This window comes from Eptesicus fuscus, chromosome 9, assembly GCF_027574615.1.
Source record: "Eptesicus fuscus isolate TK198812 chromosome 9, DD_ASM_mEF_20220401, whole genome shotgun sequence".
Taxonomy (NCBI): domain Eukaryota; kingdom Metazoa; phylum Chordata; class Mammalia; order Chiroptera; family Vespertilionidae; genus Eptesicus; species Eptesicus fuscus.
The window spans coordinates 38,244,796-38,388,974 of NC_072481.1; the positions used below are offsets into that span (position 1 = coordinate 38,244,796).

Sequence of the window (144,179 nt, forward strand, 5' to 3'; positions counted from 1 at the left end):
TCTGGATGAAATGGCTCTTGGGAGACTATTTAAAAAGTGGGGCTTTTTTTGTTGTAGCTGTTAATAGTGCTTTCTCCCACCACCTCCCCCTAAAAGCAAGAGATATGCCAGGACATACTAAGTAAAGGTTTGAATTTATTTAAATTTGCTCTCACAGTGCATTTCACAACTGTGGGCTTTGGACCCGGATGGCTGTCATATATCTGAGGACTGGCAGCGACTGTTCTTTGCTGCTCAAAAGGGCATAGATGAACAGTTGGCCACAGGATCAGGCTACACTGTAGCAAAAGGAGGAAGATGTGCTCTTCTCTCAAACTGCTAAGTGCATTTCCACTAAAATGATTTTTCTCTATATATTGACAGAGAGAATTGAATCATCTGTGAACTAGACCGTGAAGGAGAAATGGGTCTCAACTTGAAAGGAATACATCAAGGATCAAATTCATTGACTTCAACCTTGCCACAGACTTTTTATGACCTTCTCCATCCTGTTAACAATGTTCCAATGCACTCTATAGTTTAAATTAATTTTCAGGGACATTCATTGTCTCTTCCTCTACTTACCGCAAGTTCTGAATGAGCCTGGCATATTGGAACCAGCCAGCCAGACTGGGTTCAAATTGCAGCTGCAATACTTTAGAGAGCTGTGACTTTCAACATATGTCCCCATCACTTCATTTTAATTTCTCCATCTGTGAAATAGAAATGATGATATCTAATAGTCCTTGATTAGAGACAATCTGAGAGCAATTAATATGTTGAGTAAAGATGATTTGTAGAATATGTAAAACATAATGTGGTTTTTTATCATCTCTTTAAAATATTCTAAAAATAGGTAACCTTATCATTTTTCTGGATAAAAAAGAAATGTGCAAATTTCACAAATTTTCTCTTACTTTTTTCTCTTAGTCTCAGGTACTAGACAGTCCACAGTTCTCTAAGAAACAGAAGATCATGGTTCCTTAGAGACATCAGACAAGGGAAAGAAAAAAAAATAATTAGGTCTTAGAGGAAAAAAGAAAAACTATCAATTTGAAACTTATATAAGCTAAAAAGAATCTATGTACCAATTATTAGAAATAATAAGATAATTTTAAAATGTGGCTGCTTATAACCTCAATATATAAAAATTAATTTCACTCCTATAAGCCTCAAGAATATATAAAGAACTCCTATAAAACAATAAGGTAAGGCTAAATATTTAGAAATATAATTTAAAGGAAGACTTAAATTAATGAAGTGATATACCATATTCATAAAAAGAGAGACTACTGTAAATATGTTAATTATCTCCAAATTGATTTATAGACATGTTGTAATTACAATTAAAATCCCATTAGGGTGTTCTAAGAAAACTGACTCCCTGATTTTAAAGTATATATGGAAGCACAAAGGCCAGATAATAGCCAATATACTTTGAAAAGAGGATATACTTTATCAAATATTAAGACTTATTACAAAGCTTGTTACTTAAGATAGCATGGTATTAGTGTAGGTACAGACAAATCAACCATAGCACTCAAATAGAAATTCCTGAAATAGACTTTCACATATATGAAAAACTCATCTGCAGAGGATATTGGACTATTTGGAAAAAAAAGAGGATTTATTCATTAAATGATGCTAGGACAATTGGATACCAAAATGGAAAATCCTGTAATGAATGTTGATTTGTTGTTGTTTTAGCCCATATTGAATGTTAGCGTCCGACCACAAGTTCCATATCACCTCCCTGGAGGATGGTTCCAATTTCAGTTCTGTTTTCAAAGACTTGGCTGTGTTTTATTAGGTATGTCCCATGCATTTCAAGGGTGAAATGTGCATTTCAGGGGTGAGTTAGAGACTTGTGTCAGTTTATACACAGACAGGTGATCCCCTTTTCCAGAACTCTCCCCTTGCACTCTGGTGCCCATGGGAACCATAGGACTCCTTTTCTGAGTGGTCTAACTAGAAAATCAGAGTTCCTCTCAGAATTTTATCCCCTGTGCTGTTGATAAATTCCACAGAAATGTACCTATGCTTTGAAAAATCAGAAGAAAAAATACATTTCCCCTGTACCTTTTGGACCAGAGGGGTCCTTTTCCCTGTTGATTTGGCCAGAAAGTCAGGTTATCTCTAGAAGATTTAGATGTCCACACCATGACCACCGCCTCTGCCATGCAGCTTCCTAAGTGAGGCTGGCCTCAGGGAAGGACTGGAGAAACAAAAACAGGGATTTCCCTCTATACTTGCCAGCTCATGAGTATGGGTAGGGTGTGGGGGCTATTCTCATCCTCTGTTTATAAAACAGGGGAATATTTTTCAGAGTTTTCTTATATGTACCCTCTCTGTAGTCTGGGACTCTCTTTACCCTTAGGTCAAAACTGAGAGAAAAAAGAAGTAAACAAACAAACAAACAAAAACACCTGAAACTCACCCCCCATTATTGGCCATTATTCAAGAATGGACTTCCTTCCCAATCTGCCTGCTGTTGTTAACTTTCAGTCTTTAAGTTGTTATTATTATTTTGTTAGAAGTTTTTAGTCATAATCGGTGGGAGAGAGAAGCTAGAGTAATTTATTCCATCTTGGCTGGTGCCAAAGTCCATACATTATTTTTTATGTAACAAATATTATATACTACAATTAAAGAAAACAAAAAGTTCTACCCTCAGGGGATCTCATCGTATAGATGACTCTAAACACATTCTTTTAGGGAATTTGACTCTGACAAGGAGAAAAAAATAAATGAAGTCAGAGGTAGAGGGACAAAGGATAAGATTGAATGAGACTTGGTGGTGGTGTTGTTTTTGTTACTAAGGGTTAGCTAAGTGGGTTCATTGCTTCTCCTACCCAACACTTGAAACATTTTAATTATTTTATACTAGAGGCTCGATGCATGAAATTCATGCAAGAGTAGGCCTCCTTCCCACAGCTGCCAGCACCGGCTTCCCTCTGGTACCCAGGACCCAGGCTTCCCTCCGGCCACAGGCAGGCACCCGGTCCTGGGCTTCCCTTGCAGCCCCGGCTTCATCTGGAAGGATGTCCAGAAGGACTTCTGGTCTAATTAGCATATTACGCTTTTATTATTATAGATTTATTTTCAAAGTACTCCCTGCCCTACTCCTTGGGTAATAAGCCACATGAAACAGGTCTGTGTCTGTGTGGCTCACGTCTGTGCTATCCCGCACAGTAAGTGGTTGTTGATAGATTGCATAGTATTTGGCATTTCGTTTCTAGACCAGGTGCTGTCCAGCTCTGCCCTTACTCTCTTGCCCTTTACTTCAGTGCACACCAACCCGACCCTCAACTGCCAACTCCTGAATTTCTCTACCTGAGGTCTTTCTCAAGCTTCTGAAACCTGTTTTGTCCATCTGCATAGTAGGTAGTTAGTACTAAAAAAATTAGTATCTGCTAGAAGAAGACCTCAACCAATGATTGACAGAGTTGGTTAATAAGTAGCCCAGCTCTGCCCTAGCTGGCTTGGATCAGTGGATAGGGCATCGGTTTGTGGACTGAAGGGTCCCGGGTTTGATTCTGGTCAGGGTACATGTTCTGGTTGTGGGCTTGCTCCCCAGTAGGGAGCATGCAGGAGGCAACTGATCAATTATTCTTTCTCATCATTGATGTTTCTATCTCTCTCTCCCTCTCCCTTCCTCTCTGAAATCAGTAAAAATATATTTTAAAATAATAATAATTAAAAAAATAACCCAGCCCCTTCCCCCTCAGGTGGGTTAACTCTGCCCTCTGTCCTCCTACACTGGCTCTCAGAATTTTCTCAGCTAGGTTTCTCAGCTAGGTTCCAGCTGCCCACAGTGGTAACTAGTTTGATAATAAACAATTTATTGACTACCTTCCCTTCTCTGACTCACTTTACCATCCTCTTTTGGTGTTTCCCTGTCCTCTTAAATAAACTACTTTCACTTAAATCATTGTTTTGCGGTTTGCTACTGGGGCAACCCAAACTAAATAGTTGCACTTTCTACACACACAGGCATGGGGCTTTTGCTCAGAGTTTCCCCCATAGCTTAAGGAGTGGGAAGAGCACTGGGTTTCAACTCAGCAGGTCCTAGTTCATCCACTTACCAGCTAGCTGACCTTGAACAAGTCCCTTGATTACTCCAGACTCAGATTTCCTCATTTGGAATGTGCAGTTAATAAAATCTGCTTCATAATATTCGCGTGGGTATTAAATTAAATAGGTTCTTTTACATATATTATTCTCTCATGGAGACCAGCACCTAGTGAGTACTTAGTGAGTTAATGTGTGCTGGTACAGTGTCAGTACAAAGAATTACTTCTTGTATTGTGAGCCATCATGCCTGCTTTATTTTTCTCCTGATGGAGAGTGGGGGTTGCATTAACATCTCCACTCAACATCAGGAATTGCTAATGATGGGGAAATGTTGGAGAGCATGTACTGTTTCATCTTGAAGAACATGCTTCTAATTAACAAGAGCCTGTTTTATTTCAACATAAATGGGCAATGGCTCAGCAGATGGTCCTGCTATTCCTGAGTCCCAGTGTGCTCCAGAGGAAATGTACAACAAACACTTCAGAGAGAGTGCATTGTCTTTTAATTTATATGGATTTCTCTTTTATATGAGAATTGTTACATGAAATTTTCATGGCTTTGTAGACTTTTAGGTCATAAAGAGAACATAGTGATCAAGAATATTCAGAACCCTTTGTTTTACAGTTGGGGATTCAGAGGCTTCAATAATCTCCCCTCCCTGGTAGTATTTCTGGAACAATAACAACTATCTTGAAATATGTAGAAGATTAATAAGTGAGAGAGCAAAATATCTTATTAAAGTGACCTCAAAAATGAAAAGCTGGTAGGAGCATTTTGAATTCAACTTAACAGGAAAGATTCTATGAATCTTGGTCCAATAACCAAAGAGATGGCGGAAGTAATAAGGTTGTCACCACTGGAAGTATATAAGATGATCCTAAATCTATGTGGGGTTTTCTACAAAAGATTTCTGTTCATAGGAGGGAAACTTAATTGGAATTCAAGTCTTTTCCAATTTTATGATTTGACAGGGGTTTCCTACAGCAAATCCTTTGCACTGGACAGAGCATATAGTATATGCTTAGTAAAAACATGATGATGACTACCAAACTACTCTGGATCCCCTAAGATTGCATTAGAAATATTTAATTCTATCTCACTTCTATGAGTCCCTTCTTTCTTCATATAGACACTCCATTCAGGGGCGATTAGACACCTGTTTCCAAGCAAAGTGAAAGCTCAGGTATTTGAAACAAGTGGGGGATTCAGGAGGCCAGGCCCAGCTATAGAAATGAAGATGGCTATAGCAGTCATGGAAGTGTGTCACTTGGACCTCCCTTCAAGAAACAACCTGCAGGTCAGCTGTGAGGAACTGTGATTTAACAGCCTCCAGCCATTATCACCTTTAGGATCCATCTCAGCCTTTAAGCCAAGGCCCCATAATTTCCAGGGAGTCCTCACTAATGCCTGAGCATGGCAGAAGTTCCACAATGTGCCCATTTTGGCTTAAGTTGGGACCTCTCTTTGCTCTGCAGCTTGCTGTTGGATCAGTGACATTGTCAGACCTGCATGATGATCTGAGGCTATCCTGACCCAGCCTTGCTTCTTCCCTCCTTTTCTTTCCTAGATGTCACATCCTTTTCACAGTCTGAGGCTCTCCCTGACCAGTCCTGCTTCTCTTCCTACTCCTGTCTTAGACACTACCCTCAATAAAGCTCTTATACTCCTAACTCCATCTCAACCTCTGCTTCTAGAAAAGCCAGTTGACTCAATGACTGACCTGAAATTCTGCAGTCCATGGTAAAAGGGAACAAAAGTCCACATCCCAAAGAAGGAGAATCTGAATCATTAACATGGATGATCATCCAAGGAGAGTGAGAAAGCAAGAAAGAGACCTAGAGAGTGCATATAAGCATAACCAATCGATGCAAGATACTGCGGGGTAGGGAAGACTGGGGGAATGTCAATGGGGAAAAAAAGGAGACATATGTACTACTCTTTGTAATACTTTAAGCAATAAAATAAAATTTAAAAAAATAATAATAGGATGAGCAGCAAGGACCAGAGGGCAGCAGCAAGGCTTTGAGAAGCAGAGCCTGGAGAGATCCCTTGAGGAAAGTGTGCGAGGCAGAGAGTGTTTCCATAGGGACTCCCAACCACACTGTCAGTGCTCTTCATACAGAAGCCACCTGATTATATCTTGTCCTTATGGGGTTGGGGAAAGGAAGAAAAGCTGCCCATGCTTGATCCATTGACACTGATTATTCCATAGTGCAATATGGCAACTAGGGCAATGGGCTTTGCATATGTGGAAGTGCCAGCATTTAGGGGGCAGATGGTAAAGACAGCCACTATTTTGTTGCATGTTTATTGTGCATCAGGCACTGTTCATTATTTTAAGGTTATTGATTGCCAAGCATTTTCTGGGGTTCAGGAATCTGGGAACAGCTTGCTAGATTGGTTTGGCTCAGGGTTTTTTATGAGGTTGCAGACAAGCTGAGAGGGTTGCAGGCATTTTAAAACTTATCTGGAGCTGGAGGATCCACATCCAAAATCATTCTTGTGGTTTTGGCAGGCCTCAGTTTCTCACCATGCAGGCCTCCCTATAGGGCTGCTTGGCATAGCAGCTGGCTTTCCCTGAAGTTAGTGATCCAAGACAGAGGGATCACTTAAGGTGAAAGCCATAGTCTTGCATAACCTAACCTCAGAAGTGAAATGTCTTCATTTATGCCATAGCTTATTGTCACACAGAACAACCCTCAAACAGTAAGGAACAGCAGTACACAAGGGATCGCTAGGACCATCTTGAAGGCTGGATACCACAACTTCTAGAAGACAATATGCAGTAGGTATTTTACCAATGAGGAAACTGAGGCACAAAGAAGCTACAGAACAAATGGCAGGGTCAAGATTTGAACTGTGAACCTATGTTCCTAATCATTATACTACACTATCCCTTCAAGTGGAGGAATAGAAGGCAGAGAGAAAATAAGATAGGTGTGTTTAAATGTCATCATTGTGGGTGGTTACGTAAAGAATGACATAGGTGGCGATCATTTGTATAGAACTTAGCAGAGCAACTCCTCTTATCAAGGGTAAACTTTATATCAGATGTATAATTAAAAGATTATTTTCTCATTTTCCAGACAACAAAAGAAAATTTAGAAAGACTACATACTTTGCCCATAGTTGCACAATTAATACACAGAGGAGTTAAACTCAGTTCTTCATTTCTAAGCACAGGGTTTGAGTGTGCACCACAGCTGCTCTTTCCATTACACCAAAGAACAAACTGGTGTTTCCGATTCTCTGGAATAGTAAGTAAGATAAAGACAGTGGGTAAGAGCACAGCCTGTTAACTGGTTACATGCGAAGTAGAGAAGGCCTGCTCTAAAGAAAGAGAGTTGCTGTTTGTCAGTGTTTCTTAAAGTATAATATACACATAGAGAAGTGCACATATTTAAAGGTATAGCTTATTGAATTTTTTAAATGTTTTATTGATTTTATAGAAAGAGGAAGGGAGAGGGAGAGAGAGATATATATAGAAGCATCGATGAGAGAGAGTCATCGAATTAGCTGCCTCCTGCACAGTCCCCACCGAGGATCAAGCCCACAACCCAGGCATGTACCTTGATGGAGAATCGAACAGGCGACCTCTTGGTGCATGAGAGGATGCTCAACCAAATGGGCCACACAGGCAGGGCTAGCTTGTTGAATTTTATAAATGAAACAAACTAAATGAAAAAGCAGACATTATCATTCATCTCCAAATCCCCTTTGTTCTGCCTTTCTGTCAGGACCCCCCAGGCAGTCACCACTGTGTTGACTTATGGAAGCATAGATTCGTTTTGCCTGCTTTTGTAGTTTACATAAATGTAACCTTGTACTTTTTCATAATTTATTTATTCACTATACCAGGGGTTGGCAAACTATATCCAAATTTGGCCCACCTCCTATTTCTGTACAGCCTGCAAGCCAAGAATGATTTGTACATATTTAAATACTTTAAAAAATCAAAAGAATAATATTTCATGGCAAACAAAAATTATATGAAATTTAAATATGTGTTCATATATGACATTTTATTGGAACACACCATGCTCATTCTTTTTCATATTATATGTGGCTGCTTTCACGTTCCAATGGCAGTTAAGCAGTGCAACAGAGACATTATGTAGCATTCTATTGCTTTGCACTGTTGCCTGGCTCCAGAAATAGAAGTGATGCAATCATGACTTGAGTTTGCTTCTTGGCCTGCAGAGTCTAAATATTTATTATCTGGCCTGTTACAGAAAATTTTTGCTGAGTTCTGGACTATACTATTGATGAGTATTTGAGTAGTTTCCAATTGGATGTTATGAAGAGTGCTGTTTTGAACATTCTGCTTTATGTTTGTAGTGAACATATGTAAGCATTTATTTTGGGTACATACCTAGGAGTGGAATTGCTGAGTACTGGGTTGTGTTCAGCTTAGTAGGTACTGCCAAAGTAGGTTGTAGAAATTTTAGACTCTAACCAACAGTGTATGAGAACTCTACTCGCTCAATATTCTCATCAATAATCAGTATTTCCTGTCTATTTTACTTAACCATCTAGTGAATATGTCGTAGTAACAAGAGAATATTTTTGAAATGATAATCACAGCAACCTTTTTTTAGGCCATGCCAAATGCTGTGCTAATAATTGTACCTACATTATCACTTTATAGACAAGTTCATTTTACTGATGTGGAAATAGTGTTGAGCAAAGCTAAGAAATGTTAAGGTCACATAGCTATTAAGTGGGAAAACCATTCAGATCTGATTGACTTCATAGCCTATACCCTTTCTACTGTACCACATTCTCTCTCTATGTGACAGTTTAATAAGACATTACAACCTTGGAGAGTATCAGCAATGCGAGTGTCTTTAGCATTCAAACATTTGTAGGAAAAAAGGATGTAACACAGCTATGAAGAGTAGGCCTGGGGGAAGTATGGGCAGATACACTCTCATTCCTGCTGCCTCCACTACAGTGGTTAACTGCACGCTTCCAGCCCCCTGGCTGGTTATGTTGTTGTTACATGTTCTGACAGTTGAGGCCCATGGTGAAAAATGATAACAGATTTGTAATCTCAAGATCATCTCCAGATGCTGGTCAGAAGCACCTCTGGATTCATAAAATATTTGTCTTTAGTATTTCTTGAAGATGGATGATTGGGGGGGGGAAAGTTCCAGGAACATTTCAGTATAAATCATGGGGAATTTTTTCCTTTGGCAATCTGGAATGCATTTCTCTATTTCTTTAAGAAGAATAATGTGTGTATTAATAACTTGGTTGGAATGGGGTGCAAGCCAAGATGAGATGACCATGGAAATCATTATTGATGGTTTCTTGTAGTCAAACAATCTGTTCCCCCAAACCTGGAGTTTGTCATCTGTAGGTGAGTGACTGCTAAAAGGCCACATCTGAGTCACTTGCATGAGTCCCTTCCTCTCCATCTCAACTGCTATCTCTCTACCCAGTGTTTTTGGTTATCTGAATTTCAAAATGCTCATATCAACTTTCTCTCCACACAAATAAGCATTCACATTGACATTGAGGTTGTCCCATTAATCTGATTATGCCATTGCTTTGATAAAATACTTCTGAGGACTCATTGTTGCCTATAGCAGTGTTCTCCAATTTTTTATAGGTATATAATTGACTCTCCGATCTTTTTTTTTATTCTGCACTACTGCCTACCCATGAAAATTGTATTTATTTATGAATATATATTTTCATACTTATATATGAGATGTTTACTTACAAATTTATATACTTTCTATATAAACTTTTAAGATATACATTTTTAAAAGAATGAGATAATATATACCAGGGGTCAGCAAACTTTTTCAGAAAAGTACCAGATAGAAAATATTTTAGGTTTTATAGTCTAGAAGGTCTCTGTTGCAACTACTACTCAACTCGGACACTGTAGCATAAAAACAGCTGTATGTAAACAAATGGGTTTGACTGTGTTCCAATAAAACTTTATTCTCAAAAACAGTCAGCAAGCCAAACTGGGCTTGTGGTCCATAGTTTGAGGATGCCTGATATACACATTTGGCTACTTCAGATGTGATCAAGGTAAAATGGGATAACGGGAATTCAAATGCTTCTGACTCGCTTCTTCTGTCTCCACTGTTCATCTATTTTGTTCTGCCTAGAACTGCAGCAAATTGCTTTGCAGACTGCTGCTAGCAATAATAATATTAAGGTGAATACCTGCCAGCAACCTGGCCCAAGTTTGACATGTTACTATCCAGGCACTCACACAGAGAGCCCTATTCATCTCTTGTTCTCGAAGGAATTCCCTGGAAGGCATTCACTGGCCCAACTTTGTGTGTCCCTCACCCCCTGTTTCAGCAATGTTGTAATATTGCTTGGCAACTTCTACCATAATCACAGAAATGGAGAGAAGAGGGGAAGTTCCCTCAAAAGGCGTAATAGACTAACAACCTTCTCAGGTATATTCTACCATAAAGAGAAGCACAAAGAAGGAAGTGATTATCACAATAGGATCATTTTCAGAGAGGAGAACAGCTGTCTTAAAAAAAAAAAAAAAGAATGTGAGAGATTAACTGCTAAGCACCTATTGTGCACATCACACAGTTTTATTTTTAAGGCAATTGTTTTCACATCTCTTTTAGCACCTTTGTCAGAATGAATGAGTTATGGTACCAAACAACTCTACAATCTCAGTGACTTAAGGAATCAAAGATTAATTTCTTGCTCACATTGCACGTCTCTTGTGAGTTGGCCCAAAGCTCTGCCCCACCCTTTCCATCAGAAACACAGGTATGCTGAGCATTCCCTAACTTTCTCCCATTGCAGGGAGAAAAGAAAGTGATGAATCACGCAGTGGTCTTTAAAGGTTTCCTCCTGGAAGTATCACACATAACATTTATTCACATTTAACTTGCCTAAGCACTTAGCTTCAAAGGGAGTTAAGTTGTGCAATTAAGCTGTGTATTTGGATTATATTGTTGATATTATTTCCATGCTACCCTCCTGTAGAGAGATTATACATATGTCCCCACCCACTATTTTATTAATATCAAACTTGGACAATTAAATACACATAAGCAGAAGTGATGTGTTACATTTGAGCAGAAAATTTAGAGCTATCCAAATGGTTTATTGTTGTTTTCCCTTTGTCATAAGAAGATGTCCCAAATAAGAGCTATTTCTGCAACCTAAGTTTTAGAATGAGGAAAATACATGGAGTGGAGCCATATTCTACTTACAGACAATCATAACAGCCCTGATAAATAATCTTGTGTTGTTGCAAACCACTGATAGTTTGAAGTTAATATATGTTATAGCAGCGTAACCTAGAAAAATATGAGTAGTACAGAGAACCAGAAATATCAATAAATAGCCCTCATGACTAATAAGACCAATCCTTCTATTGAAATTTTTTTCTTTACTCTCTTTTGTGCCCATATCATATACTACACCCCTCTTGAAGGAAATACTCCAAAAGTCTGTCTAACCACTGCAGGAAACACAAAGTGCAAGATATCTGGGTGTGTTTATTTACTTAAGTTACCATAACAAATACCAAGAATTATATTTGTTGGTTTGAACAACAGATATTTATTTTTGCACAGTTCTGGAGGCTAGAAGTCCAACATCAAGGTGTCAGCAGGGTTGATGTCTTCCAAGGCCTCTCTCTTCAGCTTGTAGATGGTAATTTTCTCCTTATGCCTTCATGTGGTCTTTTCTCTTGCTTGTCTGTATCCTAATCTCTTCTTATAAGGCCAGTCATCATACTAGATTAGGGCCCACTTATATTAACTCATTTTACCTTAATTACCTCTTTAAAGACCCTACCTTCATATACAGACACATTCTAAAGTACCAGGTTTAGGATTTTAACATGAATTTTAAAGGGACACAGTTCATAACACTGGATAATATGCAGCAATCTCTTCCTCAGAGCACTCAGTAAGATGGTCTCTTTATTAGGTCCAGATGTGGCTTCTCTTGATGTGGATACCTCTGTACTAAAAAGACAAATTATCTATCCTCCACACACCCAATATATAACAGAATAGAAAAACCACAACAAAAAATCCCATTTGGAAAATAAAACTATGGAAGACACATAGCAGATACTGTCCCATAGTAAATCTGAAATCCTTCTGGGCAGAAACCTTGAAGGTCCCTACTTAGGAGTGGAGAATGTGTCTAAGTTATGCCCTGAACTTACACTCAGAAAGTAACTCCCTTGTACTTTGTTCTCCATTGTCCTTGGCTCTAACCTCAGGAGATTATTATTTTTCCATTTTTTTTTTCTTTTCAGCCATGTCTGAAGTAGGTATTGGGCAATATGTTCTGAGGTTGGGGGTACTAAGATGTTTTATCTGTCCACTGTCTGCCCATAGAATTTAGTGGTTTCAGAGATTCTTTTAAAGCTCAATCAAAACCTCTTTTAATACAGTCAAAAAATGTTTGTTGTTATTGTTTTGTTGGCAGTACAACTAACCCCAAAGTTTGCCAGTTTCCTATTTCTCCAATGACAGTCAGTTTTATGTGCAGATGAGCCAGTCATCACACTTTCAGATAATTTATTTTGTATTCAAGAAGAACATGGATTGTAGGGGTCAGAGAGAGGAGTGTTATAAGATGAATTGTGTCCTCCCAAAATTCATATGTTGAATTCCTAAACTCCTTAGAAGAAAAGGAGATTAGGATACAGAGGGCCAAACAAATGAAGACACTGAAAGAAGATGGTCATCAACCAGCCAAGGAGAGAGACCTCAGAAGAAACAACCTTGTCAACATCTTTATCTTGGACTTTTAGTCTCCAGAACTATGGGAAAAAATCTGTTTTTTACTTGCCCAATTTGTGATACTTTATTATGGCAGTCTTCTGGGTTGGCAAAAACCTTTCTTGACAATCTGTAGAATGCATTTGCAGTACTCAGAAACATCATTTTTAAAAGAACAATCATTGTATGGGAGGCAAATGCCATGAATACTTCATTTTCCATTAGCTGGGCAAGGTCAACCATTTTTTCAACTTTTATTGTGGATCCCATGAATTGCAGTAGGATGAGGCAGCAAACCTGTCCCAGCAGGCAGATCACTGAAATTGATACATATGGATTTAGTATTTGTTTTCTGTTTGTCCCCTCTGAGTTTTGTTCTTCTATATCCCCTGTCTTGCCTTTTTAAAAATTATTTTTCTAATTCAATTTTAATTTGTTTTGCCACTTAGTACTTTGCTTTATATTTTCTTAGTGGGTTTTCTAGTGATTACACTATACATAGTCAACGTTTCACTCTACCTGGCTTGACATTGTACTATTTCATGTATAATATAGAAATCTTGCAATTATTTAAGTCCATTTAACTCCTCACCATCCTTTATGTTTTATCTGCCACATATACTATCCTATCTAATAAAGAGGGAATATGCTAATTGACCCTCATTCCGTCACAAACATGGCAGTACCCAAAACCAATAAGGAGGGAATATGCTAATTGACTGTCCCACCCTCAAAGATGGTGGCACCCACGGCCAATAAGGAGAGAATATGCTAATTGACTATCCCACCCTCAAAGATGGCAGCACTCACAGCCACAAGATGGTGGCTCTCAGTCCCATAAGCCCTGCCGCGGCAGCAGGCACGCAGCAAGGCCTCCGACGTCCCCCAGTCTCCTCAGACTCCCAGCCCCTCAGGGCTGGCCTGAGGCGCAGGCAAGCCTCGGATGGCAGCTGCCCAGCCGCCCAGGGCCAGCCGAGGCTTGCACTGTCGGCAGTGGCAGCAGCACAGGTGTGATGGGGAATTGCCTTCCCCTGATTGCCAGGTCGCATCCTGCCCCTGAGGGCTCCTGGACTGTGAGAGGGGGCAGGCTGGGCTGAGGGACCCCCCCTTCCAGTGCATGAATTTTCATGCACCAGGCCTCTAGTCCTATATAATCCTATATAATAAAGAGGTAATATGCAAATTGACCCTCACTCCCTTGCACAAGATAGCTGCCCCCATGTGGTCAAAGATGGCCACCACAAGATGGCCAGCAGGGGAGGGCAGTTAGGAGTGTCCAGGCAAGCAGGGGAGGGCAGTTAGGGGTGACCAGCCAGCAGGGGAAGGTAGTTGGGGGGGACCAAGCCTGCAGGGGAGGACAGTTGGGGGGACCAGGCCTGCAGGGGAGGGCAGTTGTGGGGGACCAGACCTGCAGGGGAGGACACTTGGGGGAAACCAGGCTGGCAGGGGAGGGCAGTTTTGGGCGACCAGGCCGGCAGGGGAGGGCAGTTGAGGGGACCAGGCCCGCAGGGGAGGGCAGTTTGAGGGGACCAGGCTGGCAGGGGAGGGCAGTTGGGGGCAATAGGGCCTGCAGGGGAGCTGTTGGGCATCAATCAGGCTGGCAGGGGAGTGGTTAGCGGGTGGTCAGGCTGGCAGGCAGGTGAGTGGTTGGGAGCCAGCAGTCCCGGATTGTGAGAGGGATGTCCGACTGTCGGTTTAGGCCCGATCCCTGTCCGGCAGTCGGACATCCCCTGAGGGGTCCCAGATTGGATAGGGAATATAATTTTTGTTTTATATATTGACATGCATTTTAAGGATTGTAAGAGGGAAAAATAGCTTTTATATCTACCTATATATCTACCAGTGTTTCCCTTTATTCTGAAGAAATTTTATTACAATGTCAGTAGTGCAGTTAAGGTAGCAACACACTCCCTTAGTTGTGTTTTTTTTTTTTAATCTGAAAAATGACTTTGTTTAGCCTTCATGCTTTAAAAGAATATTTTCATTGGCTATACAATTCTGACTTAACTTTTTTTTTCCTTCCATCACTTCAAGATATTTTTCCATGGTCTTCAGAACTCCTTTGATTATGATGAAAAGTCCACAATTATTCAAACCTTTGCTCCCCTTTCTATAATGTATTATTTCTCCTCTGGATATTTTCAAGACTTTTTCTTTATTTTTGTTTTTTAGTAATTTCACTATAACATACTTAATTGTCATTATTAACAAATTTATGTATATTGTTTGGAATTCAGACCTTCTTGAATTGGTTTATTTCCTTCACACACTATGAGAAGTTTTTAGCCATTATTTCTATAGTTTTCGGTCCCATTCTATCTCTCTCTTTTCCTTTTGGAACTCCAAATACACAAATGTTAGATCTTTTGAAATGCTGTACTTGTCCTGGTGGCTCTATTAATTCAAAAATAATTTTTTTTCTTCTTCAGAATGCATAATTTCAAGTAATCTATCTTAAGGGTCTTTCTACTTCCTTTATCATTTCCATTCTGCCAGAAAGTTAATCCAGTGAATTTTAAATTTCAGATATTGTATTCTTTTTCACTTTTAAAATTTCCATTTGGTTCTTTCTTTACATTTTATATTTCTTTGCCAAGAATTCCTATTATTTAATTCATTAAGGCATGCTAACTTTATCTCACTCAGTTAAATGCATGTCAAATTATGAGAAAAGGATTTTATCTTCTTTAAAATCCTTGTCTCATAATTTGACATGTCATAAGTATATCTTCTTTAAAATCCTTGTCTAATAATTTGAGTATCAGGTTATCTCAGGGTTTGGTATCTATTGACCATCTTTTCCCTTCAAGATAGGTTTATTATTTTTCTGACTCTTAATATGTTTAGTAATGTTGAATTGCATTTTGATCATTGTAAATGTTCTGTTTTGTAGATTCTGTATTTTTTTTATATTGCTCCAAAGAGTTGGTGTTTGATTTTGTTTTGTTTTAGCAGAACTTTAGCTCAGTTATACTGAAACTACTTATTGCCATACCAGTGATAGGTGTAGGCTCATATATCAGTCAGTCAAAAAGCTGCTTTCAGTTGCCTCACACATGCATGGTTCTAGGGTTATCTAGAAACTTGGGCTGAGCTTAAACACTGAAATAGGAATTCCCCGGTCTTTTGACTATCTCCTTTTAAGGGTTTCCCCCTAATTCTCTAATGGCTCTAGTTGCCCCAGGGTTCCTTCACCTGGTTCATTTGGCCAAAACAATGGCAGAGATTTCAATGAAAATTTTAGTCACATTTTTGCCATCTACCTCACGATTATGGGTATCTTTAAAGGAAAGCCACTAAAAACAAGGAACTCAATCCTTTTGATTCCCTCATCTCAAGTTTCAATTTCCCTTTAAAATCTATTGCCATTGTTCAGTTTCCAAAGCCTCCAGTTTGTGTTTTATGTATATTCACACGTTTTAGAGTCCTGTTGTTTGCAGCAGTTCACTATTCCATATTGAAGGTAAAATTTTAATTCCATATTTTAAATTTAAGAATTTTTTTATTTTTTCTGTTTAAGTTGGTAACTTTAAATTTTATAAAGTCATTAAGTGAGACAAATGAGAATGTTTTTGTTAAACATAAAAAGTCTGAAATTACATTCTATGGTTTCCAAGTTTCTATCTTATTTCATCCTCAACTTCCAATTTAATTTCCTATTTTGTTTTGGTTGCACAGAATTGAGAAATCCTGATTTATATGGCTACATAATTACAAAAAAAAGTTTTAAGTTTATCTTAAGATATCAATCAATAAAATAGAAGCTTTATTTTGAGGTCTGCATAAAAAGGAGTTAAATTGTCAACATGATCCTCTAATCCAAGATTTTATAAACACTGTATGAATAGTAGACATCTGCTGTCAAATATATTTGGGAAAATTAAGCTGGTATATTTTGCTAGAAAAGCATAGCAGATTCAAGGTTCTGAGGAGAAATCGTTCAAATTTAACTTAACCCCCAGTGTTTCCCAAAATTAGTTATGGCAGAATTCTTATTTCAAACATACCCATTAACCAACTGTAAAATCAGTATTCCAAATTTTGGGAAACAGACTTATATGTACTCCCAAAGGAAATAAGAAAAGGAATTAGTTTTTATTAGGTACCTACTATGTGGTAGACACCATATTGAATGTGCGTAATATTATTTAATCCTTACAAAAGCCAACTGTGGAGGACTCCATTTTCACATACAGATGAGGAAAGTGAAGCACAAAAAGGTTTTTATTCAGTTTTATTGAGGTATTAGAGGTCTGGTGCACAAAATTCGTGCATGGGGTGGGGGGGGGGGCCTCAGCCTGGCCTGCATCCTCTCGCAATCTGGGACCCCTCAGGGAATGTCCGACTGCCAGTTTAGGCCTGATCCCACAGGAATGCCTGTGGGATCAGGCCTAAACAGACAGTTGGACATCCCTCTCGCAATCCAGGACCATTGGCTCCTGAACACTCACCTGCCTGCCTGCCTGATCACCCCTAACCACTCGCCTGCCTGCCTAATTGCCCCTAACCGCCTTTGCCTGCCTGCCTGCCTGATCACCCTTAACCACCTCTGCCTCGGCCCCCACCACCGTGGCTTCGTCTGGAAGGACGTCCAGAATTACGTCCGGAGGTCCTTTGGCTTTCCGGTATAATTAGCATATTATGCTTTTATTATTATAGATAACTGATATATAACATTGTATTAGTTTAAGGTATACAACATAATAATTTGATATCTGTATATATTGTAAAATGATTACCACAATAAGTTTGGTTAATATTCATCACCTCACAGGTTACAATTCTTTTTCTTATGATGATAACTTTTAAGATCTACTCTTTTAGCAACTATCAAGTGTACAATAGAGTATTATTAACTACATTCACCATGCTGTACATTAAATCCCAGAACTTATTTATGTTATATCTGGAACTTGACAGCGTTTAACCACCTTCACCCATTTTCCCAACTTCCTGCCTCTGGCAATCACCAATTTGTTCTGTTTCTATTAATTCAGGTTGTTGTTGTTTTTTTAGACTCTACATATAAGTGCAATCATGCAATATTTGTCTTTCTCTGTATGACTTATTTCACTTAGCATAATGTTCTCAAGGTCCATCCATGTTTTCACAAATGGCAAGATTTCCTTCTTCTTATGGCTTAAATATATTTCATTGTACATTTTACCACATTTTCTTTATCCATTCATCTATCATAGGTTGTTTCCACATCTTGGCTATTGTAAATAATGCCATAATAAATATTGAAAGGCAGATATATTTTTTAATATCTGGTGTGATATATCCAAGTGTCTTTGCTTAGCCAAGGCTTATAGCTTTAGTTCCAACGAAGTGTCAAAGTGGACTCAGTGGGGCCCGGCCAGTGTAACTAGTCATTGAGTGTAGACCTATGAACCAGGAGGTCATAATTCAATTCCTGGCCAAGGCACGTACACAGGTTGCGGTCTTGATCTCCTGTGTGGAGCATGCAGGAGGCAGCCGACCAATGATTCATTCTCACCATTAATGTTTCTATCTCTCTCTTTCCTTTCCTCTCTGAAATCAATAAAAAAAAATTTTTTTAAAGAAAAAAGTGGACTCAGTGGGAATTGAGCTAAACAGGGGTCAAGAGTCCAAGAATTCTCAGACTAGTAGCCAGGGAAGTCAACCAACACTGTTATGGAGAATAGGCAAAGTAGTGGCCAGGAAAATGGTGCTAGGAAATAGAAATAAAAGTGTTGAGAAAATAAAGAGGGAAATTCAGCAGTAACATGAGTATTTGGGGAGGTCAGTAATAAGATCAACGGAAAGGGGAAAAGTGAGAAGAAAAGAAATCCAAAATTATGGTCTTTTTACAAAGGGATTAGCATTTGTATAGTAATGAGTATAATCATTTTAAAGAATTGTTTAAAAAACAGATGGCTTAATAAAAGAGAAATTTTCAAATGAGTGCTAGAAAAAGGAAATTCTAATGGATGTCACAAGAGAAAGTGAAGATTACAGACTGGTCACAGAGGCTTCCTTCAAGTGGCAGGATATGAATCATCTTGAGGTCAAAGAGGATTCAAATGGCCAAAAGGAAGAGGGGAAAATATTTATATAATAATTGTCAATAATTTTATCCTTACCTGTGAGTTGGCACATTTATATCCTTCCCACTATAAAATTGCCAGGACAATAATTTATGAACTTCAAATCTGATTAAGGCCCTCGTTTGTAAAAAAAAATTTTTAATTGATTTTTTTTTAATTTTAAAGTATAATGGTTGATTTTACTTTTATAATTCAAGTAATTTTAGCAAATTTTTTTTCCATTGTTCAACTCCTTATTAGACTTTGCAGGGTGGAGAAGTAATTAGACACTTGGTATAGCCCCATGTACAAGTTCCTGGCTTTAGAATCACTTTCCACTCTAAAATTATCTTTGCAAGACAAGTGACAATTTATCCCACTATAATTTTTTAAAGTGGAAACTTGATTTTTCCAAAGTATTTTGACTTCCAGTGAAATGTTTTTCCATCCTGGACTTCTATAAGACCATAATCTACTTTCAACCATCAACTCTGTGCTAGGCATCTTCAAGCTTCACAAGGGCAAATATAATGCCCCATGTATATTTATTTCCTTTTAAAGTAAAGATTATCTCCACAATGAAAGTGAATAAATTCAGAAGTATAGAGAAAAATGCCACATAGTCTTTTTTTTTCTACTATATTTTCTACATGTTTTGTCTTTGAATATTTACAGGAACAAAAATATGTGTTGTTTCTTTTTCATTTTTCCCATTTTTATTAAAGCACTAGAGGCCCGGTGCATGAAATTTGTGCCGGGGGGGGGGGGGGGGGGGCTCCCTCAGCCCAGCCTGCACCCTCTCCAATCTGGGACATCCCTCTCACAATCCAGGACTGCTGGCTCCCAACCGCTCACCTGCCTGCCAGCTTGATCACCCCCTAACCACTCCCCTGCTAGCCTGATCAATGCTTAACTCTCCCCTGCCGGCCCAATTGCCCCTAACTGCCCTCCCCTGCTGGCCTGGTCACCCCTAACTGTTCTCTCCTGCAGGCCTGGTCGCCCCCAACTGCCCTCCCCTGCTGGCCCAGTAACCTCTAACTACTCTCCCTTGCCAGCCTGGTTGCCCCTAACTGCCCTCCCTGCAGGCCTTGTCCCCCCCAGCTGCCCTCCCCTGTGGGCCTGGTCCCCCCCAACTGCCCTCCCCTGCTGGCCTGGTCTCCCTCAACTGCCCTCCTCTGCCAGCCTGGTCACCCCTAATTGCCCTCCCCTGCTGGCCTGATCGCCCCCAACTGCCCTCCCCTGCAGGCCATCTTGTGGCGGCCATCTGGTGTCCACATGGGGGCGGCCATCTTGTGTTTTGGAGTGGTGGTCAATTTGCATATTAATCTTTTATTAGATAGGATAACTTATATACAGTGACATGACAGACCTTTAGTATACAGTTCGATGAGTTTCAACAGTTGCATACATCTGTGTAACCCATACCTCATCATGATACAGAATACTGCCATAACCCCCAAAATATCCCCTGAGTCCCATCCCAGTCAATCTCCACCTGCCCCCACCTCCACAGGCAACCACTGTCCTGATTTCTTTTGCCATAGATTGGTTTTGGTGATTTCAGAACTTCTTAATATCCAGGGATAACCTTTGTTAAGAGTTTGCTGTATTTTCTTTCTAGTCTGTGTCTGTAGCATATATATTTTTACATAACTGTGATCAAATATTACATACAAAATATAATATGCAGACTTTAAATATTATGCCTACATTTTCTGATTATAATGCTAATATAGACTAATTTTAGACAAAGCATAAATGAATATGAAATCCATTTACTCCAAAATATTATATATATTTTATATTGTCAACAATTTTACCCTTATCTGTCAGATCACACATTTATATTCTTCCCACTATAACACTTCCAGGATAATAATTTGTGAACTTCAAATTTTATTAAGGCCTATTATGTAAAAAAATTATAATTCATATTGCTTTATTTAAGGTATAATGATTAATTTTACTTTTATAATTCAAATAATTTTAACAAACATTTTTATATATGTATAAACATATACTTTATATATACCCTCCTTCTCCTAGGGGTTTCATCACAGTGTCTGGGACAGTGTATCTTGAATTAGTGTTACTTAATCAATTACTTAATAAGGGGCAGGCTCTTCTGAAATAGAAAGTTTTCATCTGCCCCAATCCTTATTTGCAATATTCCTTAGCCTTCACATCCATGGATTCTAAGTAAAAGTGAAACAGGAAAGCAAACCAAACAACAAGCCAGTACATTTACCTAGAGAGCTCTCATCATTGAAACAAAATATCTACCTCATGGCTGCAGTCTGAGGTATTGGGGAAGCACAGGGTGAGCTGACAGAGGTAAATTGGGATGGGAAGACTGAGGAAGAGTGGTTGAGAGGGTTGACCCTGGCGCCCACCCCAGTAGTCCAATCCCATCTAGTCGCTAGCCCTGTGACCTTGGACAGGTCATTTTAGCTCTCTATATTTTGGCTTCCTCATCAATAATATAGGAGTAATAAAAATATCACCTATCTTGAGTTTAGGATTAAATGGAGCTAATATATATCAAGTAGTTGACTTCCTACACACCCAAATTTAGCTACACATGTTTGTTTCAAGAGTAATTTCCTAATGGTATCATGCAATCTCACCCAGGGTGCCATTCATGTCTCCAACCCATGAATTTAAACTCTGGGTTAAAAATAAGCAATGATAGCGTAGTAATTGTGAAAACAAAACCACAAAATTTGAGTTAATCCAATTCTATCATTCTAGGTGACCAATTTGAGTTTTTATTTGTATTTATAATTTAAAACAGTGAAACAGGCTGTATACTGAAAGGTCTAATATTTTTGTTTACACTATACTTTCATTATTAGATTTTACTGGCAAGATAATGTATACCAAACTTAATTTTTCATTTTTCATTGTCTACATGTTTTTTCTTATCACTTTTGTGTTTTGTTTCACATCTATAACTAAAAATAATTTTGACATTTTGGGGTGAGGGGTAACAAATGCTCTGCTTCAGGTATCAAATACACTAGGTTTACCACTCTTAGTAACTTCTGAAGTGCTTTTATGACCCTGTTATGAATCATCAAACCCACAACACTTTCTGTTTCCCTTTGAATCTTGACTCTCTACAAAGTCAGGAGTGTGGCCCTGAGCAAGCGGCTTTCTCCTTCTAGTTGTAGTTTCTCACCTGGAAAATAGGGGAAGCAATACCTACATGAGAACCGTATCCAGGATTAAATGGACTAGCACAGCACTGTGGGTGCCCATAGTAGGTACTCCTTACAAGCGCTTTGGCTGCCTTCTCCCATCTGTGCAAGAATGGACTACACTGGCCCATCTTTAAAGCCCCTCCCAGCTGGGACTATCCAGGATCTCATGATCATAACATGCAGACAGCCAGGGCTGGATCTTATGTCCTAAGTAGCCACTTTCTCCACCACCTTGGAAAACCCCTCTGTCCTGAAGGTTCAGGTGTGCTCAGCAGGTCCCTCACGCCTGTTCCTGGTTCCTGACATCTTTTATGTGTATTCAAGGTTAAATACCATATCTGCTCAACCAAATAGGTTACTGTTACATATTCATTTTGTGGCTCACATAAAACAGGAGAGAGTTGCATGGCAATTAAAACTATGGTATTTTCAAAGTATGGTCAGGTTTTGGGGGGATGGGTGCAGCTGTGCATGAAGTGAGGCATCTGTTGTATTGCCAAGTTGCTAATTCTATAGTCCCAACTTCTCATACTCTGTTCCCTACTTTGGAAGCCTCCAGAGCCTTCCACACAACACCAGACTTCCATTTCTAGTCCTTAAATTTAATTGGAGCAAAAAAAAAAAAAAAAAAAAAAAAAAATTGTTGAAAAAAACCAAGATGGCGGCATAGGTGAAACACCTAACCTGCAGCCGGGCACAACAATTTCAAAGGCACAACTAGAGGTCAGAACGGACATCGTCCAGAACCACAGGAGAGCTGGCGGACTGAAATGCCCACAGCTGGGGGGAAGGAGAAGGCCACGGGGACAATCGGGGGAGCCGTAAAAGCCTGAGGTATGGAGAAACTGGCGGAGACACGAGCACGCGCGCCTGCGGGGAGGATGGAGCCGGAGAGGAAGGAGCGGCTGACGGCCTGGCCGGCGTTCACTGGCAGGAAGGAGATAAAGGCTCCGGAGTGCGCTAAGCGCCGGGTCCGACTGCACTGAGCGCCAGTTCCGGGCGAAACCCTGGGAAGCCAGGCGCACGCTGGGGGAATGAATCTGGGCTGTGGGGCGCAGGCACAGAGGAGCGGGGGAAGGCAGAGCTCCAGAGGCGCGCACGGGAAGGGGCGCAAAGGACTGACTGTTGCCTGCGCCACTGAACTGCCCTAGCGGGAAGGAGACATAAACTCAGGACCGTGCTGAACCCCAGTTCCGACTGCACTGAACCCCAGTTCCGGGCGAAACCCTGGGAAGCCAGGCGCACACGCTGGGGGAATGACTTTGGGCTGTGGGGCGGAGGCACAGAGAAGCGGCGGCTCCTGACGCGCGCACTGGAAGGTGCGCAGAGGACGGACTTTTGCCTGCGCCACTGGGTGGCCCTGCTGGGAAGGAGACAGGGACGCCAGACTGCGCTGAGACCCAGTTCCAACTACACTGAAACCCAGTTCCAGGCGAGAATCTGGGAGTCCAGATTCATTAGGGAAGGGACTGGACTGTTTGGCAGTGGGCGAAACTCCAGGGCGCGTTTCTCTCAGAGGTGTTTGCAAGGAATACAGAGGGACACAGACACAGGAGCCTCATAGGGCGGGGCTGACAGGAAGCCAAGGTTGTAGGCTCCACCCTGTAGCTCCGCCCCAGCCAAGCTGAGCAGAAGCTTTTTCCTGCTGAGTGCCTCAGGTAGTGGCTGACCCACACTACATTGGAGACCCAGAAACGAGGGCATCTAGTGGTTGGTGGGAGATGACACCAGATTTCAATCACTTGCATAAGGGAGGCATTCTAGAGGCAGACTCAGTGAGCGCCAAGGCATTGCTGCATCAAGACCCGGCCCACAAACATGTCTCCTGCACAGCAACTCTTCCTATATAGACAAAGAGGGTCCTCACGGCCAATTGGCCTGGAGGACAATTCCTCCCAGTGACACCAACAACAATCAAGACTTAACTGTACAAAGGAGGACCAAGATGGAGACATAGGGCGGCAGCCTGATCGTTGCCTACCACAACAATATTGAGACTACGACGGGAGAGCAGAGCAGACACCAGCCAGAAAGACCGGGGGGCTGGCTGAGCAGATGCTCTACAACTAGAATAAAAGAGAGGGGTACGCAGGATGATGCTGATGCTGGTGACCCAAAGTCCACACTTTAAGAACTATGGCTCAGGCGACACAATGGTGGCCTGGAACGTGCTCGGCGCAGTTCCCCCGGCGGTCTCCGGCTGAGGGGACGGCTCCACTCGCTGCTGAGCACGGACAGACGAGCCCCTGGGAGACATGGGGTGGGAGACTCCGTGCTTGCTGACCTCCGAGTCCTTCAAGAATCTCAATGCCCCGAAATGGCCAGGTGCGCACGCTCAGCGACCGGCCACCGTTGCAGACCCAAGGGCCGACGCAGCGACACCGGACAAGCCCACCGCCGGGCACCGGGCACACCGGAGCCTTGCCGAGCCCGCCACCCAACGAGTTCTGCGGCAGCCGCCCTGGAGCTCTGAGAAAATGACCGAAGGAATTGCTGAGAGGGAATTGACCAACAGGAATTGGGATCAAGAAGACGAAACCCCGCTGAGACCCGAGTCCAGGCGAGCCTGCGAGCCTCTGGGCTCAGATGTGGTCACACGCCTCTGGGTCTAGGTGAGGCCTCACGCCCCTGGGTTTGGGTGAGGCCACGCGCCCCTGGGTCCAGGTGAAGCTGGATTCCGGGTTCGGGTGAGGCCATGTGCCCCTGGGTCCGGGCGAATCTGAACCCTGGGTCCGGGTGAGGCCGTGGGCCCCTGGATCCGGGTAAGGCTGGGTCCCGAGTACAGGTGAGGCCGTGAGCCCCTGGATCCGGGTGCGACCACGCGACCAGGGGTCTGAGAGAGGTAACGCGCCCCTGGGTCCGGGTGGCTTCGTGCACCTAGGTCCAGGTGAGGCCACGTGCCCCTGGGTCTGAGAGAGGCCACACACCCCTAGGTCCGGGCGAGACCATGTGTCCCTGGATCCGGGTGGGGCCTCGTGCACCTAGGCCCGGGTGGGGCCGCGTGCCCCTGGGTCTGGGGGAGGCCAGGTGTCCCTGGGTCCGGGTGAGACCGTGTGTCCCTGGATCCGGGTGAGGCCTCGTGCACCTAGGCCCGGGTGAGGCCACGTGCCCCTGGGTCTGGGGGAGGCCAGGCGTCCCTGGGTCCGGGTGAGACCGTGTGTCCCTGGATCCGGGTGAGGCCTCGTGCGCCTAGGCCCGGGTGAGGCCACGTGCCCCTGGGTCTGGGGGAGGCCAGGCGTCCCTGGGTCCGGGTGAGACCGTGTGTCCCTGGATCCGGGTGAGACCTCGTGCACCTAGGCATGGGTGAGGGCACGTGCCCCGGGGTCTGAGAGGCCAAGCGTCCCTGGATCCGGGTGAGACCATGTGTCCCTGGATCCGGGTGAGGCCGCGTGCACCTAGACCCGGGTGAGCCCAAGTGGCCCTGGGTCTGGGAGAGGCCAAGCGTCCCTGGGTCCGGGTGCGACCATGTGTCCCTGGAGCCGGATGAGGCCTCGTGCACCTAGGCCCGGGTGAGGCCACGTGCCCCTGGGTCTGGGAGAGGCCAAGCGTCCCTGGGTCCGGGTGAGACCATGTGTCCCTGGATCCGGGTGAGGCCTCGTGCACCTAGGCACGGGTGAGCCCAAGTGGCCCTGGGTCTTGAAGAGGCCAAGCGTCCCTGGGTCCGGGTGAGACCATGTGTCCCTGGATCCGGGTGAGGCCTCGTGCACCTAGGCCTGGGTGAGGCCACGTGCCCCTGGGTCTGGGAGAGGCCAAGCGTCCCTGGATCCGGATGAGGCCTCGTGCACCTAGGCCCGGGTGAGCCCAAGTGGCCCTGGGTCTGGGAGAGGCCAAACGGCCCTGGGTCCGGGTGAGACCATTTGTCCCTGGATCCGGGTGAGGCCTCGTGCACCTAGGCCCGGGTGAGCCCAAGTGGCCCTGGGTCTGGGAGAGGCCAAGCGTCCCTGGATCCGGGTGAGACCATGTGTCCCTGGATCCGGGTGAGGCCTCGTGCACCTAGGCCCGGGTGAGCCCAAGTGGCCCTGGGTCTGGGAGAGGCCAAGCGTCCCTGGGTCCGGGTGAGACCATGTGTCCCAGGATCCGGGTGAGGCCTTGTGCACCTAGGCCCGGGTGAGCCCAAGTGGCCCTGGGTCTGGGAGAGGCCAAGCGTCCCTCGGTCCGGGTGAGACCATGTGTCCCTGGATCCGGGTGAGGCCTCGTGCACCTAGGCCCGGGTGAGCCCAAGTGGCCCTGGGTCTGGGAAAGGCCAAGCATCCCTGGGTCCGGGTGAGACTTTGCGTCCCTGGATCCGGGTGAGGCCTCGTGCACCTAGGCCCGGGTGAGCCCAAGTGGCCCTGGGTCTGGGAGAGGCCAAGCGTCCCTGGATCCGGGTGAGACCATGTGTCCCTGGATCCGGGTGAGGCCTCGTGCACCTAGGCCCGGGTGAGCCCAAGTGGCCCTGGGTCTGGGAGAGGCCAAGCGTCCCTGGGTCCGGGTGAGACCATGTGTCCCAGGATCCGGGTGAGGCCTTGTGCACCTAGGCCCGGGTGAGCCCAAGTGGCCCTGGGTCTGGGAGAGGCCAAGCGTCCCTCGGTCCGGGTGAGACCATGTGTCCCTGGATCCGGGTGAGGCCTCGTGCACCTAGGCCCGGGTGAGCCCAAGTGGCCCTGGGTCTGGGAAAGGCCAAGCATCCCTGGGTCCGGGTGAGACTTTGCGTCCCTGGATCCGGGTGAGGCCTCGTGCACCTAGGCCCGGGTGAGCCCAAGTGGCCCTGGGTCTGGGAGAGGCCAAGCGTCCCTGGGTCCGGGTGAGACCATGTGTCCCAGGATCCGGGTGAGGCCTTGTGCACCTAGGCCCGGGTGAGCCCAAGTGGCCCTGGGTCTGGGAGAGGCCAAGCGTCCCTCGGTCCGGGTGAGACCATGTGTCCCTGGATCCGGGTGAGGCCTCGTGCACCTAGGCCCGGGTGAGCCCAAGTGGCCCTGGGTCTGGGAGAGGCCAAGCATCCCTGGGTCTGGGTGAGACCATGTGTCCCTGGATCCGGATGAGGCCTCGTGCACCTAGGCCCGGGTGAGGCCACGTGCCCCTGGGTCTGGGAGAGGCCAAGCGTCCCTGGGTCCGGGTGAGACCCTGCGTCCCTGGATCCGGATGAGGCCTCGTGCACCTAGGCCCGGGTGAGCCCAAGTGGCCCTGGGTCTGGGAGAGGCCAAGCGTCCCTGGGTCCGGGACAGACCATGTGTCACTGGAACCAGGTGAGGCCTTGTGCAACTAAGCCCGGGTGAGGCCACATGCCCTTGGGTCTGGGAGAGGCCAAGCGTCCCTGGGTACGGGTGAAGCCAGATCCTGGGTACGGGTGAGGCCGTGTGCCCCTGGATCCATCCGGGTGAGGTGGGTCCCAGGCCCGGGTGAGACCACGCGCCCCTTGGGTATGGGTGAGGCCACGTGCCCCTTAGTCCGGGTGACGCCGTGCCCCTGGGTTCGGCCGAGACCAAACCAGAGGGAGTCGGACCTCCATTACCACCATTTGTCCACCATCCAGAGCTGAGGGGTCAGTGCTGACATGTACACATAAGGAACTACTGGACATTGAAATTGGGTCTCAAAAGAACTGTTGGTCCAGGGGGAAGCTCGCTACAGATTGATTCATTTGCCTGTCAGCATAACTATTATTGCTCGTCTCACATTCAGTTCTTATTAGTATATATCTAGTGACATATGATCTCGCTCATCTAGGGGAAATGATGAACAACATAGACTGAGGAACAAGAACAGAACCAGAAGCAAGGAGGCATCGATCGGACTATCAGGCCTCAGAGGGAGGATAGGGGAGGGGAGGGGGAGGGTGGGGGGAGGGGGAGAGTTCAACCAAAGGACCTGTATGCATGCATATAAGCCTATCCAACGGTTAAGTTCAACAGGGGATTGGGGCATGCGTGGGGAGAGGGGTGGGATGGGAATGGGGGGATGAGGACAAATATGTGACACCTTAATCAATAAAGAAATTAAAAAAAAAAAAATTGTTTCATGTAATCATTTTTTAAAGCTGAATAAATTTCCCTTTGTGTTCTTAGAGTTTTTATAAAAGATCGTTATCCCCCCTTTTCTGACACTAAAGTGACTGTGGTTCCATGAAGGATAAATATATCTATTATAATTAGTATCCTAGTTACAATTTCTGCATGATTCCTTTCTCATTAGTGACAAAATACCTTTACTTGCATTTCATTTCATCTTCATGTGCACCAGCACACACAGAACACACCGTTATTAAGTTGCTGGTATTATTCCCAATCCTTATGAGGCCACAGAGCCTCTGAGAGCTGGAGCAGCGGGACCAAGTCACGCAGGCTCTTGGGGCGGTGCTCGATTCCCCACAATCCCCTGTGCTTCTCTCATCAGTTTGTAGGTCACTCACCACCACCACCACACCACACCACACCCAGGCTCACAAGAAAGGTGAGGATGTAGCCGGTATCCTTTATCCCCAGAGTTGGTACACATAGTAATTTCTCAAAAAAATATCTTCCAAAGAATGGAAGAAGGGTCTGCTTTTACCAATAACATTTCTTTTGGTCAACATGTCAGGCTATTCTTCAGTACTGCTATAGAATTCTCTTGGTAGCGATGAAGAAAAGGAACTGAAGGGAGCTGAGCAATCACTTCAAAAGCCCCAGAGCTAGTAAGAGGCAACGAAAGGGTTTGAACACAGTTCTGGAACTCACTTCTGAGTTCTTTCCAATAAGCCACATTGAATTTTACTTTTTGAGCATAAAATGTACCTTAGAGATTAACAAGTACCCTGACCACACTGCAGACAGGATTCCAGAAGTTTCCTTTATGCAGTTGAAGAAACATGGGGGTTCTGAGAGGGCTGAGAGAGCTGTGGGACCCCAGGGAAAGGACAAAGAGGCCGCAGAGAGCTTGGTCTTAGCAACCAGAGGAAAACGGCCAGGACAATGCACTCTACAGTGGTGTCTGAATGATGCCCCAAAGAGCCAGACTGAACAAGTTGACCTTAGTGACCACCATTCCAGAGGCAAGGTCAGGCCAGCCACTAAACCACAGGGACCAGAGAGGGGTCCTTGCCTGGCCACAAGGAGTCACATAGCCACCTCTCTACCTAGAGTGCCTTCGAGAGAGGATGAGGGCAGAAGGGTTTCCAGAAAACTAAACATGTATGAAAAAAGAGAACAAGATACTCAAAAGAGCTGAAACTGAAATAACTTTGACTAAGTTCTTCACTGCTGAGCAGAGGGCCAGGTTCATGAGCAGGATTAGAGTCATTGTAGAAAATAAAGCATCTGCATTTATTATCACAGTTGAGCCCTAATTGCACTTCAGTCCTTCTGCACACTTAGCATTTACTGGTTAATCTCTCCCCACTGAAAAACAAAATAATTTCTGTAGAGGATCTATAGACTTGTCTATTACAAATCATTGCATTTTCGTTCAAAAAATATGTTTGACTGTTAGGTCTTGGAAATAGAATAGTGAATAAAACATAAAAAGTAGTGAATTCACTACTTAAAGTGAAGCTGGGTTGGGGGGGCAGGGTGGTAACTGGTCCAAAATAAAAATAAAAAAATTAATGAACTGTAGAGCCAAGATTTAAACTCAGGATTATCAGATTCTAAAGCTCATGCTCTTCTGTCTCACCATGCTAGTTCAATATGAACTAAGAAAACAGAATGTCATGCTTATAGTTTGACTGCACTTTTTTTTTAAAAAACCAGATTTTATATGTGTATTATTTAAGAATCTCTAACCTCCTTTAGCCTCCCTTAAAGAACTTGGGGCCCTATATCGGTGCATTTGTATCAACTAGCTATGAGGAAGCTTGCATTGTTACAAGAAAACCAAGCCGTAAAGAATTAAATGCTACAACCGTGGTTCTAAAGTATGGTCCCTGGACCAACAGCATCAGCTTCATCTGGAACTTTCCAGAAATGCAAATTCTTGGATCACGACTCAGACCCACTGAATCAGAAACTCTGGGTGTGGGTCCAGCACTCTGTTTTAACAAGCTTCCTATGTGAAAGGTACACACCACAGTTTGAGAACCACTGTCTTATGAGCAAGGGGGTTGCTAGTTCTCTCAAACCTTAGAACATCACAGAATTCTCCTCAACACAGAGACCCAGGAAGTTGCTACAAGTGGTCCTTACGTGGGTACTTATAAAGAGGCCTATTTGCTGTTGTGGGTAGTTCAACCAAGTAATACCATAGAGGAGAAAATAAGGTCTGGAGAGAGAAGGTAATGTATACGAGGTCACAGAGCAAAATAGTGGCAGCAGTAAAGTAGAATCCAGTTTGGTCCTCCCAAACACCACAATGGTTTGGCTGAAGCAATATTTCTGATGAACAGAACTTGAAAAGGTGGGATGGGGTGGGGTTTAGGGGGTAGTTAATAAGTTTTATAGGCCAAGATGTGGGATCTGGTTAAGGAACCAGCACACAATCAGGGTTTGAAAAGGAATCTGATACCCAGTTAGGGACTGGAATAGGCCAGCATGAAAGAAAGGCAAAGCAGAAATCCTAGCTGAAAATGGAAGGGCACCTCTCCCCCTTACCCGGTTTGGGTGGCTTCCAGCTCCCCCAGATCCCGCCCCTTTTGCCATTTGGATGAATGACCCTGCTCAGCGCCTGCTTCCTGGACTCTCCTCCACCCACAGCTGCTGGATCTGAACCCCATCCATCTCCGCCTAGGCTGAGAGCTGCAAGGAGCTCGGGGAGGCTCCGGTCCACAGTAGGAATGAGAAGGAGGTCTTCCGGGAGCACTGCTGTAGATAAGTAGGATCAGGGAACATGATCACCTAATCCTTGTGAAATTACCAGGTGTGACTGAGCAGGTAAAGAATGCTTTATTTAGGAAGGGAAAAAAATCCCTATGATTCTGAGTCCACCAATTTTTCCTAAGGAGAATTTGTGGCTGTGTTGTTTTTTGTCAATTCAACCCCATCTAGAATAATAATTTAGTGCATGCATAACACTGAAGTTTCTAAATTGTGAAAATAACTGGATCTTTTTTTTCCCCACCTTTGATCAGATGCTATTGATTTTATCCCAGTTAGAATTTCCATCACTTAACTAGCCTGGTAAGGTATTTAGTATCTTCAAGCCTCAATTGTTTCATGTGTAAGATAATAATTGGAAATAATTCCTGCCCTATCCATCTCGTAGGATGAGGTCAAGTGAGATAATGGTTGTGTAACTGTTTTGCAATCTGTAAATTATCACACAGATGTGAACTACATAGTATTATTATCACTTCAAATTTCCTTGACCAACTTCGATAGCCCCAATTTATAATGTATTTTATGGCCTACATCCTGGAGTTTATCATTAAAAAGAAATGTTCCACCCTGATATATTAAACTCTAATATACAAATCTCTGACTTGTACTTCCTATCAGTCCAGTTTTTCCTTCCTCATGCTTACCACACATATTTTTTGACCTCACCATGACCCTTTGACCTTTTTTTCTCACTATCAGCCTCCTCCTGCTTCTACTTCCTTCCCTATGCACTAGAACTCTGTGGTCCGGCCCTGCAATCATTTTGTTGTAAGTGCCCTCATCCTCCCAATTTCTTGTCCTTACACCCTACTCCCACTCAAATCTCAGGCTTGTATCAGTGTAACCATTTGCCTTCTCTTCTCCCCTTCTTGTTGCTGAGCACTGTGGAAATGACACAATTCGATGGATCGGTGCCACTCCAAGTTCATCGGTCCTTACTGCCAGGGCACATATTTCACATGTTATTCTGTTCAAGCCAACTTCCTAATTGCTACACCCCTACTCTTAGCAGATAAACTGGATGAGTTTTCAAAGAGAAAATTGAGGCTTTTAGATAAGCACTTGAGGACTTTCCTTCCAAACCACAAACTTAAACATGTACATCTAAAACCAACCCTACCTCCTAGGAGCCTGTGCCAGACCAATACACATCTTTCTGTTCGAGGCAAACTCCTCCATCTCTTCTCACAGTTGTTCCTCACCTAACTAGCTCCTCTGGAGAGTTCCTCTTTTTTAGATAGTTAATCTCTAAAAGGTTAAAGGAAATCCACCTTTATGTCTTTTTTTTTTTTGGGGGGGGGGGGACTTAATTTGCAATATTTTATCTCTTCTTTTTTTAAATTTATCTTTATTGTTGAAAGTATTACAGATGTCCTTTCCCCCTCCTCCCCCCATTGACCCTCTCCATCCAGTATCTGCCTCTCCCAGGCCTTCACCACACTATTGTCTGTGTCCATGGGCTATGCATATATGCCTAAAAGTTCCCTGGTTAATCTCTCCCCACCGACCACCCCAAACCCCACCTTTCCTCTGAAATTTGTCAGTTTTTTCCATGCTTCTATGTCTCTGGATCTATTTTGTTCATCTGTTTCTTTTGTTCATTAGATTCCACATATTAGTGTGATCATGTGAAACTTGTCTTTCTCTGACTAGCTTATTTCACTTAGCACAATGCTCTCCAGGTCCCTCCATACTGTTGAAAATGGTAAGAGTTCCTTCTTCTTGTAGCACCTGCCTTTCTCCTCACAATCAAGTTCTTCCAAAGAATAATCCATAATCACTGCATTCACTTCCCAATTCCCATTCAGTCTTCAATCCATGACAATTTAGTGCCCTCCACTGCTCTACTGAATCTATCTCAGATAAGTTACCAATCACTTCTTAATTGTCAATTGCCTAGTTGCCAATGATTCTCAGTTATCAACTTGGCTGCTCACATTGCAACATCTCACTGATACTCTGTCTTCTTCTTTCTCTAACCCCATCTTTCATCAGCTTCTGAAATGTGACTTCCTATTGAGTCCCTTGACATATTCTGACATTCCCTTCTTGGGAATGCACCTGGCCTGCACCCTCTCCAATCTGGGACTCCTCGGGTGAAGTCTGACTGCTGGTTTAGGCCCGATCCCTGTGGGACCCCTGAGGGATTGGGCCTAAACCGGCAGTCAGACATCCCTATCACAATATGGGACTGCTGGCTCCTAACTGCTCACCTGCCTGCCTGCCTGATTGCCCCTAACAGCTTCTGCCTGCCAGCCTGATCACCCCCTAACTGTTCCCCTGCTGGCCCGATTGCCCCCAACTCCCCTCCCATGCCACCCTGATCACCCACAACTGCCCTCCCCTGCCAGCCTGGTTGCCCCCAACTGCCCTCCCCTGCTGGCCTGATTGCCCCCAACTGCCCTCCCCTGCAGGCCTGGTTGTCCCCAACTGCCCTCCCCTGCCAGCCTGGTTGCCCCTAAGTGCCCTCCCCTGCAGGCCTGATCACCCACAACTGCCCTCTCCTGCCGGCCATCTTGTGGTGGTCATCTTTTGGTGGCCATCTTGTGATGACATGAAGGTGGCCATCTTGTGGCAACCATCTTGTGATGATGTGAGGGCATCGCGCAAGGGTGCAAGGACCACCTAGGCTTTTATTAGTATAGATTCATATCTGCCTCTCCTTGAATTGTTAGGTTTCCCAAAGCTAATCTGATTTCTTTTTTTTAGCTTTTAATACTTATTACTCCAGGATTTTCATGCTGATGATTGTTTTACTGATGATAATTTCCATTTAAGAAACTCCAGCCTAAACTGTGCAGTAAACTGGCTGCTGGACCTTTCCACCTAATTAATATATTGAAGTAGGAATATAATACCTTCACCCCAAATCTGGCTTTCCTCCTGTGCTCCTTTAATAGTATCACTAGATGCCTAAAATTCTGTAGGTAATTTTGAACACTCTCTGTGTCTCACTGTAACATAAAATTAACCTCAAGCTCTGTCTACACATCTTTTTTCTCTACCTTTTCTGCCTCAGCCTGAGTTCAGGCTTTCCCTGTCTCTCCCACAGATTGCTGCTATTGTTTCCTAGCTGGTTTCACTGCCTCCAAAATAAAAGTCTATCAGTATCATCCTACCCTTTTTTAAGCATGCACTGTGTGTCAAGGGTCATGCTAAACTGTTTACAGTCACTGTCTTATTTGAGCCTCACAACAACCCTATGGAGGAAATATTGATAGTCATTTTCAGGAGAAAAAATACTACAAAACTACTAAATGGGTGAATCATCAATTAAGCTAAAATTGTGTGCTTCATGTCTACATACTAATATGGTTGTCCATGGCCCAAGGGATAAATCCAACTTCTTAGCATGCCACATCCCCAGAAACCCACCTTATATCCTGGTTTCTCACTGTCTCTACACAACACCTTTACCCCTTCCCCCCCTACACCATCCCCATCTCCACACCTGATGAATTACCTGTTCTTTCTTCTGACCCTCACTAAACTCTGTAGAAACTTCTAGCAGAGTGCCGACCCAATTTCATCATATTTATTAATTTCCTTTCCAAAGATTGTGTATGAGCTTCTGGAGATTATCTTTATGTCTCCAGAACCTAATCTGACTTGCCAACTATTTTTGCAAATAAAGTTTTATTGGAACAATGCCATTCCTTATCATTTACATATCATTTCATACCACGATGTCAGAGTTGAGTGGCTGCAATCAAGACTGTATGGTCCATGATCCTAACATATTTACTCTCTGGCCCTTCACATTAAATGTTTATCAGCCTCTGACATGGTAGGTGCACAATTAATGTCGGGGAAATAAAATAATGCCTTTAAGGTTGGCTAAATGAATCTACGAATGTTTGAATCATTACTAAGTATTCCTTTTGGCAATGGGAAATAAGGAATAAGAAATTTTGGATTTAAGCAAGCATTTACTGGCAATTAGCCATGATCGTGTTTTAACCACAGTCCCTATGATGAACAGAATAAGTGGTTATCACCCCCCCCCCTTTTTTTTTTCTTTTTAGAATGAAGTAGAAGCCTGTGAAAGTAAAGCCATGAGCCTCTGGTCAAATGTCTAGCATAAGCTGGAGCCAGGATTTGAACTCTATCATTGTGAGAAGCTGAGAGATATGGGAACCCATTAAGGCCTTAGAAATCAGTTTCCTGGCACACAGGGTGAGTTGGAAAAGGGTAGGGGTAAATGCAGAGGGACAAGGAAAAATATCTGACATTAATAATAACGACTCTGCCTACCCTCTCAGAGTTGTTGTGAATGTCCTTTATAAAATCTTAGACAACATAAAGCATTGAGTGTTCCAGAGATGACAAAGGACTTTTCTTATCTTGCTTATTTTACATTCTATCAGTATAAATCAAAATTGTTCAATTAAGAAATATGTCATTAAACTTAGAAAGGTTAAGTTTTACACAACTCTGATCTCTCCAGCTCCAAAATTATTGCTTTTTTTATCCTTCTGGGCCACCTCTTTACATGTGTACACATCAGTTGTAGCTTGAAGGGAGACCTTACTTAAAAGATTTTTAGGACTTGCTCTCTATCCCTTTGTAATCTGCTATCCTGGCAGCTCAATGTTATAAGCAGGCAAGTTTTACCAAGCACTTTTGAGGACCTTTGATTATTATATTTACCCCCGCATACCTCCCAGGGACAAACGCTGAATTTGTTTTTTCAAGCACTCCCAATGGCTAGTGGTAGCGAGCCAGTCTATTTGGATAGAGGGTGTGGAGGCTTCCCTTGCCTAGATAAGGAGACCAGATGCCACATGACCTTCCAACATTTGCCAAAGAACAGGCTAGCTGGGGATCAAGAGAAGGTGGGTGTGCCTAGTTAATGGAGCAAAGCAGACTAAACAAGCCTACACATTCTGATGGTTTCCTTCCTCTGAGTTGTTAATGAAAGTTCTTTCTACCCAAGAACAAAAACAGTCATTTTGTTCATTCATTTCACATTCACTGAGAACCTACCCCAGGACAGGCTTTGCACTGGATGAAAGAAATGAAGAGATAAGTAAAACATAATTCTTCCCCGCAAGGAGCCTGTGGTCTGGTGGGTGAGACAAATAGGTAAAAAGACAATAAGACTACAAGGCGGCGAGCACTGGGAGAATTGGAAGACAGCTCTAAGGAAAGACAATCTTTTCTGTCTGGACTTGGAGAAGCCTCACGAGGGAGGTAGCACTGGATCTAGGTTTCAAAGGGTAAATAATTCACCAAAAAGAGCATAATCATTATTCTAATTCTAGGAATGTCTTGACTACCTATGATAAAGCCAAAACTAGGCTAGAAGCATCATATTCTTCATCAATAATTCTTACTTGGATCACACTTTAGAAACAACAAAACTAGAACTCAGAGAAGAAATATGTGTCCAAGTTCACAAAACAGCAAATGGCATTGCTAGGTCTAGACCCAGGTTTCCTTGGCTCTACAATTGGTATTATTTTGGTACTTCTATTTCAAATTAGGATAAAAGAGGCAAATGATATATGTGGGGAAAAGTAGGGTGCTTAGACTAGCTGAAATATACAGCTACAGAGGAAAGTCGTGGGAACGGAGGTTAAAAGATGACAATGAGCTCAGATTTTTACAAGGCCTCAGATGTATCATCCATTTAGATTTTTTCTTTGTGATTACTGGGGAGCCATAATCAGATTTCCAACTTAGAAATGTCATTTTGGCAGAAGTGAAGAGAAAAATTGGAGGCAGATGAAGGCAGGGAGACCAATCAAAAAGCAGTTGCCTTCATCTAGGCCAGAGACATTTGAGATCCGAATGAAGAATGTATTTAATGAGGATAGAGTTTGCAAAATCATTGTGAACTGGAGTGACATTCTGGAATGGGTCCTCTAATAAAACGTGACTGTGCTTTCATAAAAGAGCCCTTGGAGATGATCTGCATTTTGCAGATGTAAAGTTGAGGCGCAGAGAGGGGATGAGGAAGGGCACAGAGCATGTCAACTCCAGAGTTCAAGCCATCTCCTGACCTTTGGGGTCTGAAGCTCTTTCCTCCCTCGCTGACAACTCCTCCTGGGTACTGTAACCCAGGCCCTCACCAACACATCACCGAGCATTTCCTCCTGTGGGCTGCAGCTGATTTCTCTTCTCCCCCAAGTCATCCTGGAGTACCTCCCAGCACATGGACAAGATCCAGCTATCTAGGAAGGCTGGTGGGAGGAAGCCTAACAATGAACAAATGTTCAGGGGAAACCCCCAGTGATTCCCCAAATGAGCTGAGGCAAAGCAAACCTTCCCGGAGCTCATGCTTCACTGAGCAGGCAGATTGAACAGGATCAGACGATGAGGAAAAGCAGGATGGTGGGGCCTGTAATTCCTGCAACAGGCTTTGAAGCAGAAGCCCAAGGGCAGTCATTATTAGGAATATCATTTGCTGCCTCTGCATGCCAGCAGCGGTGAAGGGAAATAAGGAACACTATGCAGACACTCCCTTACTGGAGAATGTGGCTTGTTCAAGATCCTGCTCTGTGTGAAACATTGACCACACCAATTCCAACATCCTGCACAGACTCCTATGGACCTTCTGGAGCCACCTGTCCAGCATCCCGGTGGGCTTTCTTGGCTACCTTGAGCCAACCCATGAACTCTGACCCTCAGCAGACAGAGGAATGATGTCATCCCTACCTCCTATTTAGCCCCACTCCTCTGAAGGGGAAAGACAGCATCAGGGAGAGCACAGTCTAAGGGCCAATAATGGGATGTCCCTCTCAACTAGCTAAGAGCTTTGTTCTCACAGGAGGGGAAGTGAGTCTATACCAGATGGCAAGTGAGTGAGCCTGGTGAAGAAAAGAAGAAAAAGTATGATGCTACAATAAAAGGGGTCAGCTGCTTTGAAGACACACAAAGGAGAGTCTGGAGGACTTTCAGACACAGCATAAAAGCTTCTATAATGCTTTACCTGTGTTCTCATTGCCAGTTTATTCAGGTGAGGCAGTTTCTCCTTAAGAGGCCAAGAAAGAGCCCTCACTGGTTTGGCTCAGTGGATAGAGCATTGGCCTATAGACTGAAGGGTCCCGGGTTCAATTCTGGTCAAGGGCACATGCCTGGGTTGCAGATTTGATCCCCAGTAAGGGGCATGCAGGAGGCAGCCAATCAATGATTCTCTCTCATCATTGATGTTTCTATCTCTCTCTCCCTCTCTCTTACTCTCTGAAATCAATATATATATATATGTATATTTTTTTTAATTTTTTTTAAAGAGGCCAAGAAAGGAAGCAAGGCCCTCTTTCTAGTGTTCTCCATCATAGCTTAGCATCAAGAACCTTCCAGGAGAGCCAGCAGAAATGTTCTTGTCAGCTCTACCTCCCTGCCTTTGGTCATTTTCTTTACCTGCCTGGCATTCTCCCCAAGCATTCCCTTAACTCCTACCCAGTCAATGTTCCAGTTCATTGCACGCCTTCCCCTCCATAATGCTTTCTGACTTGGTTTAACTTCCCCAGAAAACAAGAAGCCAAGACAAAGACCTGGATACTGGTAGTTTATTTAAGATGAATCCTAGAAAGCAAAAGCAAAGAGTGTGATGAGTGAAATGGTGAAGTAAAAAACAACATAAGGTCCATTGTCAAGGTCACCATTGCCAGAAGCTCCTGAAAAGTGTACAATATGCCAATATGCCTCGCAGAATTACCCATCTGTTGGATGGCAGAGTGGGGTGCTTATCCACCGCTTCCCCCTACCTCACTGCCCTCCTCTCCCTGCCGCTAGTCCCCATCCCTGGGTGAGAGTTGTTCACTCAGCATTGTCTTAGTTTATTTAAGTTCCCCTAGAAGCAGATGCTGAGACAAGGACTCAGTTAAAAGTCATGTGGGAGGTGATGCAAGGAAGCTCTGAAGGAGAGTGGGAAATTGGCACTCTGAGGGAAGGAAGCCAATGAAGGTGTGTTAGCAAGTACGCTACCACTGTGGGCACCTGGAGCTTAGTGCTGCTGGGGAATTATGGGAGCCAGTGTGGACACATGCCTTAGATTTATCCCTGCAGGGAGAAGAGGGCACTGGAGAGTCTTCCTCTACCCCTTACTTCAGGCATTTTTGAGGTTTGAAGCCTGCCCATTAGGTTAGGGGTGAGAATTTACTGCCCTGGAATTCCCAGCATGCGCAGCATGCACACAGAGTGGGGTCTGCCTGTTAGGAAAAACCCACAGGCAAAGAATTATAGCTCCTGGCTATTGGAATTGGGCCCTTGGGTGTGGCACTGCCCCTAGACTATGCTTGTCAGTAGCAGGACAAACTTCCAAAGTCTAGAAGGCCCTGAGGTAAGAAGCTGAAAGACAGAAACTCTGCCAGAGGGAGGTGAGTCTGAGCTATCCACCACAACTATTGTTGAAGCTGGAGGTGGGGCAAGGGCCAATGGAGCAATAGTGGTGTGTCTAACAGTATCGCTTACTATGTCCAGCCACCCTGACTTTTTCCCTTCTTTGAACACCTAGTAAGTAATCATAAGATGTGTATAGGCAGCCCTGTACTTATGTGTAAGATGAATACTTGAAAGGACATTGCAAATTTTTTTTTTTGGTGGGGGGGCAGAGTTTACAACTTAGTTTCTTTATCTTCTTTAGTACTTAGCACAAAGCTTGGTACCAAATTATGACTTTTGCTCAAAAAAAAATACCAAAGGCTTTATGCATGAGTTCTTTCCCTTCCTGATCTATATAGTTAACTTCTTGTATACATACTAGGTCTGCTATTTCTGTCTTGGAGATAACAAAAATGAGATTCTTTCTCTGATTAAAGTAAGCTTATCTGCCTATGCTTTTGATCGTGTTCACTTTTACCTCTCTTCTGGAATCTTCACTTCTTTAGTCATCCCTTCTCTCAAAGTGTCTGTGTAGTGGATATTTGAGCTACATCAGGCTCCTGAGATCTGGACCATCCTCCTCCACTTAGCTTGAAGGCCCAGAGGAGGTCCCCTAGGAAGCCCTTGGGATAACGAGCAGGATCTGGAATGAGCCATCAGTTCTGGCTCACATGGGACAGCCCAGAGTGAGCATCCCATCTGGCTTGGCAAGGCACTCCATTCTGCATGATGGATTGTGTAACATGAGCCTGGGAAATGGGGCACCTGCTTTCTCCTCCCTCCAGTTCTGCCAGGGTGAGGACAAACAGGAGAATGTTACAGGACTGGAATGCGGCATGGAAATGTTCGAGTCACGCCCAACACACGTACTGTCCTCAGCTTCTCTCTCTAATTCCAAGGTCTGCCATTTCCTAAAACTCAGCTTCGCCTTCAGAAAATGAATTGCTCCTTGTTGCAATTATTTAGATTCCTTCATAATATAGAACACTCCTGTTGACCTCCTTGGAATCCAGATAAGAAAGTGGCTCAAAATGTGGAATGTGGATCTGAGAAGAACAACAGTCCTTCTGCCTCCTCAAATCCTCTTGGCAATAAGGTTGTGAGTGAATGAACAACCCTGCATAACTTCACAAAATTAATTCATGCGTGATACTGTTCTTGCCCCACTGCATCTTTATCCCCAATCAAATTCTTACCCTGCTTCTTGCCACAGGTTTCCATGTGAATGCATTTGAAATGTGTTAAATATTTGTATATACTTATAAACTATGCAGTGTTGATTTGAATGCATATATGTCTTTCATTTGTATAAATCATATGGTATCAAAATCTCATTCTGTTTCTTATTTTTGTCACTCAACAATGGGACTGGCGGAGTGGGAGGACATGGTGTTTGCTCTGTTTCATTTAACCTTGTTTTCTTTTGAGGCATATCACACATACAAAAGAGTGCATGGACTTTGAAAGCCTGCTATGTGGCCCTCCCTGATATACCTCCCTCTTCCCATTGCAGGAATCCTGGAGACTAAACTTTATGTTAATCCCTTTGTTGTTGTTGTTGTTGTTTCATCCCTGCACAATATTCTGTTTATTTGCCTGGTTTTGCCCTTTATTTATTTATTTTTTTAAATATATTTCATTGATTTTTTTTTACAGAGAGGAAGAGAGAGGGACAGAGAGCCAGAAACATCGATGAGAGAGAAACATCGATCAGCTGCCTCCTGCACACCCCCCACTGGGGATGTGCCCGCAACCAAGGCACATGCCCTTGACCGGAATCGAACCCGGGACCCCCGAGTCCGAAGGCCGACGCTCTATCCATTGAGCCAAACCGGTTTCGGCTGGTTTTGCCCTTTATATAAGTGAATCATGTAGAAAGTATTCCTCTGGGACTTGCTTTTTTAGCTCAACATTATTTTTTTTTTTTTCAGATTTATCCATGTTGATGTGTAGCTGTAGTTTATTTCTTTTCGTTATAGAATATATTGCTGTATGAGTATATAATAATTTGTTTATCTATCGACCACCGGCGGTCATTTGAATTTATTGTTGTCATTGTCATTGCTATCCTGAATAATGCTGCTGTGAACATTTTAACCATGTTTTTATGTACAGTTGGGCATGAGTTCATGTGTGGACTATATCAAAGACTGGAATTGCTGAATCACAGGTAGAGACACACTCCTGTTCTAAGCAATGCCAAATGGCTTTCCAAGGTTATCATACTAACTCCCAGTCTCTCATAGGTATAGCAGTTCCCTTTCTCCATTTCGTGGACAACACTTACATTGTCAGACTTCTTAATGTTGACAATCTGGGGTTTTATTTTGGCTTTAATGTATATTCTTTAATTGTCAATGAGCTTGAGCATCTTTTCAGAATGTTATGGAACATGAATGTTGTCTCTTCTGTAAAATTACTATTTGTGTTTCTGCTCACTTGCCCCTTAAGTTGTTCATCTTTTTCTTATGAATTCATAGGACTATATATATGAATACATATACATTCTTGTCACTAATTCTTTCTCATGTATATTCCAGATATCTTCTTCCAGTTTGGGGCTTTAATTTTAGCTCTGTTTATGACTATTTTGGTAAATAAAATATCTAATTTTAATGAGGTAGAATTTATCAATTGTGTGGGTGCTGTGTCTTGAATAAAGATTCTTCTTTTCCTTGTGGTTATGAAAATACCATCATGGCCTTAACTTCTCTGAAACTTGACTCAAAAAAATACATGTGCCCTGAGTATTTTATGAAGGTTAATATGATCAATGTTTATGAGAGAGCCTAGCAAAGTACTTCACACATAATTGGGACTCAATATGTGTAAGTTTATCCATTGGAGTGTAGTCTTAGCCCTGTATTTCATAGATGTTAGGTATTTACAAGTAATTTCATTTTTAAACAGCAAATATTTAGTATGTTAGTTATTCTGGACATTTTGTTAAATGTTTTATTGTTTACTAAAACCCTGTAAAATGACAATATTATCAACACCATTGTACAGAGGAGGTCATTGAGGCTCAGAAAATAAGTGATTTGCCTTGGGCAAGGCCACTAAATGGCAGATCCATTATTATATTTCCTATCTGCCCTTCTACCTAGACTGTGAAATACTGAATGAGAGGATTTGTGTTCAGAGAATGGCAAGAGCCCTGTAGTGTGGGAAAATAAGTCATATCTCTAAGTGTGTATTGGGGGATATGGCAAAGGGAAGAATGTAAATGTGGTCTACATACCTTATTGCTTTTCACTTTGCAGAACACATGATACGATTTGCCCCGTCTGTGTCTCTCATTTCCCTAGACCTGACTCAGAGTCTCTTGGAACCACCCATTCCCCTAAGTGACAGCCTTGAGCCTGTAGCCCTCTTGACTTGCATCATAAAGACGGTGCCCATAATTTAACCAACCACATTGCTCCTCTCTGAGGAATTCCACATCAAATGAAGCATTGCTCCCGTCATAATGTAACTGGACTCCAGTGATTATCTTCCTGTCAGAATCTTGAGTCACCCAGGACACACGTGTCAACAGGGTTTAAAGCTCTGTTTGTTTGCCTCCCCAGACAGATGTTGAAACAGGATCTCCCACCGCCAGTCAAACTGCCCAGACAACCAAGCAACTCAGTAACCACTTGCTAAAGCTAACACTCTTTTGGCATTCAGTTTCCCACCAAATGAATTATAGCATGGCACACACTGGCTTCATTCAAGTAACTGAATGTTAGATCTGGAAGAACCTTAGCAATTATCCAGACAACTTCCATACCATAGCAGGACGGGAACAAGAGTCAAAGACTGAATGCATGGGAGTAAATCCCTTATGTTAAATGTACATCCTTAGTTGAAGGACCTTGTATGACTAGCCCTCATCTATAAAATTAAGATTAAGAAACAATACTCACACTTCCTACATCATAGGGTTGTTGGGAGAAACAAATCAAATAATATACATGCATCTGCATGATGTCCTTTAATCCAAATATGTGTATATAAGAAAAAAATACCACTTGTTGGGTTAATTATTTTTTTAATCCTCACCTAAGGATATTTTTTCATTGATTTTTAGAGAGAGTGGAAGTGGGGGGAGAGAGAGAGGGAGAGAGACACATCAATTGGTTGCCTCCCACATGCACCCTGACCCAGGCTGGGGATCTTGCCTGCAACCAAGGTACCTGCCCTTGACTGGGAATTGAACCTAAGATCCTTGGATCTGAGGGCTGATGCTCTAACCACTGAACAAAACCAGCTAGGGCAGTTAGGTATTTTTAAATTCAACTTTAGTAATTTGTCCTATAATATGCATAACTAAATATTAGAGATCTTCAACTTTTTTCTTTGTGTCCAAAGGAACACGATAAAGCAAATACACAAAGCATGCAGCAGATTCCACAAAGAAAAGGTCAGTAACTCTTTATTTCTAAGTTGTGTTCACACAGAGCATAAATGGCATTTTTCTGCTCTACCCATGCCTATGACAGGCACTGCTAATTAATAATGGTTCTCTTTCAAATGAGCATCTACATGAATTTAGAATTTTCCTCAGCATGGCATTCCAGGAAGTCACCAACAATTATTTCTTGAAATTAAGCATTTGATATTGTTGAGAAACAATGAGTTAAAAGTATAGTCTATAGCTCTGACCAGTATGGCTCAGTTGGTTGGAGCTTGTCCTATGCACCGAAGGGTCATGAGTTCAATTCTCGGTCAGGGCACATACCCAGGTTGCGGGTTCAATCCCTGGTCGGGGCGTGTATAGGAGGTAACTGATCAATGTTTCTTACATTGATGTTACTCTCTCTCCCTCTCCCTCTGTCTCTCTAAAATCAATATAAAAAGAAACATATCCTCGGATGAGGATTTAAAAAGTCTACTCTATAATAAATTCTTGTAATGAAGTTTGTTGCATTTACTAGTATCTTTTGCTGCTTAACCTACAACCCCCAAACAATGCCAACTAATTTTATAGCTTGGCTTGGAGGTTCCTCAGATGGATTTGCCTGGGCTTGCTAGAGCAGCCGCATTTACTATAGATCTGGCTGGTCTGGAAGGCCCAAGGTAGCCTCACTTAAAAGGCTGTAAGCTGGTGTTTACTATGGATGGGCGTGCCTCAGTTCTCCATGTGGCCTCTCATCTCTAGGAGAACAGGCTGACTTTCCCTAAATGATATCTCAGGGCAGCATTCTACAGGGACAAAGGCAGAAGCTACAGGTCTTCTAAGGCTTAGTTCAGAAGTCACATAACTTCACTTCTACCATATTCTATTGGTAAAAGCAAGTCAGTAGGATACCAATATTCAAGAATAAGATATATTCCACCCCTAGACAGGCAGAGCAACAATGCTGTATTGAAAAGGGGGCACCGATTAGGAGAAATTTGTGGCCATTAGACACTCAATTAGAGTCTTCCCTCTTGCCATAAATTATTCCTATTCCTTCTACTTGAAAAATGTAGTCACTTCCAAAAATTTCATCCTAATTGTTTTAGGCATCTATTGCTGCATAAAACAAATAAGGGCTTATTATCTCATACAATTCTGTTGGTCAAAAATTTGGGAGGTTAGCTGGATACTTCTATCTCTTATCTCTCATGGGGTTTTAGTTAAAATGTCAGGCAGAGTTGCAGACAACTGAAGGCTTAACTGGGACTGGAGGATCCTCTTTGAAAATGATTCATTCACATGCCTGTGGACAAGAGCCTTCAGTTTCTCACCACAGAGACCTTCTCATATGGCTGCTTAAGAGTTCACACAATATGGAAGTTGGCTTTCCCAGAGTGAATGTCATAAGAGAGAGTGCGGGGAAAACGGAAGTGTTAGTTATGACCTTGCCTTGAAAGGCATGCATAGTTATTTCTATAATATCTCATTCATTACTCAGGCCAGCCCCATTCAGTATGGGAAGGGACTACACAAGATCATTGGGGGCCATTTTGGAGGCTTGCTACCACACCAATTATGATATCAAATCCAGAATTTCCTAATCTTCTTCAGTCTGGATGTGAATGACTCTCTTTAAATATGGTTGTCAGGCAGCAACTCTTGAACAGCAAGCACTCCAGAGACCTGTGAACTAAAAGGAAATCCTTCTTCCCCAGACACATCCAACATCCAACCCTGAGATATGGGGCCAGGGGAGGATTTACAATAAACCATCTCATTCATAATGGGATAACAGTAGACACATAGAAATCCATAATCAATAGCAATTTTGAAATCAAGATGTCACATGTAATTAAGCTCCTTACCTTGGGGTGGGATGTGTTCCTTAATTAGGGACAGGTTCTTCTCCCTGGGAGTTGTCTCATTGTTCTCCTCAGCTATTCACTCTATATCATGAACTCTTGGTCCTAAAAAGCACTTCTTTTTACAAAACAAATGGTTAATGCTGGCATCTGAATAGTTTTCTCTAGGACTTTGTGCCTCCTGCTTCCCACAAGCCTCTCTTAATTTTAATTATCCCAACCTATCTCAGTTAATGTTACCAAAGTTTAAGTTACTAATGCTATTGGCAATATAATTATCTTAAAATCCATGTGAATTTCTCATTAATATTCACAGCATTCACTCTATGTCGCCAAAAGTCAAATTCATAATTCTTTTTAAGATGGACCTCTTTATACCTTAGAAAATTTAGGCTTCTTTGAGACAATGCCATTGAGATTATTAAAAGCCCTCCTCCTTCCCTCCTGCCTCCCTCCCCCCACCCCCAACACACACACTTTTTAGCTAATAGAACTAACTGGGTACCTTAAATCTTATGAAATATGAACTAAAGGTATTACAGTCATACCCTCAATTTAATTTTTCCCCTGAAGCCATTATTTATTTCAGTAATATTTCTTCAGCTGCAAAGACAGAAAATACAAAGTAGTTTTATTTTCTAACCCAGCAAGTCCTTGTTCTTTCATATTTTCTCAAAATTTTGCTTGCAAAAACTACAATTCTCTCATTAGATCATCTTTCTTCCTATACTTTATGATATGCAGTCAAAAACACTATTCAGTATTTTTATTCTTCTGCCTTAATATCTCCTAAGCCAGATCCAACAAGTTCACTAGGTGCATTTCTATCTTCCAAGTTGCTATGGTTCTGCCACCAAAGTGGCAGATTGCCCCCTCTCTCTTGGCCTTTAATAACCATTTCCTTTCTGCTCCTCTAGCCTCTTTTCCCTCTTCTCTTTCCAGCCTTTACCCACCACTGAGTTCCAAAGCCAACGCCACATAATTGAGGTTCTTGGTATGGCAGCATCATATTTCTAGTTACCAATTTGTTTCAGTCTTTTATTGCCGCATAACAAATCATCCAAGATTTAGTGGCTTAAAACGACAGTGATTTATAATTTCTCACAATTTTGTTTTGACTGGGTGGGGCCTCTGGGGATTTTTGGAACTCACTTTTTGTTTGTTTTCAATTTTCACATTTTTTATTGTCACAACTGGGTGGGCTTTACTTACATTTAGAGGTTAGAGGCCATGGATATTGGTAAACATGTGCAGAAGACACCCCCGCCCCCCCCCCACACACACACAATAAATTATCTAGTCCAAAATGTCTCTAGTGCTGAGTATTTTCTATATAGATTATCTTTTTTAATTTTAATAATAGCCCTATTAGGTAGGTATGATCCTCATTATTTATAGAAAAGAAAAGTGAGGCTCAGAGAGTAATTTAACTTTGTGTGTTTTTTTAAATATATTTTATTGATTTTTTTACAGAGAGAAAGGGAGAGGGTGAGGGAGAGGGATAGAAAGCTAGAAACATTGATGAGAGAGAAACATTGATCAGCTGCCTCCTGTACACTCCCCACATGCCCTTGACCGGAATCGAACAGGGAACCTTTCAGTCCGAAGGCTGATGCTCTATCCACTGAGCCAAACCGGTTAGGGCAAGTAATTTAACTTTGAACAAGATCACACAATTAGTAAAGGGCATAGTTAAGGCTTAAACACATTTATGCCTGAGCTTTTAACCATTATACTATATGATGTGCATTCCTCCTGGACTAGTGATATTCATAAAGGATCATATTTTCTAAATATTAAAACCACACCATTTCTTCTTTGGCTTTTTCCTTAATGTCTCAGCTGCTTTCCTAGAAACAGACCCGAGGCAAGGATTAAGTTCTAGTGCTTTATTTAGGAAGTACAATACTGTGGCTGTGAAAGCTAGCAAAAAGGGAAGTGAGACAGAGAAATATGGGGAAATAATGCAAGGTGATGTGTTCCAGCAAGGCATCTTTATGAGGCAACTACATGAGATGTCTCCAAATAGGCTATTCAGGGGGGAATGTGCTCCTTGGTTCAGTCTATAGAAGGGAGGATGGGAAAGGAAATTTATTTGCCAGATCCCTCACATTTCCCAAGTTCCATTGCTCTAAGTTTGCCTTCCAGGGATTTAATTCCTCCATACTCCCAGGTTGCATTACTCAGCCCCTGCAGCAGCTGCTCGGGAAGCCAGATCTCATGCCTTCAGCATGGTCTTCGTCTAAGTCCAGAAGTGCTATGAGACACAAATGCTTTCCAGCATGTTGTTGTTCGACCTCAGGTAGTTTAACTGGATCAGCAGAGTCAGACAGCTGCAGACCTGAGGTGGAGCAGGTAATCAGAGGTTTCAGAGTAGGTGAAGCCAAGAGAATTGAGGTTGAACATAAGGTGTGTCTGATATACACTTCAACATGGTCCCCCCACCACTGGAAGGAAAACTTTTTGGCTTGAATGAGCTAATGTATCAGTTGGGATTCATTAAGCTTAAGAAGCAGACAGCCCAAGTCGAACTGGCTAAAGCACGAAGGAAAAAAATAAAAGTTATTGGCTCACATACCTAAAAATATAGAAGGTCAGCAAGTTTCTGTGGCTTCAGGTTCACAGCCCCAAAGCTCTCTTGACTCAGCCTTCCTCCTTGAGCCAACTTTATATTCAGGTTACTAGTGAAATGATTATAGTAACTCTAGGTCTCTCATCCACGACCAAATATCCAGAGGAAGAAATAAACTGTCTCCCCATTTGGTTCTCTCTTATAAAGAAACATTTCCTAAAGAGCCCTCAGCAAACACCCTCTTGCAGTTCTCAATGCCCAAGTTGGATGATGTGCTCATTCCTTAACAAGCTTCATGACAGGGGCCTTATGCACATTGATTGGTTGAGGTAAGGTTCCCAGGCCAATCACTGTCAAGAAGAAGGGATAACCACAACTGCTTAAACCAACCAGAGCCCACCTCCAGCACTGGAATGTCCTCAAACTGCATGATTAGTACAAAATGAGATTCAGTGAAGCGGCACTAGATATTAAAGAGAAAACTACAATGTCTCCAAGAAACAGCCTTCAAAAGTTGGTAAAGAAACAAAGACCAGAATGCCATCTGCATTTCTTACTAGACAATTATCATGTGGTCCCAACTCACTTCAGACAAAGTATGTTTCAGACAAACTGTACAGTTATCCATGGTTCCTGCTATTCTATCCACCTGGGCCCTCTCTCCTCCATTCCTGCCTTTGATGGCTCATCTCAGCCTCAAGCTAATTTCAAAAGCTTTCTCTGATGTTTCAAGACCAGGAAACATAGGCTACAGGAAATGAAGGCTTAAGAGTTAGTAGAAATCTTAGAAATCTAGATCACACTGCATGCCATGTGGTCCCAGAAGGTCTGTAAATGCAGCCTTAGAGGCTGAAGGGAAGAGCTAAACAATTGGGGTTCTGGAACTGTACTCATCCAACCAGAGCATTGATTTGACTTATTTTATTTGACTTGAATAATCAAATCAAATTTGAATTGATTTATTTTACATAGTTACATTGTTTGTTTTAAGATTAAGTTTCCTTTGTAGAAAGAATATCCTGAGGGAGGGAGGGAAGTTTACAAATAAAACCCACTTATCATAAAAATGAGAGAACTGAAGGTCAGAGAGGGGTTTGAGGCATGTGTTGAAGGTCATGATGCTGACCTGACCCTCTGCCTCAGGACAACTGTGCCATATTTTAAAAGATCCATCCTGTGCTCCTGAGTCCTCTCTTCTCTATAATCAATGGTCTGAGCTCTTGCAAATCTCACTCACAGAAATATATTTCAAGTCACCTCACTAATCCTTTGCTCAATTCCTTGTTAAAATCACACAGTGCACAGTGCCAAAAACTGAACGTGATAATTCAGATATATCTGAGCAGCAGAGGGAAGAGCAGGACTACCTCATCCCCTGTAGGAAGGCTGCACTTCTGATAATGCAGCCAGAGATCATGTTAGTTAGTTGGCAGGCACAAAATACCATTGCCTCATACTGTCCAATAAAACTCTTAAGACCTTTCTATAAGCTGCTGCAAAGACTTTTCTTAGAGCCAATTGCAAGACTTAACATTTATTTCACTTATTTTAAGAATCCACAATTCCAAGTGGCCAGCTTTGTGCATTTGGAGGCATTCCATGAGTAGATTGACAATTCTAGGGCAGGAGTAGCAAACTGAACTACCCTTAGGGACCAGGCAGGTGGGGCAGGGAGGTATTGTAAACCAATGAAGGTGGCCAGGTATAATCCAAACCTTTGAGGTGGGGACTCTGGTGAATTGAAGAACTCAGCCCCATCTAAAGAGACAGATTCTACTCAGCTTCAGCTCACTATGACTATGCAAAAATCAAGCCCAGTGTTGCTTAGCCTTCTGAGGTTTTAAGAGAATCCAAAAATGTGGATCTTTGCTGGAAATATCCAGGCTTTTAAATGTTGGCCACTAATTTGCAAAGTTCTAATATACTCTCCAGGCCAAGCAAAACACATCTGCAGGCTGGGCTCAGCCCAGGCACTGCAAGTTTGCAGCCTTTGCCCTGTGCAGATGAGGGAGTTGGGCAGCACTGGCTATTGAGACAAAAAATATGAAGTGATTTCTATGATCTTGGATTTACTAGCATAACATTTATTTTAATGTTCCCCTGTTAATCATAGACTTGAGTATTTAAAAGCTGGAAAGAATCTCAGAGATTATATGGTTTAATTCTATTGTTTTATGAAAGAAGAATCTGTGATCCAGACAGAATTGAAAGGATTCTCAGAAATGCAAAGGGCTGTACTGGTCCCACAGCCCAGGGTTTCTCAACGTTGGCACTATTGACATTTTGAATCAGTTTATCATGGAGGCAATCCTATGCATTGCAGGATGTTTAGTAGCATCCCTGGCCTCTACTCATTAGATGCCAGGAGCACCCCTCCACCCCACTCAGGTGGGGCAAAATAGAGGTAAAAATGCATTCAGATATTACCTAATGTCTCTGGGGACTAAATAACCAGTGCCCTTGAAAACCACTGTCATTCTCCAACCCCTTTGTCTTAGAGATGAAGAAACTAAGACTGAAAATTTAAGAGTTTTCCCCAAGTTATATGAGGAGTTATTTGCATGGCTCATACCCAAATTCAAGTATAATTCCCACTGGAGCGCTCTCTCCACCAAAGCCTGCAGATCTGAACCACAATATTGTTATTAAAGGAGCTATCTAAAGCTGCATATTTTAAATTAAGGGGCAACATGGCATAATGGCAAGGAGCACAGCTTTTAAGACTAACAGAGCTGGGCTTCATTCTTAGCTCTTCTGCTTACTAACTTTGTGACACTAATCAAGTTAACCTCTCTGAGTATTTGTTCCTCATTTGAATAATGGATAGTTCTAAAAAATAGTTTATTTTTAAAAATGGGTGGTAAAATACATATAATGCTTGCTACATAATAGAGAGTCAATAAATTGAAGTTATTATTATTATTATTATTATTATTATTAACTGGGCCTGGGGTTGACAACCCCCCCCAACCAAATCAGAACTGCCTATTTTTATACAATCCATGGGATAAGAATGTTTTTTTGTGCATTCTTAAAGTGCAAAAAATAATACTGTCTTGCAGTTTATGAAAATCGTGTGAACTCAAATGTCAGTGTCCATAAATAAAGTTTTGTTGGAACAGAGCCATGCTTATTCATTTATATATAGTCTATGACTGCTTTCACACTACAACAAAAGAATTGAGTAGTTGCAATATAGATCATGTGTCTGGCAAAGCCTAAAATATAAAATATACTGGCTCTTTACGGAAAGATTGCCAATCTCTTAACTAGATCTTTTATCTGCAGGAGAAAACAGGCAGCCATAATTTTCACACAGCCCTCTGGCATGCACTTCTAGCACCTCTATTTGTATTTAATCCTGTTTACTGGAGACATTTCTCAGCATCTGTGTGTACCTAGCATTTTCAGAAATAGTCATTCAGGGGACATGAAGAACCTTTACTTTTTATAGATGTCTTCTCTTACTAGTAAATAAATCTTATTGTAGACTGGTACTTGGAGGTGTTTTCAAAATCTGGAATATTTATCAAAAAAGAAAGGAAATAGTTTGCTCAGTGTTAAGCCAACCACATATTTTAAGTGTTGCATGATTTGGACAGGACAATAAAGAGGGATATCCGGTAATCCGGTAAAAAGGAAAAATAGATAAGAACTATCTGCCAAGACTAAAATTTAAGAGATGTTGTCATGTCACCTTTTTTTTTTTCTCTCTCAGTAATACTTAGAGCATCTTGGTTATGATTTAATCTGACTATAGGCCAAGGGTTTAAAAGCCAGGATACCTGTTTACAGCCTTCATCTCATACTCAACAAGATTTGTAGTCTCAAGAATTCTTTTTCAACTCAAGACAATACATATATTGATTGTCTAGTATGTGCCAGACATTGTGCTGGACATCAGAAGTGCAAAGATAAATCAGACACGGTCTTTGCCCTACAAGATTTCACTGAGGGTCTGGTTAAGTCACTAAACTTCTTTGAGGTCAGTTTTCTCATGGTAAGAGTAGAGCATTGAACTAAATATTAGTATTTCATACACTCAAGAAACTTGAGCTCCTTTGTCTCGCCATGTCCTCTAGTAGACAATAAGGAATGATAATAGTACTGTGTCACTTTCATCATTTAATGAGGATCTATGCAGAATTGCTGTACTGTGAAGTAGTTCATAGGTAATTACAATACAATAAATGCAAAGTGGGTATATGAAGCATGTGAAAGGAACCCACTAATTTTTCCTGAATGGAGAAAGACAACCTTCCCAGGACAAGTAACATTATGAGTTCATTCATGACATAGTATGTTGGGAGCTCCCATCTCTGAGAGGGAATAAAGCCAGATCAAAACAAAGTTCGGAGCTGGGGAAGAGGACTGTGGCCAGTAGAGTCCGCCTCTCCTTCATTCGAGCTGGCAATTCAAAACCAAGTCCCAGGGAGATGCGCAAGCTTCAGTCTAATCTAGTCCAAGACCAGAGAGACTATGATACAAAGAAATGAGGCAAGCCATGTCATACAGGCTTCAGGACATTTACTGTTCTTGGTGCCACTTTAAAGAAGATGATAGAAGTCAGGCACAAGGTTTCCTAGGGGAAGGGATGATGAGTACCAGGATGGAGTCAGGCCAACCTCAAAGTGCTTAGTTTTAGGATTTCACTCTGGACCAGCAGGGCAGAAATAAACGCCCAGGCTAAGAATTAAGTGACAACACCACCATGCTCACGGTTGTCTGCAATAAGAGATGCATGTGTAAAGCTACATATTATTCCCAGACTTCATGTACATGTGGTGGGAAGATTTATAGGGCTTGACAGTCCTAGGATATCATGACCTTGATAGTATGGGCACTGTGGCAGGAACTTGGGCATTGCATGGGCAGGCAGTATTGGTCGCAAAGACAGAGAAGGGTGAGAGGGCTTTATAAATAGAAGCACAACATATACAAAAGCATGAAGATGCACTTCTAACTCTCAAACAATCCAAACTCTCTTTCTTCCCCTCCAAGTTACCATCTGCAAATGTAGCTTCAATGCCAATGAGAGTGGCCCCATTACAACTCTCCATTTAATGAGTCCTGACTAATTTGGCAAGAGATGTAGGATTCTACACATTATTTAAGCTGTTCTGATTAAACTTAATTAAATTTCAAACTTCCAATCCCATTGCACAAGGCACAGGATGGAGCCTTCTCAGGAAGGATCCCTCAACATTCAGACCCTTGAAGGCTCTCCAACAACTTTGGATGCCTCGTGGTGACCACATCTTCCCCCTGCTTCCCATTATAACGTCACTCCACCTTCTCCAGCATTGCCAAGAGTCCCCTGTAAACCTGTAAAGGCCTGTCTGACTATAGTCGATTCAGAGTGCACCTGGCTAGTTCTTGACCCCCTGCCCCTATCCCATCATTCCTTAGGTGACCCAGGTTTCACTAAATTTCCCAATGTGCTGAGCCAAAGTGTTCCTTTCTACCCACCCCCACACCAGCCTCCAATCCATTCCTAGGCCACGGTGCACTTGGGGAAAATTCAATCCATATGTTTCCTTTGCTGCCTACAGAACTCATCCAGCCATTGTTTAAAGAGGGAAGCAACAGCCAAGAAGAGCCATGTGAGGCCTCTCTTGGCCTTCCAACCCGTCATTAGAGAGCAGGGAAAGAAGGGCTTTGCCAAGAGCAAACCTGAAACATTCCTTTGGGCTTGGTTCAAAGCCTGCAAATCATGTTTCCACACAAACGTGATCTTTGAACCGAGGATTCAAGGCACTTTTCATGGGCTCCTTTGGACATGAAGAGATGGTAACAGCTACCACCACCACTGACCTGGCTCTGGGACATGTGTGAAGGAAATCCATCTGCAGGAGGTTGTTTTACATTATTACCTCCCAAAGCTGACATACGCCCTCTCTGAGAGTATAAACTCCCCTAATTATTGGCACACCCTACCACAGAATCAATGCCTTTAGAGTTCAAAGGGACACGAGATATCTACTAGGTGTCTCAGTCACCTCATCCTATATAATAAAAGCCCAGCGACTAAAATGGCAGAACAACCAGAAGGACCACAGACCAGAATGACTGCGGACCCTCACCCAACCGGCCTCACCCCTCAGTGAGGACCCCTACCCCAATTGGGGTGTAGCCGGCTGGCAAACTGCCCAGGGCCCCTTGCCCTCACAAGACCTTCCCTGCAGCAGGAACCCCACCCTGATCTGGGGCCCCCATCAGGGCAGGCTGGCCGGCCCCCACCCATGCACTGGGCCTCTATCCTATATAATAAAAGGGTAATATGCAAATTAACCCTAACAGCAGAGCGACCAGAATGACTACTCGACCAGTCACTATGAGGTGCACTGATCACCTCTAGGTCCCTTTCCCCAGCCAGCAGGCTCTGATCGCCCGATGGCAAACAGGGAACCAGGGGTAGGTGGTGGCAGGGGGCGCGGCCAGCTGTGGACAGCCAGGGAAGATGGCCCTGATCACAGGCCAGGCCTAGGGACCGTACCCATGCATGAATTTTATGCACTAGGCCTCTAGCCCTATATAATAAAAGGCTAATATGCAAATCAACCGAATGGTGGAATGGCCAGTCGCTATGATGTGCACTGACTTGGACTCCCTTGGACATGGGCTCCCTTAGGTGTAGGGAGCAGGCCTAAGCTGTCAGTTGGACATCCCCCAAAGGCTCCTGGACTGCGAGAGGGTGCAGGCCAGGCTGAGGGAACCCCTGAGTGCACAAATTTCATGCACTGGGCCTCTAGTTTTAAAATAAGAGAAAACTTAAGCTCAGAGAGAGCAAGGGACTTGTCCAAGGGCAAATAGCTGATCCAGTGTTTCAGGAAGAAACCAGAACTTCTGATTCCAAGTTCAGAGCTTGGGATTCAGGCAGCATGCCCTGACCGCATACAGATCTAAATGCCCAATATAAAGAAGATAAATTTTCATGTTTTAAACTGCCTGACTTATTCTGGACCAATCTTTTTTTAAGGTGTATTTATTTACCTTATCTACTTTTCTTGTTTGTTTGTTTGCTTGCTTGCTTCTTTTCTACAGGGTCGGTGGGAATTCTTTGAACCCACAAACTAGGGACTTCAAGGTTGCAGTAGAAACCCATTCTCTAGGTTTCCTAACAGCTCTCTACATGGGCTCTCTGTAAATAATATTGAAGACAGAGAACTCATTGCTCTGTGTGTTGGCCCATTCCATCTTTGGACAGCTGTAGTTGCTAAAAAGCTCTCACATTAAGGAGAAGTTTGTCTCTCTATCATTTCACACACACACACACATTTGCTTACTGGAATATCCCAGAGCTGTTTTCAATAGAAGCCAAATAGGGATGCTCCACAGTTTCTATGGGGTGAGCACTGCCCTCTGCCAGTGTACCAGCGCCTTCATCACAGTCACTTCTGGGCTTCTCCCCTTGCCCATAATCCCATCAGGGAGGGTCTTTAAAAATTGAGATATATTTGGCATGTAGCATCATATTAATAGCAAGTATAAAGCAATGATTCAATATATGTATATATTGTGATCACCACAAAAAAAATGTAGTTAACATCCAAAACAGTTACAATTACTTTTACTTGTGATGAGATTTTTAAGATTTTACTCTCTTAGAAACTTTCAAATATACAATACAGCATTATTAACTACTAGAGGTCCAGCGCATGTTTGAATTGTGCATGTGTAGGGTCCCCTAGGCCTAGCCTGCCATCAGGGCCATGTCCACCACACCGTGACACCTCACACACTCAGCAGACACTGCTGGCCCTTGTCCTCCACCCGGATGCCAGGTTCTCACCTTCACCTGGGCCGGGCATTCACCAACTTGGAGGATGCTTTTAGGCAGCAGCCCCATTGCAGAGCCACTCCCAGTGCCCTCTTCTTTGGCCATGACCCGCGGGTCATGCCCCCTGGTATTGGGATGCTGGGATGTTCTTCTGTTCCACCAGCCTCAGCTCTTTCTGGGCTCGGGTAGTAACCACCGCCGCCACCACATTCGCTGCGCAAGAGTAAACCCGACAGGCTGGCAGCAGATGCAAGTACACACTTCCTTACACTCCCCCTCACACCTCTTAAAGGTTGGCCCTGCCCTCTCAGATCCAGCCAATCCCGGAGCCCTGCTGCCCTACCTCCAGCTAATCCGCTCCCCCACCACTCTCTTCCCCCCACCTCCCCCGCCCCCAACCTTCCCAACCACCCCGGAGGCTCTCAAGTCTTTTGAGCCATGTTCTGAAGCCCGAACCTCACAACCGGGTGAAGGCAGGGTGAGCCACCTGACACTCAACAGGAAACTGAAGTCTGAGGCTGAGTGTGACCTGCCCATGGTCTCCCAGAATAAGTTTTCCCTGAGTTCAGCCTGCACTCCATGAACCCCAAGTCTGAGAAAGGTAGGGACTCAGAAGCCTCTTTATATTTTTTTTCAGAACCCCCTTTACAATCTGGAATCACTTGAGTCTCCCTCTCCTCCAAACCTGGATGATGTAGCACAGGCATTTCCTTACCGATATGACCAGCTCTGCTCACAGCTCCACTCTGCGTTCCCTCCCATGAAGCCTGTCCTATTACCTCTGCGCCAAGTGCTCAGATCCTGCCCCTCCCTGACGTCAAGGGCCTATTCTGCCTCATCATTGGCTTCCTCCTGGTGATGGACTGTAGCGGTATGAGGGCATCACTGTGTGATGGCATGACAACCACCAAGGCTTTTATTTATAGGATAGTCACCATACTGTACATCACATGTACATGAATTATTTATTTTATAACTGCAAATTTGTACATTTTGATCACCTTCACCCATTTCACCCACCTCTGGTAACTACCAGTCTGTCCTCCATGTCTATGAGCTCAGTATTTTTGTTTGCTTGCCTATTTGTTGGGGCTTTTTAAGATTCCACATATAATTGAGATCATATGATATTTTTCTCTCTCTGACTTATTTCATTTAGCATAATGCAATCAAGGTCCTTCCACGTTGTAGCAAATTGCAGAATTTCCTTCTTTTTAATAACAAATTGCAGAATTTTCTTCTTTTGAATAATATTGCATTATATATATTTAATGAATTATTATATTGATTATTCATTAAGTATACATAATTATATATATACTAAAGGCTCACTGCATGAAATTCATACACTCGGGGGGTCCCTCAGCCCAGTTTGTGAGAGGGCACAGGCCAGGCCAAGGGACCCCACTGGTGCACGATCAGGGAGGGACACGGGAAGTTGGCCAGCTGGGGAGGGACTGCAGGAAGGCTCCGGGGCGTGTCCAGCCATCTCGCTCAGTCCCAATCGGCCAGTCCCCAGCAGCAAGCTAACCTGCCAGTCAGAGCATCTGCCCCCTGGTGGTCAGTGTATGTCATAGCAACTGGTCAACTAGTAAACTGTCTATCCCATGGTGGTCAGTGCACATCATAGCAAGCAGTTGAGCAGCCTTAGCATATCATTCACATATTACACTTTGATTGGTTGAATGGGTGACCGGACAACCAGACACTTAGCATATTAGGCTTTTATTATATAGGATATGTAAATATATATCTCTCAATAGATACTTAGGTTGTTTTTATGTCTTGGCTAATATGAATAATGCTATAATGAAAATGGGGTACAGATAATTTTTCAAGTTAGTGTTTTTATTTTTTTCAAGTAAATACCCAGAGGAGAAATTGCTGGATCATATGGTAGTTCTACTTTTAATATTTTTTATTGAATTTTTAAATAAACACTGTGGTAGCTGAAGATACATTATTTTTGTTAACTAAAATGCAACTGGGAAATATGAAGTGTAATATATCATGCTGGTATCTTGGAAAACATTAACAAGAATTATAGTAAAAATTTAATTCATGATATCAACATAATAATTCATTAAATACAATTTTAAAAATCCAGGTCCTTTTGGGTGTTCTTTAAAATTTTTTTATTTAAGACAGTTATTTAGTGCCTTCTTATGTTTCAAGTGCTCTTCTAGAGTGCAAAGGTCTTACAAAACCACCAAGATTCACTCACTCCTCCCTTTGTGGAGGTCCTTTCTGGTGACTCCTTTTAGCTTTAAACCTCCATGGTGCTAAGAAAGAATCTCAGCCAACAAGGGAGCCCATGGCTGAGAGAGGCAGATGGCAATGATAAGAAAATAGGGCAGTTGGAAGCAGGAGAGTGAAGAGGAGGTTGGAGGTTTAGAAAGTAGGTAGGAGATGGAAGTAAGGAGATGGGCAGAAAGTGAATTCCAAGGATCCCTGCTCCATAGAAAGAACATGGACTTCAGAGTCAAACAATTAAGGGCCAAATCCCAAACTCCATGCCACTGGGTAGAGAAGCTGTTTAACCTTCAGCCATTGGCCATTTCAAACCACTTCACCTCATCTATAGAGTGAGGATAATCACCCGTGCTTCCAAGGATAAAATGAGATCACAATAAAAGTCATTTATTTATTTTTTTTTTTAATTACAGTTGACATTCAACATTGTATTAGTTTCAGGTGTATAGCATAGTGGTTAGACATTTATATAATTTATGAAGTGATCTCCCTGGTAAGTTCGGTACCCACCTGGCCCATACATAGTTATTACAATATTATTGACTGTATTCCTTATGTTGTACTTTACATGGTTATTTTGTAGCTGCCAATTTTTACTTCTTAATCACACAACAAATGTAAAGAGTCTGAGACACAATAACCAACAAACATAAAATTCCCATCCCCTACATGTAAGATAAAGCCTCAAAAGCAGACCATTGTTCTGAAATTCACTAGTCTCTCCTGACACCTGATGGCCCTTTTCCTGTGAATAAGGAGTCCTAGAAACTGTAACCCCAAAATAATGAAACCCCATGGGATCAAGCTTCAGTCTGACTGTTAAGAAAGGCTATATCCAGTCCCCTCTCAACCAGTGAGCCTGGTTTCATTCTTTCCACACACACCTTGCCTTGGGCAAAAGTGAAACAAACCCAGATATCAAGATGTTCATGGGGTGGGATGGGGGACACCAGTCTCCTAGTGTGCTGGTCTGTTTGCACAGCTGCAGTCAATTAGGTGAGACTGTAATTGTTTTATACTTTTGCTTAATGCTTAAGTCTGGAGAAAGAAGAAGCTTTTCTTGGTCTTCCTTTTTCATCTTTCAGTATTTTTGTTTTGTTTTTATTTCTCATCATAATATTTAGATAGTATTCGTGTAAGGGAAGGCAATCATAATGAAATGGATAATCAAACAGAGTGCTCTAAGGCACATTTACAAAAGCCTTCAGCTCAGAAATGCTTCATTTACCCAGAGAGCAGGCAGCAGAGGGCATGGGAAAGCCTGTTTCTATGGACAGGGAAGTGATTCATGCCAATCAGCTAGAGCCCTCTTTCAAAACGCTCCATATGTAAGATGTAGCATAATAAATCACATCAACAAGCAAACAGGAGGTACCATATGCCTTCCAGGTGTGAACCCATGCTAAGGACTAAAGGTACTGAAATGAATAAGAGATGAGCCTCAGGGCCAGGATTTGGGTGAAGTGAGTGAGATGCTTGCCTCGGAGCAAAATTTAAGGGGATGTCAAAATTTCAGTTATCAAGATAAAACCATATTGTGAGGCAATATTTGAAAAGTCAAAATTAATGCAACAAAAAACTCTTGGTGCATAAAATATCAAAACTTTGGTATGATTTTACTCTTGATTATTAGTTAAGCATGCATTTCAACATTAAGAAAGTAATTGATGGAGTAAAAAAACAAAAATGCTTACCTTACACATCATAAAGACAAGCTCAGCACTGAATCTAGAAAACAAGAGATAAAGAAAATATCAATAAAAAATATATAGGAAGCAAAAATCTTATGGGACAAAATAATTATAAAAATAACCAATGTTATTTTTATGTTTTAAATATCCTCTTTAAAGAATGAGACTATTCACTTTTAAAATAAAATCCCTTGATTTAAAATTTGGAAATAAGAGAATAAAAAAATATTCACTCCATTTGACCCAAAAATCATACTTTAAGGACTCTATCATAATACAACTGAAATATGGAAAAACTATCATTTGTAATGACAAAAACAAAGAGAACTATCAATAGAATTATTACCCAGCTATTAAAAAGAATGGTCATGAAGAACAATCAATGTTAAAAAAATGATTGAAACACTAAATGGAGTGAAAAAGGTAGAAAGCATAAATACATATATACCACAGTACCAACTACAGAAAAGTTGCATGGGAAACAAACAAATAAACCAAAAAAAACTGAAGGTAAACACACTTAAATTATTCCCATTTTATAGATGTGAGAATTGAGGCACAGATTAAGCAGATAGTTCTATGTTGCACAGCTAGCAAGTGAATAACTTGAAATTCAGACCCAGAAATCCCAGTGCTAGCACGCGGACTCTTATCCCTCATGCCCTCAGAGCAGGCTTCATGGTAGAGGAGGTAAAATTAGAATTGAGCCTAGAGGAATGGATCATGACAAGAAAACCCTGGGGAAGGCCATTCAAGATGAAGGATTGTGTTCAGCAAAGGACCAGAGGGAAGCCACAGAAATCCTTTCAATGAGATCCAGAGATAACCTTCAGGACGATAATCTGGAACTTGAGTCATAGGCAGATCACATGGACTCATGCTTGTAACAATGAAATAAACAGAAAACAAATTGTAATAAATTATCCCAGATTCTATAGGACCAACTAAGGATGTTTTGTTTGTCTTTAGAGGGAACTCCCTCCTGGGTTACTTGCAAAAGTGGGAAAATAATGGTGGGGATGGGAGGATACATCTTTCTAAATTTGATGCTGTTTCTGTCACAAGCCCAACCTTCACAGCCGCACCCAGGTGGCAAGAAGCAGGAATGAGCACAGCACTCACTCTGTCCTACCCAAGGAAGGCAGTGTTCAGTGTGGGCCACAGGGAGCAAGAAAGGTCCAGGTGAGAGCAGCATCTCCAGCCCAGGGAGAAGTCAGTGGGAAAGCAGACCATGGCTGGGTTTCACAGGACAGCGTGGCTGGGCTCCAGCACAGGGCAACTTGGCAACATTTCTCTTCAGTTTCCTGTTTCCCAGCTGTATTTCATTGGCTCAGCCCACCTGCTCCAACTCTGCCCTCTCCTCCAGCACCTACAGGCGCAGCAGCACCTCTGATTGTTTCTGCTCCATTAAGACTGGCTGGAAAATGTGAAAATTCACTCTACCTCAGGACAGGAAGGTGAAGGAGTTACAGAAAAAATAACTTTAAACTTTACACAAAATAAAAACTATAATGTGAGGTTGTCAGAAATACAAGAGAAATATATATATATATATATATATATGAGAGAGAGAGAGAGAGAGAGAGAGAGAGAGAGAGAGAGGCAGGGACATGCATAAAAAGAAAATATTGTGTGTGTGTGTGTGTGTTTTCATTTGGAAAGGTCTTTTCAAATACAAATGTTGTTTGGAAAATAATCTGAGTGAGAATTTCTTTGCTGGCAGCAAGTTAGTTGTGTGTGGGCTCCCTTCTCAGATGACCAGGGCACTTCAAACCAGGGGCAGAGTGTTAAGTGTGGGGACCTGCAGTATGCCTTGCTGCCATCCTGAACCAGGCACATGGTTTGAATCCCTCCCAACTTTTTCTGACTTTTTTCATCCATCTTCTTTGACAGGGACCCTGCTCTAGCTCACTCAAGTCCCTTCACTTCTTGCTTGCCTCACTTTCATTTTGAAATGGGGCTAAAATGGCTTGCTGAACAGCCCTCCCCAAAGTGAAGAGACAGACTCATTCTCACTTGGGGCTTGGGAGGCAGGTGAGTGCAGGGATGAACCACTTACAGGTGCATGAAAGAAGGCAGGGCATTTTCAGATGGGTGTTTCTCATAAAGGGGGCCATAAGCACCTTCCAAACGCTGTTAGGTGAGGGGAAGGTGGGAATCAAAGGAAATTTACAACCAATGGAAATGAAAATAAAAAACACTTTGAGTTAGCTTTACTAGAAAGAAACACACTAAACAAAAGTAAGGGGCCCATTCCATAGTAGTGGTGTGATAGTCACATTTGAAGAATGTAGTTTTTATGATTCATTTATTTAAATTTTTATAAACTTGTATTAAATTCCCACTGTACTTTCAGGCACTAACTTAGCACTGGATCTATAATAGTGAGAAAGTAAATGGGTACATCTGTTCCCCAACAAGTCTTGCATTCCCAGACATCAGGTAAATACATACATACATGCATTCATACATATATACAAGTTTAGATCAATGCTACAAAGAAAAATAATAGAACTCTCTGAAGAAGACCCCGAGGGCTCACTCTGTGAAAGTGACATGTGTGCTAAGATCTGAAGATTAAGCAGGAGTTAGCTTGGCAAAGAGTAACAGGAAGAGCATTCTGGGCAGAGGGAATAGCATAAAGTAGAAAAGCACTTGGCAAAGAAGAGGCCAAGCTGTCTGAAGAGCAGTGAACAAGGTGATAAAATGGGCCTGAACAGGTGGGGAGAAGCCAGATTACACAGGGTCCTGCATGTGACATCAATGACTGTAGGTTTTAGTATAGCTGAAATGGAAATGGACTGGACAGTTTTTATCAGGAAAACATAGCCCATAAGGGTGGAAAGAATGAGACTATTTAGGAGGCTGTCACCAAAGCATGAAGAAACACAGGTTGATGAGAACTAAAGTGATGGCAATTCAGGTAGGATGAATTCTGGGGACCCAAGTTAATTGGGGGTAAAATGTGAAAGTTGGTGACTCATTGGGTGTGGAATGAAAAGGTATAGAAGGTGGCCTAAAAAGCTCCTAGAATCCCAGGTAGGAGCTAGATAAGTAGAAGTTCTATTTTTGTGATGCTTGGAGGAGTTCACAGTCTAACATACACAAAGAACTTTATTTGCAATATAATTGCTTAAGTGCAATGCTCCAAGAATACAAAAAGAAGCAGAAAGGAAGGAGCCTAAATATCTGGTTGAAATAGAAAAAAGGAATCAGAGAAAGGGTGTCATTGAAGTTGGCTCTTGAAAGATTAGGAGTGTCACCTGGCCCACGTGGCTCAATGGTTGAGCATTGACCTATGAACCAAAAGGTAACGGTTCAATTCCCAGTCAGGGCACATGCCTGGGTTGTGGGATCAATGCCCAGTAGGTGGTGTGCAGGAGGTAACCAATTAATGATTCTCTCTCATCATTGATGTTTCTATCTCTCTCTCCCTATCCTTTTCTCTCTGAAATCAATAATAAAATAAAAAAACAAACACAAAACATTGTTTAAAGAAATATTGGGAGTGTTTAACAGATTGAAATGGAAGAAATATCTTCTAGGAAGAGGAACAGCATTTTAAAAACTATAAATAATAATGCCAATCCTACAAAACATTTGGGAAGATTAAAGAAAATAATTTACATGGAAATACCTAAAACCATGTCTTGGAATCTGATGATGGTGTTTACACCATTATCACCAACCCACCCAACAGTCAGTGCTATAGATGAACATCTCATTCTTCACCAGCCAAAGGAAAATACCAGCACACTCAGATTGCCCTCTCTGCCTTTTCCTAACACACCTCAGATATGTATATGAAATGATTAACACTGTGGACCTGCAGGGCTAGTTACTGAAAGTGGAAAAAAAGAAATTAATTTATAAAGATCAATGTTTTTATGCTTTGCATTTTTAATTATATTCTTTTTAAGTTTTAAGATAAAGTTTATTTTTACAATTTTCACTCTCTCCATTTGTCTTTGCACCTCCCTCATCAGCTAGCACAGGACTTAGCACAAGGAGGTGCTCAACAAAAGTTAACTCAACAATATGAATCAGTAGAGCATTTATGGGGTGTTTTCAATTTTCCAGGGACTATATTAGGTCTGGGGACATGGAGAGAGTTTTAAAAAAGGTCCTCAAGAAAGTTACAGACATAAATATAAGGGAATAAAAACATATGCATACATACTTACATACAGTATGATTTATGTGTCCAAATAAATATATCTAGTCTCTCTCCCACCCACCCACCCCCCAAAATTCAGAAGTTAACAGAACACAACCAAACCAAAATATTTTTCAATCCATAAGCATTTGCAGGCTTGAAATCTCCAAAGCAGAAACTTGCAGGTACAAAAACAGACTCAAGTACAGTCAGTGGAATTCCTTGAAGTTACCCATAAATATTCACCAAGCCTTTCCCCAGTCCTACACCTAGTCATAAATCCCCCTACTTCTTTTCAAGAACTTTTACATTTGATCAACGATGCAGGGTGATGTTTAAACCAGGCCATTTGGAATATTCGATTTTCATACATAGTTTTAAGATTTTAATTTCCACTCTGCAAGCTGGCTCGGATTTTCCCTGTCCTAAAATAAATCAGGATTTTCGAGACATGAAAGCAGGCTCCAAGCACAGAAGGGCTTTCTGAATGTTCAGGCTGGTTGCATAGCTCAGTCAAGTTGTACTTACAAACAACTTACCTCTCACCTCATCTCGGTCCTGGGGGGATCGCCTGGAAAACTGGCAGCTAATGTGCTGAGAGAAAAATACCCAGCACTCAAGATCAATCTGTCAAAAAGAGGCAAGAGCCATTCATCAGAGGAGAGAGGGACAAACTCAAAGATGTTTTGAAACATTTGCCCAACCAATCTGAAACTAATTGGCCCCTCTACTTAATCTCTTGCTCCCCTCCATGTCAAGCCAGTTGCCACAGAGCTATAAAGAGATGGCTAGTTCTTAGCAGTAGAATGGATGATGCACACAGGATATTGCTAATATATCACAGAATCTGAGCACATTAGAGCTGAAATGGTCTTTGGAGTTCATTTAGCCTGGTTTGTTGAGGAAGTACCTAGGGAAGAACTTGGGCTCTTCCTGAAACAGGGTTCTAGTCTCCACTCTTGATATTTTCCAGCTATGTGATCTTAGGGAAGTCATTTCAACCTGTCTGAAAATTATATTTCTCATCTATCAAATGGGGAAAATGGCATATTCAGGGGGATTCCATAAGACTAGGATATGTATTATAAGTAAATGTAGCTTGAAAATGCCACTGGACATATGAATAAGAAGTTATTATTGCAAAGAACCTAAATGCTACCTAAATCCAAACAATAATAGAGTATAATATAAACCTTTACCTATCTGACCTGATAGAAGTAATAGCTTCTACCTGTTTTGTAAACAATGGGGTTATGCCCATGGCACAGAGATGCCCAGTGCTAGTGAACAGGGCTTGAGCATGCCAGGAGCTTAGCTCCCACCAGAATATTGATATGCTGATCAAAAGGCAGTTATATTTCTTCTCATATTCCTATTCTAGTTGTAATACTGAAAGTGAATATAAAACTTAATTAAATATCATGTAAACTAATAAAATGTGACAATTTATAGAGATTTGTTGTTTAAATCAGTGGTTGGCAAACTCATTAGTCAACAGAGTGGCAAACCGTGGCTCGCGAGCCGCATGTGGCTCATGAGCTGCAGTTTGCCGACCACTGGTTTAAATGGATATACAATTGATTGCTGTGTAACAACTATCCTACCTTATAAAAGAGAAAAATGCAAATTGACCGCACCTTTGCTACGCCCACAGCCAATCAGAGCGAACAAGATGGTGGTTAATTTGCATATTTGGGCACTGAGCAGCCTGGGTCCAGGAAACATCCTCAGGACCCAGGCCGCTCCTAGCCTGTAGGCCCATGCTTAGGTCCTGAGCGGAAGGGGTCCCAGAACGCCCCCTGGCCACTCAAAGCCTATGGGTGTAGGTGCCAAGCCACCTGGTGGGGCGGGAACATCCTCGAGTCTCTATAGTGATGCGGGGATGTTCCCACCCCGCCCCCAGCAGCTTGCAAAGGCTCTTGCACAAAGCGGGGGTTTGGGGCCACGCCCCCAGCCAGGCGCCCAGGACCGGGGGCTGGCTGCTGGCCTCTGGGGTGTGCGGAGACCCTGGCGGCCACTGCTGCATGCTGCCCAGGGTCCCTGCATGCCCCGAGTCTGAGGCCCATGGTCAGGCTGGCTGCTGGCCTCCCCCAGCCACTTGCAAAGGCTCGCGCTCTAAGTGGCGGTTTGGGGCCACACCCCCAGCCAGGCGCCCAGGACCAGGGGCTGCTGCTGGCCTCTGGGGTGTGCCGAGACCCTGGCGGCCACTGCTGCGTGCTGCCCAGGGTCCCTGCAAGCCTCGAGCCTGGGACCCATGGTGGGGCTGGCTGCTGGCCTTGGGGCGTTTGGAGACGGGGATGTTCCTGCCCCACCCCAGAGGCTTTCCAAGCTCCAGCACCAAGTGGCAGTTTGTGTCCACACCCCCAGCTAGCGCCCTCCACAGGGGGATGGCTGCTGGCCTCTAGGGTGTGCGGAAACCCCAGCAGCCACCACCGGGTGGCAGGGACATGCCCCTAGTCCAGTGGACACAACCCAGGGGCTGCATGAGCTGCAGAGGATACACCTTTTTTTAAAAAAAATTTTATTGATTTTTTTTTACAGAGAAGAGGGGAGAGGGATAGACAGTCAGAAAAATTAATGAGAGAGAAACATCCATTAGCTGCCTCCTTCACACTCCCCACTGGGGATATGCCTCCAACCAAGGTACATGCCCGTAACAGGAATCAAAACTGGGACCCTTCAGTCTGCAGGCCCACGGTCTGTCCACTGAGCCAAACCAGTTTGAGAGTAAATACCTTTTCTGACAACTCATTGGCTAAGCTCCCTGTAGGCCACCACTTGCAGTGTTCTTGGTAATTTGGGTTATAAGAATCCAAGAAGGTGATCTAGGGTTTTTCCACCACACTCTTGAAGGAAAAAATGAAGGTCCCTTGTGGGGTCCCAGATTGGAGAGACTGCAGGCTGGGCTGAGAGACAACAGCCCCCCTGCCCCCCTCCCTGCCATGCATGAATTTCGTGCACCGGGCCTCTAGTCCTATATAATAAAAGCCTAATATGCAAATTGTCCCCTCAAACAGGAGTTCAACCGGGTGTTCTACCGCTCTTTATGACATGTGCTGACCACCAGGGGGTAGTGCAGAACATGGCAGTCATTGTAGTTGTCATAGCGCTGACAGCCGGCAGCAATGGAGGTGCTGCCGGCCCTGATGGGCCCCGATGAGTGGGATGGTGAAGCAGGTGAGCGGGCGATGCCAGGCCAAGGCGGGTGCAAACAGGGCTCTTAGAGATGCCAGAGTACCATGTGCTACAAAAGTGCAGAATGGGGGAGCTGAACATGGCAAGGAGTAAGGAGCAGCAGGCAAGGAAGTCTTCATAAAATCACAGCACAAGAAAGCTGGTTCTGGAAAGATAGGTATCTTCTAGATCCAGCTAGGAAAGAGGGGAAAATGGAAGAAGGCTTGGACATGTGGAAGTTTAAACCTTCTTTGGGGAACATCAAGACATGCTGGATAGCTGAGAAATTGCAAAGTTGGAAGAGGGCAGAGGAAGATGAAAATGTAAGAGCAGACAGAGCTAGACTGAAGGCCTTATGTGCTATGCTAAGCGATGAAGGGATGGAGAAAGCTGATATTTCTTGTGAGCACTGTCTTGCAAGAAGTGTGTGTTTCTCTCCTGTGGAAATGGGGAGAATTAGAAGTGTAACATGCTCAGATCTGTGTCTGAAAAATGTTCCTTTGGCAATAAGGTGAACATCGGATTATAATGGGGCTTGAGTATTTGAGGGGGTGCATTTAGGAGCTTGGGTGAAAAAGGATAAGGACCTAAACCCAGAGGAAAGAGGAAAGAAGCATAGATTAAAAGGAAATTTTAGAATTCTAAGATTAACAAGTTACTTAGACATGTATTTGCAAAAGGAACATGTCCTCCAGCTTTATATTAATCATTTAAAATATAATGTAGCTTCCACAAATTCAGTTCATTTGGACTATACTGAATAACTCGTTGTACTCAATTGAAAGGAAAGTTGCTATTTCTGTCTTTATATTTATTTCCATGATCCACCTCTTTCCATAAGGATTTCAGGTGCCTGGAAAATCACTAAATGCGGTGCAGCATCTTTCTAAGAGAACTGAGCCGGCAGCATAAATCAGCCTCTCCTGTCAACTGGGATGAGTTTGAAGATAACAAGAAACATCCTCCACGTCACCTTGGGACTCCCAGTGACTGTCCCTTCCTTTGTCTGGAGAAACAAATGGTGAGAAAGTGTCCATTTTGCTCTACTGCTAAATGGAGCATTTCTGTGGTATAAAGAGGAAATGTTGACACCGGAAATGAATTTCAAACGGAGCTTGCACATCCTTTTCCTGGAGACACTCAAAATTATATAAGAAGACATATAAATAAATCAGAACTTGAAACAAGGCAACACCTTAATCTTAAAACAGATGAACTCTAAGGAAGGTGAAGCTCTCAATATATACACCATTTTTAATACATATATAAAACAACTCACATTTGGGCACAGAGCATTTTTGCCTTCTTAATCTCACTTAATTCTTTTATAACAACTTGCGAACATTGCTGGGGAAGAATTATCTTCATTTTACAGATGAAAAACTGAAGGTCAGATCTTTAAAGTGACGTCCTGAAAGTCATACGACTTTAGTTGCTAGTGACTAAATGATGTCGAAACATCAATTTTACTATTTCCCCTTTTAAGGAAATGGGGTATTATAAAAATACTAGAAGCTAATTATTAGAGTGGTTGCTATGTGTCAGACACTGTGCTTTGTACATTATATGCATTGCCTTACTTAATTCTCAAACCATTCTATGATAGAGGCAATATCACTGTTCCCATTATACAGATGAGGAAACTGAGACTAGAGGTGGTAATTATATCAAAGTCCCATTATTGGTGGACTTGAGATTCAAACCCATGTGTTCTTTATCAAATCTAGCTCTTAAACAAACAAACATCTATTTAGGTCTTGCCCCTGCTAGCTATTAACTGTCTGGCCCTGGCCAAATTTTGCATTTGGAGGGCCTCTGTTAAATAAAAGTGTGTGTGTGTGTGTGTGTGTGTGTGTGTGTGTGTGTGTGTGTGTGTATTTGGTTCAGCATCTTATTCTTTGTAGGTTGCCAATAAACATTAGTTCTACCTCTTTTAATCACAATACATTGTCACTAGATATTTTTATGACAGAAATGTCCATGTTAGTGCATCTGTCATCATAAAATGGCAGCACTTGTATTGACAATGGAAAAAAACAAACCCAGGAGCTGGATCCTTAGCTCATCTTAGAATCCTATTTCACTGCTGTTCTCAAAGTTTTCTCCCTGGGTTCTTAGGGGAGAATGAAAATTTCCTTTTGAGAAGGAAACAAAAACTACACTTGTTCAAAAAATTAATTATCTTGCCAACAAAAAGCCCATTTGTCATGGAATTCCCAAATGACCTCAGCACATTAAATCTGAGTTACTTAGTAATACTATAGTTTAAATAAGTAAAATCTTGTTAATCAAAGACGGATCCCAGAAAATTATCCTCCAAACACTGCAGGCTTTAGAACTTTGAAACTGAGGCACTTGAATTTGAAATGATGCCATGTTCGAAAGTCAGAGCTCTAGTTTTGTGGTTTCTAACCCTTGCAGGTAAAAGTGTCCCTTTTTAAATATAAAAATTTATGGATCTACTCCCTGTCATAGTAAGAAAAGTTATGTTATTAGATTATATTAATTTTTAAAACTGCAATTATAAAAACAGCTGTGTATTCATGAAATTAATTTGTATTTTACTAATTACTAAATGAACTGATCTGATGATATAAATTAATTTGTATTTTATTAATCCTTGGAGTATTTAACACAATTATGAAAAAAAAACTAATACTTTGAGATAGTAGGCATTTTTCAGCACACAGATTCTTATGTCTAAATAAATTATGGGGTCCCTTTCAAAAAAAAATCTATAGCATCTCACAGTGATCCACAGGGTGAAAGCCAATGTTCTAAAATATTGGGACATTTGAGGACATAGGAACCATCCACTACCTAATAAGTGCACCCCAGGTTGAACCATTTGAATGTGAGGCATGTGTTGTCTGGTTGAACACACTCAAAAACCTAGGAGTGGGGAAGCTGGGGGTGGCCAAAGAGATGGGAGTGTGCTAAGTACTTTACAAGTTTGTCTATTCTATTGTGGAATGAGGGAACTCTTTAGAAGGGCCTTAAATCTGCTTAAATCTCTCATGTCCCCTATATTAGTCAGGGTCTTGTTAGGAATATCAAAACCACACTCATGATTTCAAATAGGGATGGGGACATTGGGGATAAGGATAATATAGGCACCTGCTTCCAAAAGCAGTTGAAGGCAAAGGAAGAGAAAAAGGTAAAAATATCCTCAGAGAGATTAGTAACTGCAGGAAGCTGCCACCACCCACAGAGCTGGAGGCACCAAAGGAAAGAGGTGATATTCACACAGCCTAGGAGCACACTCACTGCCCACTGCAGCTGCCCAGTGAGGCGCAGCTATTGCTCTGCGGCCCTGAAGCCCATGACCTCTGCCTGCCACCAGCCATCGCCCACCAGCTCCATTGGGGCTACATCTACTGAAGACGGCTGTAGTACACGGACACCCAGAAGCAGAAACAGGAGCAATGACCTTCAATTCAACCTTTTAACTACCCACATCCACTCTCACCCTTTTAGCCATTTTTAGCTTTCATCAATAACAGAATTGTGATTGTACATAATATGATGAACCTTTTTCTAATGCGAAGATCCTTCATCTTATTTAAAAAAAAACTAGGAGATATAAAGTCCCATCATATCCATTAGTCAATTCCATCTGGAAAGTCTATAACCTAATAACTAAAATGAAAGGCAATATCACCAATACTTCTCAGATCAAATATTAAAAGTAAGGGATAAGAGAAAAAAAAAAAGAATTGGTTTCTCTCTCTCTCTCCCTAAAATCAATCAAATAAGTAAGAAAATATTTATAATAGTTTTAGAGTGCTTGTCTGGTAATTTCATTATCTCTGTATCTTTTAGGTTGATTTCTACTGATCAGCTTTTCTTCCAGTTATGGGTAACATATTTTTTTCTATGCATGCCTAGTCAATTTTTATTTGATGCTGGACATGATAAATTTTACATTATTGAATATTTGGATTTTATTGTTTTCCTTTAAAGAGTATGAAAGTTTGTTTTGTCAGGCACTTAATTTGCTTATGAATCAGATTGATGCTTTCAGGGCTGTGTGAAAGCTTTATAAGGGTAAGTCTAGAGTAAGACTACCTTTATTCTGCTACTATAGCATGAACCTTTTGGGGTCTCTACAGAATATTTTAGATGTTCCATAAGATCTCTGCCCTCTGGCTCTTCAGAACTCCCAGCCCTTTGTGGGGTCCAGAAATTGTTCATCTTACAACTCCTTGGAACATATTCTTTGCTGAATACTTGTTCTTTACTTGACTGCAGAGAGTCCCACTCTACACATGCACAGGAGAGTATTCAACCAGATTCAAGGGGACCTTTATGCATATTTCTGGACCTCTTTCTGGGCTTACCTCCCTCCATCACGGCTCTCTATTCTGCAATTTAAATCACTTAGCTCTCCCCAAATGTCTATCTGTTTCTTCAACTCATTGAAATTCAGAAACTTTGCTTGAGCTCCTTCTCCCTGTCCCACATTCCAGAGAATGCCTCCAGGCTGAAAGCTGAATTGATTGTGGAGCTCACCTCATCTGTTTACCTTCTCTCCTAGAACACAATTCCGTTTTGTCCAATGTTTGAAAATAGATGAATTATTCATATTGTTCCGTTTTCTAATTGCTTATGGTCAATGAGCAAGTCTATTACTAGTTACCAATTATAGGATCTTTGAGGATTTTACTAAAAGTACTAGTATATAGGAGATTCCACATGTTCATTTCTTTGTTAACTTAACAAAAAGCTATAAATATCGAACAAGTTCTTCACTGTTCCCCAAGAAAAACCAAAATGATAACCTGGAAAAAGTCTAACATTCAGAGTCAAGAAATGTGAGGTTCAAATTAGGTTCCCTATTTGTTCACTTTGTGACAAGTTACTTAACCTCTCTGAGTTTTGTTTTCTTACTGTTCAACTGGAGTAATAAATGTCTACTTTGCAGGATTATTGGTAGGGCTTAAATATATTGTGTGTAAAACAACTAGCCAATTCCTGGCATATAGCCTGAGACTGATTGCAATTATTCTTTTTATCAAATGTGCCATGGAAAAAATTGCAAGGACAATAAATCAGCAGATGGGTTGGGGGAAAAAATACCTCTGTTGGAGACTAGTAATAATCCTATGCCTGGAAGTAAAGGCATAAACTGGGAGACATCCAAGAGAAAGAAAGAACAATGAAAACTGAGCGCTTGGAGAAATAAACGTTCCCTCTCTGGGTAAGTAAGGGAGAGCCTTACAGTATGCAACCTGAGAATTTCAGGGTAAGTAATGCAGGCACACTCAGGCACGGAAAGGCAGACCAGCAGCTACTGAAACAGCAGTTGGATTTCTTAAAGAGAGACGTCTGAGCTCCAGGCAAGTTGGGATCTCTGTATCAAGATAGTTACTGTAGCATCAATGAGGACTGATGGAAAGCTGCCCCTCGGTGTCAGTCTCCATAAATTGGATGGAGAGCTACAGCTAAATCTGAAGATTTCATACACACCCAGAAAGAAGATTTTCCAACTCTATGAGGCAAACATAAAAATAATAGTGTTTCTAGTTAATTAGATTTAGTAGCAAATCCCTTTGATTTGAGTATGTGTTCTATTTTTCAGAAATACTTAGGAGAGCAGTAAGAAAAAATTGAGGGCAAAGGAAGAGGGGCAAATGTTAAGTCATAAAATATCCAAGCTACTAATTAACTGGGGACCAAGATGAAAGAATAAATGATGTAGGTGTTAAGCTTTGCATCAGGTCACTTCCCAACTCACACCAAGATTTACTTTTTTGTGCTTTCCGCTCCAACACCATTTTTCAAAGTAACTTGAACAGAAATGTGTTGAAGCAAGTTAACATTATGTTTATTTCCTTATGGTCAGATTTATCTCACCTAAGAGAATGTAAGAGCCTTGAATTCTGTCCATGATGATTTATTTTTCTTTATAGCATATGAGTATTAAATGCTAACATATGACCCATAGTAGGGACTCAATAAGTATTTTAAGCATAAAAATCTGAGTGAATTAAAAAATGTAAAGTAAATCAAATGTTCTGATACAATTAGCAAGACAAAATTTATGAGAGGGTGACTTTTTCAAATGGAGATAACCAACCAGAACTCTGATGCTTATTCAAGTCAGGGCATCTATATATATAAAAGGCTAAGCGACTGGCCAACCGGCCAACCAGCCAACTGGCCAACCAGCCAGTAGGCATGATGCACTCTGACCACCAAGGGGCAGATGCTCAAAGCAGAAGCTGCCGAGCAACAGCAACTTTGCAGAGTGCCCTCTTGCACTGACCCCTCGGGGGATGTTGAACTGCCAGTTTCGGCCCAATCCCCACAGGCCAGGCTGAGGGACCCCACCTGCTGGAGGGACCCCATTCACTCCACAGACTCCCTTGGAGCCTCGGCACCACTCCAGGTGCGGCCGCCAGGGAGGGACCACGGGAGATTGGCTCCAGGGCATGTCTGGCCCGTCTTGCCCAGTCCCACCCCCCTGGCCATCTTCTAATTAATTTCCTTTCAATGTGCACCAATCCGTGGACTGGACCTCTAGTATTTTGTATAAAGCTTTTAGATAAATCATGTCTCTCCCCCACCCTTGACCCAAGTTAGCCATAGAAATACAGTCATGGTCACTTTGAGGAGCACATTCAGAGCACTAACAGCCAGAAATAAGCCAGGACAATTTGTGGGATGAGAACTTGATGAAATTTGGAAAATTTTATATAATATTCCCACTTCGGTTTATTTCAACATTATTAAATTAAAATTCTTTAAAACACAGGCAATATCAATAAATAAATTCAGGCATAAGCAAGCCTTGTTAAATTACATTATGTAAGGAAAGCTGTTTATATGATTTCATTCTCTGTCTTTATTAAATTAATCAAAGAGGGTTTATTTATCAGTGACATTCCTGGGAATTGTTCCTGATAAGGGATTCTTTGGGAGTGATCAAACTACATGATTATTTTTTAAATATATTTTATTGAATTCAGAGAGGAAGGGAGAGGGAGAGAGAGATAGAAACATCAAATGATGAGAGAGAATCATTGATCGACTGCCTCCTGCATGCCCCACACTGGGGATCAAGCCTTCAACCTGGGCATGTACCCTGAGTAGGAATTGAACTGTGACCTCATGCTTTATAGGTCAATACTCAACCACTGAGCAACACCAGCCAGGCCCAAACCACATTATTGAACAGGACTAGATATTGCTTTCTATGTGGTGAATTAAAGAACAAATATATATGACAAACTACAAAGATAATAATTAAATTGATTTTAAAGAATATTGACTTAGAGACAAAAAGAGTTCCACCATCCAGCCTATTCTGAATATCTGTATATGCATTGTTCAAGTTCTACGTCACCAAGGTGTCACTTTTGGCACTAAGGCCTATTATTACTATTACTAGTGGCCCAGTGCACGAATTTCCTGCACAGGAGGGGGGTGTCCCTCAGGACAGCCTGCACCCTCTCCAATCTGCACCCTCTCCCTGTGGGATCGGGCCTAAACTGGCAGTCGGACATCCCTCTCACAATCCGGGACTGCTGGCTCCCAACCGCTCGCCTGCCTGATTGCCCCTAACTGCTTCTGCCTGCCAGCCTGATCACCCCCTAACCACTCCCCTGCCAGCCTGATTGATGCCTAACTGCTCCCCTGCCAGTCTTTTCACCCCCAACTGCTCCCCCTGCCAGCCTGCTCACCCCCAACTGGCCCCCCCGTTGGCCTGATCACCCCCAACTGCCCTCCCCTCCTGGCCTGATCACCCCTAACCACCTCTGCCTCAGTCCTGCCACCATGGCTTTGTCCAGAAGGTCATTCAGAAGGTCTCCCCAAAGGTCTCCCAGTGTAATTAGCATATTACCCTTTTAATAGTATAGATTTCCATGGCTCAATGTCTAAAGACCAAATTTGTACCAATTGTACTTGAGGAGATTAGATCCATACAGAGACATCCTCTAAAATGTCTTGCAGTGATTACTTATCATCCTGGGACATTATCCTTCTCTCTTTCCTTCATCCTGCAATATCATCACTTTCTGGTTCTTGCTCCCTATCTTTTCTGTAGTCAATATTTATTTTTACCTGAAGCCAGTGGCCTCTCTGTAATGCTTGTGCTCTAATAGTGTGAGAAATGCTTTAAAATCCTTTTCATGTGAATAGGAACCTCTTGGACAGATCTTAATCTTTAAAATGTGCATTTTGCCATTTAGACAAAAAAATGAGGTGTCGTTTTTATGACAGATATATATTTAGTAAAATTTGCAATTCTAAGTGCATAATAGGATGTTATGGAAAACATGTACACCTGTACAATTGACATTTCTATCAAAATATAAAATATGCTCATTTTCCAGGGAGTTTTCTTGTTCCTTTTTACCAGGTAATCTCCCATGTCAGGGATAGTCATTCTAAAATTTGTTTTCTATAGTAAATTAGATTTTGCCTGTTTTAGAACCTCATATAAATGGAATCATACAGAATGTACTAATTTTTACTCACTTTTTTATTTTCACTTAGTATAGTATTTCAGACATGTATTCATGAAATCCATGTATTGCTGAGTAGTTCCAAAACATATGAAGAAACCACAATTTGTTTCTCCATTTACCTGGTGTGAGACAACAGGCTTGTTTCTAGTTTGGTGCTGCTATGAATATTCTTGTGCAAGTAGTTTTGCAGACATTTGCTTTCATTGCTCTTGAAAATGTACCCAAGAATGGACTTACAGGGTCACAGGGTAGGTGTATTTTAACTTTATAAGACACTTTCACATAGTGGCACACTGGCTGCTGTGGTTGCTGCCAGATTCCCCCTTGCAGGACTAAAGCACACATTCCCTCGTCTGCTAGAAATGTTGGCAGCTGATATCTCTGAGCTTAATCTCTCTCTGGGACTTGCCCTCAGCCAAAGAGCCACCTCACGCAAGAAAACACTTAGGGCTGGGCCAGGGTGAGGCAGGAAGGTACCCAGGGTGCAACATTTAAGAGAGGCTTGCGCTGAGGCTCATGAGAATGCAATCCTTTGTTTGTCCTGCCAACATGTATTCACACACGACTCCAGAATCCCTGAAGTTTTTACCATCAGTAAGAACTTTTTAAATATGTAGACCACAATACAATTTGCACAGCATGTTCATCTGTGTATTCTCTTTTTATCCTTGTATGAAGCTTAGCAAGACCTGAAGGATTTTACAAATAATGAGATGGGATCAAGACATTAAGTGACATTGCCAATAACAAAGGCAGAATTAAGTCCAAGTCCTAACACATCATAAGTACCTACCTTATCCATAATTGCCTTCCCAATATACTATAAAGTCCTTCCTAGTTCTATGTTGTTGGTGGTGGTGGTTTTAAGGGCAAATAAGTGGAAAATGCGTAGGCACTGATGGTATATATAAACTTTCCTTCAGCCAAATACAAGAAAATGACAAAGCACATTGGGTCTACATTGGCATACCATCTCTGGAAGCTGGGAATTCTCTAAAATGTGAAAATTACTTATTATATATAATTCGGTTTCTTCATTTTGGCATTCAACTATTAATCAGTAGATCTAAGGTTGACTCCTGTACTTTAAATAATGGACTACATCATTTGAGGAAATCATGTCATTTGAGTTTCAGCAGAATTTTATTTTCCCTATTTACAAAATTGGTTCCCAGAATTTGTGATTTCAGAGATTATATTTGTGTGTGTGTGTGTTGTGTGTGTGTGTGTGTGTATGTGTGTATGAAACCACCTTACTGTGATCACTATCAGGCTATCATTTCATAAAAGAACAGAACAAAGCTTAATCCTTTAAAATGAATATATTCAGCTGATGAGATGGATGTAAACACCATTGTGACCAAGCCTGAGCTGAGAACTGGCCTTTAGGAGTCACCATCCTGGGTGATATCAAAGGTCTTTTTAATTTCTGAAGCTTGGCCTCTCTGAAGGCAACACAAAAGTGTGTGTTTTTGTGTTTTTTTTGGGGGGGGGGAAGCATGGTCCCATGATGATAGGTAGCAGCTTATAATGTTGCTGATTTCCTAGGGAGTTTAATTAAGTGGCTTACCACTGGGAGCTGGACACCACAGGAAAGGCCCTACTCAAAGAATCTGGTGATCAAAGACAGTGTTTGATTGATGCTTATTTTGTTGGGAGCTATCCACATGCAGCAGAGGGCCTGAGGTTGTAAGAGCCCCACAAACAACACACTGCCCCATGGCCCTGCCAGCCCAGCAAGGCCAATATGATGCCTTACACTTGATGGTTGAAGGAAGTAGGGGGATTTTATTCACAATAATCAACTTTAAAGGCAGCAAACCTTAAAATCCCTCCCTAACAGGGAAAGCATGACAACTAGCAGTTTTGACAGCAAAAGTATTCAACTTCACCCTTCACATGTGCTCTTTTTCCAACATATTTTTTTAAAGTGTAGGGTGTAAACTTGCTACAGAAACCATGCTTCATAAGCAATATCCTATATAATAAAAGTCTAATATGCTAAGTGTCCGGTCGTCTGGTCGTCCGTTCAACCAATCAAAGTGTAATATGCTAATGATATGCATAACCACTTGCTATGACATGCACTGACCACCAGGGGGCAGACACTCTGACAGGTAGCTGCTGGGGTCCAGCCAATCGGGACTGAGCAAGATAGGCTGGACATGCCCTGGAGCCCTTCTGTGGCCCCTTTCAGGCTGGCCAACCTCCCGCGTCTCTCCCCAGCACTGATGGTGCACCAGTGGGGTCCCTTGACCTGGCCTGCGCCCTCTCGCAATCTGGGCTGAGGGACCCCCTCCCGAGTGCACTAATTTTGTGCACTGGGCCTCTAGTTTTTATATAAGTCTTCATTTAATTCTCATTTTAACCTATCAAAATGTATACTCTTTTTGCATATAGATGCTGAGGCACAGACCACAGAAATGATCTTTATAAACCACATAGTCAGAGACCAGTGCAAATCAGATTGTTTGCCTGGATTACAATCACACTAGATTAAAATTTCTAGGGGTAGACACCAGATATGCATCCACACCACTAATCCCAGTGTCTAGTATGTAAAAACGACTCAATGACCATTTCTGGAGTCAGCGAATGAATGGATGAGTAATTGTTCTAAGGAACTAGTAAGATTTATCCTGCTTTTAAGCCATTTTTGGCTAAACATCGTGAATTTCCTGAGAACTTCCAGAAATGCAAACATGGAGATGCCTATGGGCATGATCAGTTTCCTATTTTTATTTATTTGGTATATATGCATTGAACAGCTACCCCATGAAAGGCAATATGTTAAATGCTATAAAATTTTTACAAGAATATGTATGGACCTTACTCACCTATATTTGGAAAACAGTGTTAGTAAGTAGAAAAATCACAATTTTCCTACACCCTTTCCACCTCTTCATCCAACCTCATATATTGCCTGCTTCCCACATCAATGAAGTTGGAAAAGGCAAGCATTAGCCTATAGGGAAAAAGTTAATGTTAAGATATCCTGTTACTCATCCCAGATTTTCATGACAGTCATATAAACAGGGAAATAACAGAGAGGTATACCAAATTTTCCATCATGACCATGCTCCTGGTAAACTAAATATATCTTATAAATCAAATGCTTTGTTCTACTGACTTCCAGTAAAATAGAAGAATTTAATTTTCATTTATGGTCATCTTCAGTTAATAATAGTTTTTAACACAAAAACTTAAATTAATAGTTCTCAATCCTGAACACATTCACCAAGGGAGTCTTAAAAACATATAATGCAATTTCCTGACTTCACCCAAGATCCACTAAAACTGAATATCTTAGTTTCATTTTCAAATTGCTTTTCCAAGAAAGAAAGAAAATTAGGAGCAAGTACATAGTTTTGCTATATAGAAAGCAGAGAAATGAGGCAGCTTGAAGGGGATGCAGGATAAAAGGTATAAGGAGTATTATTTTTGAAGATTAAATATCTAATACCATGTTATATCCTGATGGGAAAGATCCAGTAGAGAGAGGACAGATAGGTAAAAGGGGATGGATTCACTGCATAATAAAAAGAATTGGACTTTAATAAACTCATGACTATCCATTTATATTAAAGGAAGAAAAGCGGAGTATGGTTGATTAGTAGATGCTATGGTGAGAATAAGTAGAAAAGTATGTAGTATTTTCTCAATGATCCTGGAGGCAAGGTCTTAAAGAAGAGTGGAGGAAGAGGGAGAGATGTGTTGGAGGTTTGGGAAGAGAAGCAAAGATTTGAAATTGTTACCTAGAAAAGTACCATAGTGATTGAAGCAGGAAATTACTGGGTATGCAAATACCACATCAACAAAACAAAGATCTACCCTTATGGCATTTACATTCCTATGACAAGACTATAAGCAAACAAATAAACATACAATCAGAAAATTAAATCAGGGTAAGGGCATAATGGGGTCAGGATACCCTCAGTAGGGTAGTCCAGGAAGACCTCTTGATTTGATGACACTTGGGAAAGATCTGGATAAACTGTGAGGAAGTGACTATTTTAAAAAAAGAGAACCTCAAATGCCAAGTCCATAGGGAACATGCTTGATGTATTCGAGGAACAAGTAGATGAGTGTGGCTGGAATGGAATGAATAAGGGAAGAGTGAGGGCATGTAAAGGCAGAGAAGAAGCTCAGGGACAGACTGAGATGGGCCTTGTAGAGCATGGTAAGAATTTTGAGTTTATTCTACATAATTAGAAAAGTCACTGGAGGGGTTTAATCAAGGAATTAGATCATCTGACTTGTCTTTTAACAGAATCCCTCTGCTGGTCTACTGAGAATAGACTTAAATAGCAAGTATGAAAGTAGGAAGGTCAATATGAGATTGTTTCAATAGATCAGGGGAGAGATGATGGTGGCTTGGGAGTGATAGTAGTGCAATTATAGACAGTGGGCAGGTTTAGAATATATTTTGAAGATAGAACATAATAGGATTTGTTGACAGATGAATACAAAGTGTGAAAGAGAGAGTTAAAAAGAAGGATCAACATGACTTCAAGTATTTTGGTTGAGCAATGGAGCAAAATGGCAATGACATTCATGGGCAGGGAGATCTTCAGAAGAGGGAATCAAGAGTTCAGTTTTAGCATTTTTCACATCATGTTGCCATTGTTAATATATGTGACTATTATTACATTAGGTGATCAACCATCAAGGTAAGAATTACAAATTCCCAAAAGCCGTAGCACCTAGCCCAATTTTTAACATATGGTGTGTGATATTGTGATATAATGAAAAGTTTATATGCTTGATCTTTGTTTTTATTTCTGGCACAAGAGCTTCTGTGACCCCTGGAATTTCCTGAGTTATGGGAGTAAAAGCAGTGTCTTTTGTTATGCATAATAAGCCCCTTTCAGCCAAGCCTGGGTTTATGCTAATGAGATAACTGGTTGCTGGGAGACCCTAGATGGCTTCAGGATGTGGGCTGATTGCCAGAAAGACCAAGGCATGACTGGAGGCTTAGAGCTTTCCTCTCTATTCCCCAGTCTTGGGAGTGGCTGGAGACTGAGTTAATCACCAATGCCAATGGTGCTTCTATCATTGAACCTCCATAAAAATCCCTAAAAGGCAGGGGTCAGAGAGCTTCCAAGTTGGTGAAGACATTGAGGTACTAGGAGGGTGGCTTGTCTAGAAAGAGCAAGGAAGCTCCACACACCACCATCCCTTACTCCCTACCTTGTTCTGTGCATCTTTTTCATTTGGACATTCCTGAGTTGTATCATTTATAATAACCAATAAGAGTATGTAAAGTACTTCCTTGAGTTCTGTGACCCATTCTAGCAAATTATCAAACCTGAAAGGGAGTGATCTGTGAGAATCCCCCAACTTTGAAGCCATGTTGGACAGAGTGTGAGTAAACTGGGGACACAATAACTGGCATCTGAAGTGGATGCTGACACTAACTGTCAGAATTGAATTTAATTGTAGGATACCCTGTTGGTGTTGCAAGAGTTGGAGAATTAGTCAATGTGAAAAACCCCACGCACATTTAGTGTCAGGAGTGTTGTGAGTAAAGACATACCAAAGATAGATAGTACTTAAAATTCATTAAACAAATCTTGATAATATAGTTTATTGATAAATTAATTAATTGCCAAGAATTTATTATTGATATGCTAGAGGCCCAGTGCACGATATTTGTGCACTGGGGTGGGGGGGGGGGGGGAGTCCCTCAGCCTGGCCTGTGCCCTCTCGCAGTCCGGGACCCCTTGGGGGATGTCTGCCTGCTGGCTTAGGCTTTCTGGATGAAAGGTGCTCCCTCTGTGGGAGTGCACTGACCACCAGGGGGCAGCTCCTGTGTTGAGTGTCTGCCCTCTGGTGGTCAGTGTGCATCATAGTGACTGGTTGTTTGGTTGTTCAGTCGTTTGGTCAATTTGCATATTAGGCTTTTATTATATAGGATAAAACAAACAAAAAGTAAAGCAAACCTCATTTTTAATGGTGAATCGTTAGAAACAATACTTTTAAACACAAGAACTAGGCAAAGCAAAAACCTCTAATCCCATTCTCTTTAATATTCTGCTGAAGGTATTAGGCAATGTGAAAAGACCAAAAATAAAAAAAAGTATAAGTATAGTCAGAATGGAATAAACCAGTCCATATTCACAAATCATATACTTTTCTACATTGGAAATCAAAAAGAATCTTCAGATAAACTCCCAGAAACTTTCAGTGTTCTGAATACTAAATCTAGCTATAAAAAATATTTCTAAATTTCAGCTAAAAATAATTGGAGAATATATACTTTTTAATAGCAATAAAAAATATTAAAACTTAGAAGTAAACTGAAAAATGTATGTAATATCTTTTAGAGAAATTCATTAAACTTTATTGAAAGACATAAGAATACCCAAATGAATTTTAAAATTCCATGTCCATGGGTTGAAAAAATTTATATAAAAATGCCAATATTCATTCTAAATAATCTATACATTCAGTCATAAGCCTCATTATCAAAATTCAAACAAGAATTTTCAAAAAAAAACTAAGCTTATCATAATATTCATACAGAAGAATAAATGGCCAAAAATAACTAAAACAAAATGGAAGAAGAAAAATAATGAAGTGAGATTCAGTTTGCTGTATGAATTCTGATAGGGAAAGACTTCTTAAGACAAAAAAATAAAACCTATTAATGAAAAGATTAAGAAATTTCATTGCATTTAAATTGAAACCTTTTGTATGACAGAAGATATAATAAAAAATCAATCTATGGACTCAGAAAATACAATCACAATGCATATAACTAACCAGTGATTATTATTCAGGACTTACAAGATAATATAAATTTATAGAATAAAGACAATCCAACAGTATAATAGGCAAAGGATATGAACTGTTAGTTCATAGGGAGCAGGGAAGCTGAATAACAAGTTTATAATAAGACACTCAAATATTATCTGCTAAAATTCAGATTTGCAAAATTAATTAATTAAAAATGCAAATTAAAACAATGAGATATTAACTTAGAGCATTAAGATTCATAAAATATAGTAAATCTGGTAGCACCTAATGTTGACAAGGATGTGAAGAACCTTATTTGTAAGGTCATTAATTAGTACCACCACTTTGGATGATACATGGTAAAATTAATGACTCAGCCCAGCCAATGTGGCTCAGTGGTTGAGTGTCAACCTAAGAACCAGGAATTCCCAATCAGGGAAAGGTTGAGGGCTTAACCTTTTTCACATGCCTAGGTTGAGGGCTTAATCCCAAGTAGGGGGCATGCAGGAAGCAGCCAATCTATCAATGATTCTCTCTCACATTGATATTTCTATCTCTGTCTCCCTCTCCCTTCCTTTCTGAAATCAATATAAATATATTAAAAGACTAGAGGCCTGGTACATGAAATTAGTGCATGGGAGGGGGTCCCTAACCCAGCCTGCACCCTCTCCAATCCGGGACCCCTCAGGAGTTGTCCGACTGCCAGTTTAGGCCTGATCCCGGGTTGGGCCTAAACCGGCAGTCAGACATCCCTCTCACAATCCGGGACCACTGGCTCCTAACTGCTCACCTGACTGCCTGCCTGATCGCCCCTAACCCCCCCCCCCCCCCCCCGCCAACCTGGTCACCCCTAATTGCCCCTCCTGCCAGCCTGGTCACCCTTCACTGCCCCCCCTGCTGGCCTGGTCACTCCATGCAGCCTGCTTGTTCAGTGGTTTGTTCATCCCTCACTAACCCCCCCTGCCAGCCTAGTCGCCCCTAACTGCCCTCCCTGCCAGCCTGGTCACCCCAACTGCCCCCCTCTGCCTCCATGGTCACCCCTAACTCCCCCCCCCCCACCAGCCTGGTCACCCTTCACTGCCCCCCCTGCTGGCCTGGTCACCCCATGCAGCTTGCTTGTTCAGTCATTTGGTCATCCCTCACTAATCCCCCTGCTGGCCTGGTTTCCCCATGCAGCCTGCTTGTTCAGTCATTTGGTCATCCCTCACTGCCCACCCCTGCCAGCCTAGTCGCCCCATGCAGCCTGCTGTTCAGTCGTTTGGTCATCCCTCACTATTCCCCCTGCCGACCTTGTCACCCCACGCAGCCTGCTATTCGGTTGTCTGTCCAATTGTTTCAGTTGTGACGGCCCCTGGCTTTTTACATTTTAGGATTATTTCAAATGTTTAAAAAAATAAATTAAAATTAAACACTCATACACTCTATAACCCAGGAATTACACTTGTAGATTTCTTTTTTTTTTTTTAATATATTTTATTGATTTTTCACAGAGAGGAAGAGAGAGGGATAGAGAGCTAGAAACATCGATGATAGAGAAACATCGATCAGCTGCCTCCTGCACAACCCCCACCGGGGATGTGCCCGCAACCAAGGCACATGCCCCCGACCGGAATCGAACCTGGGACCCTTCAGTCCGCAGACCGACGCTCTATCCACTGAGCCAAACCGGTTTCGGCACACTTGTAGATTTCTATCCAAAACAGCAACAAAACTGTCTTACATGTGTCCAAAAAGACTTGTTAGAAAAATGTTTATTGCACATCTTTTTGGAATTGTCAAAAAGTGAAAGCTCAACTTCTTCTCAGTGATGATAGTAGAAAGATGGATAAACTAAGGAACATTCATATAACGTAACACCATAATAATAATAATACCTATTTGTTACGGACTGAATTTTATCTCCCCTCCCCAAATTCATATGTTGAAGCCCTGACCCACAATATCACAGCATGTGACTGTATTTGGACAAAAGGCCTTTAAAGAGGTGGTTTAGTTAAAATGAGGCCATTAGGTTAGGCCCTAATATGACTGGCATGCCTATAAGAGGAGGAAATTTGGATACACAGAGAAACAACAGGGATATATGCGCAGAGAGAAAAGACCATGTGAGCACACAGTGAGAAGACAGCCTTTGCCTCAGAAGAAACCAAACCTGAAGCCACCTTGATCTTGGACTTTCAGTCTCCAAAATTGTGAGAAAATAAATTTCTGCTGTTTAAGCCACCCAGTCTGTGGTATTTTGTAAGGCAGCTCTAGCAAACTAATGTACCATTCTATTCACTGTAGCTGCATTACCTCCTTAATCTTCACAACTCAATGATGTTAGTGTTATTCCCATATTACATATGAGAAAATCCAGACTCAAAGAGATTATGTAAATTTCCCAAGTTTATGTGCTTAGTTAAGAGTAGACTCAGAGTTTAACCCAGAAAATCTGATGACAGAGTTCAGTTCCTAACATGATATTAAATCACTTAAAATGAATAAGCTAGGTGAAAATATATCATCAGAAATAAATGCAGAAAATGTAATGTTGAATGTAAAAGGGATACTTCCAGTGTGATATCATTTACAATAATTTTAAAAACACACAAGGCAGAAGTTATACCTTTGAAAAAGGGGAAAGATTTGGGATTAACTATATTTTTTTAAAAAGAGCTGAAGCAAATATGGCAAAATATTAATATCTGTTTAATCTTTGTCGTAGATAATAGCTGTATGCTAGATGATTTTCTGCACATGAAGTGTTTGATCATTTTTAAAATATTTCCTTTTTAATAAACCATTATGTGTTGCTTTAAACATCTTTCTTTGTGATTAAGTTGGACAGTAAATCCTTTGTCATAAAAGGGCAGTTCATTCTTCTGTCTTGAGTATAAACAGTGAAAAAAAGTTGTCTTGTGTGTGTGTGTGTTTTGTTTGTTTGTTTTGCTATTGGAGTATTAAACAGGCAGTTTTCCTCAACATATGTTAGTTGTCTTACAAAATAGTCTGGATCCCTTTACAAGTCAGGTTGCTGAGTTGATCATACAGCAAAAGACTAAAGGCTGTGATTAGAAACAGATGTGACATTTAAAAAGCTTCCACTATAAAAAGCAGAAAAGAGACAAAAGGGAAGCCAGGGCATAGCTGAAGTTACAGTGAACTTCCACAGGCATCTCTGCCCTTATGGAAGAAAGCTCTTTACCACCCTCCAGCCCATATATGTAGAGAAGGTTGTTTTCTCCTTATAGACAAGAAAGAACACTGATTCAGGAGCTGGTTGCTCTGAGACATATTTAAGACCAGCGTCAGTGGTTGGAAATTCTTATTGCCCAGCTAGAGGGGAAAAAGCATTAATGTAGGATTTATACAGTGGAAAGCTCAACACAGGTTGAAATACAGTGAGTGGCAAAAGAAATAAAGAGTCATAAGAAACCAGGGGTAGTTATGGAATTAACTAAGTAGACTAATTTCTGGAATCCTGGTTAAAAACAAACTAAACCCCACAAAAACCTTATAGGTCAATTGGTCTTTTCCAAGGGAAGCCTAAATATTACTCAGGATTTCTGGAAAGACATTTCTCCAGGGTCTCTCCCATTTTTGCATATCTGAGCAGAAGCACTGACGTCTTTTCTTCTGGACTAATTCTTCAAGGATATTTACATAGTAAAAACCTGAGAGAATAAAGAGAATGTCTCCCTCCAGAGAAGGGAGTAGGTTCCTTCACTGTCCATTCGAAAAGGTTTCCTAAGCTCAGGATTCCTCAGCTATGAAGCAAACCACTCTGTGTACAGCATCCACTAGGCCACTCCGTCCCAAACAATTTGGAAGTCCAGAGAGCCAATGAGAAGAAAAGGCTCATGCTGCTTGTTGTCTTATGAGTAACGAAGTCCTCTGTCTCTGATCCCGGAATCTTGTGATTTCTGTCAGCATCCAGCAGAGTAACCTGTATTAACTTGCAAGAATAAAATCTCAGACCTGGTACAATTCTTAACCAGTGTTACTTCTAAGGTAAGTGGTTAAGTATATCACGTTCAGGTTCATCAAATATATTATTGATCATTTATATTCCAAGCACTGAGCTAAGTAAACAATGGGCATCTATTATCTTGTTTAACCCTCACATTGGATCTTAGAGGAACTGAGGCAGAACTGGGTTATATAACCTACCAAAAGTCACACAGTACATGAGTGGCAGCTTCACCAGTCTGACTGGAGCATCTACTCTTACTGAGTTTCTACCCATGTAGCAGCACTTTCAAACTGCAACTGCCGTCCCTATTGACAACAGAGAAACTGACATTCTGAACACTCGGTGCTTGCTCAAAATCACAAAATTCACTTCTGTGAACTTAGAATATCAATTCCATTATACAACCAAAAGATAATTTTAGTTATTAAGTTTAAAAGGTATCTTTCAAGCATTTTGCATGAACATCTTGATTCTTGCTATAATCTTCCAGTATTTTCTATTTGTTTTGTAATTCTTTTACTGAAAACAAAAGAAGCACATTGTCACAGTTCGGAGCAACTGAAAAATGTTAAAATTAGTGGACAAAAGTTTGAAAATAAACAGGATTTGCATAATTTCACATTAATTTCCCCAAGAAACATCAACTGCAAAAGAAAAAATAGTAGCTTTACAGTAAAGAAACCCAGCAGACACCAGGGATGAAGATGCATTGCCAGCATAGACAATCAACATCATAAATTCCTTGATGTGATATGCTGAGGACACACCATTTTATTGGTATTCTTGCCAAAATAATGCACATCTCATTCCAATCATGAGAAAACATCAGATACACTCAAATTGAGGGCCATTCTACAAAATAGCTAACCAATATTCCTTGAAAGTATCAGGGTCATAAAAGCCAAAGAAAGACTGCAGACTAGAAGAGAAGAATGAGACATAACAATGAGACACAATGTGAGATTGTGGATAACATCTTGGAACAAACAAGGAAAAATATTAACGGTGAAACTAGAAAAAGGTCTATAGTTAATAGTGTTCATTTCCTCTACTTGATAATTGGACTATGGTTTTATTTTAAAGTAGAGGCCCAATGCATGAATTCATGCACCAGTGGGGTCTCTCGGCCTGGCCTACGGGATCGGGCCGAAACCAGCTCTCCAACATCCCCTAAGGGGTCCTGGATTGCGAGAGGGCACAGACCAGGCCCAGGGATTCCACCGGTGCATCATTGGTGCTGGGGAGGGACATGGGAGGTTGGCTAGCCAGAGAGGGACTGCAGGAGGGCTCCAGGACATGTCCAGCCCATCTCGCTCAGTCCCAATCAGTTGGACCCCAGCAGCAAGCTAACCTACCAGTCAAATTGTCTGCCCCCTTGTGGTCAGTGCACATCATAGTGAGCGGTTGAATGGCCTTAGCATATTATTAGCATATTACTCTTTGATTGGTTGAATGGATGACTGGATGACCAGACACTTAGCATATTAGGCTTTTATTTTATTTAATTTATTTATTTTTTAGTATATTTTTATTGATTTCAGATAGGAAGGAAGAGAGAGATAGAAACATCAATAATGAGAGGGAAGCATTGATTGGCTGCCTCCTGCACGCCCCCTACTGGGGATAGAGCCCGCAACCCGAGCATGTGTCCTTGACCGGTATCAAACCTGGGACCTGTTAGTCTGCAGGCCGACGCTCTATCCACTGAGCTAAACCAGCTAGGGCTAGGCTTATTATATAGGATGTTGACACTAGGGAAGAGGATGGAGGGATATAAGGCCAATTTTTGTATTTTTTTCAATTTCTCTATAAGTTCAATGTTAGTTCGAAATGAAACGTTTTTAAAAACCTTAATTATAATGTCACTTATATAAAACAATGTTTTACGAAAAGTAGTATAGTGGTTAAAATCATGTCCCCTGTATTTAAACCTCAATTCTTCTACTTATTAACTGCATCATATGGGGCAAGTTATACTAATATTTCTGTGCCCCAATTCCCTCATCTCAAAAATTAGTTACATAATCATTCCTACTTTATAAGATTAAATAAGGAATCCTTGCTAAAGGCTAAAAACAGAGGTTGAGACAGAATAAACTCTCAATAAATATTGTCTTGTTGTCGTTGTTGTTGTTGTTGCAGTGGTCCACCTATACCAGGCGCCCTTGGGTTTCACCTGTCAAAGATGGTCTAATCAAAACCAGCAACCAACTCTCGGGAGTGAAAAGCAGGCGAGTACGAAGAGCAAAGTGGTGGCCTCATTAGAGCTGTTCTGAACTGGGATCACCAGCTCAAATGCCAACAAGGGCCAGCCAAGCCTGAGACACCAGTGTATGACGTCAATCTGGGCAGGAATGTGCTGAACTGAGAGCTGATGCCCTGCCCAAGGGAACAGCTGCACTCTTGTCACCATGACACACAGGGCCAAATATTGCCAGCTCTTCCCATTTTTCAAGGAAAGCAAGAATCTTGGCTTTTTATAAACAAACACCCCATTTCTAAATATTGGCAAATAATTCAAAAGTGTAAAATCTTCTGAGGCCCATACTGCAAAGACCAAACCAAACTGTCCATGACCCAGGTATAGCTGGTGGCCTCAATTTTGAATGCTGACTTTTTAGCAAGTACAACTGGAGGAATGGTGAGAGAGTAGGGCTTTGAGGTCAAAATGCCTTGGTACAAATTCACTACTGCCAATAATTAGTGTTTTCTACACACACATGCTTACACACACACACACACACACACACACACACACAATCACATAATCATATAAACTTAAGTAATTCAGTTAGACAAAATAAGCATGATTTTTTGAATTGTAAGTCTCAGAATTTTTCATACGCTCAGGTGCATTGTGAATCCAGATTAGAAGCTATGTTGTGCCTTTTTTGTTTAATTAATTTTGTTTGTCACTGGGCCTTTTTCTGAGAACCTACTCATGGGACAAGCTACACTTGGAGGATACTAGACTATATGGTCTCCGATTTTTCTCCCTGACCTGCCATGACCCTCTACCATCCTGAACTCAGCATCCAAACCACTTCCCCTCCTTTTCCCCACAGCGCGTGGTACATGATGGACTCTTGGTCAATGCTTACAGAATTAATTGTCACTTGCAAAGGAATTTGGGGCTCACAATACAGCCTGTACTTCAGCTGAGAAAAAAAGAAAAGAAAAGAATAAAGCCAGATGCCACACTGAACTGAACACACTTGAGCCTGCCAGCTCTGCCAGTTGGCTTTGATTGTTTACAAAGGAAAAGCCAAACAAAGAAGGAGGTAGAATTTATTTCACTAAACAGCATCTTTCAAAGAGAAAGAACTCCATCTCCTCCGGAGAGGCGGCCTTACTGCTGCTACAATCAGAAAACATTTGCAAACAACCACTTGGTTAAAGAAAACAACATGTTCAAACAACAGAACTGGGGATTTCCTCTGGGCACTTGGTGTGGGTGTATGTGTTTTGGAAGGAGGTCAGGAGGAGATGCTTGCCTACATTTCGTCTTTATGAATAAGAGCATGTGATAAATAGGCATTGGAAAGTGAAAGGTGGATGCAAGCAGCACATTTAAGCACTAAAGCAGCAGTCGCCAACCTTTCGGACCTCACGAACCACCACTGGTCCGAGGACCACCGGTTGGCGACCGCTGCACTAGAGGATTTTACACCCTATACTACCAACCACTCCTCAGTAGGCAGATGAGGAGAGAAGTCCCAGAGAGGATGAGTGGCTTTCCTAAGAAGTGGATTCCAATTCTGTTCCCTTCCTCCCTGTTCCCTTCTACCTAATGTCATTTCCCAAGCTGCTACCTTCTAAAGCACAGGAGCATTTTAAGAAATGGTTTACAAAGCCACAATGCTAAATAGATAATGCCAGCCATCGTAAAACAAACAGACCTGGGAAATGGCAGAAGTCAAACTGAAGAGTTGAGTGTACATCAAGATGATGAGTTAAATTCTAAAGCAACATGATTGCATACCCCAATCTAAAGAAAACCTAATCACATTGCAGGAAGATATTAATGCCACTACAACAATCATAGCTCTGCCTAACAGCTAACATTTACTGAGAGTCTTTGTGTGCTCAGCACTGTCCTGAATGTCTTCCTTTTGTTCAGTCCTCACAGCTACTCTCTTTGCAGGAAAGGCAGCACTATGGCCATTTTACCAGGTGGGCGAACTGAGAGTTAGGAAGCCCAGATTAGTAATGCCCAAGGTTACAGCAGAGAAGAAAAAATGCTGGGATTTGGACCCAGATCTATTTGGTTCCAAAGCCCCATACTGTTCTACTACACCCATGGTCAGCAAACTGGCTCGCAAGCCACATGCGGCTCTTTGGCCCTTTGAGTGTGGCTCTTCCACAAAATACCACGGCCTGGGCAAGTCTATTTTGAAGAAGTGGTGTTAGAAGAAGTTTAAGTTTAAAAAATTTGGCTCTCAAAAGAAATTTCAATCGTTGTACTGTTGATATTTGGGTCTGTTGACTAATGAGTTTGCCGACCACTGTACTACACCAAAAGGAATGCTTGAAAGCCACTAATGCATTGTGATATATGAGTAAATTTTTAGATATCTAAAGAAATGCTTATTCCTTATCTACAGTGCTTAGTGCTTGTCAGTTACTGTGGTCAGGGCTGAGGATGAAGCAATGAATCTCATCCTGGACACTCAAGGTGGAATCCAGGGAGGGTCAGGAAGGCAAATAAATAGCCAGTTGGGAAGAGCTGGTTAAATGGGCCATAGGAGAGCACTGTGGTGGCTCGTTACACTCAATTGGGGGTTCCTGGAATGGTATTTGAAATTGATGACATTTGAGGTGGTCCTTCAAAGAGGAAAAGAGTTCTCAGAGGGAAAGCAGGATTAAAATGCTATTCTAGACACAACTGAAGGAATGGAGAGCAACAGGGGAAAACATTCACTGGCACATGGCTGGGGCTTGAGGTGGTTGAGAGGTAGAGTAAGATGAACTTGGATAACCTGAGGATCTTGAACTTCAGGTTGAGCAGTTTGAACTTCATGTTGTAGGCAATAGGATAGAGAAGGTTCAGTTGAAGACATATGACCATAGAAATGAACCAGATGAAACAGAATGAGCCCATAGAAAACATGGGTTAAAAGACAATCTTTTCTAGTCAGATCTATGTTAGAATTTCAGCTCTGCCACCACTAGCTGTGTGACCTTTGATAAGTTACATCTCTGAACCTCAACTTCCTCATAAGTAAAATGGAAATGAGAAGAATATCTAGCTCTCAAGACTGTTGTGAGGGTTAAAGAAAGATCTACACAAAGTGCTTTGGAAAGTGCCTTACACATGTGAATTATTATTCACATGGTGGGTCCTGATTTACATAATGTTTGGTTTGTCAGTGGTTTGGGGTAATCAATGCTAAGTTCCTTTTTCCTTCAAAACGTGCCCTTGGCTATTATACACAGAGAGTTGGTGGTGTAGTAGAAAAGAGCATTGGTTTTCGAGAGAGGCAGTCTCAGTTTCTGATTGTGACCTCCCAGTTAGTGGAGCCTAAATTGAATGCCTTTATGACCCCTCTCTGAGATTTAGGGTCTTCTTTCAGTGCTGTGGGTAGCACAGAATTGGTAATCAGCAAATATTGGTGCCCTTCTCCTTCCTTCTCAGCCAGGTATTCCTTGTGATTGTAGTAAGTCACTTAACTTCTCTGGACCTCAGTTTTCTACTTAAAAAATGGGAATAATAATCTGCACTTGGTATTTTCTGTGATATTTCTAAAGAGCAAATACCAGATGAGATAACATAGACCAATGCTTTGTAAACTGAATCTCTTTACAAACATATGGAATCATTCCTACAAGTCCAGTCAATGTTTAAATGGTTCCACTGAAGTTCTGACTCACTAAGGCAAAAAGCAGTTAATATTTAGAATGGCCACAAGAGCGCAAAGGAAGAATAACAATGAAACTTTCAACTCCTGGCCCAATAATAGTGAAAAATGGTTTACCTTTATGAGCCTATTCATTGCTACCTTGTGAAAACAGCTAAACGCTATAAAATGGGGCCAATTAAATCTACACAATTCTGTTTCCTGCCTCCCATCAATTTCACCTCTTTCTCCTCTTCACCCAAATAATAGCTTCTCCCCCCCACTCTTCTCATCATAGTAAAGTCTTACATCTGTGAAGATCATAAAATGCAACACATATTGGAAAAAAACACCCTAATACATACACACACACACACACACACACACACACACACACACAACATGCCCACACACAGGGCAGATCAGCACACCCCTCCCAGCAGTGTCTTTAAGAAAGGAAATAAATAGCCAATTGGGAAGCGCTGATTTAATGGAGTCACTGAACAGCCCTGGTGACATGGCCATGACCATTCCTTGAATCTTTTCCACATGTTCTACACACCAAGACACACAGGCTTAGCCTAGAATCAGCCCCCAATGGACATTCAGAACCAAGTGCCCTTTAATGAAAGCAAATATCAGAGCATTTGTTCCAAGGGACTGCAAGTTGCGGACCCAAGGAGACTTCCCTTGGGGGTGTTTTCTGTCATGGGGAGATGGAAATATCACCCCCCAGGAACCCTATAATGTGTAATGACCTGATTGGGAAATACTGTATTTCTGTTTTTGTTTTTACTTTTGTTCTTTGTGAACAGTGTGAAAGAGAAAGGCCTGGGTTGTAGGGGGGGAAAAACACTGGCCTTGTAGTGAAACCACCAGAATTCAAATACTTACTGCATTTGTATTAGCTGTGTGGGTCATCTCTCACCTGTAGTATAGGGCAACAATGCCCACCTCCCAGGATTGTGGGGCAGCTCAATAGAAGCCCAGAAATAAAAGAACCTTTTATATTTTTACTGTTGAATAAATGTGACTTGTCATCACTCCATAGGGCAATGAATTAGAGTGAGGAGACTTGGGCCTGGATCCTAGCCCTGCCACTAAGTAGCTGGGTGACCTTGAGAGATGATTTATCCCTTGGATGTTCATTTTCCTTACACCATTCAAGAAATATTCACAAAATCTCTCTTATGCAGCAGGTACTGTGGATCAAGCTATAAAGTTTTAGTCAAACATAAGGAATAACCATTATATTACTGACTAATTGTTAATGGTTAATTGTGTGAATTATACAATTTCATCATGTCCATTTGGTACCTGCACTTATGATTTACATTTTTAGGTTATATTATTCTCTGCAATCTTAACCTTGTATTCTAACTTATATTTTCCCCAGATTCTGAATAGTAAATATTTTCCGCTTTTCTATTGTAGTATTGCCCTATTGAGCAAGATGCCACAAATAGTTTGTAGAATGAAATGTGACAGTGATATATAAACAAATAAGAGCAGAGGGAAATGTGCCAGGATTAAACTTCACCATCTTTGCCTAAGTAAATCCGATCTCATTCTCTGATTACCCAACCACAAACCTACCCTAATGTGAAGGTTAAAATAGAGATGCTTACTTTTACAAGATTAGATAAGGCAAGGGAATAAAAGAAAAGGTAAGATACTGTTCTGGAAAGGTTGTTGTAATTCATACATATCGTAAAGAACAATATCAACTATTTTCCTGAGAACTCAGTGTTTTTGTTTTAACACACATACAGAAAAGACATATAGAACAAAAATGTTAAGTTCAACAATTTATTACATATTGAGCATCTTGTAATCATCTTCTAAGAAGAAATCAAAAACTGCCAGGACCCAAAAGTACTCCTTGTGTACCCATTGCTATCCTTACTTCTTCTACACATCCCCACTACTATAATTTTCCTGGTAATCCTATTCATGTATATTTTTATAGTTATACCACAAACATATGCATCCTTTAACACTATAGCTCAGTGCCAGATTTTTGCAATCTATATAAATGGAATCATATAGTATACATTCTTTTAGTCTGGGGCCTTTCATTCCACATTATGTTTGCAAGATTCATCCACAGTATTGTTTGCAGTTGTATATTCATACAATTCATAACAATTGAATGATTATAACAAAATATATTTATATATTCTAATTTTGATGGCTTTTGCCTTGTTCCCAGCTTGGGGTTATTAGAAAAAAATGCAGCTCTCCATTCTTGTGTGTTTCTCTAGGTGAACACACACTCATTTCCATTGGATATATACATAGGAGTGGAATTGATGAGTCAACAGATAATATGTAAGTTCAACTTTAGTAATTAATGCCAAATAGTTTTCCAAGGGGTTATACCAATTCATACTTCAATTATCAGGTCATAAGAGTCCTATTTGCCCCATCTCTTTGTCAATACTTTTGTTTTGCCAGTGATTTGTTTTGTTGTTTTTTTTAACTGTTCTTGTGGGTAGGTAGTGGTTACTCATTATGGTTTTGTTTTCATTTTCCTGATTACTAATGCAATTGAGCCCTTTTTCATTTTTATTAAGTACTTTGTATTTTCTCTTCTTTGAAGTACTTATTCAAATCTTGTGCTCATTTTTCTATCTGTATGTCTTTTTCTTATTGACTAGTGGCCCGGTGCATGAAATTCGTGCACGGGTATGGGGGGGGTTCCCTCAGCCCAGCCTGTACCCTCTCCAATTGGGGACCCCTTGGGGGATGTCTCACTGCCTAAACTGGCAGTCGGAAATTCCTCTCAGAATTTGGGACCGCTGGCTCCTAATCGCTCACCTGCCTACCTGCCTGATTGCCCCTAACTACCTCTGCCTACCTGCCTGATTGCCCCTAACCCCTTTGCCTGCCTTTCTGATCACCCCTAACTGCCCTCCCCTGCTGGCCTGATCTCACCCCCAACTGCCCTCCCCTGCCGGCCTGGTCTTGCCCCCAACGGCCCACCCCTGCTGACCTGATCTTGCCCCTAACTGCTCTCCCCTGCCAGCCTGATTGCCCCTAACTGCTTCTGCCTGCCTGATCACCACTAACTGCCCTCCCCTTCTGGCCTGGTTGCCCCCAACTGTCCTCCCCTGGCAGCCTGATCTCACCCCCAACTGCTCTCCCCTGTTGGCCTGATCGCCCCTAACTGCCGCTGCCTGCCTGAGTGCCCCTAACTGCCCTCCCCTGCCAGCCTGATCTTGTCCCCAACTGCACTCTCTGCCTCATCCCCCACCACCATGACTTTGCTGGAAGGAAGTCAGACGTCCGGAATATGGCCAGTCGACCGGTCTAATTATCATATCACCCTTTTAGTAGTATAGATAGATTATATAGAATAGGATTGCTTAAAATGATGGAGGGGGAGCCTTTCTCAGCAGGAGGAGATGCACTTGGCAGACAAAAATAAATAAATATCTGGATTGATAGCCAACCATATGCACTGTACTGCCAAACGGTCATTAAAAAATTGAACTGCTTTCTTACACCTTACACCAAACAGCTGTTGCCCTTAAAACCCCTCCTCAGCCCCCACCTTACATTCTGCCTTTGCAGTTCACCCAGATTTGGTTCTGATTGGGTGGTTTCTATGCCAATCAGAGTCTCCGGGCCCATCTCCAGGCCTGATCAGAGAGGCAGGGCTGATCATCAGCCCCTGCAGAGACCAGGAGAGAAACAGAGGCACGGCTGCTGTCGAAGCCTGGAGAGAAAGAGAGAGGCAATGGCTGATCAACAGCTGCCATGGAGGCTGCGGATCAGACCCTACCTCTCTCTCTCCAGCCTCTCTCTGGGCCTGATCCACAGCTCCCTCAGCAGTCAGTGCTGGGTCGCTGCACCCACAGCAGTGGCAGTCAGTGCTGGGTCACAGGACTGACTTCCGGTCGGTCGAGACTTCAGTCATTTTGGATGTTACGGACTCTGGGTTTTTATATATTAGGATTAGGATTGTTGTGCTCAATTTTTTTCATCTTTTTCTTTATAGTTAGTGCCTTTTCTGCCTTTTGAAAGTTTTTTCTTAGGCCAAGGTCATAAAGATATTATCATAAAGTATAGTCTAGAATGTTTGTTTCTATTTGCTTTTCACATTTAGATCTAAACTCAACCAGAAATGTATTGTTTGTGTATGTACAAGGTAGAGAATAAAATTGTCCCGCACATTTCACTGGCCACTGAAAATAGGAGGAAAGTGTTGAAATTAGAGTGTTTTCTTTTGACCAGTATGGAACTGGTGGGAACTCCCACCAGGAAAGGAGGGCACAAGTGGCCAAAGGCACCTAGTTTTGTGGAGCATCTACTGTGCATCAGGCACTATGCTAAAGTGTCTTACAACTATTAACCCATTTAAGTCCTCACGTGTCTGTAAGGGAGATGGTACCATTCCTCTTCACAACTTGCCCAAGTCCATGTGCCAAATTTTCCTGACCAAAGTTGCATTATCTTTCCACTCTACATGCTTGATTTCCTTTGTATGCCTTCCTAACTTGGCTGAGTTTTACACTGCCCCTGGCAACTTCTCTGCATGGTGCTAAGATGTCCTTGAAATGTAGGTGTGTCAAGGAGCGGGTCACAGTACACCAATTCCACATTCTCATTCCTTCCCAACTGACTCCTGTTCATAGCTACTCCATGGCAGCCACACAAAGGACAGAGCAGATTTAATAAAGAATCAACGTAGGGTCTATCCAGGATGAAGAGGAGAATGTTTCTAGTTGTGCTTAGGAGGAGCTGTTTTCCATTTTAGAAGCTTGTATTATCTGAGACAACTCCAGATGGTATAATGGAAGGAGCCCAGAACTTTGTCATAAAAATATTAGTTGAAACCCGGGCTCTGTAGCAGCATTGTAAAGTATTACTTTCTAAGATGATTTAAATGTTCTGTATCAGTGCTGTCTAATATGGTAGTCACTAATCACGTGCGGCGATAGAGCTCATGAAATGTGGCTAGTGCAACTGAGCAATTCAGTTTTTTATTTCATTTATAATTAACTAATTTAAATGTAAATGGCCACTTGTGGCTAGTGGCTCCTGGGTTGGGCAGCACAGCTCTATTGCTGCCTAACTGTGTGACTTTGAACAAGTCATTTTATTTCCCTGAGCCTGAGGTCACTCATCTGTTCATGATCCTGCCATCTCACCACTGCGTTGGGTAGACAAAGTGAGAAAAGAACCATGTGAGCGTCTAGCACAAAACCTTGCATGTAATAAGTACTCAAGAGACTTTAGTTGAATCTGAAAATGTGAATCTCATAACAGTCCAAGAGAAATGCGTGTTAAAAGTGTAAGCCTGGATATTTCTACAGAATTGATTCCTTATGATTGCTTTATTCATCTAAACCTCATTTGCCTGCCAAGAATGACCTCTGAGAAAACAACAGCTGAAGACAGCCATGTTAGTTATCAGACTATGAGGATAATCTCTACCCCTGACTGCTCTGCTCCCCACTGGAGCTCTCCCGGTGGTAAGAAGGGGAGTATCTGAAAGCAAGGCAATATGCTATGCATCTGATGTAGCCACAGATGTTTGAGAATTTCACCAAAAATTTATTTTCTTCTTCTCCACTTTTTAAACACATTGTTTTTAGGAAAATGTGTCCATCTGGTTCTGATTCATTTGCACTTAACTCATCAGAGGGCGGTGTTGTAATACCGATTGACTTGCAAAAAGTTCCAACTCGCATATCCCCTAGCTTCTTTCCTGAGTGAGAGGGGAATAGTTTGCTCAGCAGATGGACAAAAAACACTCACAAGAAAACAGAGGGCAGTTTCAACTCTGCTACAAAATCTTTGTACCCTAAGCATTCCCTTAATTTCTAGGGTACAGGCATCTCGTCCTGTGAAATGAGGGTTTCAAATGAGTGGCAACTGAGTTCTATACAAAGTGACTAATAATAGTCCTCTAATGTGGAAAAGGCCAATATTTTTACAAAGGTCACTATTGTCACTAAGAACTCACACAAAATTGGACAGTTTGATAAAAGAAGTCTAAAAGATGTTTTGTAATTAAAAAATATATAAATAAATAAAAGGAACTTTGGTTACCAGAAATTCACGTGAGTTCAGGAAAATGTAACCCTAGATTAGACTTGTTATTAAAGATACTAGACCAGGCCTGATTTTTTAATAGGTATACATTGAACAGGTCTTCTGCCATGGTCTGATGGGTAAAACACAGCAATGAGGACTGGATGGTAGTGTTGATCAAATGCCAAATCCAGGGCTTAAACACGGTGTAGTCTGCAACCAGAAACTTGTTTCTTTTGCCCTAAACTACGTTGTTCAGCAATGGCTACAAGACCTTTTATGACTGGTATCAATGTAAGACCAAGATGCTATGGGGTGGATTATTGCATTGAGTAGGAGTTGAGTTGGTGACCAAATGGTCCCGTTTGAGTCAAGAGCCAATGTCTATTACTGCATAAAATGAACTGCACGATTCCTTAAGTAGCCATCTTACCCAGTGTTCTTGTGATTCCATTCTTCTTAAATCCTGGGGAGTTACCTACAAAACTCACTGACTACCCATAGAACCATTGTTGAGATGGTTTCATTAAAGTCCTTGGTTTCAATAACTACCTCCATGATAACAACTCCCAAATTATATCACCAGACTACATTTTTTTTCTGACTTTCTGTATCATATATTCAACAGCCTTCTTAACATACTCATGTGGATGTCTTTCAGGCATCTCAAACTAAATATGTCCAAAATAAAACTTAGCATTTCCTCCCAGGACTGCTTCACATCCAATGTTCTCCACCTCAGTAACGAGCAATGCCACCAGCAGATCAAAAGACACTGGATTAAGGGACACCAAGTGCAGCCTCTGTGAGTTCTCAGCTTTCTGATGAACTCTGTTTGTGAACCCTGAGGGTTATAACATTTTGAGCTAAATGGAATCTACATATGTCTTCTCATGTCTCTCATTCTTTGGACCTGGCAAGAGAAAAGGCATCATCTTCCATGGGCTTAGAGTTGTTGATTTGAGTTACTTCCAGATTAGACTTTTTTTTTTTTTATTAGACTGTGAGGCCTGGATAAGGAAGGGAGCACTTTCTGATTATTCTGTATTTCTGAAGCATAAAGTAGGCATGACAAAATGAAACATTTAAGACTCTTTTCTCTACATCCTGAAATTCCTCGATACCTTCATTCTAGCATTATCACATGAGCTATAATTATCTATACTATTCTTCTTCACTACACTATAAGCTTAGTCTTATTTGTTCCTCTTTGCTATCTTGGCACTAAACTCATAGCCTTGACATGTAGGAAGTACTGAGAGACTATGTAACAAATGAAAAAAAAAAAGATTAGCTAAATTAATGAATAAAGAATAAAGCAAGAACTGAACTGATGAGGCATTCGGTCTAGCAGGAAGCTCTGGCAAGCCTGACTATGCTGCATCCAGAAAATGTCCAATCACATATACTTACTTCCCTTCACCTATGGTCCAGGCAGGCCTCAGGAAGAAAGCTTCGGGCAGAGCTTCATGTTCCATGGAAATTTCTCACCAACAACCAATACCCAGTCTGACTTTCATGATTATCTTTCTCCCTCTCTCGCTCTTTAAAGTCATTTGTAGTGGCTGTTCCTCCTCTCAGCTTACTCACTATTACGATAATGACTTCAAACACTAAGCAGGGCTATTCAGGGCACTGTGAAAATGTGTTTTTCCCATCAGTCCTAATGAAATAGTTTCCACTGTCTGTTTCCCTTGCAGATAGCAATCAAAGTCCAGGCGCAAACTTTAAAAGCTCAAACTCTTGTCCTATATATAATATAACACTTGTCCTTGGAAAGTGACACACGAGGGAATTTGCTTGGCCCAATCCATTCCTGTTGAATAGAGTATTTGGAATTATCTTTTTCTTGGAGCTGATATTCCTATTCTTCCCCTTTGGTCTTCCCAGAAGGCCAAAGTAAGAGACCTTTGAGTAATGTTATTTCCTTCAGACCTCCACTGAGATCTCTAGGGACTAAATCTCACTGTCATATTTTTACTACATCCTGTGTCTAAGCTCTCCTAAGCTCTGACTGCATCATTCCCTGAGCAATTCATTCCCTCACATTGATTGACTTGGTATCACCAGGTCAGTATCTACTACTTTCTATTGACACCAAGCCCTATCACTTACTAGTTACATGATTTGAACCACTCTTTTACCTCCTACCCTCAGGCTTCCATTGATAAAATAGGAGTACTCACATGTGTCTCACAGGATAGTTGTGAGGTTGAATAATGCAATATGCCAGACACTACATGAGAATTGGTCCCAAACTGATTGGAGGACCACACATTCTCCCCTTCCCTGTTGATCTCTTCCTTCTCTGATCTTTTCAGGCACTAATACCAAGTGAACACAGAATTCACAGCCAGATGGCCTTTAGAAATAGTCACCTGAAAATTCCCATTTCAGATGCCCATTTCACACACACACACACACACACACACACACACACACACACCATAAACCAGGCATTTGGACATAGGCCATTTCAAATTCCAAGAATGACCTATCTCTACTATCCTTTTCTTCTCTTGTGATTTGGCCTTTATAATTTAAAAAATAGCCCTAGTGCTCAGTCCAAAGAGGTTATGAGGACTGGGAAACATAAAGAAAATGGATGTGCTATTTTTCTATAGCCTTTTGTTCTTTGGTGAGCTTAGCCCCTATTCCTATGCCCACTGGTGATAGTAATTGATAAGACATGTACATATAGAATATTCACCCTCTATCAGGCATTCTGCTGATGTATTCACTTGCAGAATACGTTTAACCATTACAACATACCAGTACACCTGCAGCTGTTATGCAATCAGGTTTCATGGGGAGAAGCCATCTCCACTCTCTACAAGGGTCCATCCAATAGCTGGGCTCTTCACTCCAGCTTTGCTCAATAGCAATTAAAAGAGCATTGTATCTCAAACTGAAAGTAACCAATGATTAATCGGCCAAAGAGCACTGTAAGGATCAGTCTGTTTCATTCATAAATGATCCAAAAAGGTAATAGGTGGGCATGCAGCAATCCGGGGCTATGCATGTCTCTGCCATTTCATCTTATTGCAAAATGCCCAAAGTCTTTCATGTCAATGCTTTACATCTCCAGAAACCTATAGTTATTCCAGAACCCATGTGAGGCTTGGAGCTCTTGGCCCCAGACTGGAATCATTAAATATGGTTTTGTTCCTCGCAGCACAAAGCGATTTCTGTAGAAAATAAGCCAGCTGTTCTCTGCCAACCTATCACTGGCCATGAGGTTGACAGAAAATTGTGGACTTTTGTTGGCAACAGGGCACCACTAAGAATTCACCCATGTTATCGTACCCTATCAGGGTAGGACAGCCATTACAGCCGAGATTTATGGGTGTATTGGGTTCCATTAAGCCACGCAACTTGAATTTCAGTGATATCATTTAGGGAGAGGGCTGTCTCTTTTGGGACAATTTAGCCATGTAGATATTTAAAACTGCTTTTACCTCCTTGAATAATATATACAGAAAACATGTATCCATATCATATATGGAACTCCTAAAGTTCTAAGACAGTATAAGACTGAAAGAACTGGCTTCTGATAGGGTCAGCATTTTCTATTCCTTGTTCCATCTCAATGCTGGGTCACATACCCTATAATCAACTTCCTCCTATTGATTCACATGGCTGTCAGTTTCCAAAGTGCTTTCATATTCATTATTTCATTAGTCATTCACAATGACCTCGAAGAGTTATCATTTGTGTTTCCCATATGTGGAAACTATGGGTCAGAAAGGATAAGTAACTTACCAAATATTCCAAAGCCCACAGTGGCAGTGATAGAACTATGTTATTGTTTAGTGTTCATGCCATTGCTTCCAGCCAGCCCAGATTTCTATCTGTAACTTGGTACCAATAAACATTCTGAGGTGTGACCTAGGCTATGTGCTTGGATGACTAGAAGAAGCAAGGAGGCTGCTTTTAGACATTGATAGACTTCATTTCTTCCTGCATGCTGATTCCAACTGGCATTTGACCTCAGTGCATCTTTAAGTCTCAATACAATGTCACTTTCTCAAGGTGGTCTTCCCTGACACTCCTACCTAAGTTAGGGTTTCTACTACTGTGTTTCCATAGCATCTTGTTCTTCCTATTTAGTAACACTCGGCATACTTACATTTTTAATTGCTATTTTCTTTACTAAGCTTAAAGTTCCATGAAGGTAGGGACCATATCAGCTAGCATAGTTCCTAATACTTATTAGACACTTTATACAGTATAAAAGAGAAAACCATTCCCTCTCATGGATAAGTCTAGATAGGACCAAAGAGTGTCAACCCATAAATTAAAAAAGGTGATTTACCAGAGAGGTAACCAGTGAGTTAAGTACAAAATATCCAGGAGATCAGCAGCTGGTTAACTGATGTAAGCCACTTAGTGTCAGATCTAAATGGTGGCCAGGAACCAGGATAGGACCAGAGACAAGGGAGAGGACCCAGATCCCTTGTTTCTGGCAGGATAGATCACTCAATGATCTCCTCTAGGAGCCAGAAGATTGGTGCCCCAGCAACAGGACCAGGAAAACAAGGTGCACAGCTCCTTTTGGGGACTTTTTGGTTAAAATAAAATTTGTCTCCATACCTTGACAAATACTTTTCCTTCATTTATGCTCAACCATTTTATATAGTGGGTGGTAGGAATCTGTAGATAGATGTACTGGTGGAATATCATGGCAGAAGGTGTGTTTAAGAAAGATTATTCTGTTAGGATCAACAGAGAAAAGCCACACAAGAATCAGAAAGACCTAGATCAACCAAAGGACTTATATCTAACCTAATAATAGACAAACATGCAAATTGACAATCAGAGCAAACAAGATGGCGGTTAATTTGCATACGCGGGCGCTGAATGGCCTGGGTCCCATAAACATCCTCTGGACCCAGGCCGCTCAGAGCCTGTCGGCCCGTGCTTAGGTCCTGAGCGGCAGGGGCCCCAGAACACCCCCTGGCTATTGGGAGCCTTGGTGGGGCGGGAACATTCCCGCGTTGCCATAAGCGACGCGGGAATGTTCCCGCCCCCAAACACTTGCAGCAGTCTGGGGTCTGGGACCGGGAAAATATCCTCCAGACCCAAGCCGCTCAGAGCCTGTAGGCCCGCACTTAGGTCCTGAGTGGCAGGGCCCCAGAACGCCCCCTGGCCACTGGGAGGCTTGGCGGGGTGGGAACATTCCTGCGCCATAGCGACATGGGAATGTTCCCACCCCCAAACACTTGCAGAGGTCTGGGGTTTGGGAAACATCCTCCAGACCCAAGCCACTCAGAGCCTGTAGGCCCGCGCTTAGGTCCTGAGAGGCAGGGCCCCAGAACGCCCCCTGGCCACTGGGAGGCTTGGCGGGGTGGGAACATTCCTGCGCCATAGCGACATGGGAATGTTCCCACCCCCAAACACTTGCAGAGGTCTGGGGTTTGGGAAACATCCTCCAGACCCAAGCCGCTCAGAGCCTGTAGGCCCGCGCTTAGGTCCTGAGAGGCAGGGGCCCAGAATGCCCCCTGGCCACTTGGAGCCAAAGGGTGCAGGAGCTAAGGGGCTGGGTCCTGCAAACATCCTCAGGACCCAGGCCAGTCTGAGTCTGTAGGCCCCTTGCTTAGGTCCTGAGTGGCAGGGGTCCCAGAACGCCCCCTGGCCACTTTGAGCCTATAGGTGCAGGTGCCAAGGGGCTGGGGGCAGGGCGGGGTGGGAACATCCTGTGTCACCATAGTGCCCCCAGCCACTTGGGAATGCTCCAGCACCAAGAGGCAGTTTGGGTCCACGCCCCAGCCTGGTGCACATGATGGGGGGCTGGCTGCTGGCCTCTGGGGTGTGCGGAGACCCCCGGCGGCCACCGCTGCGTGCGGCCTAGGGGTCCCTGCATGCCCCCCAGCCTGGTGCCCATGGTCAGGGCTCATACAGGAGGCAACCAATCAGTGTCCCTCTCACATTGATGTTTCTCTCTGTCTCTCCCTTTCTCTTCCACACTCTAAAAATCAATGGGAACATACCCTCAGGTAAGGATTAAAAAAAAATGCATATCCTATGAAAGACACATCTTGAAAATGCCTAAAGAAAGTTGTCACTTTTTCTTGGTGAAGGGACTGGAGTCCGTGTTGATGAAAACACCTTGGTGGCTGTGGTGACTGGCAGTGGCTGCAGCAGCAGGGTGATGGGGCTGGTGCCTTCCCCTGATTAGCCCGGTTGCCTCCCACAAAAGAGCGTGGGGAGCGGGCCTAAGCCATCAGTAGGACATCCCCTGAGGGCACCCAGTATGTGAGAGGGGGCAGGTTGGGCTGAGGGACCCCCAACCCCAGTGCATGAATTTCGTGCACTGGGCCCCTAGTTCATACATATAAGCATAACCAATGGACACAGACACTTAGGGGGGTAAGAGCATGTGCTGGGGGGTGGGAGTGGCCGGGAAAGTCAATGGGAGAAAAAGGGAGACATATATAATACTTTAAACAATAAAGAATTTTAAGAAAAGAATCAGAAAGACCAATTAAGAGGCTAATAGTCAAGAGAGAAGTAGTGAGAACAAGAATTACAACAGTGAAAATTGGAGCATAATGAACATGAACAGAATTTAATGTGATAAGGATGCACTCAGTTAAGGTTGGTAATTGAAAGAATATGTAGTAGCATCCCCTTTTGACTTGCTCTCTGTTTATATCCTTTATCTTATTTGAGCCTCATAATAAGCCTGTGTGTTAGATTTTTTTAAAAAAATAGGCTTGAGAGGTGACCTGCCCAAGTCATACATGCTGGTAACACTGAACAGGGTTGGAGTCCAGGTCTCCTGACCACCATCTCTGAGCCCTCCAAACAGCATCAGGCCACTGTGTAACATGGAGGTTTGGGTTATAGGAATGGCTCACCTCACTCCTTCAGGATCAGTCTTGATATTACCTGTGTGTTCCTATTTATGTAAATGCACATTTGTAGCTGAGCATTTCCCAGAAGAGAGGTCAGAGGATTCCCATCAGCTCTGGGAGTCTCAGCACCTGCTGCATCAGAGGCCCCAGCTTCTCACAACAGGCTTCACTCCCTGTGAGTCAAACCTGATTTTCATCTTCACTGTTTTTCCTGATTACTAAAGAAATTCCTGGGTCATTGTATAATATCCAAACAAGAAATTTTTAAAAGATAAAATGCTATTTACTCTGCTGTTACTGACTTTTTATTTAATAATATAATATAAAACACTCACTAATGTTGATGGAACCTCTATTAATTGCCAAGGATGGGGGAGGGAATTTTACATATAGCATTTCATTTAATCTTCAGGATAGTCTCAAACAAGGATGGTCATTTTCTCTACTCTACAGATGAGGAAAATGAGACTCCCAGAGAGTAACTTGCCCAAGTTTACTTCGTGATGCACACCAGCCAATAAGGAGCGAGTATGCAAATTAGCGGGACAAAGATGGCAGCCATCCTTGGCAATTAATAGAGGTTCCATCAACATTAGTGAGTGTTTTATATTATATTATTAAATAAAAAGTCAGTAACAGCAGAGTAAATAGCATTTTATCTTTTAAAAATTTCTTGTTTGGATATTATACAATGACCCAGAGCCAGCCAGAGCCAGCGAGAGGCTTGGGTCACCCCTGGCAATGGAGGAAGCCAAGCTTCCTGCCTACTTGGACTGGCCGCCGAAGGAGCGGCCTGTGGGCAGCAGACACGGAGCCAGCCTGGGTGTGCGGGAGGCCTGGGCCGGCCACTGAGGGAGGGTCCTGAAAATGGCCCTCAGCCCCTTACCCAGGCTGGCCACGCCCCCATGGGGTGAGGGTCCCCACTGGGGGGCGTGGCCAGCTTCCAAACAGCCATCAGCCCCTCACCCAGGCTGGCCAGGCCAATAGAAATACAACAGCACTGTGACCACCATGATTGGCTCAGAGATGAGCACATAACAAGCAGTCTTAGGATTGAGTTAAAATAGCATCTCTGTCTCCTAGCTAAAATTGCCAAACTGGTAAAATATGCCTGAGGTTCTGAAGATACCAATGGCCTTCTTGCTGCCACATGAATTTGTTTGAGAATGAGGAGACGAGGCCAAGACAAAGAGGGAGAAAGTCCAGCTAAGACAGGTGAGTGAGATAATAAATGTCCCCCTTTGTTTTCTTAAGTCAGTTTTAATGGGTTTCTTTCTCAAGCAATCAAAACAGTCATGTCTAATAAAATGATCACATTAAAATTACCAACAGTTTAAGAAATAGATGCTCAAATTTTATTAAATACTAGTGGCCCAGTGCACAAAATTCGTGCACGGGGACGGGGGGTGTTCCTCAGCCTGGCCTGCACCCTCTCTAATCTGGGACCCCTCGGGGACTGCTGGTTCCTAACTGTTCACCTGCCTGCCTGCCTGATTGTGCCTAACCACTCTGCCTGCTGGCCTGCTCACCCCCAACTGCTCCCCCACCAGCCTGATCACCCCCAACTATCCCCCCTGCTGGCCTATTCACCCCTAACTGCCCCCTGCCAGCCTGCTCACCCCCAACTGCCCCTCCCCCCGCTGGCCTGATCGTCCCCAACTGACCCCAACTGACCCCCACTGATGGCCTGCTCGCCCCCAACTGGCTCCCCGTGCTGGCCTGCTCACCCCCAATTGCCCCCTGCCCATCTGATCACCCCCACTGGCCCCCTCCATCAGCCTGATCACCCACAACTGCCGTCCCATCCTGGCCTGATCACCCACAACTGCCCTCCCCTCTTGGCCCCTAACCACCTCTACCTCGGCCCCACCACCATGGCTCTGTCTGGAAGAACGTCTGGAAGTTCTCCTGGAAGGTCTCCCAGTCTAATTAGCATATTACCCTTTTATTAGTATAGATAGAGGCCTAGTGCACAGGTGGGGGCTGGCTGGTTTGCCCTGAAGGGTGTCCCGGATCAGGGTGGGAGTTCCCTTGGGGGGCAGGGTGGCCTGAGCAAGGGGCCTGTGGTGGTTTGCAGGCTTGCCACGCCCCCATTGGGGTGGGGGTCCTCACTGGGGATGGTGCTGGCCTGGGCAAGGGGCTGGGCAGTTTGCAGGCCAGCCACACCCCCATGGGGTGAGGGTCTCCGCTGGGGGGTCGTGACCAGCCTGGATGAGGAGCTGATGGCTGTTTGCAGGCTGGCCATGGCCCCCAGTGGGGACCCTCACCCCATGGGGGCGTGGCCAGCCTGGGTAAGGGGCTGAGGGCCATTTGCAGGACACTCCCTCAGCGGCCAGCCCAGGCAACAGCGACCCAAGCCTCCCGTGCGCCCAGGCCAGCTCCGTGTCTGCTGCCCACAGGCCCCTCCTTCAGCCAGTCCAGGCAGGCAGGAAGCTTGGCTTCCTCCATTGCCAGGGGTGACCCAAGCCTCTCACGGCTGCCATCTTTGCCCCGCTAATTTGCATACTCACTCCTTATTGGCTGGTGGGCATCACAAAGTGATGGTCTATTTACATATTCTCTTTTATTAGTGTAGATGGGTGACTGAAGACCTAGAAGAAAAATTCTTTTATTACTTTTCATTTTTAAAATTCTATTATCATACGCCTTTGAAATAATTTCCTGCCACTGGGTTGTCCACTAAGTGCTAGATTATCACAAGAAGTCAAGCTGACTTGGGATTGAACAAAGACTCTGCCACTGGCTATCGGTATGCTACACAGTAAGTTATAAATTCTCTGGGCCTCACATTCCTTATCTTAAAATCAGAATATCAACATCCACCTCTAGGAAGGTGTGAGAACTGTGTGATGATGCATGCAGAAATACCTTGTGCATAGCAGGGACATAGCAAATCTTAGGGTTTTTTTCCTCCATTCCTCTGTTTCACATCACTCAACACACATTGAAGCATTCTATGGAGTCAGATGGTGAAATGAGAGAGATACATGATGGGGGTTATATAGCTGAAATTTGTATCTTTCATCTGCTATTTACCATCCATGAGACTTTGAAAGTTTTCTTCCTTCAAGTTCAGGATTTTATTAATCTTAAAAATGAGCATCACTATTGCCTTGTGTTTCTCTCAACATTGTTAAAAGGATCAAATGAATCAATAAATTTTAAAATGCTTTGAAACGAACATGTCATGTGTGTGTATGTGTGTGATCCATATATACACACATGTATATATAGTTTTATATATATATATATATATATATATATATATATATATATATATAAAATTGAAGACATACTAAAAATCAGAAGACATACTAAAAAAAGTATAAACATTAAAAGTAGATGGATTTTCACGGCAATGAATTTGACAATAGTTTCTCAGATATGACACCAAAAGCACAAGCAACAAAAGTAATAATAGTAAAATATACTTTATATCTGAATTAAAACCATCTGTGTGTCAAAGGACATTATCAAGAAAGTAAATAGACAACCTATAGAATGAGTGAAAATATTTGCAAATCTTTTATCTGATGAGTCTAGTAGCCAGAATATGTAAAGAACTTTTATAACTTAACAATAAAAAGATTCCAAAAAAAATTTAAGGGGGAGAGAGAGGACAGAAATACACCTCATCAAAGAAGACATACAAATGGCCAAAGCACATGAGAAGATATTCAACATCATTAGTCATTAGAGAAATGCAAAGTAAAACCACAATGAGGTACCACTTCACACCCCCTAAGATGGCTATAAAAACAATAACAGTGGAAAATAACAAATTTTGGCAAGGATGTGGAGAAATTGGAACCCTTACACTTTGCTGTTGGGAATGTGAAATGGTGCAGCTGCTATGGAAAACAGTTTAGCAAGTTAAAAATAAAATTACCATACGACCCTCTTATGATCTACTAGAGGTCCGGTATATGAAATTCATGCACCGGGGGAGGGGCCCTCAGCCCAGCCTGCACCCTCTCATAATCCGGGACCACTGGCACCTAACTGCTCACCTGCCTGCCTGCCTGATCACCCCTAACTGCCCCCCCCTGCCAGTCTGATCACCCCTAACTGCCCCCCTGCCAACTTGGTTGTCCCCAACTGCCCCCCTCCCCGGCCTGGTCACTCCTAACTATCCCCCTGCCAGCCTGGTCACCCCCAACTTCCCCTCCTGCTGGCCTATTCACCCCTCACTGCCTCCCTCTGCTGGCCTGGTAGCCCCATGCAGCCTGCTGTTCGGTCGTTTGGTCGTCCCTCACTAACCCCCCCTGCTGGCCTGGTCACCTCACGCAGCCTGCTGTTCAGTTATTTGGTTGTCCCTCACTATCCCCCCTGACGGCCTGGTTGCCCCATGCAGCCTGCTGTTCGGTTATTAGTGTGAGGGCGTCCTGGCCAATTTGCATATTACCCTTTTACTAGTATAGATACTCAAAAGAATTGAAAATAGATACACACACAACTTCTCTCTTACATATATACCCTATGGTACTGAAACAGGTACATAAGCAAGTACATGTACTCACATAGCAGCACTGGTTATTTACAATAAGCAAAAGGTGGAACCAATTTAAATATTCATCAGTGGATGAAAGGACAAATAAATTGTAGTATGTACATGCAGATGGAATGTTATCCTACCTAATAAAAGAGTAATAGGCAAATTGACTGCACCTTTGCTACGCCCAAGCCACGCCCACCAGCCAATCAGGGAGAGTATGCAAAGTAACCCAACCAAGATGGCGGTTAATTTGCATAGCAATACAGCATAGAAAGAAGCCAAGGGCTGCAGAAGGGAGCGAAGCTGCGGAGAAGCAAGCAGGTGGGGCCAGCGGAGAAGGAGGCAAGCCTGCACTGCCTGACTTAGCCCTCTCGGTCCAGGCCGCCATGGACCCGGCAGGCCTGGTGGGCAGCGCCTGATGTCACCCACAAGGTCCAGGCCATGATAGTGACCGGGCAGGCTCCACAGGGCAGGCAGCACCTGAGCTGTCCGCGGGGTCCAGGCCCAGCGGACAGCGCCTGACGTCACCCGCGGGATGGGAAGCCATCGGGACCAAGCATGGTGGCATGGACAACACCTGACGCTGCCCATGGGGTCCAGGGGGCGATCAGGATTGGCAGGCAGCATGGACAGTGCCTGATGTCACCTGTGGGGTACAGGCGGCCACCAGGACTGGGATGGCCCAGCAGATAGCGCCTGACGTTGCCCGGTGGAGTCCAGGCTTCCATCGGGACTGGGCAGTTCCAGCAAGCAGCGCCTGACGCTGCTCAGGAAGTCCAGGGGGCGATTGGGACCTGGAAAGTGACATGGACAGCTCCTGACACTGCCCGCGGGGTCCAAGCAGCCATCGGGATCGGGCAGGTGGCATGGATAGCACCTGATGTCACCCGCAGGGTCCAGGGTGCAATTGGGACTGGGCAGGTAGTGTGGTCAGTGCCTGACTTTGCCTGCTGACTCCGTAGGCTGGGGTGGCCAGGGTCTCCGGGATCACTGTCTGCCCCCGGGCCACCTCAGGACACCGGTGGAGCAGGCCAGGGTTGAACATTTTAATGAAAATGCATGCCTGTGCCCTGCCCCACCGCACCCTGTCCCTGGAGAGGAGAGGGAAGTGGGCAGTTAGGAGGCAGCGGGGCTCTGAAGTGGCTGGGAACAACCTGCAGGCGAGCTACCAGGAAGAGGTGCTGAACCATGAGGATGCAGAGGGCTGGCTGATGGAGGTGAGCAAAGGTGCAGATGAGGCGGCTCTTGCCAGCACTGAGCTGGAAAAGTGCATCGAAAGCCTGATGGACAAAATCGCCTTTCTGAAGAAGGTGCATGTCCAGTATGCTCAGATCTCCATGGATATGGACGTGTTCTCCAAGTCAGACCTCTCCGTTATGCTCAAGGACATCCGCACCCAGTATGAGAAGCTGGCTGCCAAGAACATGCAGAATGCCAAAGAATGGTACAAGAGCCACTTCACCATGCTGACAGAGAGCGCTGCCCAGAGCACCTACGTGGTGTGGGCCAGCGACTGCTCAAGGCCAAGACCCTGGAGATTGAAGCAAGCTGGGGCATGAACAAAGCGCTGGGAAAGCAGCTGCAAGAGCTGGAGGATAAGCAGAACTCCGATGTTAGTGCTATGCAGGACACAACCAACAAATTAGAAAATGAGTTGAGAACCACAAGTGAAATGGCAGGATATTTAAAAGAATACCAGGACCTCTTCAATGTGAAGATAGTTTTGGATATTGACATTGCAGCTTACAGGAAACTCTTGGAAGGTGAAGAGACCTGGTTCAGTTTCACCAGCATGGGAAACATAGCCAGTGGCTACTACCAGAGTTCCCAGGTCTTTGGTGATCTGCCTACAGTGGTTTACAGAATAGCTCCTACTTGATGTCTGCTCACTCCTTCCCTTCTTAATACTCCAGCCACGTCCAGGAGGAGCAGATTGAGGTGGAGGAGACCATTGAGGCTGCAAAAGCCGAGGAAGCTAAGGATGAACCCCCTTCTGAAGGAGAAGCTGAAGAGAAGGAAAAGGAGAAGAGGCTGAGGAAGAAGAAGAAGAGGAAGAGAAAGAAGGTGCCAAGGAAGAATTTGAGGATGCAAAGGAGGAAGAAGGAGGTGAAGGAGAAGATGCCCAAGAAGCTGAGGACAAGAAGAAAGATGAAGGTGCTGGGGAGGAGCAAGCAACCAAGAAGAAAGACTGAGCCCTCTTTTCCTTAATTATTTCAGGAATAATCCTCCCAAAACCAGGTCAACCCCACCACCAACCAAGCAGTTGAGTTCCCAATACTATATGAATTAAGAAGTCAATATATATAACATTCTGAGGTGACTCAGGTTGGACATTAAATGTTATGCTATGACTTTTCTCCTTATGCAGAGTATTTGTTTGCTTGCAGAGTGGCTTCCTGGCTTGCTGCCAGCCTGTGCATGATCCATGCTTATGAGTTCAGGATCTATGACAATGTGAATAATTCAGATGTTTACAATAAAAACACATGAATACACAAATTCACTAATGTTAATGTTAAACTTCATGGAAAAAATAGTCCTTTGAATCTTTGGTGGTTAGAAATTAAAGACCTCAAATCATGTGCAATAAACAGTAAATAAAGTTACACTGAATGACAAAAAAAATACATTAGGGGCCAGGAAACGTCAAAAGAACTGGGGAACCATTCCCAGATCAGGAAGGGAAGTCACAAGGTATATATTATTGCTATGAATACAGTATTTCCTACTACTTACAACATATACAATGTAATGTATTAGATGCCTTCCTATTGGATGAAGTATGTATTCTCATAGAGTAATACTGGTAGATATGTTATAGTTATGGCAGTATGTCATATCCTATCTATATTAATAAAAGGGTAATATGTTGATTAGACCATGAGACCTTCCAGATGTCCTTCTGGACAAAGCCATGGTGGTGGGGCTGAGGCAGAAGCGGTTATGGGTGATCAGGCCAGGAGGGGAGGGCAGTTGGGGGTGATCAGGCTAGCAGGGGGGTGTAGTTGGGGGCAAGCAGGCCAGCAGGCAGAGTGGTTAGGGGAGATCAAGCAGGCAGGCAGGTGAGCGGTTACGAGCCAGTATTCCCACATTGCGAGGGGTTTGTCCAACTGCAGGTTTAGGCCCGATCCCACAGGGGTCCCAGATTGGAGAAGATGCAGGCCAGGCTGAGGGACCACCCCACTGCCTGTGCACGAATTTCGTGCACTGGGCCACTAGTTTAACTATAAAAAGGAATGAAATACTAATATATGCTATAACATGAATAAACTTTGAAAACATTGTGTGAAAAAACAGCCAGACACAGTCGTAGCTGGTTTGGCTCAGTGGAAAGAGCGTCAGCCTGTAGAATGAAGGGTCCCAGGTTCAATTCTGATCAAGGGCACATGCATGGGTTGCAGGCTCAATCCCCAGTAGAGGGCATGCAGGAGGCAGCCGATCAATACTCTCTCCTCTCTCATCATTAATGTTTCTAACTCTCCCTCTCCCTTCTTCTTTGAAAACAATCAAAATACTTTTTTTAAAGATTCACCTATCTAATTTCTCTTAATAAACTGTAAGTCACTGGAAAGCAAGCATCCTGTCCTCTACTACTTTAAAAAAATACAAACAAACAAACCAAAAACAATTAAACAAAAACAGCTAGACACAAAGGTCATATATTGTACAATTCCAGTTATGTGGCATATACAGAGAGAATGAAGAGTGGTGGTTTCCATGGTGGGGGTGAGGGAAGCAGGAATAGGAAGAAACTGCTTTAGGAATAAGGGGCTTTAATTTGAAGTAATGGAGATGTTTTGGAAATAGATAGAGATGGTAGTTGCTCAATATTGTGAATGTACTAAATGCTACTGAATTGCTTCCTTTAAAATAGTTAATGTTATTATATGAATGTCACCTGAATAAGTGATTTTTACATAGATTGATAACTTCAATAATGTTCAAAGCAGGTTTATCAAAGAATTGTTCTGCTAAATATTTGGAGTTTTTTTTAAATATATATATATATATATATATATATATATATATATATATATATATATATATATAATAGCTATCTATAATATTTTAAAATTTATCTTTATTGTTGAAAGTATTACAGATGTCCCCTTTTTTCCCAATTGACCCCCTCTACCCTGCTTCTGCCCTCTCCCCAGGCCTTCACCTCACTATTGTCTGTATCCACCCCCTTCTCTCTGAAATATGTCAGTCAGTTGCATGCTTCGATGTCTCTGGCTCTATTTTGTTCATCAATTTATTTTATAAAATTTTAAATAAACCAATAAGTATATCAATAAATCAACTAATAATATTATCTTGGAAAAACAGTCTATTGTAAAGAGCACAGAGAAAACTCCAAATAAATCTTCAAGCACATAACAGAATCATTGCCAATGATATCACTGTTTTGTGTCATACCAGTACCAAGTGAGACTGAAAAAAAATTAAAACTATCCATAAATTTGCCAAGATAGCATGTAATGTACTATGACATAATGGCAAAAGTTTCCAAAGTATGTTACTTATTTATTTTATTTTTTGGTAATTCCTGTCCCTGTCTCTACTGAAGTATGTTCTTTTTTCAAATTAAAACTAGCTAAAAACTATTTAAAGAACACTAAGTGACAACATGTATCTCAGCTCTGACTCTTAATCAGCTGAAAAAATAAAGTTGAAAAAAGCTTACAATTAATTTTTGCTAAATCACAAGGAGGAGCATTCTAAATTTGTTTATAATTTTGAAATGTGATGTAGATATTATTATTCTCATTTATACAAATGAGAAAACCATGATTTGGATAAAGCCAATGATTTGCCAGTAAACTACATAGAGAGAACCCAGGCTTTGGAGGCAAAGTCCTAGTTCAAATTCCAGTTTTGTTATGATCAGTAAAAGACTTGGGTCCTTTCATTCCCTTCTGTAATCTATAATACTCTATAATAATAAAAGCATAGTATGCTAATTAGACCAGATGACCTTTTGGACAAAGCTAAAGCCAAGGCTGAAAGGGAAGCCTGGGTCCCGGGTGCCAGAGGGAAGCCAGTGCTGGCAGCTGGGGGAAGGAAGGCCTACTCTTGCATGAATTTCGTGCATCGGGCCTCTAGTGTAGGAATAACAATGCATGTTTTATGAGGTCGCTGTGAGGATCTAAAGAGGCAAGACATGTAAAGTGTGTGCATGGCAGGGTTCTCAATAAATGGTAGCTGCTATTTTTGTCATCATTCAACTTACATTTCTCTTATAAAATTAAATGGTAGCACACTACCAGCTCCATTGTAAGTATTCAATAAATGATAGCTATCATCTTATTGTTAGATATCAGAAATGGCCCTTGCATTCTCTCTCTCATCTTCTGACTCAAAAGCCCACAAGAGAAGCCTTTGTCCCATCTCCCAAGTCAGATTTCCTCCATAATAAAACCCTCTGAGTTCATTCAGGTGCAATCTGATCTCTCCTCCCCTGGATTCTGGTAACCACTGGTATTCCACCTCTCTCGACCTCCACCTCCCCCCAGGCTCAGGGCAGAATAACATCCCTGTCCTTCCTCTGAGGGATGTAAGGCAGCTTAAATAATTAACAGTTGTGAGGTGCTTTGAAAAGAGAGGGCAAAACACTATAAATCCCAAGAATTAATTCATAAAATCAGTGGTGGGCTTGACAATTATATATGTCATATTTGTTCAGCTGTAAGAATAATGGAGAACGTCAGAGTTTGGAGTGTGGTCCAAATCTCTCAAGACCAAGGATTTCCTGCAACTCTATATTGTCTGTGTTCTCTAAGGCTAAGCTTGTAAAGTTCCAATTTATTAAACACAGCATTAGGAATAGTTGCATTTTATTAATTTTTTAAAAATCTCTCCACTCTCCACGCAACTTATAGTTAGCAGAGCTTTGTTGGAGTTCTGGTTCCATCACTCTCTAACTGGGAACACCTTAGCTTCTTACGTAACCTATCTTACTCTTCACTTTCTCCTTAAAAAAAAAAACTAATATCAGTATAGCAATTCAGGTTGTTATAATGAATAATGAGAGACTGCTTACACATTTGTCCACCAGAAGTTTACTGAGTATCTTATCTTGTGCCAAACTTACATTACGCACTAGCAATCAAAATCCTATATAATGAAAGGCTAATAATATGCAAATAGACCAAACAGCGGAACAACATGCACTGACCACCAGGGGGCGCGCACAGAACATGGCGGGAGTCAGCAGCAGGTGGCAGAGCACAGAACATGGTGGGTGCTGGCCGTGGCGGGATGGTGGAGCAGGTGGGCGGGGGCGCCATACCAAGGCAGGGTGCCAGTCGCTGTCACTGGGGTGAGCCACTGGTGGCTACTGAAAATTCTTTGCTCTCGCACACTGTGGTCCTACCCAGTGCTCTCACCTGATGCTGGTGCCAGTCCCACTCACACCCACTGCCAGCGCTGGAGGTGCCGCTTGCACCCATTGCTGGTGCCTGGTGCTGGTCCCGATCGCTTGGAGCCATCAGCCTGCCCCAATTGCCCCTGAGGGCTTCTCCACCTCCCTTTGTTCCTAAGGGACAATCAGGGCAGCAGCTGCCATTCACACCTGCTGACTGTGCCAGCCCCACTCGCACCCACTGCTGGCGCCTGCCCCAATCGCTCCGGGCCATCAGCTAGTGCGAGTGGGGCCGGCGCTGTCAGTGCATAGGAGTGGCAGCAGCGGGAACGGGGCTGCCAGCAGACTGGGGACTGGGGGCTGTGGTAGGAGGGGCCAGGTGGGGGTGCAGAGGATGGATTGAGACCCGCCCCTGTGCCCACCACATCCTCGTGGCCCACAGTTCCTTTCAATGTGCACGAATTTGTGCACTGGGTGCCTATTATAAAAATAGAAAGATCTTCCCTTCCTAGAGCATCTCTAAACAGTGGGAATAGTTGCCATGATTACCATCAAATTAGGCCTTATTATGTGTTCTCAATGATTTTGATTCATTCTTGTCTAATTACTGGGAATGCAACTGTATTATCTGCACATAGTCTTTGTCTCAGGCTCTATTTTCTAGAGAACCCAAACCATAACATGAAAAATTTTCAAAACACCTTCATGTTGATTATCTCATTTTGACCTCACACTATCCAGAATTGCAGGTATTGATTACATTCAACCCTAATTCAAAACACTAATCCTGATTAAGTGGATTTGAATATTAATTCATGCAACAAATATTCCCTGTGCAGCTATTATGTCCTAGGCACTGTTCAATACAATTTCTTACTCTACACTCTGACAGGTCTTAATATTTGAGATTTAATCCTTGCCTTTTATATTCCCAGACTCTGAGATTTAGTTGACCTCTGAAGTCACCTCATCCAGCCTTTGACCCTACACAGAGAGTCCACCTAGAGCACTCCTGACCATGGTCAGCCTCTACTTGAAATTTCTAATGAAGGAAGAGTCAATTCCTCACAGGGATATTCTTCAGAATATTCTGTTTCATATTCAGCTAAATTCTTCCTGTGGTGTCTACCACCCACCAGGTCTGGTTCTGCTCTCTGTTCCTTCACAGAATGCCAACTTTCACTTCCATATTATTTTCACAGAATCATAGCATTTGAGTATTAAATGAAACTCGAGGATCATCTCCTTCAATATTCCCATTTCAGAAGTAAGAGTACACTACACATGAGCGAAATGTCTGGAGTTAAAACCTCAATTCTAGGCCAATGTTCATGCCAGAGCAGCTTGTGGCCTCTCATCCATCCTGGTTGATTGGCTCAGTATGCTGGCCATTTGTGCAACTTTGCATGTGGATTCCTCCTGTTGTTTCCACTAACAGCTCTTAGCTTTGACAAGTCTTATTAAACAAATGAAAATTTATGGCTTTAATGTGCCCTATTAAATACCCAGTTGCTTCTAATCAAAGTCACTGAGTTACTAAATTATTGTGCTAGCTTCTATCAAAACCATGATTTTTTAATTGATGACCAACTCATCATTCATTCAACAAGTATATATTCAATACATACTGTGTCCCAGGCATTGCTAGGTGCTGAGAGTCACAAAACTGAAGAAAACACAGTGTCTACTATAGAAAAGCTCACAGCAACCAAGTTGAGAAGATACATACACTAGCCTAGAAGTTTGCGGTATGGACTCCAGGGGCAGAAGAGCTGGGGAGAGAGACTACTAGCTCTCCCACTTACTAATGATATAACAGTGAACAAGTTATTTAACATCAATCGGTCTCTATTTCATCATTAGTAAAATGAGGTTATATAACATAGCATTAACCTCAGTATATTCTAATGATGCTTAATAGCTCAATAAATTGTAGCCATCTTTATATGGTACATAGTAATGCGTAATAAGTTATAGCCGTTATGTAGTTATTATCATTAATAAAAATTATGTTACTTTAGCAAATGTTTATTATATTCCCCTGAGAGGCAATCAATTATCTATGACTGACATGTATACGAGCCATCCAAATTGCCTTTTAGGAAGAACTTTCTGACCAGCTGTTGAGGATGTAATGCACAGACAGCCTCCAGCTGCCAATAAGGTCTGCATTAGCTGAACGGAGCTGCTTGGCCCGTGGTCACACCTTCCCCGGGGCAGCCCATATCTGGAGACCAGTTGAGGTCTGGTCATCTGAGAGCAGATCAGATCAACTCCATTGAGCAATAACCACTCCAGCACTCTTTAACAGCTCTCCCCAGTTTTACTTCTCCCTCTTCCCCATCTTGCTTCCTCTAGTAAACATCCCGCATCCCAAGCTCTATCTTTGGGTCTGCCTCCAAAGAACCTAACCTGTGACAATACTGTGTAGTAACAGAGAACATGGCTTCGGAGCCATGCTGCCTAGGTCTGCACTCTGACCTTGGCTCTCTGGGCTCTCTCAGATGAGTCACTTAATGTTATGTTGTCTGATTTCTTAAGCTAAAATGGAACTTATATTAGTGCCTACCTCACAGAGGTGTTGTGAAAATTGAATTATTTAATCCATGTTAAGTGCTTAAAGAGCACCTGGCACTTAGAACCATTTGGAATGCAAGTTATTATTTTCAACATTACCATGTGCTAGGTACTGCACCACACCCTGGAAACACAGAAAGATCAGACATTGTGGTCCTTGCCCATGAAGAATTTTAAGTATGATGGTAGATGTGTCTGAATGACAAACACTGTGGTTGTGGAGAGAAATATGTTATGTGAGAATCCATAGTTGGAACACAAAATCTCCCCAAAATTGAAAAAAATATCAGGTAAAAAGTAGTCAGGGACTACTTCATAATGGAGGTGACAGTCATGTGACTTCACAGAGAATGAGGGGAAGTGTGAAATGAGATTTAGGTCAGGCTGAGATATCCAGCCTACCTGAATTCTTCCCTAAATAATGGCAGGCTTTGATGTGTATTGCCGTTTCCACAGCACATACAGGATTTTCACTTCCATTCTCTGTCAGCTTTTCACTTCCACTAATAGGCAATGCTCTAAAACCCCAACAATTACCTTCAATCCAAGGTCAGGTGAAGCCCTGCCAACCAGCTTGCCCCACTAAAAGCAAAACAAGAAAGTGTTAAGTCAGCTGGATTTCTGAAACTTTTCCTCAGGAAATACAAATGATTCTACCTGAACTAACTACAAGACTATGTGTATCCCAAATACTACACTCAGGAATTTCTTCCATTCACAAGCTTTACCAGTAGGGACAGCTAAAAATTAATGCATATGGTATTAGTCCCTCTGAGCTATTTTTTTCTCATAAATTTTATTTATAACACAAATAAAAAGACAAGTTTTGTTACTTGTGCTTATAACCTACTCAAGGACAGAGTGGGGTGATTTTTACATTCGATTACCATCTACTTGACTTAAGCATTTTAATAAAACTGGCAATGTGTGTATATTCTCCCAATATTCATGGGAAGTCGTGGGAATTGTAAATTACATTAACCATAAACTTGCTTAGATTGACACTTCCATAAAAACAAATGACATAGTCAACGTTTTTTAGTGAGCCTCCATTTAAAGAACTAAATAGGGGAGAAGGGGCGGGTGGTGAAGTATGAGGAAGAAAGAAAATGTGTTCATTTTATCCCTACCACAACTTCTGTGAAATTAAGTATTATTATAATTTTACATATGAAATAATATAGCCCATAGATAGCAGAACAGGACAGATAAGCAATAGCCAACAAAATTGTGACAAAAATAAATTAAAAAGAGCGGTCTACTATGAAATCCACGTTGTATGGGAGATTTTAAGCTTTGGAGCCCAAAAGACCCATGTTTAAATTGTAGGTCTGCCCTAGCCGGTTTGGTTCAGTGAATAGAATGTTGGCCCGTAGACTGAAGGGTCCTGGGTTCAATTCCAGTCAAGGGCACATACCTTGGTTGTAAGTTCCCTAGCCCTGGTTGGGGTGGGTGCAGGAGGCAACCAATCAATGTATCTCTCTCACATTGATGTTTCTTTCTGTCTCTCCCTATCCTTCCTACTCTCTCTAAAAATCAATGGAAAAATGTCCTCGGTGAGCATTAATAAATTATAGGTCTGTTACCCATTGTTTGTGTGACCTTGGGCCTCAGTTGCCTCAGCTATAAAATGGTAGGCAAAGTACCACCAGTCTCTTAAACTTGTTGTGAGAATTAAATGAGGTGAAGGATGTAATGACTATTCCATAATTAGTAGTCCTCCTTTTCCACATCTTCACCATATTCCATAGTCTTCTATCTGTAAGTGAAAGATTTCTAGGGTCATAATGTCAAATCCCAATCTCCACTTCCTCACACCCATTAATTGGATCACAACAGAGAGGAGTGACTCAGAGTTGGGTCCTCAGTCCAATCAGCACAGAGTCCTAATTCTCCTCTCTGACCCTTCTGATGCCACCCCCAAATTTTAATTTCCTTTATTACTAACAGCTTCCTTTAGAAAGAGATTCCAACCCAACCTGAATCAAAACTCAAATTCCTAGAATTTTGACCTTGGAGGGACTTTCATACACATCCAGCATAGAACTTTCTCAAAATGAGTTCTACAGATCACTTGTTCTACTAAGTATCGACTGGAGCAATACTGGGTATAGTTTGTCTCTTTGGGGATGTTCAATGTCATTTGAACATTAAACAAAGCAAGAAGACCTATAGGAGAGTCACATCCTTAACTTTGTTTTCCCCACCATCTCCAAGTGCTGACTCTAATTCCCTTTTTGCAGACAGCTTAATCACATTTTGCAGGACCAGCACATTACAAAGTACAATTTCAGAAAAGTGGCCTCAATAATAACAATTTGGGTAGGGAGATGGCTTCTAATCCATAGAAACTCTTGCTAAAACCTTAAGTTCTAGAACTCAGAATGCAAGAGGATGTTGATCATTCTGTAGTCCAACACTTTCATATCAGCCAAGAGGCTCAGAGGTGGCAAGTGACTTTCCCAAAGTTAGCCAGTAAGCTGGTGACAGAGGTTAAACTTGAGCCCAATTCCCTGAGCTCCACACCAATATTTTCTCTGCAACCACAGGACCATTCTGTTTTCAGCCTAGGCTACATATTAAAGTAAGAGGGTTTGTCTAGTGCATACTTGCATCCATCAATCCATCCATTCATTCATTCATTTACAAATCCTCCTGTGTGCAAGAAAATACATTAAGTGCTAACAACATAAAAGCTCAGGAGTTCACACTCTAGTGTGAATTAAAATATACAAATGAACAAATAGAGAGCATAAGGCAACTGATCTCAGAGAGCTATGTACAACAAAGTAGAAAAATAGGGAAGTAAAAGAAGTCTGCCTGCAAAGATAGATTGTGGAAAGAAAAAAGAGGCACTTACTATGTGATTACTGTCTAGGGAGGAGGACTGAAGAAGACATCCTAGTCAGAGGACAAGGCTTGAGCATAGACATGGAAACTTGGGACAGCATGGGGAGCGTGGAAATTTGCTAAAATGTCTCACTTGGTAACAGCACAGAGAGATAAACTTAAGGTGTTTCTAAACCTCAAGATCTGTGACTTCTCCTCTTACCCTTCTTTATGTATTAATTCATTCACTTGTTTATTAATTGACAAATATTAATTAACATTTACTATGGTTTCTAGATAAATGTAATACATCAACAGGTGCTTTCCAGCCACCCTGCTGCAAAACCTTTACTCATCTCTCTTCATACACACACACACACACACACACACATGCACACTCATTAATTTTTTTGTTCTTGGCTTAATAAGCATAGTAGAGGACAGAGGACAGTACCTGTCTTAAGTGTAAGTGAGACTCCATCAATTAAAACTCCCCATGGCTTGTTAAAACTCTCGACTGGCTTTTAAAACTACCTGCTTCCTTGGGTCTGAGCAGTTGTCATGGTTTACAACTCCCCACAGCTGCCTGCTCTTCCCCAGGACTTTCCCAGGGTAATAACTGCCTTCCAGAGGGTTGCTGTTTTCCTGCTCCATGAATGTGAGAGAGAGTTTAGTCTCCATCCAGTGTGCCCACTGGATACTGCAGTATTCCAGCTCCTTTTCCGAGCTGCAGAAACAGTTCCTATAGCTCAGGCCCAATTCCTTAGTAGATTACCTGCCTTTACATTAAAGTAATGCTGTTCACCTTGAGATGAAAATCTTCACTTTTCTCATAAGGATTTCCTTTGGGGAGATACAGTATTAAGTGCCAACAAAGCACTGATCTTGGTAATCAGAAACAATTAACTTTGATTTTGAATGAATTATTTTTACTTTTCTGAGATTTTATTAACTGTGTCAGTAAAATGGAGATGGTAGGATATACCCCATAGAATTATTACTAGCATTAAATAAGATAGCATGGTTAAAGCACCTGGTATATATAGTAATGGGTGCTCAGTGACTGTAATAGATTTTCCTTAGTCTCAGCCACATAGCATGTGCTTCTTGACCAATTGTGAGGTCTCAAGTCTCCAAAGGCAGCCAAGGACAAGAGTTTAATAATTGGCTTCCTTGACTATTTCCTTAAATTAGTAACTCATTAATGTATCTGCAAGCTAGATGTTACACTTTTTGTCTGGATCAAATTACAAGTGCTATTTACCTATGCGAAATTCCACGTTTAATTAATAATTTATTAATGAAGTCAGAACAGAAATTTTTTTGTGCTCATCCATTTGAAAGTTCCACTTCTTACAAACAGCCAAGTGTCCCTGAGCTGGTAACTTAAGTTTTATGACTATCAATTTTCCCAACATCATAATTCCAAATGTCATAAAAATATCATGAAAATCAATGAGATAACTGTATATAGAGCACAATTCTTCTCAATGTTATTTCCCTAAAAATTAACAATAAATAAAACTCTCCCTGACTACCATCAGTTAGATAATGTTCAGGGGAAATAAATTAAAACAAACAAAAGAAAAGAAAAAGAACAAGCTCAAAAATTTAGCTGTGAAATAAAGAAACATTCATTATGAATTTTATTACTCCAACTACTGTAAACTGTGTAGGAATCTGAGCTGCAAAGCTACCCATTAAACTGTCTGCTCTTTCCTGTTTAAACAAGGCCCCTCTTGGGTCATGGCTGCCTGAGCCTTCATGGGTCTACATCCAGGAAGGAAGACGTTTCTACGGTAACCGCTAAGGCCTTCTCTGGAGGTTCTCGGGGAGAGGCCAGGGTCTGGTGCAAGTGACAAACCCCAGTTCCCTTGATAATGTACAGAAAGGTAGTGGCCATGATGTCCAGGAATGAGCAGAATGCGAGCATTCAGGCGTGAAATCCCTTTCAATCGCTCATTTGTTCCCCCTGATGGAGAATTCACTTTGTGTGGCTCTTTTGAGAAATGGCTGATGTAGGCTCAGTGATGTATAAGTAATAAATGTTCCAGAGGAAAGACATTTTTGTGATTCGGGAAGGGAGGTTGTTGGCATCCCACCCTAATTTGGTTCAAGTTTTTAAAAGGCTTGAAACTGTAAGAGACCATAGAGCCTCATTTATAAATTGGGAGACAGATCATGAAAAGAGAGAGGGGGAAAGAAAGATTGTCAAAGTCATAGAGTGAGGTGGTTGGTATCAAAACATGTCCTGGTCCTGAGGACTCAGGCTTGCGCTGTATAATTGGGACTGTCACCATAAAGTGCATAAGCCCTCAAATGGAGAGTTGGCTAAGAAGCAATGGGGCTATGAAACAAAGAAGAGATACAGTTTGAGCTGAGAATCAAAAAATGAGTAAATGTTGCTCTCATTTACTTATCATTACAATGTGCTCAACACTTTATGTGCATTGTCTCGTTTAATCTTCACAACAACCCTTTTAGGTGGGTACCATTACCAGCCACAATTTTTAAAGAGAAAGAAACAGGCTTAGAGAAGTTAGTCATTTTCCCACACAGCGAGAAGATGGCAGACTCAACATTCAAACCCAGGTCAGACTAATTCCTAAACCCATGCTCTCTATTGACTATTTAAATACAGCGCCTTCCATAAATAAGAACAAGAATCTAGCACGTGGGTAAATTGGAGACACTGTTTTGAGCAGAAAAAAATAAAATAAAATAAAATAAAATAAAAACACAAACAGCACAGGCAAAGGCACAGAGGAACAATAGATACTATCTCCATCTGGTACTTACCAATTTTTAGTAGCACTACCTGTCTCCCATACCCTTAGCTAGGAATAAGAAAACTTCAACATTGCTTCTGAATCCTAAGAAACTGGCCCTTGCCATAGAGGGACAATCTGAGACTGACCCAATAATAAAAACCCTTACACATCTAGTGGCCTTGGTGCAACCACTCCATCCTTTATGGAAGTCAAAATAGTAAAATCCATAATGAACCATTCTCTGTTTTACACTCATTTTTATAGTCAGTGGGTTTCAGGGGGCTCTAATAATTTGGATTTCCCTTCATTCTGGACACTCACGGTATACAGAATTTTCATCTCAACTTCTTTCTATGGGGACATGTTGACCCTTGATACCTAGAGCCAAAGTGGTTCCAGTTCAGCAAAAAGTCTCTCATGGAAAATTCAGGGTTGAGCTTGATGGGAAAACCGCCAGTCCATTAGGAGGCTACATGCCAAACAGAGTGGAGAAGGAAGGTTAATCAGATGGCAAGGCCAAACTGGCCATGTTATAATAGTCAAAACTGAGCACTTGCTCTGCAGGCAGAAATTTGTATGTATAGCACGTCTTTTCCTCTTCACAAGCCCTCTTTGCCATTGTACAGATGAAGAAACAGTCTCAGAAAGGCTCAGTTGCTTGCCTAAGATCATGCAGAGAGCAGTGGTCAAGCCAGAATCTCTACCCCAAATTCTCTGAGCTCTAAACCTTTACTCTTTCCACATCACCCAAAAATCATTAATCCAGTAGTTGGTTGGAAGTATAATTTTTGTCATTATTTTGTCCTGGGTTCCACAGAAGTCCATTGGTTAAAAAAAAAAAAAATGCTCATGCTTTGGCAGGGATGTACCTTTTGTGTCTCAGGTGCTATTCTGGGTCCAGAGAATTTAAAGATTGTCTCATTCTCTAGGCTAGTTAGTCAGTATGTGAATGTGTTCAAGTGGCAACTATGTGTGAGGTGCCAATGCTAATTGGGTGAGCAAAGACAGGCCTTCATGAATGGGTGCCACACCATAATGGGTGACATGAAGAAGTGGTACAAGGAGCCATGAATGGGTAAAATGGGTGGGGAAGAGAAGACCTGTGTTGTCATTAAAGTCAGAGAGGGAGACCCTGAAAAAGTGATAACTAGGCAAGACTGGGTTAATAGTTGGGACAGAGGGACATAAGCTGGAGGAAGTGGTGAAAAATAGGAGAGAAAGGGACAAGTAAAACAGGCAACTAAGTATAAGAAAGTGTGAATCAGTGTTATGATGGGGAAAGACACCATGCTATGGAAACAGAGTAAGGCTAACTCAGCTGCCCAAGATGGAAAACACTTTCAGGAGGTAGTGATATCTAAGCTAAGAACTGAGGATGCACACAAATTCAACAGAGGAAAGATTGTTTGACTAGTGCACACAGAGGAAACAGAATACACAAAGATCCAGAGATAAGAAAGCAGGGACATGTTTGAAGAATCACAAGTGCTTAGATGTGTCATGGGGACTAAAATGAACAAAGGATGAGAGCAGGGATGTTAAAGGAGGTAGCATTGGTGGTGATTAATGGGGAGCTTTGCAGCCCAGCTGGTGTGGCTCAGCAGCAGAGCATTGGCCCGTGAATCAAGAAGTTGCTGGTTTGAGCCCATAGCACATGCCTGGGTTGCAGGCTCAATTCCCAGTGGAGAATAAGCAGGAGGTAGCTGACCAATGATGTTTTTCTCTCATCGATGTTTCTATCTCTCTACCTCTCTTCCTTCCTCTCTCTCTAAAAATCAATAAAGGTGAAAAATTAAAAAGAAAAATAACAATACTGAGGAACACTATTCTGACAGCAAACTCGCAGGTCAGAGATCTGTCCTTGTGGATATTAACAAGATAGGTGGCAACATCATGAAAGGAGGGCAAAGTGGAAAAGAGAAAACAAATTAGGAAAGGAGCTAATATTTACTGAGAACCTACTAAGTGCCAGATACTTTCTGTGGGGTGTTTCTCTCTTTTCTGCAGCCAGCACGAAAAAGGAACGGATCCGGTTTCTGAGTGGAGGAGCTGGGGATCCTACCTAATATTAGACAAATATGCAAATTGACCATACCTCCAACACACCCACAAGCCATGCCCACCATCCAATCAGAGCGAGTATGCAAATTAACCCAACCAAGATGGCTACAGCCACAGAGAGCAAGGTTTCCTAGATAACAGAGGAAGCCAAGCTTTCCGCCTGCCCTTGCCAGGCCTAAGCCTCCACTCAAGCTACAAAGTTTCAATTATAGAAGGTAAACAAATTCAAACAAATGGCGGCAGAATGGAGCTTGAGAGAGCAGGCCAGGGTTGCCGGCGGCAACAGGAGAAGCAAAGCTTTCTGCACACCCTGGCTGGGCTCACCCACTTAAGGCTACAAAGTTTCAATTATAACCCCAACATAAATGGCTGCCGGCCTCAGAGGGAGCCCCAGGCTTGGCTCCGCTCCAGGCTACAAAGTTTCAATTGTAGAAGGAGAATAAATTCCAGATACCAAGGCCTCTGCTTGGGTTGCCAGGGGGCGTGGCCAGCCTGCAAACCACCACAGGCCCCTCGCTCAGGCCGCCCCACTCCCCAAGGGAACCCCACCCTGATCAGGGACACCCTTCAGGGCAAACCAGCTGGCCCCCACCCCTGTACCAGGCCTCTATCCTATCTAATAAAAGAGTAATATGCAGATTGATCATCACTGCAACACACAATATAGCTGCCCCCATGTGGTCAAAGATCCTGCCCCCATATGGAGACAATATGGCCACCACAAGATGGCCAGCAGGAGAGGGCAGTTGGGAGGCACCCAGCCTGCAAGGGAGGGCAGTTGATAAGGACCAGGCCTGCAAGGGAGGGCAGTTGAGAGGGACCAGGCCTGTAAGGGAGGGCAGTTGGAGGTGATCAACCCTGCAAGGAGAGGGCAGTTAGGGGTGACCAGGCCGGCAGAGGAGGGAAGTTGAGGGCAAATAGACTGGCAGCAGAGTGGTTAGGGGGTGATCAGGCTGGCAGGCAGAAGCGGTTAGGGGCAAGCAGGAAGGCAGGTAGGCAAGCAGTTGGGAGCCAGCAGTCCTGGATTGTGAGAGGGATGTCCGACTACCCACCGGGATCGGACCTAAACAGGCAGTCGGACATCCCTTGAAGGGTCCCAGATTGGAGAGGGTACAGGCTGGGCTGAGGGACAACCCCCCTACATGCACGAATTTCATGCACCAGGCCTCTAGTTAAGAAATAAAAGAAAGAAAGAGACCAGATAGAAAGATAGAAACAAAGCTGGGAGCCAGGTGGGACGCCATCCTCTCTGATGGAGAGGCAGGGACCCCGAGCCCACGCAGCACATTTATTTATATACTAGCTTTCCCGTTGCAGGAAAATTCCTGCAATGGGATTTCCTCCTGCACTCTACCCCGCCTCCATTCCTCCCTTGCCGCCCGCCTCGCCTTCTCCTCCGGCCCGCCCGCCCGCGTTTCCCTTCTCCCCCCGCCCCGCCTCCGCCCCGCCTTTGTCACCCGCCTCGCCTTCTCCTCCAGCCGCCTCCGCCCCACCCTTGTCACCGGCCCCGCCTTCTCCTCCAGCCCGCCCTCGTTTCCCTTCGCCTCCGGCCCCGCCTCCGCCCCACCCTTGTCACCGGCCTCGCCTTCTCCTCCGGCCCGCCCGCGTTTCCCTTCGGCCCCGGCCCCACCTCTGCTCCGCCCTTGCCGCCGGCCCTGTCTTCTCCTCCAGCCTGCCCACGTTTCTCTTCACCCCGGCCCCGCCTCCGCCCCGCCCTTGTCACCGGCCCCGCCTTCTCCTCCAGCCCGCCCACGTTTCTCTTCACCCCGGCCCCGCCTTCTCCTCCAGCCTGCCCGCGTTTCTCTTCATCCCGGCCCCGCCTTCTCCTCCAGCCTGCCAGCGTTTCTCTTCGGCCCCGGCCCCGCCTCCGCCCCGCCCTTGCCGCCGGCCCCGCCTTCTCCTCCAGCCCGCCTTCGTTTCCCTTCGCCTACGGCCCTGACTTCGCTCCTCCCTTCTCCTCCCTCCGCCCCCCTGGCTTGCTTGCTTCTTCGAAGCTTTACTCCCCTTTGCAGCTCTTGGCTTCTTTCGACACTGTCTTGATATGCAAATTAGCCGCCATCTTTGTTGGGGCAATTTGCATACTCGTCCTGATTGGTTGGTGGGCGTGGCTTGGCTGGTGGGCGTGGCTTGGGTGTAGCGAAGGTGCGGTCAATTTGCATATTTGTCTATTATTAGATTAGATCCCCAAATAACAGGAAGTATCACCAAAACTAAGGATCAAAGGAGCTTATTTGCATTTTTGAATAGGCCCTAGCATTCCTGGTGCTTGACTGGATTTACATATCAAAGTCATGACACCTGGGATGAAATGAAGGCCAAGCTGATAACATGTCCAGCCTTTTTGGGGAAGCATGTTCCCAGGGCGTGGCTCTGCCTGTTGCCCTGAGTTCAGCTGACAATAATTAAAGGAATGCCCATGTGCCTTCCCAGGCGCTGTCTACACTTTCAGGCAGAATTCCGTTCTATGGATGAGGAAACTGAGGCCCCAGAAGGTAAAGCAATCTGGCCAAGGTCACGCATAGAGTAGGCAATGAGCCAGCTTTAATATTCCATTCTTCCTGGCTGACTCTGAAACTGTCCTGTGACTCCATTTCCAAAAACTTTCTATAGTTCAATCAGAATATTACCCAAGTATGTGATTAAGATTGGCAAACACTAATGGCATTTAAGTCAGCGCTCTTATCTGTAAATTACAAGAATCTAAATTCAACAAACTTAGGTAAGTGGTAGATGGTAGATACGGCAGAATTGAGGAAATGTTTGGTACTCGGGCATAAGAGGGGCAGGAATCCATCTGGGCAAGGGAACAACTGGATTCACTAGGATTCTCTGTCCCTCTCATCTAACTCTCTACCATAGTCCTTCATTCTCTCCTACTGCCAGCCTTTTTCCTTCCTTCTTGCAACAGAAGCTTGGTTACCCATCATGCTGAGGCCTCTACCACTACAGAGAGACCTGCTTTCTGTTTTGGTTTTTAAATTCAAGGAAAGATCACTGATTAGCCCAGTGTGGGAAGTGTCCACCAATGAATCAATCAGTTATGACTTCGAACACAAATATGGCTTCATCTCTGTACATTGGGGGTCATTCTCCAAAATTCTTTGTGAGTCAATAAGTCACTCTGAAGAGTATCAAATTCATAACAGTATTTCTCATTTATGGGAAGTTTAATGAATCGCAGGCTTTGAACTAAGAAAGCACATTGTTGCATCTTCATCTGATTCTCCCAGCAACCATGAGATGTAATGATCTCCAATAGTTATATAAGGAAACTGAGGCTCAGAGAGGCCTATTGATTTGATCAAAGACCTACATCTAGTAAGTGGTAGGGATAGGATTTGAATCCTGTACTATCTGACTCCAAAGCCATGCACTCACTGCCCACACTTAATTCCCCTCTCTGCTGCCTTACACTTTAGCCTCCTTAGAAACTAAAGTGAGGTGGTTATAATCCAGGAATCCTAGGATCCACTGCTGCCACTGTCAAGCTGTGTGGCCTTGGATAAGACCCTTAATCTCTCCAGGCCTCATTTGTATTGTGTGCAAGAGGAGAGTAATAGTTTCTCCTTGCCTAATTTTATGATCACAAGATTAAGTGAGACTGAAAGTGAAAGTGCTTAGAAAAGAGCTCTATGATAACAAAAGTGAGGTATTACTATCATTTTATTTCTCATAATGCCAAGATGTCATGATTTTAAAACTTTATATAAAGCAAAATCAGTCCTTTGAAATAAGAGTATATTGTAAAGAGCCAATAGGCAGACCCAGATGTCTTAGGCTATATTTTTTAAGAACTCTAGATCGACAGAATTTAACTAAGCAAATAGGGATAAAGTTAATTTATCCTGGATTCAAAGGTTGGGCTCCTCTTGTTTGTTTTTGTTGTTGTTGTTGTTTTAAAACAGACATGAACATTGTTCCCCTGGATCCATTCTGCGCTGACACCACCCAGTTTCTGCTCATTTTTTCATTTCACCCAATTCAGTGATATTGACTTGTAATTGATTTCTGCTGAACTTTCTCATGCTCTGAAGTACTGATTAACAAAGAGGAAATTAAGGATCTGTGGGATAATCTCCGATCCTTAGGAAATAACTGGAGGACTCTAATGGAAACCTTTGTCAGCCAGCATTCTGGTTATAGCCCATCAGTTACAACTTTGTCCAAACACGAGCTGTGGTATAATCTTCCCCATCCTAAACCCACATGTGCAATCAGGAAGTAGGTGAGGTGATGAACTTCCCTGAACGTCTCCAGTCTGTCCTCTTTCAAGCCTTTAGCCCAAGTCTTTACACTTCCACTCTGGAACTTTTAAACAGCCTCCTAACTAGTCATTCACCTGTACAGGATAATCTTCTTAAAACACAGGTCTGGCCTGGCCAGCATGGCTCAGTGGTTGAGTATCGACCTATGAACCAGGAGGTCACGGTTTGATTCCTGGTCAGGGCACAAGCCTGGGTTTCAGGCTTGACCCCCAGTGTGGGGCATGCAGGAGGCAACCAATCAATGATTTGCTCTCATCATTGATGTTTCTTTCTCTCTCTCCCTCTCCCTTCCTCTCTGAAATCAATAAAAAATATATTTAGAGGAAAAAAAAATAAGTCTGGCCATGTCAGCCCTGCTGATCACCCTTCTGTGGCTTCCTGTTTGTTAGATAACAAAGTCCAAATTATCTAGTGGTGTTCTCTATAATTGGACTTCTGCATATCCTCCCAGCATCATCACATTGCCATTCTCACCCCCCATACCATCTGTAACTATCCTACTCTATCATCATGGCAATGACACTAGCATAGCTATCTTTTATAGGGGCCCACTGTGTGTCTGATTCTGTGTAACACTTTTTCACAAATTCTCAGAAACCTCCTATGAGATACTTTATACCTTTATTATACTGAGATTCAGAAAGTTAAGGAACCTGTCCCGGATCACACAGCTGATGATCACTCAGGTGACAGAGAAGAGACCCAATCCAGGTCCACCTGACTCCCAAATTCTTTCCACTCTGCCACATGGCCATTCTGAAATACTGGCAGTTCTCTGAATGAGCCATGCTCCTTATGCCATACCATCATCTTTGCAATTGCTCTGGCCTTTCTTTGATGGCTGGCTGACTGCTACCCATACCCTAAGATCTGATTCAAATATCACCTTTGGGTGAAACTCTGAGTAATTGCTGATGAAATGGAGGAAAAAATAGAACCAGACTGGGAGGCAGGAAACTGGATGAGTCCCCACACCTCTCTCATCTAAGCCTCCTTGTCTATAAAACTCAGTTAATAACCCACACCCTGCCTACCACCTGGAGTTTCGAGGAGGATCAAATGGGATTTTGTATTTGAAACCACTTTGCAAACTATCAAGCCTCATGTAAATATAAGTTATTTTTAATTGTTACATTAATTAAATAATTAAATCTCTGCTTTAAAATGAATCTTAGAAATTACTGTTAATGACTATTAATCAAAATGGATGTTGATGGTGATTATGCTAATTAAAAACTCTCAATAATAATGGTTAATTAGCACTGATACTGAGAAGTGGCCCGTCAGGTGTGGACTAGCATGAAACTGGGAGTAAACATCACAAGTGAGAGTTGGCAAAAGTCCACGGAACCAAACTAATGAGCTAGACAAGCAGATGTGCCTTGCTCTCCCTGCATTGAGGTGAAAGGGTTTAATAAACACCAAAAGCAGCTATTGTTACATAAGCATCTGAGGTCAGATAGCTGCATGAGCATGTATGTCTTTGTGTGGTAACACTTTCATACTAAGCTTCACTGTATTGAGCACCTCATGGTGCCAGGACCATGCCTCTCACTGACACTCCTACTCATCGCATTGCCATTGGCTCCTGACAAACCCCAGAGCCTTCATGTCCTGGTCCATGTAAACTGGCTTCAATGAAATCTTCCTGGATTTTTCTTGGAAGACAGGGATCTCTTTCCCTTGTGCCCCTCTTTGCCTCTCCAGGCCTCCACTCTGGAACTTACCATCCCAATTCTATCATTTATAAGCTGTGTTTCTTTAAGTAACTTCTTAAAGTGTTAGTTATAAGTATTAGCTTACAAGTGTTAGTTACTTATATATCTCAGTTGCTTCATCTATAAAATGAGGATAATAGCAGCATAGACTTTATAGAGCTGTTTGAGAGTTAAATAAGACATTTAATTCTTTTAGAATAAGATTAGACACATAGCATTGGATTAATGGCATTTTATTATAAGTATTTGTTTCTATATCTATTGCTCTGCCAGACTGTGAACTTATTTTTGTGTCCTTATCTCCTATACTTGTCACATAATAGTTGCTCTTTTCATTGTTGTTATTGAAATGGAAATATTATTCAAAGGAAACTCAGTGGAAAAGAGTAAAACAGTGGAGTGGAAAAACCAACAACCATGAAATCAGATTTGGTTTAAATCTTGGTTCTTCCACTTGCTTAGACATTGGCTTTGTGCAATTCACTTCCCCTTCCTAGGACTCAGTTTCCTCATCTAGAAAATGGAACTAATAACCCCTCACCTACTTCCTCACAAGCTCCATTATGGGTTGGAAAGGACACAGATGTGAAACTGCTTTGTAAAATGAAAAGCACTAATCAAGTATCAGATACTTTTACCATTATTAGAACCATCTGGAAGTTGCTTGGACTTACAAATTGATAGCATCAGTCAACACCTACTTGACTTACACAAAAAGCAGTTGTTATGCTTGGGTAATTTTTTTAAAGCCCTTAACCCTATGCATATTGCAAGTCTTTGCTCCACACTCACCCCAATTTGGGAATTTTCAAATTTATTTTCCCAAAGACTGAGTCACAATAGGAATTAAAAATATAGCTAAAGATTTTCAGTTTCTATTTCCCTCAAGGGAGTTTCTAGGGCCCTGGCTAAGAGCAGCGTTATTAAACACAACTCATTTCACAGGGTTCCTTGAGGTAACAAGAAGCTCAACCTCAGAAGTTACGTTAAGATAGTATGGAGTTTAGATTCAGATGGCCAGTAAATTTGGAAAAGAGAAAGAACCATGGAGATGGCAAGAACACTTGACTATAAATCATAAATCCTAAATTCTAATTTAGTTCTCAGCTGCCTAGTTTGAATATCTTCCCTATCTGGACTTTGGTTTTCTAGGGAAAATATGGATAACCTCCCTTATTTCATTAGCCTTGGCCATACAATAAATCACCCCAAAATTTAGTGATTTAAAATATCAAGAGTTTGTTGACATATTCTGGGTTGTTCTGTTCATCTTGCCTGGGCCCACTCATGGAGCAGCATTCAGCTGGGAGGTTAATTAGGACCTGGGCCCAGCTGACACAGTGAGGGCTCTGACCCTCTTTTTTTCCCATACTTAAGGAGCTACAACTAGGCCTCATAACATGGCATGGTGCTCCAAGAAAGAGAAAGTAGAAACTATATGGTCTCTTAAGGCATAGCCTCAGAGTCATTTCCTCTATATTCCACTGGTCAAAGCAAGTTACATGGTCAGCCCAGAATCAAGGATTGGCGAAATGGACTCTACCCTTTGAAGGCAAAGTCAAATTACAAAAAGGGACATGGTCACAGGGAGACATGATTCACTGGGAGGCCTTTGTGTGCTAGTCTGACACATATCCGTCCTGCCTCCAGGGCAATGTTTATTTGCATGTGTGTAGCCCTTCATGGTTTAAAGAATGCTTTTGCATTCATAAACTCATTTTGCCATCCCAGCATCACTGGAAAATAATGGGAGAGGGGATTATCTCTATTTCATTGATAAGGAAACAGGAGCTCAGAGAAATGAATTTTCAAAGAACATTCAGTTGAGGAGAGGAGACATGGAAGCTGCTACTGTTGTCTGACTTTGTCTAAGTCTTTAAAAAATAATATAAAGCACAAATCACTGGCTCAATAGATGACTTATCTCATGTTATCTATTGAGAAATTATTACCATAATAGGACTACTTAGCATCTCCATCACCTCACATATTTACCCTTTTTGTGTGTGTGGCAAGAACACTTAAGATCTACTCTCTTAGCAATTGTCAAATATATAATACAGTTGTTAACTATAGTCAACAAATGATGTACATTGGATCCCCAGAAATTACTTATCTTTATAAGTGGAACTTTGTATCCTTTAGCCAAAATCTTACTTTTTCCCACCCCAAGCCCCTGGCAACCACTTAGCATAATGCCGTTAGGTCCATCTATATTATCACAAATGGAAGAATTTCCTTCTTTCTCATGGTTAAGTAATATTTCACTCTACATAGACATAGAGACAGAGATAGAAATAAGAGATGCTTCACATCTTTATCCATCATCTATAGATGGACACTTAGGTTGCTTCTATATCAGCTATTATGAATAATGCTGCAATAAACATGGAGATGCAGATATCTCTTCAAGAACCTGATTTCATTTTCTTTCAATCTATACCCATAAGGCAGATTTCTGGATCATATAGTAGTTCTATTTTTAATATTTTGAGGAATCTCTATACTGTTTTCCATAGAGGCTGTACCAATTTACATTCCCACCAACAATGTACAAGGGTCCCCTTTTCTCCATCCTCACCAACACTTGTTCTGTTTTGTTTTTATAGTAGCCATCATAATGGTTGTGAGGTGATATCTCATTATAAAAGACTATGAGAGAAAAATATCTTGTGCAAGAATGAGGGGGATTTGGGAGTTCAAATTTGGAAACTGAAGTTTGAGATACCTTTATCATTCAGGTAAGATGTCTAGTCAGCAGGTAGAAAAAGTCTGAGTTCACTGAAAAAGAGCTAGAAACATAAATTTGGGACAAGTCAGTGTAATGATAACATTTCAACCCATGAGACTGGATGACCTCATCAAGGGGGTGGATAAAGATAGAAAAAAGAAGAAGGCCTGGGCCCCAACCCACATGCACTCTGATATTAAGAGGTCTGAGAGTTTGTGAGAAACCAGTAATAAAAAAAAGAGTAGCCAGTGAACTGGGAGGAAAACCAGAAGAGTGTGTTGTATGGCCAAGTGAAGAAGAGATCAACTATGTTAGTTGTTGGGCCAAATAAAATATGGACAATTGACTACCAGTTTTAACATTGTAGAAATTGGTGAGCTGGACTAGAAAAGGTTTTGTGAATAATGGGGTGAAAGCCTGATTGGGGGAAAGTTCTAGAGAGGACGGGAGGGATACCACTGGTGACAGAGTGTAGGTAGGGCTGCCATTTGTTTGGGTTTGCCTGTGGCTATCCCAGTCTGCACCTATTGTCTAGTGTAATGTCCAGTTAAAAGTGTTCTGATCTGGATGATAAATTATATAATAATCCTGAGTATAAACAATTCTTTCTAGGTATTTATTAACATACTGTACCCATCCATCCATGTAAGAGCGCACTTTCCCTTTCTAGCTTTCCTGATGTAAATCATCTCTCCCAGACCAGAGAGCAAAGGCCTGGAGAACTCTTCCTAGGATGATCATTCTCAACTGTGGTTGCACAATAGAACCACCTGGGAACCAGGGCCCCACCCTCAAACATTTTCATTTAATTGATCTGAGATACATCCTGGGCTTGTATGTCCTCCAGAAGATTCTAATGTGTAGCCAGGGATAAGGGCCACTCCCCTTATTAATGAAGAAACAAGCACATCAGTCTGACAGAGGTTATTATGTACCCCTTTTCAGCAATCTCCCTACCCATCCCCATTGCCAGTGCTCTGGTTCATATGGTCACTTTCTCTACCTTGAACTACTGACATTTCCCTCTAGATAGTTTCTCTGCCTCTGGGCTTACCTTCTCCAGTCCATTTTCTCTCATATTACCAACTTATTTTCTCAACTGACTCTGTCCTTCTTTAAAAGCTTCTGATGCAGCCTTATTGACTTCAGGTTACACTTCCAATTTATTAAAATGCCATTTAAAGTCACATTAGTATTCAAGAGTTGTTTTGTGAATAAGGGATGGATGAATGGATGGATGGATGGATGGATGGATGGATGGATGGATGGATGGGGGTTCAGACCACAGGGCGAGACAGAAACATAGAGAATGAGCTTCAGAACTAAGCAATATGGGCTCAAATGGATGGCTCTTAAAGTCCCATCAGAACTTCAGAAATTTATCTATGACTGTAGGAAATTTCCCACTTGACACATATATTCTTGAACATATTTTACTCATGCAAAACTTGCCTGGACATGAGTTGGGGTACAGGGAAAAGAGGGAAAATTAAGGAATCAGATCCTTTATCTCTCATTTGCCCTCACTCCATTTTCACCTATACCCCAGTTCCATGAAGAAATTATGTTTGTTCCTCAAACAAGTCATGCTCTCTTACTTCCAGGCTTAGTACATATTATATCTTCCTCCCAGTTTACTCCTCATCTCCCTTCTTAAACTAGCTAATTTCTATTCATTCCTTAGATCTTGGCTAAATAATAAATACCAAATACCTCTGACAATATCTCCCTGATACCTATCCCCCTATATTCACCACCTCTACCAAGTTTGGATCAAGACCCATTTATTTAGCATCCCATAGCACCCTGTACTTTCCTCACCACAGTCCTTTTCACACTATATTGTAATTGTCATTTCACATGTCTGTCTTCCCAACTACACTGCCATGACCATACCTATGTGTTTCAAGGCTCAATAATCCTTTGTTGAATAAATATTAATATAAATGCAATCCAAAGGGTGGGCAGGAATACCCAAAACAAGCACTAAAAAATCACAGGTGCCAAATTCTCCTTGGAAATGTAACAGCCCTGAGGATGTCACACCTAACCCCAGCTTTGTTTGGCCTCACTGCCTTTGGTGGACATGTGCCTCACATTAGCCCTGGTGCCTGCAACTTATGATTCATGCTGAAAGCACATCTGAAACCCTCATCTTTACAGCTCTTTTCTGAGAAAATTACCCAATCTGGCAGTCCTTCTGGCCCCAAGGCCACTTGACAGATCACAATGAGCCCAGACAGATGGAAGGAGGGAATGAACTTCACCATCATATTGTTCAATGCCTAAAATATGTTGGCTTTGGAATCGTGCAGGTCCTCTCTTGTGCATTGCCTAGAAGCAGAGGAAGGTGTTCTCCTACAGGCCAATGCACCGAATCCTCTGTGTTCCTGGCTGAGTCCTCCAAGCCAGCTCTTCCTCCACCGCAGAGCTCTCTGCCAGGTGGGGCGTCACAGCTGTGGAATCAGAGAAGTTGTGCAAGAGGAGAAATAAGTTTTCCAACTCAGCAAAAGAACAAGGCTTGGAGAGAGAACTGGGGATGAGTGAGAGTCCAAAGCAAAGCCAAGAGTCATGAAATGAAGTCCACGTGGCAAAAACTAAGGATCTTAGCAACTGCAAGATCTATGGAGAAGTAAATGAGCAGAATTTTAGTGGGGAGATTGAGTGTGATCAGGAATCCACAAGGAATTGCAATGCTTTCTTACATCCTGGAATTTTTTGTAAAACTTTCTAAAGAGTCAAGTTGTATATTAATTTATTCACCAAACATAACTCTCTTGATCTGCACAACTACTCTAGCTTCTATTATTATTGCCATTTTAGAAATGAGAAAATAGAATTTCAATGAGATTCACTAGGGATCAAGATGGGCTTTATGCCCAGACCTTCTGATCCAAAGCCCCTGGCCTGGAGTGGAGCCCATCCCAAACCACCTTACAGCAACCCTGAGCAAAGTCACTCTCTTTTTCCTCATTTACAAAATGAGGATGCTATCACCACTGAGATAATCTATATGAAATGATTTCATCAACCACAAAGCATTATTCAAACTTGAGTTGCATGTGTTTATTTGCTTGCTCGTTTGTTTATATCTATTTCTTTCTGCAATGAGACCACACACGATAATGTAACACTGGACAACAATCAGACTATCAGTTCAGATGTACAGAGAGATTAATTTCTCTGCTTGATAAATCTTCATGGAGGAAGACTCTGCAAGTGCAATCAAAATTTAAGGACTCCAACCTCCCATTCATAAAATTATTCACTCAACACACCGTTCCTAAGCCCCTTCATTGTGCCAAACCTGATTGTAGTTCATAAATGATGAATAAAACACTGTCCTTGTCCTTAAGTACTTCAGGGTCTAGCAGATAAGATAGACTAATAAGCAGGTTACTTTAAAAGTGTGCTCAGCAGATTGCAATTGTGGGGACTGTGACAGAGGGGACCTTACCTAAGAAAGCACTCTTGGAGACAGGAATTTCTGAGCTGTTTCCTGAATAAATGGACTAATCAGCTAGGCAAAACCTGGTGGTGAAAGAGGAGCAGGGTATTCACACCCACGGAAGATAGGATATCTGAGTTGGCAGTGTGTGGAACTGTAAAAAAATTGGCCTTGCTGAAACTTAAAGTTGTAGGGGAGTGTGGGGTATGTATGATGAAGCTCTCAGAGCTCAAATAACTTCCCTGGCTCTGCTCAGGAATGTCCTCACTCCAGAGAAGGTGACACTGAATCATCTTCTAGAACCTTCCAGAGTCTCCTGCCTCACTCAGATCCATCAGCTCCTCTAGTTGCTACTGAGGTAAACCAGGCCTAAGCAGCCTCATACCTGCACAAACATCTCACTTCCCTTATAAACAAAGACAGTCTGCCCAAAGCTTGAGTCAGTTATGCCTATTTCCTTTAGCAGAATGCCTCATGCTTCAAACTTTGGGTCAGACTGTCCTACTTCAGATTGATGTGGCCACTTACTTTCTGCATTAATTGGGCAAATAATGTATGTTCTTTTGCCTGTTTTCTCATCTGTAAAAAGGGGACAATCTAGCACCTACCACATGAAATTTGTGTGAGAATTAAATCAGATAATACATAAATGTAAAGGACTTAGAACAACCTTGCATGGGGGATATTATGTTACAAGTGTTATTCATTATCACTATTATGATAATTACCTGAAGCTTTAACTTCTACAATTCTATCCACTTTATTTTTAATTTCAATCCTTTCCAGTGACTGGGGAAATGTGCATAAAGAATAAAAACGAGAGGAAATACACCTAAGAATCATTGATTAATATGGGGAAAAGAACACAAAAATCCAGACCACAAAGCTTCACGTGACTGTTTGGTATAGTTTCAAGTTTGACGGCCAGTTTCCTGGCAGCCAAAGCAAAAAGGAGAACCAATCCATAATTACTTTCCCAGGACAGAAAGTCTGAAAGAATTTCTTCCACAGGCTTCACACAGGAGGCACTTTGTGATGTAGTGAACAATATTTGCAATTGTATCTTGATTATTTTGCTTGGGCTGCATAAAAAAGTACCATGAACTGGGTGGTTTAAACAACAGATATTTACTTTCTCACAGTTTGGAGGAAGTCTGAGATCAAGGTGTCTGAGTGTTGTTTTTCTGAGGCTTCTCTCCTTGGTTTGTAGATGGCCTTCTTCTCCCTGCCTTCACTAGATCTTTCATCTGTGGGTGTCTGTGTCCTAATCTTCTCTTTGTGTAAGGAAGCCAGTCATATCTGATCAAGGCCCACCCTGATTATCTCATTTTACCTTAATTATCTCTTTAAAGGCCTTAGTTTTAAATACAGTCACCTGCTGAAGTACTTGGGGTTAGGACTTCAATGTGTGAACTTCATTTCATAACAGTGTCCCTGCAGCAAAGGGAAAGAGGATATAAGCCAACTTGAATCTGCAAGGCACTCTGATGACGCAACCCACTGACCTTCAGATGGCTCAGCTTGATTCCAGAAGAGGACCAAGACCATCCAGAGAGGTGACTAAACTGTTTCCATGCCAAAGATCCTTTGGGAAGACAACATCCCTCAACCAGTGCTGGAAGGTAAAAGGAGGTAGGAGAGATGGAGACCCTACTTCCCACTGTGGGCCTGGAGGGCATTCAGTCTTGGATGCAGTTAATGCTATTAAAGGTAATATTACTTCTAGGTATACTAGTATTGCTGTAGCAATGGTGTATGGCTAAGTGGTTAAGCAAGGGTTGTAATTACCAAGATCAAGGATGCAGTTCTAACCTGGGGCATGTCAGTGGAGACAGATGCCAAGAGATGGGTCTGCCTCATGCAACCTGCTTCATGGTTACAGTTCAGAAAAGGTCTTTACCAGATTGACAGTTGGGAGGAAGGAGGCATGAGCCAAGGAATGCAAGTGGCCTCTAGAAGCTGAGAGCTACTTCTGGCTGACAGTCAGAAAGGAAATGGAAGCCTCAGTCCCACAACCACAGAGAACTGAATCCTGACCACAACTTGGAAGAACTTGAAGTAGAATGATCTTTCAGAGCCTCCAAAAAGGAACATAGCACTACTGACACCTGATTTCAGCCTTGTGAACCCCAAAGGAGAACCAGCTGAGCCACAGTGTGCCCAGACTTCTGACCTATAGAACTTTGAAATAATAAATGGAGCTTTTTCTAAGGCACTAAATCTGTTATTTATACAGCAGCAATAGAAAATAGAAAATCCTCAACACAGCCCTGTGAGGAAGAGTCATTGTAATTTCTATTTTGTTGATGAGAAACTAAGACAAAGAATGGTTAAGCTCACCCAAGACGAATAAGTGGCAGGGCTACTTGATCTAGTCTGATTCAAGAATATATGTTCCTGAAAATAGTCCCTGTCATGTAGTAGTTACTCAATAAATATTTGTGAAATAAATACATGGAGGATTAGATGGATGAGTGGAGAGAGATACTGAATGTGAAATGCTAAAGACATAGGAAGAATGGTCACTGTGTCACATTAGGCAGTTACAAATTTGGCATTTCAAGAGTAGCCTGACAAAAAAGAAGCAAATTGTGGGAAGACCACTGCGTCAAGAGTCAGAAGGTTTGTGCTCTGTTCCTGGTTTTGTAGTTTATTTCTGTGTGACTTAGCCTAACCTCTGCACTACTCTGGACCTCAGTGTTCTTGTCTGTAAACTGGAAATAACAAGCACAATACAGTCTCCCCCTCATGGGTACCACCAGGCTCACATAGGATAGGGAGATGGAAAAGCAGCTTACAAATGGTGCTCTACAATCCTGAGCTCATTTGGTCATTAAACACTCACTGAGTGCTTAACCTGTGAGACAAGGAGTCTGTTCTAAAGAACACCAGCCTTGTCACGGCAAATAAAATAACATGTCACAAATGATGTTTGAGATGAGAGAAACAAATAAAATTAATTTTAATATATAGTAAATGTTTAACCTGATGTATTCAAAATACCATTTTACCACATCATTGATGTAAAAGTATTAATGAGTTATTTTATATTATTCTTTGTAGTAAGTCTTTGAGATGTGCTATAAGCGTGTATTTACACTTACAGAACATCAAGTGCTCAGTAGCCAAAGGGGGCTGGTAGCTACTGTGTTGGAAGTAGCTGGTGGCTACATGGTAGAGACTTCCTGACCCTTGGCCAGTGAGTGAGAAATAGAGCAGAGGCCCAGCCAACACTCAGTGAAAACATAACATAATCAAGACATAAGCCATTGCCAATAACTTCTCCTAACTGTCATGAGCTTCATGTTCCTAGAATATAAAATGAAAGGAGATTGGAAAGAGGCAGTGTCAGTAAATGAAAGGCCTTTTATGAGATACTCAAGCATTTGGATTTTATCCTGAAAGAAAGTTAATGGATCTTACGACACCATTCAGATTTGTCTACTGAGACAGGGAAAGTAAACGTGGCTGGTACAACCTCCAGGCCATGAGGCCTTGGTACAGGACTGTGAAAGCTCATGTAAAAGGGGAGTTTTATGGCCCAACCATTGAGGGAACTACCAGCCTGGCCTCCTGCAATCTACTGTGGCTTCAGTTTTCATCTTGTAGCTGTTGGCTATGAGGAATTATTCCACAGATCCATCATTGTCAAAGGTTTTGCCATGATGAAAGGTTTTGAATCTGTTTCAAGGTGATGCTCTTCTTGTGTTTTCTTCCAGTCCAGGCCAGACTTTAGAACCTCCAGCTTTTCAAAGCACTCCATCTAGGATGGGGATTTTTCTCCCCTGTATCCCCTACCCACCCACCCAACACACAAATGATATGCCATAAAGAAGAGATGAAGATAAAAACAGTGATTGTTTCAATAATTCTATACCATCAACAGAGAAGGGATCAGAGACTGGGGTGGCTAAGGAAGGCTATGCAAATAGATTAGTGTTAATCTAAAGTCACCACATCAATATTCATTCCATGGACCTGAGTGTTGGTATTTTTAGAATTCCAGTTGTTTATCTTTTTAAGCATTGAGGGGGTGGGGGGACAGGAACACAATTTGAGCCTATCTTATATAATAAAGAGGTAATATGCAAATTGACCGTCATGCCATCACAAGATGGCAGCGCCCACAGTGGGGGTAGGGCCGGCTGCTCTGCGCGACTGACTGCCATCAGAGGCCCCTCAGCCCCGCTGGGGGCCTCAGGGCCTCCTGAACCCCCCACTGACTGAGGCTCAGGTAGCAGGGCCAGCCTGAGGCGCAGGTAACCAGGGTTGGCAGAGGCTTGCACTGATGGCAGTGGCAGCAGCAGAGGTATGATGAGGGTGTCGCCTTCCCCTGATCGCCTGGGTGGCCTCCTGCCCCTGAGGGCTCCCAGACTGTGTGAGGGGGCAGGCCAGGCTGAGGGACCCCCCCCCACCTCCAGTGTATGAATTTTCATGCACCGGGTCTCTAGTTCTATATAATAAAAGGGGACCTAGGGGGAGTGGGCCTAAGCTGCAGTCAGACATCCCCCAAGGGCTCCTGGACTGCTAAAGAGTGCAGGTTGGGCTGAGGGACCCCTCCACCTCCCGAGTGCACAAATGTTGTGCACCAGGCCTCTAGTATTACTATAAAGGACTCTATAGACCACATTTTGGTGAAATGAGAGTGATTAACCATAAGAGACACTTGTTTAAAAATTACTTTGAGCCTTTCTGTCTGACATTTTTGTACAGAATAATTACTGTCATAGTGATTTTCATATTATTTAATCAGCCTTGGCCATCAGAGTGATGTGGAGGAAGAGTCCTTACATAGTGCATGGGAATCAGGAATATTGGCTCACTGCTATGAAATGAAGCAGAACGCAGACTGAACCTAAGTTCTACCACTTACTTGCTGTTATATCTCATGCAAATTCAATAACTTCCTAAGCCTTGGTTTCCTTATCTGTAACTTGAGGTCAATAATCCCTACCACCCAGAGTGATTGTGAGAATTGAGTGGGAGGACTGGCATGTTAACAGGTGTTCCATAATCTCAGTTCTTTGTCCGAGTAAAGAAGTACATGGACTTGCAGCCACCAGACTTAGGATAAAGGTCCAGCTCTGGCAATTCCTAATTGTGTGGCCTTGGGACAACTCACACACACCATTTGTCTATATTCCTTCAAATGGAATGACTGTACCTTCCCCTATTAAACAACACGATGACATTTAATTTTGTCTTCATCTGCTAGAAAGCAGTCTGAGGTCGTGATGAAAATGCTAGTACTTCATATTGCAAGTGCAAGCCAAGCAAGGTCAATGTGAGGAAGAAGAGTAGAAGGGAGAGAAAGAAATATATCAACTAAGGTGATACATACATTGCTCTGAGGCCACTCTTCTGGGTGAGCTGCCAAATGATGTTCATCCTGCAAAGATATGTTCATTCCTTCAGTCAGTATGACTTTCCAGAAGGATTTCAAGCAAACCCTGCAGCTCAGTATTCCACAGAAGAGAAAAAAGGAAGACATATATCTATCTGCCTTGCTGGTTATTGTCTCCCTGTTCCATTGGTGAAGGTTTATCCCATAAGAAGCTCACTCCCCACACCTCTGGGTTATATCACTTGGCTCATTAATAGCCAGACAATCAGGAAGCATTTCCTCTATCTCAGTGGAAAGGTACCTCCATGTGGTCCAACTTGGTCTGTTAGCTATGTGGGCCAAGCAGGCCTGGGCATTGTGACCCCAGACAGCTCAGGGAGCTCTGTCACCGTCACAGTGGTAGCAGAACACCCAGTCCTTTCATGCTATGCTCCACCCAAGTGCAGGAGAGGAGATGGCATCACTAGCACAGCCCAGGAGTGAAATTTCAATTTTTGAAAAATACTTTGAAACCTTAAATAAGACCTGTTCATTTTAGAAATGAGGAACTGGAGGCTCGGGGAGGGAAATTGACTTCCCTATATCTTAGACCTGTGTTCCTCTTTTTCTGTGTTCCTCAGTCTACCTGGTAATCATGTTTAAAAGGAGATTCTGATCCAGT

The 144,179-nt window shown here is 42.5% G+C and overlaps 1 protein-coding gene across 1 annotated transcript; it reads right to left on the reverse strand.

Annotated features, from left to right (window-relative positions):
* Positions 1–12,806: 12,806 nt before the first annotated feature.
* Positions 12,807–13,034, reverse strand: LOC129150209 (microsomal glutathione S-transferase 1-like). The gene has a single exon (XM_054720747.1). It carries the CDS (start codon positions 13,032–13,034, stop codon positions 12,807–12,809), a length of 228 nt encoding a protein of 75 aa, XP_054576722.1.
* Positions 13,035–144,179: the final 131,145 nt, after the last annotated feature.

Excerpts from the sequence above, each read along its gene's own strand:
- LOC129150209 (XM_054720747.1), bottom strand. The coding sequence starts at position 13,034 with ATGGTTGACCTTGCCCAGCTAATGGAAAATGAAGTATTCATGGCATTT.